This window comes from Cygnus olor, chromosome 7 (assembly GCF_009769625.2).
Source record: "Cygnus olor isolate bCygOlo1 chromosome 7, bCygOlo1.pri.v2, whole genome shotgun sequence".
Taxonomy (NCBI): Eukaryota; Metazoa; Chordata; class Aves; order Anseriformes; family Anatidae; genus Cygnus; species Cygnus olor.
The window spans coordinates 29364111-29485954 of NC_049175.1; the positions used below are offsets into that span (position 1 = coordinate 29364111).

Sequence of the window (121844 nt, forward strand, 5' to 3'; positions counted from 1 at the left end):
TTGCATCCTGTCAGTATTCTTCCAGCTCAGTCTATAAGGTTAATTCGTGTCATTCCAAAAGACTGTTCAGACTAGCAGTGTTGCTTTGATTCATCCTTGGGGGTGGAAATGGTTAGCCAGCTAAAGGTACTAAAAATATCTGGATATGTTAAATTACAAAGATAGTATAAACTTTTTTTTTGGAGAGATTTGAATGCCAGGGAAGCATATCTTAATGCCTCAGTTATTAGTGCTTCTTAGGTACTAATTACTGGGCTCATCTTGGGGACAGAGGAACATGGTGTGGGGAGGTAATGGAGGCTGCATTGTGATTGCCCCAACTCTCTGCAACCCCGCTGTGCATACTCTGCTGCAAAATGGTGGGCAATTTGGCCATTTTCCTGAAATACCACATACTCCTACCAAATTTATCAGCAGCCACTCCACTGTAGCCAGCTTCTGCTGCTTGCCACAGTGGGCTGAAGTTCACAGGAGCCAGGAGAGTTGTTTCTCTGACTTTGGTAGGTAATAACTCAGCTGTCTAGAAAAAATTTAGCCAGCTCCTAACACGACACATTTTCTTTGGAGTATACTTAGTAGGGATCAGTAATTTGGCAGACAGGAGCCTAGATCCACGCCTCTGTGTCTGCCTGTAACAGAGATCGTTCTACCCGCCCTACTCGACTTGTAAGAATAAACTCTTCCTGATTTTACACATCTTAGCAGTGGGTACAGCAGCCTAAGCACCAGAAGAGCCACGGTTCACTTATTCTCAGTGCATGTTCAACTGCGTGGCACTGGGATCACCACAGTGCTCCGCAGGGTCGGGACGTCAGGGTGCGCCTCGTCTGGGACACGAGGAAAGGGGAGATGGATGAAGCACCACATCTTCTAGGCCACAGGGCAAAATCCCAACACTCTAAAAGAGAAGTTTATTGATTACTGAGCTTCATAGCTCTTAGAGGGAAGGCGCCTGCCCCACCGGGATACCTCACACACCACCCGCTCCAGCCGCGCCTGCAGCACGTGTTCCGCGGGGCCGGGCCGGGCCGGGCGGGGCCGAGCCCTTCCGGGGGAGGGACGGCGGCTCTGAGGAGGAGGAGGAGGAGGAGGAGGAAGTGGAGGAAGAAGCAGTGGGGTTTCCTCGTTTGCCCGCGGCCGTCGAGCGAGGCCCAGCGGCTGCGTGGCACAGCCCGGGGGGCGCAGGGCGGCCCCGGTCCCTCGCAGCGCTCAGGGGGTCGGCGAGGTCGGGGTGAGAGCCAGTGCCCTGGCCAGGCCCCAGCTGGCTGTCTTGGGGCTAAAAATGCTTAATTCTGTCCCCAGTTAGTTAAAGTAGCGCCTGCTGGTTCTATGTGGTTTCGGTTGTGAGAGTTAGTTAGTGGTTTGCTTGATTGCCATGTAAATGGGTATGCTCAAAGGCAGCTCTGCTTTATTTCCAAGTAGATTGTAACTTAATTTCTTCAGCATAATGTAGTAAGAGAATCTCTTTATAGTTAAAATAGGTGTATGGTGCATTAACATTTGGAAAGCAGGTGCTAAAAATTCCTTTTGGTAACATCCCATAGCCTGCCTTCCCCCCAGACACTGGCGGTGCTGGTCCAGAAGCTGGCTCGCCTCAGGGCTCTGCTGTGCTGCGGGGCCTTTGCATGGGGCTCTGATCCCGTTGTTGGGTGGGTGAACTGGTGGATTTTAGCTGGTGCTACGAGTAGACGTCGCTTACTGAAGCGAGTGGTTCAGTTAGCTTGTCACCCTTTGTGACAACCGTTCCTGCTTCTCAGCAAATCCCTCTCGTAAAGGACTGCTGCTTACTTACCTTTGGTCAGAAGTGTTGTTAATACCTATAGCACAAGCTGTTGCTTCTTAGTGTGTAAATTGATGGTGAATTATCCTTCCAAAAGTGATCTCTAAAGATAATTTCACAGTGTGACTTTAAAATATTCAATTTTTAAATTTGTGTCCTTGCCTGAATTGATTTCTTAAATTTATGCTTCTTTAGTTACCTGGCATACAATCGCCTTTTGTCATACTCGGATATGAATGCTGACACGATGGCCCAGCCCCTTCGCGTGAAGGATAACGGTAATAAAGTTCCAGGTAAAGGTTAAAGCGGAGGAGAGCCACTTTTCTGTTGCAAAGTCCTCAGTTTGGAGGCTGAACCTGTGAAATACATAACAAAAATGAGTGTGTGAAGAAATTACACACTTTTTTTGGTCAAATGTGTGTGTTTAAAAAAAAAAAGTACAGAAAGCGTTACTGTAAGCTGCAGCACAAGAGTGGACAACTGCAATAAAAAGAGATTTTGTCCAAAGCTTGACAAAGGTATTTTAACTTTCTTCCTTTGTATATGCGTAATCATTATAAGGATCAGCAGTAAAAGTTTGGCTTATAAATGCAACTAATTCCTAATTATTCAGTCTTGGGTGGCCAGGAATGCCTTAGATAACTGTAAAAAGAGAATAATTGGAGTACTGGGGAATTTGGTGCAATAGTGCAGTGGGAATTGGAGTCCACTCAGGAATATTTTTTGCCTTCACTATTCTCTGCTCCATATTCTCAGTTATTCCAAATGGGGGGGAGAGGGGAAGGATTGCTACTGGGAGATCTGAGGTAGCTTGGTATGCAGCCATCTGGAGGGTTCATTAAATGTGATTAATTTGCTTCCAGGTAGAAAAAGGGCCACATAAGCTTTATGTTGGCGTAGTGGAGAATTGGGGCTAATGAGCCTGTTGGACTGGAACAAGCTCAAAAAGGCATGTGTGGTCTACGACTGAAACAACGTCTTTTTTGTGGATGAATGAGTTACCCAGCAGTAAAAAATATAGTTCCGAATACATTGGTCTGCAGATTTATCAAACAACTTTTACAAGACAAGCATTCAGATAAAGAATAAACTTGGGAAATCATAAACAGGTTTTATTTTCAATTGAGTGCCTTATAAGCCTTAAGTAGTTTCAGAGTGTTTTGTTTTTGAGTACTTGCTTATTTATGGATGGTGGTCATTAAGGCCTCTATTGAGTGATAGGACCAGAGCTGTGAAACTGTTGCTCAAATAATACCAGTGATGGTAGGGTTTGAATAAATGCAGTATCAGAATGATAAGAAGTGACTAGCAGAATATGTAATGTTCCTGTAGCATCTTCGTTTGCTCAAATGTGCTAGCAGAACAGTAGAAATAGAGAAGACTTGTGTGTTTTCCTGTAAATACTCCATGACACAGGCACACATTAGCATTGTTAGATCACTTTGCAAATATTTCTTCTCTTAGGAAGTTCCATGGAAGGCACAACCAGTAGAAAAAAGTTGCCACAAGCAGCTGGAACTGATAAAGGACGTACTGTGAGTTACTGCACTTTATAATTGCCCCACGTATTCTGAGTGTTTCTAGATAGCAAAATGATCAGCATAAATTGATCATCTCTTTCTAGAACTTTGAAACTTTTGTCACGTTTTGATACATGAGAATATTTCTATCCAACGGGGTTGCTTTTTCTGGTAAGAATCACCTTAGATTTTTACAGGTATCGCATTCTGATTTGGTTGAGAAGCCGAAGAAGTTGCAATATTCCTATGAGAATGTTTTCTCTATTGGCTATGATAGGAGTCTCTTCAATTCGCTAGCATCACCTCCTCAAACGAGAACTTGCCATCATTGTGGTCTGTTTGGTAAGTTGCTGTTATTCTGTAGTCTGTGATGCATGGTGTATTTGCCAGTGAAGCAGGATCATAAGAATTACTCAAAAATGCCTTAACATAGAAATGTATTTTATTTGTCATATGCAAACGTAGTGACTATTCATAACGTAATTGGATTTACAGAAGTGATAAAATGAAGAGCATCTCTTTCTTAATCAAAAATGTTTTTTTCCTTCTTCAGTATAGAAGGAATTTGGGGCAACTGGAGCAGTAATAGGTAGCTACAGATGAATAAAAACACCTGTTTGTATCTGCTTAGAACTGTAGTAGGACCCGCTTGTAAGCAGTTATTTAATAATACATGGAGTTAATATCTTAACAGCTGCTGTCTTTTCCCATATAGATGTTTCTTTGACTTTTTTTTTTTAGGATCCCTCAGATGTTCGCAATGTAAGCAAATATACTATTGCTCTGTAGATTGTCAGAAGAAAGATTGGCCATCCCATAGTGTTGTGTGTGAGCCAGTTAAACAGAAGTAAGTTTGTTAAAAGCTCTGCTAGATAATGTTTACAGAAATATGATATCCCTCTTAGTACAACTTAAATTATCATACCAGGGCACTGTAACAGTAAAATGTGTTGCTTATTCTTAGGCTAGTATTACATCAGGATGACGTGATAGTGTTTAGAGTTCTTAAGTGTGAATTAAGTCAACAGAAATGTTTTTGCTTTGTGTTAGTATTGGAATGATGTGAGCATGTGGTAAGAATACCAGTTCATCACCTGTGTTATTGCTGTTGATGATGTAGGGAATGGAGGACAAATAAGCCTGTACTTATCAGCAGTGGCACAATTAATGGATTGTTTTAACAGACTGAAGAGGCAAATTTTAAATGTAACTGTAGCGTCATTGAGTTTTATGGATATTTTATTTTTGATCAGTACAGTTGCAATTAGAAGATGATGTTTCAGCCAGTTCATTGTCTAGCTGCTCTTTATCATTTTTTGACATGCCAGTTGAGATGATCAAGAGATCGCTATCTAGTCTGTTTCAGTTAAATGAAGCTCCGTTAGGTTATGATACTGTACAAATTGCCTGGCTTTGGCGAAGTTTTGGAAATCTGAGCGTTTAGGCTGACACTAGCAAAGAGTGATGATAGCAATTGTTCCATGAGCCTGCAGCCAGGTTTCCATAATCAGTTTACAAGGGAGGTGTTTTTTCACAAGTTTTGCTACGCTCTCTGAATCACGGGTGTAGGAGAAGGGGATTCAGTCTGGCACGTTATCTGGATTTTGCCTGTGTGTTCAACTGAAACAGCAAGATTTATCTTTTTTTCAGTTTCTACAGTTTTTAAGGTTTATTTGGGATTGCAGTGTTAGCAGAATGCCACAAGAGTGTGAGATTTCTTCTGCAATTTAACCAAAATTAAGTAGTTTTTGTTGATGGTATCAAGAAAAGCACAGCAGATGTTATGTGACAGAGAACTAACAAATTTGTTCTGTGTTTTCTTGGAGGAGCCATAAGGGTTGACACAAACCTCTCATTATTAACGCAGCTTTTCTGTTTTATTTGCAAGTAGGTGTTATGAATGTTCCTTGTCTGGTCTTTGGTTCTTCAAAACTAACATGTTTTTCTTTGATTACAGTTCAAGTAATAACAGTGGAGGCAAGATACCTGCTAAAACAAAGACAGGACTTTACCTTAAGGTATAGAATATGATTTTTACTATGTGTTGAATGAAGTTACTGTAAGCTAGTTGCAGGATGTGATTTAACCTGTACAGGGAAGGAGCAAATTCCAAAGATAATCATCTACTCATTTTAGAAAGATTAATGCTTCTAATCAAAAGTAACTAGGAGAGACATTCAAAAGTATGTTACTTCTAGAGCTACTAGCAAGACTGTCAATAAACTTGGTTTCTGTTTGGAAAAAAAAAAAAAAACACAAAACATTTGTGATAAAGTTAAAAATTAAGACGTATGATGTTGCTAGAGAAATATCTTAGGAAGGATACAGATGTAGCTTGTCCAGTTCTGAACAATTCTGTATTTCTACCTGTATCCATGAGCTAAAGCTGGGAGCCTTGCAAATACTGGAGAAATACATGTCATGTAGTCCTGTACATTAACAGATGCAGATGAACTCTTGCTTCTTTGCTGTAACAGGATTTAAACATGATGCAGCTCTCCTTCATAGTATTTTGATCTTATTTTCAGTCAAACATTTCTTCCTGTGGACTTCCTAAGAACAGTTTTGCAGGAGATGATTTTGCTATCGTTTTGTTCGTTCATCTGTTTAACTTCTTGAAGCAATTTAGAAAGTAGGCTTCATTTTTGGTCGTGAGACTTCCGTTAGTACATTCCGAAAGCTTTCTGCTGTCTGTGCGTGCTTGTAACTGTTCCGTTAAAACTGATTAACTGGCAGCAAGGGACCTCTAAATCAAGAGGGCATACAACATGAATAAACAATTTCTAGAGGATTATTTTGAAATAATGGAAGGCTTTATTTCTCCCTGTTTCATCTTCTGAGTCTCAAGCAAGTTCTGGAGAAGTAAGAGAGCTCACGTTAAAAGATTGTTCGATATGTAATGTATTTTACCGTTGGACTGTGAGAAGCATTTTTATGGGAAATGTTCTGAAGAATCTTTGTTGCAAGTAAGCAATTAATTTGGAAGTTGCAACAGCAATCTCTGTCATCATGCATTGTCCAAAGTATGTTGGTCTGAATATAAGAGTGCTTTTCCTTTAGGATGTGTATGAGATTTTTTGGTAATATTGTTAGGGTGTCGCAGACACAGATGGTACGCATTAGGCAGATTACACTAAATGTGCAACGTTACTTCTTTTATAAGTGCTGTTAAGCAGTAGCTGCAGTGTACTCTGTTAAAGCTGCAAGGAAGCAGGTGGAATTGAATTCCTCTTCCGAGAGCCTCATAAGCAGGAAGTATAGCAGAGTCATTGGTCCTGTGTGGAAGGAAGAGGTGAAGCCATGACTGCTGCCTAGACTACTTCAGCACTTGTTTTTCATCCTCAGTGTATCTCTTGATAATGATGTTTCGTTATTATATAACTATTTATTCTATGAACTAAATATAACTATTTATGATATAGTTATTTCCAAGAGTAATACAAAGTCTTTGAATTCCGATGGGGAGGTCTTAACCAGTATCTACAAATGTGCTTTTGTTGAGATAAAATGTTCTTTTTTCATTTGTTATTACACAAAGATGCAGCTGAACAACTCCAGTCTAAACATAACTTGTAGCTCTTTTAAATAGGGTAATTCAACGTCTGTGGATTCCCTCAAGACAGAAGAGCAGTGCAAGAAAATAATGTTGTCAGATCTCCGGAGTCTAGGTCTCAAAAAAGCTATGGAAGTACAGGTACTTCAATTTTGAAAGAATGCAAGAGGCGTTTGAAGCATTGTTAAGCATGTATAGCTGTATGTTACCTCAGCAATCTGTATCATTTTGTTTGCCTGTAAAGTGTCTTTATTTTTATAAAGATAAGTAAATGCAAAGGGAGGGAATAATGGAGAAAGATTTGTTTCTGTGATGGTGAACATCACTGTCTCTTTGTTCTGAGTAGATACTACTGCTAGATTCAAAACAAAAGAACAGCAGCAGGTGTAGGGTGAAATGCATTTACTGAAACGCATGCTGGTGCTGAATAATGGACTGTGGGGTGTTCTTGTATCATTGTTACGTTCTCTCTTCAGGGTACAGTAACAGAATTCAGGAGTCCAAGTGAATTTTATATACAGATGAGTTCTCCAGAAATTTTAGACCAGATCAGTAAACTTTCTGTGAAACTGCAAGACTGTTACGCTAACACGGTTATTCAGGAGCATTATGTGGCTATCAAAGGAGAAGTCTGCGTTGCAAGGAATTCTTTGGATCAGGTAAGATCCAATTGTCCATAAAATAACACTTTTATAATGAGCTTATCATGTCTTCAAGTTTTGCTTTTATGTCTCTACAGGTGAAAGTTGCTAATTAGACATCTGTTTATTGTATTGAAATTGTGACAGTTAGCAACTTTATAATACCTGGAACTCAAATTGAAGGCGCTCTATTTTTTCCCTCTAAAAGTTTACTTTTATATATTTTTATGTACTTAAACCGTGTAGGAGTGGTTTGTCCTAGTGTTTCTTGAAGGCTATGGGAGTTTATAACAAATCTAAATTAGTTAGTTTGGAGTATGCCTTTGCTTATTTAAGTTATTTCATTTCTTACCTGGTTGCTGATTGCTTTTTTGTAGTCACCTCTAGTTCTCATTTCCCTTCCCATCCCCTTTTTTTCTTCCTTTTTTTTTCCTCCTCCATTGTTAGCAGATGTGATTCTCTGTAGGAAAGCCCAGATCCATAGGAGTATAACTATCTTCACAGCAGTCAACGCTGACGTGTGTCATGTTCGTTTGATTTGCTTTAAAATTGCTTGGTTGCCTTTGTTTAAAAACAAACCTGGTGAAATAAAGTAAGCTTTGAAGTGTGTGTTTTAGCGAGGAGTGCAGTAATTGTGGTTGTTTGTTATGCTGTGTTCTTACTAAGAGTATTATTTATTCCTATACAGACATGGAATAGAGCACTGGTTAAAGATGTGGATATATTGCAAAAGAAAGCGCAAGTATTCTATATAGATTATGGAAAGGAAGAAAATATTCCGCTCTCCTGGATTAAAGCTCTTCACAAAGACATTGAACTGCTTCCTCCATGTGTGAGTTCTATTTTCGTAACAGTAGTTGAGGTTTTAAATGAGTAGCTCTGAAATAAGTATAGCTCTTGTCTCAGTGTAACTGTCGTTATTGCACTATTTTGTGTTCAGTGAAAGTGATGCATAAAACCTGCTATATTACACAGAGGTTCATGTCCTGAAATGTTCCATAGCAGTGAGGAAGGCCACCTATATTATTTTTTTCCTTAGTCCTGGAATTGTTTTCTGAGCTGGTAAAATAACTGCGGGATGTTCGGGTTCACATTTCCCTTCTGTGCTGGAGGGTGGTGGGGGGTGCAGCCTGCTCGAGTAATTTAGTCTGGTTTTAGGCAGTGGTGAAAATGACTCAGAATTTGGGCAAACCTTGTCTGCAGTATTGACAGCTCTTGGTCTAAGTTGCAAGATTGTTCTGGTAGTTGCTCATCGTCCAACTGATTTCATTACATGCTGTGTGAATATCTCCCATTACAAAATAAATGGTCTAGCTTTAACCCACAGGTCAAAACAGTATGTTTGACTTGACACAAAGAAGAATAAAGGAGCGTTCTTTCAGACAGTGGGTGCCCTGAGTACCAGCTATCGGAACAGTCTTTCGTAGTGTGTTCACACGATGCTGCTGGGTTTGTAGTAGACTTTGACAGCCTTCTGAACTTTGTCTTAAAACCCTCAGTGTCTCCTGCTGGCAAGTTACAACATACACCGGTGGTCAGACGTAATGTGATACAGCCACACCTTGTAGTCCTGAGGAAATGCAGTGTACAGTTTGAACGTAACTTCCTATTTTTTAACTGTTCTGTAAAGAAGTTAGTTGAATTGATAGTGCTTCAGATTTCAGCAGCAGCTTTTACTCTTACAAACCGGATGATATTTTGGAGGGCCTTAATTATTTATTCATATTTTTAAAGGGCAAATAATCCCCAACCTTCCTTGTTTTAATGGTAATTCTTTCCAGGCAATTAAGTGTTCCTTTGCTAATTATGATCCAAAACAAAGAGGATGGAATGAAGGCGTCGACATCTTTTCTTCCCAGCTCATGGGAAAGACCTGTTCAGTAATTGTTGTTGACATATTACAGGAGGAAATGATGTCAAGATTTGCTGTAGATGTTGTTCTTCCAGATTTTTGTAAGTGTTTGGTGTGGGGGTGGAAATGGGCTAGGGGGAAGGTGGGGAACACAACTGTTAAGTCTTTCATACTCACTTTCCCTCTCCACAACACTCCCCAAGACCCTTGGAAGAGGATCTTTTCTTTTTTTGCTTCCCTCCCTCCCCACCTGCCCCTTGATTTTATTTTTATATATTTTTTTAATTATGTTTTGCCTTTTAATAGAGGCTATTTTAAAGTACCTGTACCTGAAATATCTTAATGTTTAATGACCTTAAAATTGAGTCTAAACTGATATTTTCAGTTGAGCTTTAAGGGTTTGATTGTAGAACGAGATCAATACAGGAAAAAGTGTACCTGCTGTCATTATTAGGAGGGCTATTTTTAATCTGGCCACAGAGCAAGAACAGTATAGTGATGAGATAATATTCTTTTCATTAATTTGCAGCCCCAGAAACTTTGAAGAAAGTGATAGTTCATTTTCTTAACCTGATAAAATTCCTCACATGCAGGAAGCTTATCTTCATGCCGTAGTCTGTGCAGTCTATGGATGGCTCACCTTATTCCTGTGTAAATGCCACTGCTTCAGGACCATGCTGGGCATATTTCGCATCCAGTTGCTTTTTACTACATTGACAAACTAATATAACTTATCAACCTCTTGGAGAGAAGATCACAGCAGTCTCTTGGTCATGGAATAGACACATGCAGCATTTCATGACCTTACAAGCAATTTAAACATCTGTACTCAGGTTTTCATTTGAAAAGAATTATATTGAAAACTTGAAATACTGCTTCATGCTTCCGAAATGGAATATGTAGTTACTGAGAAACTCAGGATTTCTTTGTAAATCCTGTGTACTTGGTGTTGCAAGTTTAGACACAGGCTGTGAAGAATTGAAAAGTTTCATTCGCTTTTCAGCCGAGTATTTTCTGGTAATGTCTACAAGAAAATGGTGATTATGACTGTTTCGTTTAGTCAAACAGTCTTGGAGCTATGCATGTTGTCAGGAAGCTTAAACGCTTGAGCTACTCTGAATCTACTTCTGTCTCACATTCTAAGTGTATTAATTGCTTGATAAATAAGAACATGATAGTAACATAGGATAGATTCAGAAGATGGTTCTTAAACGAAACTGAACTATGACTAACTTGTATGCTAAACTGCTTTGCTTCTTGCATCTGTTTAGATAAACTGCCTTTAGAAATGAGGTCTAATTTAACTCCAGGAAGTAATACCGAAGGAACAGACTCTCCAAAAGGTGAGTAAGCAAACCATACTTCCTAAGTAGGAGGCTGAAAAAGGTTGGGGAGTCTTAGATTCTCACAGATGGGGTGATGCTTTATATGTAGTTTATGTAGTCTAGCTGTTCGTTAGCTTTACATCCTGCTTAAACGTTGGCCAGTGAAGCTTCCTTCAGCTCACTAATGACACTGGCACCTGTGCTTTTTAATAGTATGAAATGCTTGTTGAGTGAGGATGATGTGTATTAATTTCATGGATAAAATGGCATGAGTCTTCGAAGTCCAAAGAGTATAGCAAAACAAATAAACTGCTTCAGCATGTTTTAATTCTGTAGTTTAATCTAGCATAATTTTTGTAAGTATCTCTGAATCCAGCCTGGTGAGGTCGCACATTGCAAAGTCATCTAGCTTTTGATCAGTGACATCTTTTTCCTTTTCTTTAATGTACAGTGTTGGAAAACCATTCTATGGGAGGTAAAGAAAAAACACCTGAAGATCAAGATCTGCTTTGCTGTGGAAAATCGGTAGCAGAGTGTGTCTCTGTACGTACTGGAGACACGTTCCCTGGTGTGGTTTCCCATATTCAAAATCCAGACAACTTTTTCTGTCAGCAGATGCGCAGTGGCCGTAAGTGACTTGTTGAAAATAGGCTGGGAGGTATTGAGTATGGCATTTTTTTTCTTCAAGAGAGATCCTCTAGAGGGAGGCATTGCTGGTCTGATAGTTTGACCTTATAATGGAGATTTCCTGTGGCTTCAGGCTCTGCCTCAGTTAAGAGCCATGGTGCTGCAGAGGATGTTTTTGGCAGCATTAGCTGTTCACCTCCAAGTTAATAGGCGATGCTATCATTTGTTGCCAGTCTGAGTAGTCCAAACTAGAAAGATGGTGTTTGTATGGATTATAGCAATCTTGTTGAGTGAATCTGTATATTTAAACAATAAATGTGTTCTCTTAAATGTTAAACATGTTATCACAGGTATTCAGAAATGTGTATCAGGTTCTAATTATTCCTTTTTGTTCCTATAATGCCTGTAATGCTATGCCACTGGGGAGAAGTTGCCTTTTAGGCTGGGTGTGTGGACTGAGCTTCTTTGTTACGTGGAGTGGGGAGAACATCTGAGTTTCAGAAGGGAGAGAAGCCCCGATAACAGTTCCCAAACCCTGCTTTGTTGTCTTCTGATACAGTAGAATATAAGACAAGTAACAGTTACAGTGGATCAGAATGCTAGGCTAGGGGGAGCTTTGGTGCATCTCACACAATGCCCTTAAACAGATGTTTGGGGGGGAGGGAGAGCAGAGTAAGTTCGTGGGTTGTGTCCTCCTAGCACTCTCTGAGTATACGGTTATTTTCAGCTGAAGTGGCTTTTGCAGCTGGATGGGATCTGGCATTTACTAATCCTGAGTGGTTTTCTCTTCTTTTATACTTACCCAGTCTTTCTCTGAATTCTGGGTAGACTCATAGCTTACAATTCCTTTGGCAAAAAGTTACACTAGACATCTACCTGTTGTTTGAAGAGCTGTCTTCCTTTCGCTTCTTTACAGCGTGATTACGCTATCAGTGTTCCAACTCCTCCTGGTTTCAGTTATGTTACTGTACTGAAAGAGTCTGACTGGCTTTCCCTGTCCTCTTTACCGTAGTGATTTCTCAGAGTTGTGCAAGTCCTAGTTTGATCACTTTTTTTTTTTAGTATTACATTTAACATTACATGAAATAACCTCCGTTATGTTACAATCTGTTCTTTCTGGCTTTAAACTTAAGATTTATATACTTCCTTAATTATCGGGCAGTGTATTTTCCACAATATGTGTCTTTTAATACCAGGTCATCTTGCTGAGCTTCAGGTGTGTCTTGATGAACACTGTAACAAACTTCCTAGCAATCCAGATTTCCGTCCTGCTTCAGGAGATTTGTGCTGTGCCCAGTTCACAGGTAAAAGTGAAAGTACGGCTCTGAATTTGTCAGCTTAACTTCCTGCCAAATTTAAATGAGTTTTACAATTATGTTTAGAAATGTCTTATACAGACTATTTCATTTGTCTAGTTTTAGCTCTGCATTGCACTTCATAGTGATATTTTTAATTTAAATTGAATAGTATTTGATAGATGTCATCGTCATTTACCAATTTTTAAAAAAGAATCATAAAAGAATCATAAAATGGCCCCATCACTAAACAAACAGCACTGCATTCATTTTTGAGTAAAGGAACTTTTTAGGAGACCATGGAGAAATGGATTTAATGCTGTTTCCTGTGACTGGAAATAAGCATAGGCTTGAAATTTCACACCCCAAAAAAGGTAAGGAAGAAACAGGTTTATATATAACGTTGTTGCCCTGATGGGGTTCTTCACAACAGGTTATGTAGCAAAGCCCTGGTAATTATGAACTGTATGTTCACAACTTAGTTTCTGTGTGACAGGCATCACTGTCAAGTTTCTACAAGTCTTATTACAAAATTACATCTTGTTTAAACCTAAAGTAGTATTCTGCATAAGGCAGTGTTATGTGCCTGGAACTGTCCAGTCTATATGAAAGAAATACCTTTTATTTGTAAGAATATGAGGTCCTGTTTGCCTGAGAGCAGGAGGGTAAAGATGAATCTCCTCCTTACGGATATTTCTTCTTTCCATTCACCTTTTTAAAACAGACAAAAAAATTGCTGCTCTTGTACCTTTTTTCTGGTCAGAAATGTTGCTGTTACAGCCTCTTTACATAACCTATGAGCATTCCTCATCATTTCTTTTTGTTTCCGATATGTTTTTGCTACTTTTAATAAATTAGCTGTTAAACTGAACAGATAAGCTGAAATAAACTTTTTTTTACACATTCAGAAAAAGCTGGTACTGTCAATAAGCTGTCTTGGTGTTTGAGTGGACGCTGGTTTCAGGTGCTGAGCTGGGGAAAACCATCAGTTCAGTATTTCAGCTGTCTTGATAAATTTGAGAGAGCGTTTTTATTTCTGTTTCTGAAATCTTTTAATTGAATTAAAATACGTAAATTATATTAGATCTGTTATGTGGTCTTTGAACTGCATGCCATTTCAGTCTGCTGAGATCCTGTTTTTGTTTTTTTAACACTGAATTTAACTACATTATGTGGGCGTAGTACTTATTTTTTTCTTGCGGTATGCCTTTGCGTGCTGGGGCTTCTTTATGGAAAGAATGTTTGTAACGTTTAACTCCCATGAGGGGTGATGGTGGTAGGTGTCTTCTACAGGGTTTTGTCAAGGTTAGCATGAACTGTAATTCTGTTGTTTCAAGTCTTGTGTTGGCATTGCTATTGTGTTTTATATTGTTCTGTCCAAAAAATAATTCTGTTCTTGGAAGCAAGTATCTAGTATAATGAATGTCTGTATGTTCATTTCTAGAAGACAATCTTTGGTATCGTGCTGCTGTTATAACATATACTTCTGAAGATACTGTTCTGGTGGGATACATAGATTATGGGAATTTTGAAGTTCTCCAGCCAACCAGACTTCGTCCTATGACTCCAAAATTAATGAACTTGCCAGCTCAAGCCATAAGATGTACCTTGGCAGGTAGGAAATAAACTTTTTTCTGAAAATTAAGAGTTTTCAGAATTCTTAATTAACTGTTGTAGCATATTTACAAAACATGAAGAAATCTTTCCTCACCTATTTAAAATCTTTCCTAACCTATTTAGTGACTTGTATGCTTAGAAAACTCTTATGTTAATGTACCTATTCTTAGGTTTGCGTGTGCTTTTTTTTCTAAGCAAAATTCAGTCACCTGCTGGATTTGTGGAGTTCTTAAATCTGTTGTGGTTTTAACACTGCAGGAGAAGATAAAACTCCATGTTGTATTTTGAAATGCTGAACTCTATCTGTTCCCCTCCACTGGGACAAATCAGAATCCCCTCCGAATCTTTCCTCTGAAATCTTTCCTCTGAATCTTTCCATGCTATTTGACTTTTCAGGTGTAAAGCCACTAAGGGGAGCCTGGTCCTCAGAAGCTATTTCTCTTATGAAACAGTTAGTGAAAGACAAAGTGCTGACAGTGAAAGTAGTGGATAAAGAGAGTTATAGATCTGTCGTGGAGCTTGTGGATGCATCTGTTATTCCGGAAATAAATATATCGAGCTATCTCCTACTGAAAAACTGTGCAGCTGAGGAATCAAGGATGGCCTCCTTGCCAGCAACTGAAATAAGCGTTGTTAAGCAAGCAGATGGTGAGTACAAGCACATCCTGCTCAAGTGGTAGTATTTAACCTCCTACTAGAGTAGGTACAGAGAACCACGTTCTTTGTCCAGTCTGGATTGTGAAATCTAGCCTCTACAGCTCTGAAGTCTAGTTCTTGTGACTTTTCCATGAAGAAATCATGTGTTTGTGTATGTGTGTGCATATACATAGTGAAGTTGCAATTGTTTACTTGTAGAAGATCGTACAAGAATTTAATTTTCTTTGGTCAGAAGTCTTAAAATTTCTAGTTGAAGTAGGATATGACTGGTTAATACCTGCCCGGTTCTATGCCCTTGCCCTTTAGCTCATCTTTGTCTATATTTTACATCTGAAGCCATATGTTCAGTCTTTCAAAAGCTGTTCAACTGCTGTAGCCTGTGTAACTTCAACACTAAAGGGGTTAGTGGCCTGAACTGCCGTTCGTGCATTTAGTGATCGAAGCTTCGATATGAGAGATAGGTAGGGGACTAAGGAACCAACTTAGATTCTAGGAACTACAATTCCACAGAGTCCCTCATGCTCAGATTACTGTTGTCTAGTCTGAAACTTTGTGATCACCGCTCCCCAAATACCTATGGCTTGCCCTTCTCTGTAGTGAAGCAACTGGCATGTTTCTCTTGCTTTTATTACAAAAAGTTTCTCGCTGGTAATTAGTCTGTTGGATTATTTATAATGAGAAATTATAGTACACAAAGAATGAATATACAGGATGTGATTTTTTTTCTATAAAAATTATTTTAATTCCTCTACTTCTCTCTTTCGTCTCTAGAGGACACAGCAAACAAAAAAAAGTGGGGATGGAATAAATTAACTCTTCAACAAACAGTAGATGTGATAGTGTGTACACTGTACAATCCTGGAGAATTCTACTGTCAGATTTCAAACAGTGGTAAGTTTCTTCAGCTTTTGTTTTCCTGCATAGTTTCTTTGCTTCCTGATTTTTCAGTTGTTTTAGTTCAAATGCATTGCTGTTTCAAGTGAGTTTATAGCACCAAGTCTTACCTCTGAATTTTTGTATGTAAGAGCAAAGAGTACAAGAAAAATGATGAAATTGAATCAGGGCATGTAGCGGCTCTGAGACTGAAATGTGAAAATGTTGAAGTTAAGCAATTGAATAGTACTGAAGGGTGCTTAGTGGTAGATAAATCTCTTACTTAACGTGAACTGACACATGTGACTAAAAAATCTGGCAATTTATTGGAGGTTCTATTAATCAGTATGGATCACTGCTAATTTTGGCAACCCATGTCAGAGCTGATACACCTCTTTCACAGATGGTTAGACGTGTGGAAGAGGCCCAGACCTCAAAGGCTCCTATACAGCAATTTGCAGACAAACTTTGTGGCTACTTACTTATTTGTCAGTAAAGGTCAGCTTTCTCACTTCTTGCTAAATCAGTCTGCCTGGTAAGTTAATTCAGCGTCACAGTTCTTTCAAATAAAATACTAAATTTCACTGAAATCTTCCATTAACTCTTAAATGTAAACTATACCACAGAAGTATTGATAATGTTCAATCCAACTTATTCTATTGATCTTGTCTTTAATTCTTCCTATTCTTCAGAGTTACGCGCTCTAAACTTACTTAATAAATCATTGTCTGAATACTGCCGGAAAACTCCTCCAAATGTTTTTAAGCCAGAGAGTGGAGAACCTTGCTGTGCTTTTTTCTCTGGTAAGTGGCAGACTAAAATATTTCAGTTTAACAGGGTGAAATAAAGCACAAAAAACTCCACCCTAACTGATAGTTTATATTGGTAGAAAATAGTAAAGAATTGGTTTTATTTACTAGTAAAAAAAAAAAAAAAAAATCTGCTGGTAAATGCACTAGATGTGTGAAATGTTTTTTCTTTAATCTTTTCTTAAATCAGATGATGGTAACTGGTATCGTGCTTTGGTGCAAAATGTTACTTCAGATGGAATTGTTAAAGTATGCTTTGTGGACTACGGGAATGTTGAGGAAGTACCACTGGATAAAATACGACAGATTTCATCCTCGTTCCTACAGCTGCCATTTCAAGGAATTAAATGCTGGCTTTCAGGTGAATCTTCTTAGGAGTTCTCTCCTTATAAGTGTTACTGCATGTAGAAACTTGTTGCTTGTGGGGAAGGAGATGAGTGCATGGTATACTTCACAGAACTGTGCTTTATTATAAATGTCTGTGTTGTTTCCAGACTCTGGAAATAATATGCCTCATTTCATCGAGGCATATTCTACTCTTTTTGTCTCTTAAAACACTATGGTTTTCTGCTCCCTTTATAAAGCAGTCTAATATGGCGTTTTCATAAACAGTCTTCAGTGTTATTTGTGCTAAGGGTTAGGGATTTACTTGGTAGAGTATTGTAAGATGTAGAAAATAAAACCTGGGAGTCCTGAGGAAATGTTTCCTTTTAGAGGAAAGGAAGGAGACCAGCTAACAAGTATGAAGTACACTGTGTATTCCTAAGGTAGCCAAAGTAGCCTTGGTATTTCAAGTTGTGTTTTAAAAAATAAATAAAAATTAGATCTTTAAAGGAAAATACAATGTTGGAGAAAGTCAGTTAATGGAGTTATATTGAACAGATCTCCTCCTTCTTAGGTATAAAGCCTGCTAACAGCAAATGGATTCCAGAAGCAACAGAAAGATTTCATGCATTCTCTGCAGGGATGAAGCTTCAAGCCAAAGTAACTTCGCTTTCTAGAGATGGGGCAGGTGTAGAGCTTATTGATAATTCCACAGGTTATCCAAAAGTGATCAATGAGATACTAACTTCTGAAAAATTGGCTGTAAGGGAAGATCTACAAGACAAAAGTAATCTTCCAAATAAGTCTGACAATAAAGGTAACTAAATGAATGTTAACTTTTAGATTGAACGAGAATTTTCAACTTTCCAGCCTTTAACCATAGATAAACTCAAAACAGTATGTTTACTATTGATATTATCTTGAGGTTTTTATAGTTGAACGTAAGTGCCCTGCAGGTGGCATTACAGACAAAAAAAAAAAAAAGTACAAATCTGTGTTTGTCTTGAATGTTATTTGAATGTTTGACAGTGGAGCATTGTAAGCTTGCTGCATGATGAAAACTTTTTCCATGTTTTCTTTCCCGTATCTTATTTCTCCAGAGTGCTTTTTAATTAACTACTTCTATACCTAATAGATAATGAACACCAAATTAAGCAAGAATTATCTTGGTTTATAGTTATCTTCTTGAAATAAAGCCATGCGGTTGTCACTGAAATTCAAAAGTGTGTTCTGTAACATACTTAAAACATGTATATGCTTGGAAAAAAAGCAGCATGACGCACTTTCTTGCTCTTCCTCTTAGAAACCTCAGTTGGGCGCTGGAAGCCAATAGAATTGGCTATGGATGAAACCATACCTGTCTGTGTAACAGAAGTTGTAAGCCCAGATTTGTTCTATGCCATTCCAGTTCAAAGTAAAGGTAAGAAACAGTGTTCTCTGCTCCTAATACCAGTAAGAAGTTATTGCTGCGAGCTAGTTAATAAAACGATTGCCTGTAGTGAACTGAACTACATAGAAACATAGCTTGGATTGGAGAAAAGTACAAATATATTAAAAAAAAAAAAAAGTGTTGGGGCAGGGGAGCTTAAGAATAAGTGTGCTCTTCGTTACATTGATTTTTTTTTTTTCTTCTGTAGATCATGAGAAACTACTTAGGCAGCTGATTGAACTAGATGACTACTGCAAATCTTATAAGATGCAGTCATTCACACCAAAAATGGGTGAAGCCTGTTGTGCCAGGTTTTCGGGTGAGGGAATCCATCTTTCTTACATTTTCTTAACCAGGAGAATGTGGAATATGTTGTGCACTGCAAAATGTATGGAACTTGAAGAGGAAAGAATAGCTAGTTACTGCTTAAACTGAAGTTTATTTGTACTGCCCTGTGTCTTGGGGCATGAAATTTATAGCAGAGCAATAGTGGCCTTGCGTCTGTACAGACCCACTTCTGTTTTGTAGGTGGCTGGATGTTTTTCTGTTTTGTTGCTTTCTCTGTGTGTGGGTAGGTGCCACTGCCTATAACAACTAATAATTCAGCCTCGTTAGGTTAACAAGTGATTAGTGAACTGTTGTTCAAGTCAAAGGTATTTTTAACTGTTAGGAACCTTCATTTATTGCCTTAATCTTTTAGAAGAGGGCATTCTCTGCTGATGCACTAGCTCACCTTTAAAAAAAAAAATAAAAAAATAAAAAAAATGCATTGAGTTAATTTAAATGTTGACTGTGTGTGCATTGCTACAGGAAATCTAGCTAAGCGCTGAACAGCCTTAACTTAGAAAATGCTATAAAAATAAACGTAGGTGCTAGATCAGATAACAGCTCGTGGAAAACAGCATAGATGAATTAAAAAATAGTAGGCAGAAAACACCAAGCATACGCTAAAGTGTTGAGCATACGCTAAAGAAATGTGTTGGAAAACAGATAAAGGAGCTAGCAATGGGGGGTGTATAGACATCCCAAAACAGTAGCACAGTAAAAATCTCGTCTGTATGATTTGGGCAAAATTCTGAAAGAAACACTTAAGTCAGTATAAATACCGCAATCAGAAACTGTTCTCTTGTTCTTCTGTGGGTTTCTATCTTGTCAAGTGGCATTCTCTGTATACCAGAGTATTTAAAAATTCCTGGGAAACTATAAAGCAGAATATTTTTGTTCTCATCATAATCTGTCTGATTCTGCTTGTTTTGATCTTTTCAGGTAATGGGCGTTGGTACAGAGCTCTTGTTCTAAAAGTTTCTCAGTCCACAGTGAAAGTACTATATGCAGACTATGGGAACACAGAAACTTTACCAGTTTCAAACGTCCTGCCGATCACCGATTCCTACTTAAAGTTTCCTTTTCAAACAATTATATGTTCACTTGCAGGTAACAAAAAAATAAAAACAACAACAAAAGATCATTATAAATCTGCATCTATCCTGATGATAGTGTTCATTCCTTAATAACGACAAACATAATGATCTGTCGAAATAGTATAGTGGTTAATACCGTGAAGGCTGTTTCAGAAAACGTTCTTAACTAGCTGTAGAATCTTAACTATTTACTATGAAAATTTAGTGTTATAGTTTCAAAAGCTGTGATGACATTATATGTAAGATGAAGTGAGATAAAGTAACTCTTCATAGAACAAATTTGATTGTACTTCTCTTTTTTTCCAGGAATAAAGAAAGCTGAGTGGTCTCCTTTGTTACTTGACAAGTTGAAAGAAATGTTGTTGAATAAATATGTCACAATTACAGTGAAGGGAATCAGTGAAAATGTGAACTTGGTAAAAGTGGAGAAACAGTGTGAAAATGGTAGTCTGAATATAGTTGACAAACTAGTAACAGAAGGTTTAATCTGCAAAGCTGAAAACTCAGATATTGTGCATCAAGGTACTTATTTTTACAGATTTCTTAATTTAAACTTAATTTGAAGAATTAATTAGGAATTAAGAATTAATTTGACATGTGGGATGCCTGAGTGACTTGTTCTTCTGAAATTTTAGGGAATTCCACATACCAACTCTCACACATGAGCACTGCTTTCCTAGTTTATCTAGATCATTCATTTACTTTGTGGTTTATTTGTCGTTTTTGTAGGCAATGGAAGTGAGACCAAATGCTGCTGCACGGAATTAAAAATGCAGGTAAGATTCAGTCCAAACTGTATTCTAAGTTTTTCCAGAATTTAAAAGAAACCCTATGTGGGAAGCAAATGGGAGCAGGGAGAGAATAGCTAACTGAAACACTGAAGGTATGTGAAGTGAATATCCCAATACTTATCTCAGTTTTTGTACATGGTAATAATCAGAACATCCCGAAACTGAGAAGATATTGTGTATGTATCACTCTGTGTGTTCTGCCACACATCCAGCCCTGTTTTTTTCCCCCTAGAGTTCAAGGGCTCAGGCATACTACTTTTGTCTACTGTGTAAAGATAGTTGCAGTGTTTTGCATAGACTGTATCATTTTGACCAAGGGCAACTGGATTGTTTTCAGTAACAAAGCTGTGTTTTGCTGTGGATGCAACTTGGCAGACAGCTGCACATGTAAGAGGACTCTTACAATATGTATTTCAGGTAGCACAGATGAGTATTAACATCTGCCACATTTTGTCATGGAGCTAGGGATGAGAGTCTGCGTTCAGTAGAATGTTGGAACGTGTAACTGTTCTGCTAGTTTCAAAATCTTTTCCTCTTTATTTGCAGGGGAAAAAAGTCTTTTACAGAAGTAGCATGTTTGTGTAATTTTTGAAAGCTTTCTGGTTTTAGCAATGCTAATCTTTAACTTAGGCTGTTCATGAAATACTAGAAACAACTCTAGATTACTGAAAGTGACTTGAAGTGTACCAGAAAAGATACAACAACCTTTCCTGAAGTAAGGGTCTTTGTCAGAGGAATAAGCAGAACTTGGAATTCTAAAAGCAAACACCTTTTGAAAAGGTGTTTTGATTTTTCAGCCAGAGGCATCTAGGCCAAAAGAAAAACATGCACTACTATATTTGGGAGGTAAGAAGAGAGCATTTCTGGTGGTTCAGGATCTTGCCGTTTCAAAGGCAGCGTAGTTACCAGCAGTTTAGTAGCAGAAAGATAACATAACTAAGCTTGGGAAGAGTCTAGTAGATTTCCCTGTCCCAGTGTAGGCTCTTGAAGCTCCCTTTCCCTTCCCCCCTGTATCTCTTTGATCTTTCAGTTCTTTGGGGCTTGTTCTCTCTCTAATCTCATGTGATTTCACATTGGTTACCTTTTTGTCATCCTTCCTCATTCCAACAAGTTTGGTTCAAAGTCTCATGACATGAAGAGAAGACAGACGATTTCCTGATCTTTTAAGTTATACTGAAATAGCTGTCTGTAAATAACAAAAATTTAACAACCTGATCTATGTCTTAATTTGAGTATTCCGTCGATTTTGGTCTTGAAATTTTCTTTTTGAAAAATAAAAAATATCGAGTTGGCTAGAATTCTGCTGGCTTCCCCCCTGAAGATTTTACTACAGAAAGGAACAGTATATTCAGTGACTTAGTGTGGGACTTGGCTGAGTTTGTAGTTTTAGGATATACAAATTAAATCACAACAATTGTAAGTTACAATTGTAATGTAAATTACAAATTTACACTTCAATTTTTAGAAGTGTTTCTAATACTTTCTGCTTATTCCACAGCTTAAAAAACACGAACAGATTCTCCTCTTCCTTCTAAACAAATATGGGAATCCAGATGGGTTCAGTGAAATGAAAAAACTGTTAGACTGCTAAGTCTGTGATGTGCTGTTTCGTTTGTATGTGTACCAGGTTACTGCAATTCCATTTTTGGAAGAGCAATTGTATTCATCATACTAAAAATGAAAGTCACTTAGAAGAAATTCTGCTGTTTAAATAACTGTATCAATCTGTATTCTTGGACTGTTATTATGAAATAAGTATGTAACTTGAATGTTTTCAAATCTGCAAGCTAAATTTTCTGTTCTGTTTTTTTTGGTACCACAGTGTTGGTAAGCTTTTTTACTTTTACTTAGCTATTGAATGCGCATAACCTTATGGAGTGGTCATTGCACTTTGAATATATTATGCAAAATTAGATTTAAAATTACTGTAATCTAAAGCTTACTTCAACTTTGGTACTGTTAATTCTACTTTCTTTTACTTTCTTTACTTTCATTTGCTATCTTATCTTGATTACAGTCTTCTGTCAACATAATTTCCTGTCTGTGAAGTTAGACTGAAAATTTTCTCATAAACTTGTTTTCAGTATTGTTAAAGGATGACTCTTGTCTTAGGCTGCAGATAGGTAGTTCTCAAATCAGTAGACACTTAAGTGTGCACAAGTCTTTGTTTACACTTATGCTGTGTAATTTGCACCTGTGAATATTTTGGAGTTGTACGAGATCTTTGTTCTGTCTCTTACAGGTAGCTGCATTGTCAAGATTTCAACCCTGTCATTTTTTTTCACACTAATAGAGAAGTCCTAGTCTGGGATGTGACAGCCCATTCATAACTTGATTCAGTATTTCTCTAATGTAGCTGGATACCTTCTTGTCATTGCTGACTAATCCAGTGGCAATGTTACTAAGGGATGCTGAATCATTATTTATAGAGCACAGTAGATGCTTATGATACTTGCTTATTAAAGCTGCAGGGATACATTTTTTGTTCTCTTGAAGTATGTTAAATTCTGGCTCTGTTCAAAGTAGAAGGATGTTGATATTAAATTTCTTTGTGAAAGTAAAGTGTTTGACCTAATGTTTTATTACGCTTAAAATGCCTCAGATATTTTTCCTGCCTCTTAGTTTGTTATATTTTATTCTTGCAGTGTAATTAAACTGACTCTTCCACTTGGTTCTCTTGGCACTCTAGAGTGCCTCAGTCTTGAAACATGCCTGTGTCCATCTTATGTGTCCCCTTAGCCTCCTGGGACAAGTGTGACCTTTACGAGCATTTACTGGCATGCAAAACAACTCACTGCTGCTATGGTCCTCCTACAGCTTTTGTTCACTTTTCCACATACCACCGTTCCTTGCTGCTAATACGAATCTTCTGAAACTAAACAACTAGTTGCTGACTTTGCAGTAGACTAACGTAGTCATTTTTGTCTACGTTTGAAAAGCAGGAAAAAAAAAGAAAAATATGAAGATTGAATTTTTGCTTGTTCTAATCTGTCATTAAAAAAAATGGAACGAAGTTGGTGCTCTACTTAGACGCAGTGAGAGGTTACTTGGCGGTTACCTTTCTAGACAGTGGAAGAAATGGAGAAGAGACTTGGAATGGTTCAAAGACTTTATTTTACTCCATTTCAGATGAAATCTTGTGGAACATTAAGAACAAATCACACAAGAAATGTGGAAACCTCTTAGACTTCCTGATATGTAGCCTTGGGTTCCTCTTGTTCTGTTTTTCTCTGCTCCTTTTAATCTGTAATTGAAGTCTTTTCTTGAAGTGATGATAAACTGTATCAAGTCTGTCTGGGTTATATATCTAAATGCTAGAATAGAATCTAATTTTTAAGTAAATTTTCATGTGAGATAATGTCTGAACAAAGGATGTAATGAGAAATACATGAATTTATAGCATCTCTTAAATTTTATTTACAAACTTTATCCTCAAAGCAAAACAAATATGAACTGAAACTCTGTAATAACATAGAGCTTCTGAAATGGAGGTAATAAAAAACTTAATAAAAATGATATAGCACTGAAAAACAACAGGGTTTCATTTTAATCCTTAAAAGACTTTTCATTTATGAACAGTGTTGGAGTAACTGGAGTATTCTCTATTTGGTTTGATTCTTTTTTGAGTATTTGCTATTGTAGTCTATTCTTAACTAGTACCATGCTGTGGAGGTAAGAAAATATTTTTTTCTGTGCGGATTACAAAATTATTGATCTGTTTAGCTTTGTGTGGGAAGAAACGTGCATGATATTCTTCAACTAGAATAGCTTAATTTTATGCAAGCACCAGTATTTGTACCCGTCTGCTGGGTTAGGGAGGTACAATGCTTTTGGTAGTCAATGCTGCCTTGGGGCTTGGAATCTTGAGGTCTTGCTGTCTACTTTAAAACCCCTCCTGTAAGTGGGTCTGATACCTTCTCTCTTGAGTGCATCTTTTACCTGGTCTGAAGGTACTTCTGTTTACAGGAGGAGTGCTCAGGCAGTGTATGCATCAGCTGCTCCTTCCTGAATCTGATAGAGTCTTGAGGTGGGTCAGGCATGGGATTCAGAACCTGCCAAGCTCTGCAGCTATTTGTGACTCCAGGAACCATGAAATTAATGCTTTTCAAGAACTGTTAACTCATGCAGTTCTCTCTTCCTCAGTTACACATCGTATAGCTCATATAACTCTAAAAAGGGGCCCTAAATAACCCCTCTAGGTGTAGGGTCTGAATGTGGTGTTCACTCAGTGATAAAAAGTAGTTTTAGCTGGAAAACAAGAAGTAGGGAAAACAAACACACATCCCCTATCAAAGTAAGTAAGGGAAGTAAGTTATTTCATAGCTGGTCTGGCTTTTACCTCTGTTTTTGGTCCTGTTTTACCTGTTTTTAGACACCTGCCCTCACTGGCCAGCGTGTACCAGGTGTGCTGAAATCAGCTACACTCAGGCTCAAGGATGAGTAGATACAACCGTGTGACTCTGAAATGAAACCCAGCGCACTTTTTTTAAATTTTTTTTTCCCCTCTACCTCCTGGAGCTCGTTACGCAGCCGGGGAAGGGGCAGGCGGGGATGGCTGAGGAGGAGAGGCTGCCTCAGCTGGCGGGGGGCGTGCATGCAACTCCGCACCGCCGGGCGAGAGGGGCCGGGCAAACCCATCAGGTGTGCAGGGGCCGCGCGACATTAAGGTAAAATGCACCCCCAGCGACTTCATTTTCTCCCGTTTAGCTGATAACTTCCGCGTCAGCGCTTAAAGATCTCGTTTTACCTCTTCTCGGGGCTGACTTCTCCCTCTCTGCTTTAAAGACGGCTGCGAGCCAGGCGGTGCAGGGGGCCGGCGGCCTCCCTGCCTCCCTCCCGGCCTCCTCACCTCCTTCCCGGCCGAAATCCGCCCCCGCCGCTGCCCCACCGAGGCCGGGGAGGGCGAAACACCCGGAGGTGAGGCCCCAACCCGGGGAGGAAGTGGGGTGGGGAGGCCGAGGGGCTGCCGTGGCCCCAAAGCCCCCGTCCGGGTCTGGAGACCCCGGCACCGAGGGGAGGCTGCGAGCGGGAGCCGTGCTGGGGTGGCTTGGCCAGGCTTCCTGAGCACTTGGTACACAAGCAGTGCTGGGCTGCTGAAATAATGAACAGATAAACCAGCCCTAGCCCCTGCTGCAAGGCTTTCGGCTGGCTCGTTTGTCATGGGTTTGGGGAGACGTGCTGGACTTGTCAGGGCAGGCTCACGGGCAGGTTGTGTCCGGTGGCCTCAGTGATGGCCTCCTTCCGAAGCCACAAGGCTTCATCAAGTTTCTGCGAGGACTGAAGGACCTCAAACGGTGTCTGTGATGTGTCTGGGCACTTGTAGCTCATTAAGGAGAGGTCATTAAGTGGCTTCTGTCTTTGAGAGTGCAAGGAGCGGCTTTTCCTGGTGTGTTGGTGAGGGGAGGGCTCTGGTTCACAGCTGGGTGATGGACCCTGCCTGTGTTCAAGAAGGATGAAGATGCCTTCCTCAGAGCTGCTGCTTAGAAAATCATGAGGAAAGGAAAGGAAAAGGATGCTGCTTCCATGCCAGCTGAGTAATATGTGAACAGATATTAAAGCGTGGCTTGGAAATTGTGAAAATGGCTTAATGGGGACTTCTGCTAACTTGCGTGCCGTTTTACATGTTTAATTTTGCGTAGTGAAGATGAGGCATCACCCGGAGACCTGCACCACGTATAAACACGCTTTCCCATTTCCCTTTCTTCTGAGCTGGCTGTGCTGGAGAGCCTGTGTGTGTGTAGGGTGTGCTGCGACAGCAAACTATCTTCTTCTTGGGTACTCTTGAAGGTATCTGTTCAGCGGGGTCAGCCTAGGAGGTACATGCAGATGAAAAATTAATAATAAAAATTTGATCATATCCTGCTTCTGTAGAAAAAAAAAAAGTGGAGGATTCCCACTCTCTGAAGTTCCTTTAGGAAGGGCCCGCAAACCTCTGTCCTGAAAACGCGTGCAGGTAGCAGCTTGTAGTTTGCAGGAGTGGTGCCATGGAGAATTCCCAGGCTGTGCCTTCTCCCTGGGGGCTCTCAGAGATGCAGCAGGAGGATAAGGTGGTGTTAATTGTGCTTGGTTTTGTGAAAAGGGCTGGGTATGTGATGATGAAGAACATCTTGGCGTCATACAGGCTGAGATGAGGACAGACTGTCTCGTGCTCTGAGAGCTAAATTAAATACCAGAGTCGACAAAAGAAGGATTTTTCTTCCCTTCCTCCAGCCTCTGCTGTAGGTAACCACTACAACTGACTGGCTAGAAAAGCTAGAATTCCTCTTCTGCAGGATTAGGTTAGGGGAAGAGGAAGGATTGCCACAGCAATATTTATTCCTGCATCTGATGCTGTGAGGTTTGTCCTTCCAAGCCAGCCAGCAGGTACCTGTGGTTTGAGGCTTCTATTTGTTAACAACCAGCTTGATCCTCCTTGGTGTTTTAAGAACAGATTCTTACTGCTGAGGGATAAAGCAGAACCATGTCTCCCTGCTGATGTGCAGAGGAAAGCCACGAGGATGTGGGGAGCCTGGCCCTCTCCCACCTCCTCTGGGAACCATTTGCACCTGCTCACGGTGTGAGTAAATCGCTCGCTGACCCACCTCAGGTGGGGATGCTTCTCGCTGGGATGGCACAGAGCAGACCCCAAACAGGCACCAGCTGTGGCCTTCCCAGACCTGCACGGGGCAGGAGAGGACGATTACAGTGACTGCAGCTGAGCCCATAGCCTTGCATGAGATCCCAGCAGGGTACGTGACCCAGTCCTCTGCATGTTTACATGACCTCAATGTAATTGTATTGTTTTTGTGTTTTTTCTTGCACTGCTGTTGGTTTATCTCAAGACACCACGTTCATACAGATCACCTTTCCCCTTTTCTCAGGCACTACACAAAGCTTTTCTTCCTGGCATCTGCACTTGCTGCCCGCTGCTGAAAGCAAGTTTTCAGTGCTTGAGGTGCTCTGGCTCCCAGGGGTGGCCTCAGATGTGACATCCAGCAACGGATGAAAAGGATGAGGCATTCCCGGGAACACTCCTGCTGCTCTAGCCACAGGCAAAGTCAATAGCGTGAGCATGGCTGTCAGAACAAACTGCACAATAAGTTTAGCACAAACTCCTGGGTCAGAAAAGTGTCTTCTGTTCTGCATCTCATGGCTCTTGCGGGACGTGATCTGCAGTACGTAGATTTTGACAGTGCCCCGTGTGAGCGGTGCTGCAAGATCAAGGTCTGTGCGCAGGAGCCCTTCTTGCCCTGGGGAAAAGAGCCTGTCAAAACCCTTACTCGGTGCAAAACCAAGGGTTTTGAGTAAACAAGCTGGTTTTGTCAAGCATCTTATGAAAAATTAATCTTGTTTATCACTTGTAGGAGGGAAAAAAAAAAGCATCAGCAGTTTTAGACTGATTTTTTTAGCGTGCGTTTGAGCAGCAGTTAAACTTTTCCTGTCTTCTTCCTTCCTCCCCCTGCATCTCTGGCTCACGTTTCTCCCCATTAGCTGTCCCCAAAGGGCGGAGGGGACACCTGGAGTTCCCCATAGATGCGTCCCACCTGCCTCCAACCTCTTAGCAAGCCTTAGGAGATGAATCAATGAGAATTGCATCACTTGCAATTAATGCCTTACCTTGGACAGCAAATCCACCTTTGGGAGGAAACTTCCAGCCTCCAGGAAATCTCCTTCGTGCGGGTAGGGCAGCGGGTTCCCTTCGGCGAGCCGGTGCCACGTCCTCTCCAGCAGACTGGCACTGAGGGGAGGCACCACGTTACAACTGTGCTGTCAGGGTGTCGCTGGCTTGTTAAGGTTACGCTTTGATGAATATGCAGCATAATCCTTTCTGCCTTCTCTCCTGCTATTAAATAAAGGGAGGACAGTTAGGAAAATAAGCTGGAGGATGCCTTTTGTTGCAAGCCAGGTCTCAGTGTAGTGGGTTTACGTGGCAAGGTTTTGGTAGCAGGGGGCCATGAAAAGAGCTGGTATTCAATTAAAGCAGCTGTGACAGGTACTTTTACCCATTTCTCTTCTTGTCCCAGCACAAGAGGAACATCTGCCCCAAAGCAGTGCAGGTGGTAACCCTTCTGATAACCACCTGTGGAAGTGGTGTGTGTGTTTGTACAGATACATGGGGAATAGCACCTCACGGCGTTGTTTTGTGCCAGGCAGTTTTGGCACGGTGCACGGCGACCTTTCTTATGGAAAAGCCTGCCCAGAAGAGCAGCCTCTGTTGCTTAAAGCTTGGCTGGTGTCTTGGGGTTTCAGGTTTTACGTGTCCCTGGACTCCTGGGTGTACACCTGTGTCACCAGGGGCTTCCCACCTGTGGAAACAGCAGAGGCTGGGGCCTGACTTAAAAAATTGTGGAAACTGGGGGAGTGAGAAGCCAGAACTGAACAGGGCCCGGGGTGGTCAGTCAGGTCCGGGCCTGAGAGGACCCGGTGCTCAGCTCTGACTGAATAAATGTGTTCCTGGTGGAGCTAACGCACAGAAATGCACTGGAGAGGGGCAGCAATCGAAGGTGGCGTGGCTGATAGCATGGTGGCCCCACAGGAAAACCCGTGAAGCTGCTTCCTGGCCTCTGTTTCTCTGAAGCGCGAGGTTTGCCAGGTTGTGCTTTCAAAGCATTGGCATCTGGAGTGATGGGAACGGGCCTGTTCTGGTGATTTCACCAAAAAGTGCAGGTTCTTCCTATTTATTTAACCTATCATTTGCTGCAGAGATGAGTCTTTCCTGTGAAAAGCCCCCTCTGTCTTCACAGAAAAATAATTGACGCGTAGAGGCGGTGGTCAAGCAACACACTTATTTGTCTTTAACTTTGCAACAAAAATCTGCTTTTGCAATGAGGGAGACCAAAACCCAGCCTGAATCAGGTCAGAATTGCCCTGGTGAGTGTACCCAGCACTCCCAATCTGGAGAAAAATTAAATATACACATCTTAAATAGAAAGACAAGGCCTCTGCCAGACATGCTTGGTCTAAATCTGGGCACGTTTGAAAGTGTCACTGAAGTCCACCTACAGAGTGATGGCAGCCTTTCTGATTTCGCAGAAAAAATGAGCAGAACATTGCCTTTGCTGGACGTTTGCACATAAAAGCATCTCCCCAGAAAGCAGTCCTCAGAAAACACGAGGCATGAAAGAGCCTGCGGCTGAGTGTTGTTGAGGAAGCTGGGCAGTCCCGCCTTCCCCTGCCAAGCCTGCTTCCTTCTGGGCTTGGGAAGAAGAGCATACATGGTATACAGGAGGAGCTTTCTTCTCTATCATTCCTTCTATTTCGATGTTTTGTTTCCTGTTTCCCACCCTTCTTCCCAGGACAGCTGCATTCAGTGGTTTTACTCAGACCAGACGTTTTGGAGCTCTTCATGAGACAACCAGCAAGGCGATTTTAGCTGCAGGCAAAGAAACCTGCTTTAGGAATTGGATTAATATTCCTTTCATTTTTTTCTTTTCTCCCAGGTTTGTCGCCATGAGCCTCTTGCCACTTGAGTCCATCTGTGTTTTCCTGCTTCCCCAAGGTACGTTTAAAGTCGTCTTTCTGCATCAGTGGTTTCTCTCTCAGATGCTTCCCCGTCTCCAGCTGGAGTTCTGTGCTCGGAGGTGCGAGAGCTGAATCCAGGAGGTTTTCATGTAAGCCTCTGCTTTACATGGACAGGGGGAAAACAATACCTGGAGAAACAGCTTTTGAAACACATGTGACTGTATGTGAAGAGTCTATTTGAAACAGGAAAAGCTGTTGCTATTATTTTGATATTAAAAGTTCATAGATGTCTCCAGTTGCAGCTGTTTGGTGTGTCCCGTGGCTGCGGTCTTCAGAGCCGGAGCCTGGCACAGCTTGCATTGAGCAGGGGCACCGTCCTCCCTTGTGCAGGAGTGAGGTGCTTGGCAAATTGTGTCCGTGTCCCTGCCAGAAGGAATTTCCTCCTGGGGGTGCTAATGGGCTGAGCAGCATCACCTCATAATGCACCACATTATATTTTGCAAGTGTGAAATCTGCCCAGCAAAACAGCATTTTTACTGCTACAGATTAAAGGCCACATTTATTTTTTTTTTTTTAAAGGCAGTTTCTGGTACTGATGGATCTGTTTGATCCCACAGTTTTGCTGGCGTTGGGTATACAAGAAATTCATGCCGACCAGGAGATGATTGGCAAGATTTCAGCTGCTGGCCAGCGTAAGTTTGTTTTTATAACTCAAGCCTTCTACTTTCTGAATTCTTTTTTTTTCTTTGTTTCTCTTGTGTTTTTGTTTGTTTTCTTTTTCTTTTGGGGCCCTATTAGTTCCTAAAGCCCCCCCCCTACTTACAGACTATATCGTGCATTCTCCTGTTAGACATTTGCTATTGTCTGCCTGTCAATTTACATCTTTTCTTATGCCGGCCATGCCCTCCAGCCCCATCCCGTAGCAGCGCCGTGTGTTCAGCTCAGACTTTCCATCCTGGTGTGCTCCACGTGGACGTTTCTCCCTGGTGCACATCACCACCAGCCCCTTGGCTGCGTGCGCTGCCAGAGGGATGAGGGGCTTCCCCTGCAGCACGATGCCTCAACAACATGCACGGAGGAGTCGGCGTGTTCCTGCAGGCAGGGGTGACACAGGGACGCGGCCCTGAAGGCAGGAGAATGGTCAGATCTTTGTGAAACGTGTTTCTGTCAGTGCCTTGGAGCTCTGCAGAGTTTGTGCTTACAAAAGCAGAGCATGCTTTGAACACTGTGCTGTAGATGAAACATATCTGGCTCCACGGGGGCCAGCGTGCCTTGCAAGTGCCTACTCTGTGCGCTGGGAGAGCGACTCGCTCCGCAGCTCACAATTTCGCTGGACGTGCTCACCAGAGCTGCCAGCTCCCTCGATTCCACAGAGCCCAGGGGGCCGGGCTGGCGACCTGAAATCTCAGGTGGAAGCCTTGCAAACCATCGGCCGTGAGCTGTCCTGATGAGAACAGGAAGGAGAGCTTGCAGGGTTTGGGTTGGGAGCGTGGGATCGCCCCACTCTGTGCTCTGCAGGTCCATTTTTTTTTTTTTTGCCATTTACTTCCAGAGGCTGATAAATTCAGGTGCTTTTATTTCCTTTCCTTTCCTTTTCCCAATTTTTGTTTCATTGTTTTCTAAAAAATCTGCCTGCCAAGCTTCTGCAATTGCCTCGGATCCAAGCGTGAGCCCACAGCATATATCTTGTTCCCTCCTAGTGATGCAGTGCTCAGCCGCAGTTGATATCCTTTTCCTCTTGGATGGCTCCTACAGCGTTGGCAAAGGCAGCTTTGAAAGGTCTAAGCACTTCGCAGGCAAACTCTGCGATGCCTTGGACATCCATCCAGGCAGGGTGAGTGTCAGGAATGTCTCATTTTAGTTTCGAGCAGCTCGATGATGTGTGGGAAGGCCAGTGATAGCATGCTGAGTGAAATTGCAAAATTCATCCTGGCAGCTCCCTTGGGGTCAGGATATTTATTCAGAAAGATGCAGCGAAGGTTTGTGAAGCAGTGAGGCTGGAGGACTCTTCTTGATTCTTCACGGATTTAAGCAGTTCCATTTGGTCTTGAGAAAAGATGTAATCTTTCAGGTGAAAGATTCTGATTTGTGGTGTGTTTTTTTGTTTGTTTGTTTGTTTTACTGATTTTTATTTGATTTTGGATGCTCATAGACAGACTACAAATGGTAGCGCCTTTTTGTGTTGTTTTTTTTTTCCCCCTGGAAAGTAGCAGAATTAGTCTCTGGCAAGTTCTCTGTAGGGATGGTAGAGAGGTCCTCTGTAGAGATGTCTCTACCTCTCTGTAGGGATGTACATGACACAGTCTGTTGGCCCTGCTTCTAGAAAGTCCCTACTCCAAAATAAGCCCAGAGGGCAGAACAGAAGGAGTTCATGCCAGTTGTGTACAGAGGTATTTGGGAATCTGCATGCTGCCACAGGTCTTCACAATGTCCTTGTCCTCCTCAGCTGCGAGTGGGCCTACATTCTCTGCAGCCAACAGGGATGTTGCTCAGAGGGGAGGTTTTCACTCCTGTGAAATTTCCCATTACAGTTTGGTTAAGGACAGGTCCTGGCTGGATGCTCTATTCTTTCATCCCTGCAATATTTGCAGATTTGAGGAGCTGTTTTCTTAAATACCATGCTTCCCCTAGTCTTTCTGTTAATCCTTACATAGGACTGAAAATCAGTAGCCTTTTTACCTTCAAGACGTCACATTCCATAACACTTCTTGTAAGGCTTCAGTGAAATATTCTGAATGTATAGCCCAATATAGGTAATTTAGTCAGTTTTACATTTTCAACCGTAGCAAATGGTTTTAGAGGAGGCAGTGGAAAAATAATTGCCTTGAGTTACCTGCTGTGCTCAGTGCCAGAGGGAGCTGCTTTTAGTAATGGAAAGATTGCCGTCTCAGTGTCTAAACGGTTTGGTGTAAAAGGTGTTATTTATAAACTTATTATTATCCTTGCGGCTATGAGCTGCTCTGAATGGATAAATATAGTTCCTGAGCTGCCTGCAACTGCAGCAGAGCGTCCAATGTTGTCTGCAGCTGAACTTCTTTTGCCTTGTTTGTAATCAGTACAGGCAATGCTGTGGTTTGTGCTCTTTTTTAAGGTATATTTAGAGTGCCAGTGGTTCAACATGCAAAACAATGTTTGTTGTGATACAATTTAGAGTTTCTAAATCTGTAAATTGATCAAAAGACTCGCACCTTTCTTTCATGCTCTTTAACCTTTTCTTTTAGGTCCGTGTGGGACTGATACAGTTTAGTTCAACTCCCCACCTTGAGTTCCCGCTGGATTCATACGGAACCAAACAAGAAGTGAAAGAGGGAATCAAGAGGACGGTGTTCAGGTCAGCTTATTTTACAGCTCTTCTCTGTTTCTGGGCTATGAGTGATCTCTGGACTGAGAGTTTTCCAAGATTTGCACCTCAGCTCTGCGTGCACCGCTGCGATACCCGTAGGAAGGGGGATGAATGGCCAGTGCCTGTGGTCCATAATCCACAGCCTGCAACAAGCGTGCATCCTGCTCTGTCTTTGTCAGTGCAGGCTAACGGGGGAGAAAGCTTCCAATGTCACGCTGTAATGTGGTAGATAGGGGAGAGTTTCTGTGCTGGGTGGTGGGTTACATCCTTCCTCCTGCTGGCAGGAGGTGCAGGGACACTCTGCTGCTGTTTGCTGGGCCGTACAGTGAGGAGTTTGCACACCCACAGCTGGGGGCTTGCAGAGGAAAAAGCAAGTGTGGCCTTCCTGCTTGGCTGAGCGCTGGCAGGACAGTGTGTACCTTTGGGTTTTGGTGGTTATGATTTCCTTTGACCTAGCAGGTAGTGATGAATTGCTAGCCCCTCGAAACCTGTGCATGCCTTGCATCTGCTGAATTCAAGGGAGTTGGGTTTTCAGGCAGAAATTGGGTTTTCAGGCAGAAATTTTCTTCGTGAATGTTATGACTTGGATGTGTTCCCATGGCCTCAGGAAATGGCGTCAGAAGCCCAAAGAAACACTCTTCTCAGAGGCTCTCAGCATCCAGACTTTTCATCTCCAAGAAATACATTTGGATCTGCAAAGGGCCTGACAACCAACCCAAATAACACTTGTTTTGGTGACAGATGAGGTATCGATACCACCCGCGAGTGCCTTCTCTTTTGTTGATCTGCGTTAGGGCGAAAGGTTTGCTCATCTTTTCTCGCGGATGCCTGCTGCTCTCAGCACGGTGTACATGTGAGCAATGTGACCGCTTCTGACTTTTAATCAACATCAGTTAGCTGGGTTTTGTTGCAGTGCTCTTGATAAGCTTATCAAATCAAGAAAACCTCTTGTGTTGTGTTACAGGGAAAACTTACCAGAAAAAAAATAAAAGAAAGAAAAAAAACCACACTCCTCCTCCTTGGCTATTGCTTATAAGTCTGAGAGCAGAGAAAGCGAAGCAGTGTTTTGTGTCTGGCACTGAAATTCTTTGACAACAGACGGATGCTGACAGATTGAACAGAAATAATGACATTGTGCTCAGCCATTTCATCTAGCTTAAATGAAAAACTGACGTTTCGGAGTAGATAAAATAGTTATGGATGGATTCCAGTTGGCTTTTGAAAAAGCAGAGTGTTTGACGTCTTGGTTGAGAGCCTCCTTGAGGTGCTCCTGGCGTTTCCCAACGTCAGCCCCTGCACTGGGCACAGAGCTGAGAGCACTTGAAAGAGGCAGCACCAGGCTGCGGTGAGGCTTCTGTGATTTGTTTGGAGACTGCTGGTCTTTTTCTGCGAATCTCATCCAAATAGCTTTTGAATACATTGGCCCATCTTTTTGTTGTCTTTCCCCTGGAAAGTAGCAGCATCGGTCTCTTTTGTGGGACCAGGCGAGAGGGAATGGATGGTTTCCTGGGGAAGGACAAGAACGGGCTGATGTGGACAACTTGTATCATGTTTTAAATGGCCCCATGCTTGTTCCAAATGATCCCATCTCCAAAATGAGAAGGGCTGGGGACAGCTTGTGCGGATGTCAGGGACTGGTGCACCTTCCCTATCATACCAGTGCTGCTGGCATGCAACCCAGCAGATGAGGGTGTTGCTTTCAATTGAATTCAGGGTAGGTTTAGACAACTGGAGCACTGGGTGGCTTTTCTTTATGCTTGCTTTAGTAGTGTAAAGGGCATTGGCAAAGCCCTGAAGAAGTCATGCCTTGTATTCAGTCCTATGGAGTTTCTGGGAATACACTAAGAAGCTTAGCATTTGTATTTTCAGCAGCTTTCCTACAGGATGGACAAACGACTTTTGTAAAAAAAAAAAAATTAAATAAAAAATTTGGATTAAACCTCAGATCTCAGATTAACCAGGGAGAAAGAGGCAAGGGCTTTCTGCCCACTGCCAGCCTGCAGATTCTTAGCCGCAAGCTGCGACGCGTGGCTCCCCTGCTGTAGCTCTCATCTCGGAACGGCAGGAGATCCTCTGGAGGGAAAGGGATGATATGTGACGAGAATGTATACCACGTTTATGTGCCTAGAGAAAGGAAAACATTTGAGATGCTGGTCTTTGTTCACTATATCCATTTGTACTGCGTTTCTGACTGGAATACAAGAGGTTGCTGTTAAACCGCTTTTCCAAGCCACTCTTAAAGAAGTGGTTTTCATTTTCAAATGGAAAGACAGAAGCAGTTGATAGTTGTCATAACTGGAAATTAAACTTAAACATCCTAGAGTGCTCTGTTTGATTAAGTCTTCTTAACACAACTGTGGGTTGGAGAGGAGAGAGGTAAGGATGGATAGATGGACCTGTGGAAAGATGACAAGAATGACAGGATTGGACGTCTCTGTGGATGCCTTGTGTGGCAACAGATGGAAATAAGTGAAGTTCCTCCCTTCCAGATGTTAGAAATGTGGAAATCAGCAATAGCAAGAGAGGAAGTTTGATTTCTGCTTTTCCAATTTTATCTCCCTTCTCTCTAGAGGTGGGAGCACAGACACGGGCCGGGCTCTGAAATACATTCTACGCAAGGGCTTCCCGGGTGGCAGAAACTCGACCGTCCCTGAGATCCTGGTCATCATTTCGGATGGAAAGTCCCAGGGCAGTACCTCAACGCCTGCCATGCAGGTGAAGGAGAGAGGGACCACCGTTTTTGCAGTGGGAATCAAGTTTCCAAGGTAGGAAACTCCACAGCATTGGGCATGAAGGCCCAGCTCACCGAATGGCAAGCGTGGGGTTTGTTTTGGTACTCAGCTCCTTGGGGACCATTTAGGGCCCGGTTACACGAGCCATTGAACCCCCCCATTGCTTGGCAGGTGGGAGGAGCTGCACGTGCTGGCCAGCGAGCCCACCGAGCAGCACGTGCTCTTCGCTGGAGACGCCACCGACGCTGCCAACGGCCTGTACAGCGCCCTCACCGGCTCCATCTGCCGCGCCGCTGCCCCAGGTAGCCTCAGCCCCAGCTCCGACCCTGGCACTGAGTGAGAAAAGAGGTGGTGGTGTCTGAAATGCTTCTCTAGACCTGAAGGGTCTGAGATCCCTGCCGTGGAGCAGTCGGACTGAGGAGCCACAGAGCATACAGGGGAATTAGTGGGTAACACTTCGGGGTAGCCTGTTTCTGGTGCCCAGACTTGTCAGGGTACCTCTTCAAATTGCTGCAGGTTGCAGGATCCTAAGTCTTGGTGTATCTCTGTTCACCTCTCGGAATGGGAACACCAGACCTCGCACATAAGCACGGCTGTGCTAAATCTTCTAATAGACTTGGCTGTGTGGTAAGGGGAGGCCACCAGGGCCTCACAAGAGATGGATGAGATACCCATGTGGGAACTAGGGTGGCCCAGAGGTAGAAGTAAATCAAACACAGGAGTAACGAAGGCACTGGAGGAGCTGAAAAGTGCTGCAGTGCCACAGCAGTGTGGTTTTATAGCCAGAGCAGAGGGGGCTGAAGAGTACCCCAGGAGGCGGGGTAGGCTGTGAGACTGACAACAGAGAAATTCTCTTCTGGGGTCTCATCGAGGACTCTTTGAAGCACTGCCTCCTGAACTGTTGGCAGGTAGATGAAGAAAGCTGGTTTGTTTCAAAGGGCTGCTCCACTCCCACAGAGACTTGGTACTTTCAGGCAGTTGACCCCAGTTCGGGTTTGCTTTTTGCTACAGGCTGCAAAGTCGAATCCCACCTTTGTGAACGCAGGACCCTGGAAACTGTGAAAGAGCTGGCTGGAAACTATGTCTGTTGGAAGGGCTCCAAGCAGCAAAATGCAGTGCGTGCTTCGCTGTGTCCTTTTTACAGGTGAGTCAGACACCTGCAGATCTCAGAGTGAGAGGGACAGAGAGAAGAAGGGACATACGGCAGTGAGGCTTTTGTCTGACCGTAGCTTTATGGGGATGAAGATCCCTAGAAACACTGGTGCAAGCATGGAGCATAGACCTAGGAAGAAGCTACCCCTGCTCTGGCCATTGGCTGATCTGAAAAGGGCAAGAGGAGCATCTGAGGTGCAGAAGGAGATGATGATTTTCCCAAGAGCACCCAAAAGGTTATAAATGGAATTGGGATTAGTCTCCTACCTGTTGAACTGAGGTGCCTGGAAGTTTACATGTCTGTCTACTCTGTGCTACAGAGGGTTTCTAGGTCTGGCTCCCTCCATGGGCGCTAGTTCTGTTTTCCTCCCTGCAGGCTGTTTTCCCTCCAGAGGAGCCCCTTCTCCTTTGCTTGGGTGGCCTGGGAGGGGAGGGACTGTCCTGTGCAGAAGCTCCAGGCACTGGTAGGAAATACCCGCAGTCTTGACGTGGCAGTGCCAAAACCGGGTTGCGAACACGGAGGCACTTTGTTAGATCAATGGCAGTGTGCTGTGTGAGGGGAATTTCCTCTTGCCCAGAGGGGAGGCTGCAGCTGGAAACCCACAAAGCTTGCCAGGTCCTCCAAAAGATGTCATCACTGCAGTCAGTGCAGTAGGGAAATGCTTTAAAATGAGCTGTGAAGAGGAAGGCAGCTTCTCGCTCTCTTTGCTGATAAAAAGAGCTGAGTGAAAGTGTTGGTGTACAGGAATTGTTGTGTGGGGGGGTATTTTCCCTTAGAGGGGATGCCTCATTTGTTTGTTTTAATATCAGGCAGTCAGATAAATGTTTTAAAATCACTTCGTATCTGGGCTGTGCTACGAATGGCCTGCTGCACAGATATATTGGGGGATGATTATACGCACAATTCCAGACATGTCCTGAAGTTTAACATCCCTTCTTTAAGAACTAAAAAAAAATCATTTTAAGCTTTAAAAATATGTCCATAATCTTTAGGCATAAAATGTTGAAGTAGAGTTCAAAAGCAAAAGAGTAGATTTGATAAAAAGATCTGTATTTCTTTCACCACCCCACTTAGAATAGACATTTTTATTTGAAATACTAGTTTTGAAAAACTGCCTTTTCAAAAGAAAATGTGTTCCACTGAAAACATAGTAAGGTCAGCCTTGAAGGTACCTTGTTAATCTTTAAATTCATGGTGGATTTTATTTTCCTGTTTATTATTAAACTTCCTATTTCAGATGGAAAAAAGTCTTGATAAAACACACATCCAGATGCTTCCGAACTGTATGCCCAGGTAAGGTTATACCTTTTTTGAAATTTTATTTACCAAGCAGGAAAGGTAATATAAAAAGAATAAAAAGATGCAGTCTTTATCCTCACTTCTGAAAATTTTGTTCTGAGTAAAGGATTGTGATCTTCAGCAAGAAGTTGATATTACATCCCATTTTGTCATCTCATGGATACGTATGACCAGAATTCTTTTGAATTAAAATACCTCCCCACCTTTCCTCCTTCCACCCGAGGAGTCAGTTCTCTCCTCACCTGCTCGTGTTGCTGGGACAGGGGGTTGCCCTGTTCCCAATGCCTGCGGAGAGCCACAGCCCTCCATCTGAGGGTGTGCAGGGTGGGATGCCTCCACGCATTCACTGGGTACCGTGGGCATCATCAGTTCCGCAGGGAACCTGACACTTGCTAATTGTCAGCCTGTTTCTGTGACAGTGGAAATAGCTGCGGGACTTGAGCTCTGCGCTTAGCCTCCCTCCCTTTGCTGGTTCAGATAACAGTGGCTTTATTTTCTTTGTCAGTATAACATTGTCCAAGCAACAGGTGAGACCTTTTCTTTCTTTGCTGGTGTAAATCTGGAAGGACTGCAAGGAGTTTTTTTTAACTATTTTGTATTTACACGAATGTAACTTCATTGGCATCGTTGGAAAGCAAATGCAGTGAGGTCAGTCTGGTTTGCTGTCTTCACCGCTGTCTATTTGAGAACCATCCCAGGAGAGTGAGGGTGCACATGGCCCTGCGTTAGCTCCAGCTGCAGGAAGACGGGCTGAAGTTTGACCCTTTTCCACACCAAAGGCCGTTCTCGAGCCAGCACAGGATGGGAAGGGGCAGGCTCCCTGCTGACTCCCTGTCTTTCCCTGCTCTGGTCCCGTTTAGACCCTTGCGACTCCCAGCCGTGCCAGAACGGTGGCACCTGTGTCCCAGAGGGGCTGGACAAATACCACTGCCTGTGCCCGGTCGGGTATGGAGGAGATGTCCACTGTGGTAGGTGTGAACCTGTGCTCTCCCTCCTTCCTTCTCAGCTGTGTCCTGCCTTGGTGGTGCCCATGGCAGGGCCACAGGAATGACTCCAGGGGTCAGCATACGCTGTATACAACACGTTGCTCTCTCCCTTTCAGCACCAAAGCTGAGCCTCGAGTGTGGCGTGGATCTCCTTTTCCTGATGGACAGCTCAGCGGGGGTCACACTGGAGGGGTTCCTGCGCTACAAAGCGTTCCTCAAGAGGTTCCTCCACGCGGTGGTGGGCCGGGACTCACCGACAAACGTGGGGGTGGCCCAATACGATACTGATGTCAGGATACCCATTGAGGTGGGACAACACAAGGATGCGTTCAGTCTCATGAAGAGCATTGATGCCTTGAATTTCGGTGGAGGAGGAACCCTAACAGGCAGAGCCCTGCGGTACGTTGCACAGCATGGTTTTAGGAGCGCCCCAGTCTTTGCAGATGTGCAGGATGATCTCCCACGCGTGGTTGTCTTGCTCACTGACTCCAAGTCCCAGGACCCAGTGGCAGAAGCTGCCAAGTATGCAAGGGACCAAGAGCTCTTCTTGATTGGTGTAGGCAGCAGCTTTGTGAGAGCAGAGCTGGCTGAAGTGACCGGCAATCCGAAGCAGACAATTGTCTACTCAGATCCCCAGGATCTGTTCAACAAGATCCCAGAGCTGCAGAGAAGAATCTGCAGTGTGGACAATCCTGAAGGTAAGAGAGTGGTGGAGGGATTTCATGATAGGTTTGTCAAACCACTGAACTCCACTGGTCCTTGTTTTGCTTTTGTCGGTCATGGATTCAGGGACTAAGCTTCCATCGCTGCTTTTTATGATGGAGCTGTATCTACTGGTATTAAAGGGTCTTAGATCATCCTTCACGGTGATCAGTAGTGATGAATTTTGCCCACCATTTGCCCCCGCTGCTCTTTTTGGTAGAAAGGAGTACAGATATACTCTGAAAATTACATTGTTTGCACCCTTCTCTCCAGGCTGCCAGGCACAGCCTCTTGACTTGGTGTTTGCTGTGGATGCCTCAGCTGGAGTTGGCCTGGAGAATTTTCTGCAGCTGAGGGACTTCGTCAAGAGCAGCTCTTCGCACTTCAGTATCAACCGGGATGTCACCCAAGTTGCCCTCGTGGCCTACGGCAGCAAAGCTCACACCGTGTTTGCTTTGGACACCCACACGAGCAACTCAGCTCTCCTCCAAGCCGTCGACCAAGCGCCTTTCCTCGGGGACTTGCCCTCTGCCGGCAGTGCCTTAGGCCATATTTACGGTGACGTGATGACAGTGCAGAAAGGAGCACGGCCCGCTGTCAACAAGGCGGTGGTGGTGCTCACAAACGGAGGTGGCACGGAGGGTGCAGCTGCCCCAGCTCAGCAGCTGAGGGACGACGGCGTCTTGGTGTTCGTGGTCGTCATTGGAGATGCACGGAGGGACGCGCTGCTGAGGGTTGCTGGGTCTCCCACCTACCTGGTCCACATCTCCTCCTATGAAGCCCTGCGGCATTACCAGGACCTTATCACAGAAAGAATCTGTGAAGGTGAGAACATCCCAACCTCGCTATTTGTGCTGTTGTCAGGTGGTAAACTTCATAAAACAGGCATAGAGGGGAATTTCTTCCGTAGCCCTTGTTGTTGTGGGTTTTCTGATGCGTTAATGAGTGCTCTTGGTGTTGTCACGTGCACTTTACAGACAGGAGACCATGACACAGAGATCTGATAATTGTCCAAAGTAATCCTAAAGGGACGGGAACCAACTTTCCTAATATTGAGTGCAGTTGGTGAGGTCAAGCTTCATGTGACTGGCTCTTTCCAGCCCTGCCAGGTGCAGGTTCTGCCTTCACTGAAAGACAAAGAAGTTGCTCATTTTCTGATGTTGCTTTACATCTGTAGAATGTAAAGCTCTGTGTTACTGTACCTTCTGAAGCGTTGTTAGGGAGGATTAAGGGGATGCATTTCTGCAGCCAACAGTGTCGCTCCCTGAGCGAGTATCCCACTACAGGACACTGAGATTTTGTTTGCATTGCACAGGGTTTAATCCGAAATCCAAAATCTGTCTGGTTTTGGAGTCTGCAGACTGATAAATTGAGGTCTTCAGACACCTTATGCTTAGTTTTGTTTGCAGGACTAAATCCTTATTCCCAAAGCATTCAGGAGGGCAGAATTTTCAAATATTCATGTAAATCTCATGTCTGTGTGCTTTCTTCACAATTTCAAGTTCTGAAAGTTTCCCAGCTGGGAAAAAATGCATACTGAAATCAAGTTTGAAACACGTGTGTGCTGAGTGTGAGTGCTTGTGTTTGAAATGAGCTTTTCAGAATGGAAAGCAGCCCTGGTTTGCAGACATTGGTGGTGGAGAAAGTCCTTTTAGTTCCTTGCTGCTCCAGCTCGTCTCTCCCCCTTTTTAAATGCCTTGTCTTATTTCTCATTTGTATCAGTATAACGTTTAGCTCTTTGGTCTTGTTATGTTTTAACCCATAAGTAAGATCAAATGAAGAAGCAAGTTGAGCAGTGCTGCGATTAACAGCACAATCAAAGGTCTTTTTCATCTGTTGGCATGCCGTGGCTCTTTCAGGGTTAGAAAAAACGCCAGAGCTGTCTCTTTGGGACGAGGAGCCCGTCTCCTGACAGGCCTCTGCAGGCAGTTCCTACCTGGAGATGTTCAATGTGCTGCTATTGCAGCGGTGTTTTCAGCTGTGTTATTATAAAAACAAACGACTCTACCATGAAATTAACCACAAGGACACAGATGAGAGGGAAGAGACATCAAGGTTCAATGATTCAGGCTAATACCCTACCATTTCCGGAGACTGAATCGTTGCTTTCATTTCATGTGCAGGTAATCACTGTTTGTACTACACAGGCTGGGACCCAGGTTGATGTAAAGATAAACCCTTCATTCACCCTTCTACTCTAAGTCCAAGACTTAACAACAGAATCGTTGTCTGTGAAAGGACTTAAAAAGAAAGACTCATGACAAAAGTACATGAAAAATAGGCCCTGCCTCTGGGCACCTGGAGTATTGTATTTATTACGAGGCTTAGCTGAAAAGGGACCATAAAAAATGACCTGGGCTCTAGGAGAAAGGATCCTAAGCACTAATTATATAAAATAAATTAATAGAAATACAGGCATCATCAAAGGGTAAACTCCCCGAAGTGAAAGAAGCTGATTTAAGGTGATATTGTGTTAACAGGAGGCTTGAGTTCGGAGAAATGGTGTCTGGGCGGAATAGCATGACTCCCCCAAACAGGGATCCCCAGGTTGTGCCGTGTGCCAGGCGTGGAGGGAAGTGGTGGACGCAAGGCGTGTGGAGCAGAGCACCAGGAAAGCTCTCTGGGGAGCAGCCAGGGCCCGGAAGGAGTGTGGTGGGTCTGAGAGGGCCCCTCTGGCTTTGGTTGCCAGCAGCTCTGCCACCCTGCGGTGAAGGCAAAGGCACCTGTCCCTGGGGACATGCCGTCAGGCAGGACCCCATCCGGGGTGTCTCACCACAACAAAAAGGCTGTTGAAGTCAGCTTGACTCCACGTAAAGTCAACAGGAACTGATGATTGAGATCCCTCAAATCTGGGACTGGCATCAGTGATAATTCTGCCTGTCTTAGGTGTAGGTTTGAGTGTTGATGCGCCATCATCGTTGTCTGTACGGGGGGAATGACTGTAACGTGTTGTAATCTGTAGTAACTGTTGTGGTGGATAGAGGGTAGAAGTTGTATTCTCTCTCTCTCCTTCCTTTCCTTCTCCCTTTGTCTGCTTTCCCTGCTGCGGAGCAAGGGGCGAGGCTAGCGGGTGCAGACCCTACACCACGCCATGGTTCCCGGGAGGAATTTCACACCTTTACCAACACTGCGGTAGAGGTGCCAGAAGGCTGGAAGCGAATTCCTCAGGGATGCTGCTACGTAAGCTAGCGTATTCACAGCAGGAAACGCTGCCAGCCCTGCTGCCAGCTGAGGTCCGCTCCTTTCGGAGGGCTGGGAAAGCTGCCCCATATTTCACAAGAACAGAGCTAATTACAGCCCGGGCTACCATTGCAGGCTTTTCTCTCAGATCTCCAAGAAGAAAGCACCGAAATATTTCCCGTACTGTTTTCCCCTCATGCCATCCCTGCTGCCCAGCTGACTTCTTGTCCTTGCTGCCCTCTGGTACAAGCTCAGGCCCTCTCCAGGGCGAGTGGGGTTTGAACTCCGGGGGTGTCTGGGCTTGTGAACTGCTTGGAGCAGGGCACGTGTCTCGCTCTGCACTGGCGGTGTCTGGATCTGGGAGGTTTAGAAGTGCTCGTGTCTTCAGTGCACGGCTCTGAAGATGCTTCCTTTTGGATCAGAACATCTAGCAAAGCCATCCTTCCTCTTCTCCAGGTTAAACACAGAGGAGTCTGCCCTCTGTGTACAAACAGGGCCGTAGGTGTACGCCCTCTGCCATGTCTGTGTGCTTCCCGCCCCGCTCGCCCCAGCTGACGTCTCCTGACGTTGGGGATATTTAGCTGCTGTCTTTTTGGAAGTGTTCCTGATGGACGTGGGTCTTAACGATCACCACTCTGTCGACGTGCCTGACCCTGCTGTCCTGCTGCTTGTTGCAGAAGCGAAGAGCCCCGTGAGCCTGTGCAAACCCAACCCGTGCCTGAACCAGGGCGTGTGCATCCTCGGGCCTGGAAGCTACCGCTGCGAATGCCACGGCTGGGAAGGACCCCACTGCGAGAGCAGTAAGCCTCAGCAGACAGCAACTGTGACGGGCCTCGTCCGTTCGGCCCAGCCCCGCTGAATTGCTCCCAAATGCCCACCTCTCCCTTGAGCAGAGACGTGGCTGTAACTCCCTGACAGCTCTCTGGTGGCCTTGGTGCTGGCGTGGTGTGTCACCCGGAGAGCAGAGAGGTTTGGGACGCTGAGGGCATCCCTCGGGAGGCTGCACCCTGTTTTATGCGTTCACCAAGCAAGCTGAAGCCCAAGGTGTAATATTTTTGGTAGTCTTCCCCTCCATTCTGTTCCCCTGTCCTGGGGGCCCTGATTGAAGAAACGAACCCTCCTGGACTGTTGGGATGGGAAGCTCCGGCTGCCCTTTGAAGGGACGGAGTTATCGCTAACTCCAATAGTTACCTGTCGTTAGATAACTCTCGGAGTTGTCTAATGGCGTTTGTTGGGCCGTAAGGTGCCGAGCTTATCCCTTGGTCCTAAAGCCTTTATCCCGTGTGTGTTTCTCTCCTTCTGCAACAGGAGCTCTCCGGGGTGACTCTCTGAGATCCCCAGGCCTTCCTCCGGACTCCCGTGCGCGGTGGGGACCAAGGGCTTCGCAGCACTTCTCCGGCACCCAAAGGCACGGGGACCACAGACACTGACGCAGAGGTGCGAGCGCCCCGGTTCTCCCGCCACCGCCACGGACTGCTGCTCGCAGGCACGACCCCCCGGCCACCTCTGGCCTTGGCCCAGGTGAAGTGACTGGCACCGAGGCCATGCTGAGGATGTTCCCAGTTCCTGCATCACACGTACTGGGCTTTCCGGTGCTTGCTTTCTTTTTGAATCAAGTAAATATTTGTGTTTCAGTATTTATTGTTGGCATTTTGCATTTCCTCATCCGGATTCTGGTGCTGTGGGATTTTTATTTGTTAACAGACTTCTTGAAAGATCTTTGAGTTAGTCTAAAATTATGTGGGAGTCTGAGCAATTCTGGAGTTTCCACTGATGGTGGATAGTGTAGATTGCAGCTTTGTTCCCAGTGCACAGAGATTTTTAAGGAAGTATTGAGTCAACTGAGCCAATAGGCTGCATCAGACTCTTAGTCAGCTGTAATCTTGATGTTAGTTTTTGGATCAGCCTAAAGATTTGTTTGTCTTTCTAAATTTGACTCCTTGATCTTGGCCAGAATTAGTTCTCAATGGAAAAACTGCAGAATGAAATTACTGGCTTTTTTATTTTTATTTATCTTTTTTTTTTTTATGAGGAAGTTGCTTCTTAATGTTCTCTTTTCTGAGCTTTTTGAGCATCACCTCACAGCTAAGGAGGGAGCATGACTGGGGAAACTGAGATGGATCCTGAGGTCTCACAGACCCGGTCAGGACCCTTGGTCACAGCTGGCTCCCTGGTTAGGCAGCGGGTGACACAGTGAATGGCTCGATACCTACAGGAACACAAGTAAGAGGAAGGAGATCTGGTTGTGAGTTTCTGTTCTGTTTTGTAAGTTGTCCGTGCCGCTCTCTTCTCTGAGTTTATGTGGACTGATCTGATATGGTTAGTTTCACAGGCATTTTGTAGCTGCCCATTTTTGATAAGGAGAGAGGTTTGAAAACGATTGGTTTTGCGAGAGCATTCAATGGTTTGTGCAGCCCAAAGCAGAGGGCACAGAAGAGAAAGAGGCCTGGACATCTCTTCCCAAATCTCATCCACCGCTTCCTTTCTCCTCCTGCTGGCCACTTCTTTGCTGTTGACTTTGTATGGTATGTGGCTTTTTTTACTTATTTTTTTTTTTTTGGATGAGCCTCGTGGCATTTCTCCCTCCCCTCTTTGCTTTAAGCTGACCTTGTCCCCAGCACAGCAGCAGTCCCTGCAGCACAAGCCGGGCCTCTGATGGGCTGTGATGGTTCACGTGTCCCCAAAGACGCTTTGGCCTCACGCTTGCATCCTGAGCCTCACTGGATCACCGGATCAGTTTGCCCACGGAGCTATAAGCCGTGTGTAATCGCTCCCCAGGGCCCGAGGTTCGCACTGTGGGGTTGTTCTCTGCCGCTTTTCTCGTGGCACCCGTCACCTCGGCAGAGCCAGAGCAGCTCTGGACAGGGCTGAGGCAGAGACATCAACTGTGACTGCCAGCCCTTGTGACAATTGCGGCTGTTGTTCACAGAAGAGGAGAAATGCCCTCACCCAGATGTCCTGGCTCAGCGTTTGAATAGTAACATTAGATGCGCAAAGAGAGACCCAAATTATTCCACAGGTTCATTGTCAAAAGAACAACTGTCTAAGGCACTCTTGGGGATGAAAGCTGGCGCCAAGACACGAGCGATGCTATCATACCTTGTGGAGAAACAGGTTAGGGGAAAAGGGGAATTTCCTCTCTCTTTTCACTGTCGCTTCAGTAGATTGTCTGTGCCCTTTGGTGCCCGAAGCACAGCAAAACGGAGGTTTGGTTGAAGGAAGGGCTGACATTTGGACAGGAAGAGAAATGAAACCTTTACAATTACTGACTTAGCCAGGGCTGTGGCTATGCATTGCCTCTGCTCTAAAAGTGTCAGTTGTCTCTTGTTACAGGGAGAACGGGCTCCATCAGATTCACAGTGAGCATCTAAAGTCGTGGTTTGTGTTTTATGGTGCAGAAGCACCCGTGGAACCAGCTGGATTCCAGCCAAGCTGCTCGGAAAACTCTTCCCGGTCTCCCTGCACATCCTCCGTCGTGTGATGGGTCAGAGAGACTGCAGCGCTCACCCTCGTGGGGTGGGGTTTTTGCAGCTCCCTGCTGCTTTCTGTGCCATAGCTCATCCAGCAGCACCATTCGTTCCCTCCTCGCAGCCTTTTTCCCCTGCAGGATCAGGCTTCCCTCTCAAACTGTGAAGCACACAGAGCACACAGCTCTGGGGCTGGGGTATGCTCAGCCCCATCTGAGGCATCTGAGCATCAGAGGTGCTCGGCATCTCTGTTGCCTGCAGGATAGTTTGTACGGTGCTGCTGAGCATTTTGGCTTGGGGCAGGTGTGGTTTGCATGTAATCTGTGCGTGCCTGTCTTCATTTCAATATGTGGCTATAAAGTACGTTGGTGGAGTGCCTGGGCTTTACTGGGACTGCTTGCTGGGGTCCAGAGTCGGGAGGAACCTTCTGCTGTGTTGAAGCACAGACAGACAAAGCCCTCTGTGAGATTTGGGAGCCACAGACTGCCAGCTCTCGTGCTGCAGACTGTATTTTAATGCCAGATGGGATATGTCTAGCCCCGGGCATCCGATTGTCAGGTAGAGATGGGATGAAAGCCTGGAGGAGTTTCAGGGAAGCTGGTTCCCACGCTCCACCGGATTTCCAGAGGCGTGCACCTCAGTGTCTGTAAAAGCCAGTCCCTAGCCTCTGGGTGAATGAGGCAGGGCTCTGAGAGCCCCAAATGCCCCAGGGATCCCCGTGTCAGGGATCCGCACGCGCTGCACCTGTGACCTTCCTCCTAGATGTGGCTGAGCACCCAGCCTCGGGTGGTTGCTCAGCCGTGCTCTGCAGAGCCTGCTTGCAGGGTGCCAGCCGTGCCCCGCAGGGTGCAGCCCACGCCGGGCTATGTCCACCGCGGAGGAGCAGCTCTGGACGCTGGGAGCAGCCCCGCAGAGGTCACCAGGACTCACGCAGGCACTGGTACACCCAACTTGCATGTGTGGGACAACCCGGCTTGGTCTCAGGTGACTGCGGTTCCTCGCCTCTCGGGTGCTTGTTTTTGCATCCACAGCCTTCCATTTCTGCAGGGTTTTGCCAAGGGAGAGCAAACGCCCAGCAGCAGCAGCCCCAGCAGCGCTGCTTTTGTAGGACGAAGCGCTTTGCAAGGTAAGGGGGGCGTAAGGGCAGCGGGAAGAGGGGGAAAAGGCAAAGGTCATAAAGGTCAGGGAGCTGGGATGGTCTTGGAGAGAGCTGCTGATCCCACAGGCAGGTAGGACATTGCTGAGCAGTTGGAGCTGTTTTATTTTGCCTTTTTTTTTTTTTTTTTTTTAAATTAGAGTTGAAGATCCTGGCTAATTTCTAGGCCCTTTCTCCTGCAAATTTTAATTAAAAATGGGTAAGTTAAAAAAAGTAAGTGGCTTGGGGCTCTGTTGTGATCCCTTATTGGGTTCACTCTCACAGACTTGCTTTGAATTCAGTCAGAAATATTTAACAAGAATGTGTCTGACGGGGGGGCTTGGGCCCAGGAGGCTGGGCGCTGCTTGCACCTGGCACAGCCGCTGAGGGGGTCCCTGCGAAGGCGGCGCTGATCCTGTCTGGCTTGGCCGGGGGTGCAGAGGCCGAGGCCTGTGCCAGCTCTGTGTCAGGTGTCTGTGCTGCTAGCAGCTGTGAACACCTCTTACGCTGCAGGATTGCTGCAGGAACCTTCGCTGCTCATGGGCCAGGTGCTGACTGCAGGGGAGAGGCCGTTTCTTCTTTAAGAAGCTGGGATTTAGGTAAGTGCCACGAATTTCACCCCCTGTAGGTCTTACCTTCCTTCTGCCCTTGAGTTTCTTGCACAAAGCAAGCAAAATCATTCCTGTTGCGCCTAGTAAATATGTTGTGCCTAGTAAATATTTGTTTCACAAAGGGGTCTGGTTTGGCATCTGTGTAGCCTAGCTTCAACAACTTTCTTTACTAACCCTTTTCCTTCCTTTCCAGCTAAATGCCTTCCTGCTTGTCCCGACAGCGATGGCAGCAGGCACCAAGCACTGCACACAGTTGCTACCTGGTGGCGAGCGGGAGGTAAGGGACTTTTAATACGTTTTTCCCTCTGTGCTGGTTTTGTGCTGAGGACTGTGCTACTGAGGCTGCTGCACGTATTCATGCAAACTCCTTCCCATTTTTCAGTGGGTTAGCTGTCAGAAAAATTTGGTTGGCATTGCTGTCACTATAGAGGACTAAACTATTTATTTCAGACATAGACTTTGTGGACTGCATAGCCAAGGAACTCTGTAGTAACTAACAGTGTTGGGGTTTGCAGTGCATGAAAGCCATTGGAAAATAGAGCAGGGACAGGGCGTATTAGAAATAAATTACACTGGTAATAATATACTCAACATTTTATTATAAAACCCTCTAAAGCGCCACTTTATAGCTCACAGTTACGACAAAGGAAATGCCTTGAGTTAAGAAAACAATGGGGACACAGAGACATTGTTTAACATTTTTTTGTCTGGGAAACGTGTGTTGCTCAGGACTCGCCTACGTTTACCATCCCCTGGCGGTCCCAGCAAGACCACCGAAGCTGACGGGGCTGCGGTGCGGGCAGCGGGGCTGCTCTCGCCCAGCGCTGTCTGGGTACCACTGTGAAATGGCTGGACAAGCTCTGGCAGCTGACAGCGGGGTGCAAGGTGAGGGCACGGTGCTATGTGTGTATTTAGGGTGTGGACAGGGTCTCCTGCCAGCTCATCGTGGGTCAAAACAAAAGCTTTGTGATGGTGGCCGTGGCCCCCTTGTGCTTTGGAGCTGAAAGGCCCCTGGGTCCTGAGCCAGCAGTGGCAGCAGTTGATTTGCAGGAGTTTTTCCTATGTGCAAACCTTGCTGAGGGACAGGGCTGACAGCTGGGGCTGGTGAACCCCTCCTGAGGCCTGGGCTTACAAATTCCTCAGTCAGTGCCACAGTAAAAAACAGGCACGAGGGCATCCTTCTTGCCTCGGGGATACCCTGCCTACGTGCTTTGCTGTGCCAAGGCTCCATGGCAGCAGCGAGCAGCCTCCCGCACCCCTTCATCCCCCAGCCATCAGGCCTCTGTTCACGGAGAGGCCTCATTTGGAGCTGATCTCAGGCCCGTCAAAGGCTTTCAAGGGTTAGGAAGGTACAACGTTTTGCCTGTCTTTACCCTGGTTCTGGGTGCTGTTTGTCAGCGTAGCCGCAGGACCCCAGGGACAGCCCAGCCGGGTTAGCAGAGCTGCTTTGGCTTTGCAGGGTTGGAGACCACTGAGGCCCTGCAGTCAGCTCGGTTACCGAGCTGCAGGGCTGAAGGACCAGCAGAGGAGCCAGGCAGTGGTGTCTGCAGGCCTTCAGATGTGACAGCAGGTCACGAGGAGGAGAGGGAAACAGGTGGATGGATTTCTGCCCTGTGCCTTCAAATTTTACTGTCTCTAAGCTTACCAGTTCCAGGCACCTGACATCGCTCATTAAAAAGCTCGGCCAGAGAGGAGAGGGATGAGCTCTGCAGGCCACAGCACCCAAAGGCTATATTAAGTAAGTTTAATCATCTGGAAATAAGGGTGATAGCACCAAGACAGCCAGCAGCCCACCAGAGACACGGAGGAGAACAGATCCAGCACCCTCCTGCACCCATGTGAAGGGTTCCTTTCCCACAGGGAGGTGTTCAGCAGATTGTGCAGCTGCTGCTGCGCTGCAGCCCTGCAGGGACCAGAGAGCATCACCAAAGTGGTGCTTGCAGCCAGGGCAGGAGCACAGGGACACTTTTACCTCCCCTCCCCTTGGAAGAGGCCAGCATCAGGATCCAGCATCCTCATCCATCAGGTAAGCAGGCCTGGGCCTTTGGTAAATTGGTAACAAGCCTTCAAATATGATTTTCTTTTTCTTTTTTTTCTTTTTTTTCCAGAACTCCTCTGGATGCTGTCTGAGAGATCTTCTTTGCCCAGAGCCCTTGGTGCCACCAGGCTGTAATAGAGCACAAGAAGGTGAGCAGGGATCTTCCTCCGTATTGTGGCAAATCAACCCTGCTGCAGGCTGGTAGGAAGAAGGCCACGGTGTGATGCATCTGGTCACTGAAAATCTCTGCTGCAGGTGTAGATATACTTAGTGCCCTGTTATGCTGAGAGGATCCTTCCCGCTGGTGTGTGCTTCTCATCCGTGTCTCAGCCATCGCTCAGGCCCGGGTACCTCCCCAGGCTGAAGGCTGGATGATCTGCAGCTGAGTGATGACCAGCACCAACAGGTGAGACTTTACCTGATTGGGATTTGCTGTGACAGGTTGAAAACCACTGGGGTATAAAGAAATAGCAGAGGCCTGTCCTGAACCCACTACTGTCACTAATATAGAAACCTTAATAACTCATTGATAAACCTTCAGAGTAGAAAGACACAAAACACCCCTATGTACAGTAACAGTCTTGTTTACGTTGACTGGGTTAGGAATCTGATGCAAGGATTGCCACTGGTTGTTATTGTTTTAGCTACGTGATGGGACTTGTCTGGAAAGAGCAAGATCGTTTGAGCTAATTGGTATTGGCAGCCGTTGGCTCCACTGCTGCATCTGAGCAGGTGGAGCGACGCAGAGGAGGCACGTGGTGTGGGTTGTGTTGCACACCCAACCTCCACCGACAGGTGATTGAATCCCCTTGTCCATGCCTGGGTAATTCCAGTCTTTAGTCCATCTCTGAAAAATGTGCTTCTAACTAGCGCCCTTCTTCTCCCATTCCTGCCAAAGAATAAAGGCAAATTAGTCAAAAGGTAGATCTGGCAAGCAGCAGTAGCTGTAATATGCTCAGGAGCAACCTGATTATCCGGTACCAAGGGGTTTTAGCCGCAGAGTGGGTCAGGGAGGTCTCTGTTAGAAGCAATGCTTTTGTTACAGCCTTCCCACTCCAGAAAGCAGTGGCACTGCCTGCAAGGGACCAGGCACGTGGGTGGGTAGATGAGGTGAGACATTTAAGAGAGTGACAGAGAAAAGCTCAGCCAGCATCCTTGTTTCATTACAAAGACAGATGATGGTAAGGAGAAGACCATAAGGGGGCCTCCCAGGTGCTCAGAAGCAGACTGCCTGATCACCCAGGAGTCCTCCTAGTGAAACTTCAAATGCATTTCAGCACAGTTTCAGTGAGAGGAAACCTCTTGTTTACTCCAGTTGCTGCCAGCGCAGTCAGCATGGCTCGGCTCCAGTGACAGGAGCACACAGCGATTAGCTGAAATGGCAGCCAGGACAAGCCCAGGTGAAAAGACCAGAGGAAAACCAGGCTGCCCTGAGTCATGCTCAGCGTGCTGCCCAAACACCAACAGGCCAGACCCCGTCACCACCATCCCTGCTGGTCTGCTCAGCTGCTGGGACAAGCGAGCAGCAGCTACCCGAGGCACAAACCAGCATTTACCTTAGCTTTCTGTAGGACTGTCCCCTTCCCTGTCACCATGACGGACAAAGGCCTGTTTTTCAAAGCCGTAGCTGAGTTGACTGGTGAGCTCTCCGCGCTGTTTCCTGGACTGGCAGTTTTTGTTTGAATCTGCAATACAAGTAATAGAAATAGGGGTAACCATCGCTGTTTTGTGGGAACCATGTCCTCAGGAAGGAATTTAGGTGCCTAAATCTCCCCCAGAACAACCCTTTGCTTGGCTGGGTGCAGAAGGAGCACTGGGTCCTGACCTGCATGACCCTGATGGTGTGGCTCAAGGCCCCACAACAGCCAGTCTCCTGAGTCCCAGCCTCCTTTTCGCAGCAGTGATGGGGGAGGTATCTCATTATTTTATTACTATAGTTTCATATTACTATATTTTATTTTCATGCTACTATATTATCATATTACTCTTATTATCATATTATATTTTTATATATCACATCATTATAGATAGAGTGTTAAAATATGATGTTACGTTATTACTAGTTATGCCATTAAGGAGCAGGCTCAAGTGGTGTGCCCACGCCACCGCGCGCACTGGGGTGCCCCCACCTACCCGGGGTGCTGCGTTCTCCAGGTGCGTGGTGTCCACCGTGGTGCCCAGCGTCACGGGGCCGGACTCTGCCTTCTTCAGGTTCTCCTTCACCTCCACCAGGTTCAGCTCCACATCCACCCTTCGGCTCTCCTTTTTCTTGCACTCTTCTTCTATCTCCTTCAGCTTCTGCTCCAGGCTCCTGTCTGCAAAGGGAAGGACAGCTCGGCACCGCGCTTGCTGGCTGGTTCCCAGGGGCTGGCATGAAGCTGGGGGTCCTTGGCGATTGTGGTGCTGGTAGCTGCAGGGGACTTGGGGCACCCAGAGGGGGAACAGGGACCAGCCACAAGAGTATGCATCACTCCTGCACATTTTCCTGATGTCTTTCCCCAAGACGGCCCGTGGCAGAGGCAGCACTTGCTCCAGTGCATTCTAGGCTACGTGGTTTGGCTCAGAGCACTGGGTCTACCCCCAGAGCTGAGGCAACCCATGCCGCTGGGACAAGGACAGTTCTTCCCTCCCGTGCCATGAGATAGGAACAGGGTGGCTCAGGATCCAACCTTTTCCAGGATTTCAGCACTGACTCCCCTGGCAGCTGGGCTGCTGTTAATGTGCCCGTGGTCGCGCAGGTGGTGCTGGAGGAGCAAAGCCCCTTCTGGTCCCAGGTTCATCACCCCTCTCCAACCCCCTGGTCCCATTTCTGCGTGTTGCCCCTTGCCCAGCTCTACCTGTGCATCCCACAAGCATCTCCTTCAGCTCCCGCCTCTCCTTGCGCAGCTGGGTGAGCTGAGCTCGGATTTCCTCCTTCTCCTTCTCCAGCCGCTCCTTCTCCTCCGTAAACCGCTTCACCTCGGCCTCTGTCCTGTTCTTGCCCAGCTTGGTCTCCACTGCTGCCACTGAAACCACAAGCCACCCAAACCAGCTCAGATGGGGAAAAAGCAGGAGGGAAAAACGTCTTTGGGTGGTTGCAAACAAAAACGTACAAGACTTGGGAAAGTCACGGGAGGCTCATCACCAGCCGCAGGGCAGAGCTCGCACCCGGAGCCCCCCGTCCATGCTCCCCGCTCCCCACTCACCAGGCAGGGGCAGCTTGGGCCGGTGTGCGGGTGCCAGCTGGGGGCTGCCCACCACCGCTGCCGACCCCGCGGGCAGCTCGGGGGCCGTCTGCGGGAAGGCGACGTTCTGCTGCTGCGCCTGGGTTTTGACGGGGGGCGTCTGGGGCGGCAGCTCTTCGGGCTCCAGCTTCTCTGGCTGTTTCTGGAGCAGAAGATGGGAAAGGAGGTGAGATGATGTGGTGGGGAGCTGGACCCCTGCTGAATCCTGGCCTCAAACCCAGTTAAATACCTGCTCCGAGGTCTCCATCACCTTTCCACAGGGCTCAGCGTCCTTAGCCACCGGGGTTGTCTCATCCACGCTGTCGGTGGCAGCCTTGGTGCCAGGCCTCTCTAGAGACGGCGAGCTCAGGGGTGAAGTCTGGCACGACTTCTTGCCAGCGCAGTGCAGGAAGGACTTCACCGGGGTGAGATCCAGGTACACCCTGTCTTGGTCCCCCTCCAGTTTGCTGTCGCTCTTGGGTACTTCTCCCTGCAAAAGGCAAATGTTCCCCTGAAAAGGGCCCGTCTGCTGCAGCCAGAAGCACGGGCAGTCTCACTGCAGAGCAGCAGCATCTTAGGCAATCTGGGATATTTTCCATAAATACGTAAGCGATCTAACGAAGTTACAACCCCGTTTTCTAAGTCACTCCTCAAGGAATATTTTCAGAGTACAGAAAGTTCCACCCTGCTTTCCTTCAATAAATCTTTCCAGTGGTTGCAGAAGACTCATATGGGGATCGCACCCTGGTGTAGATCTAGCCGAGCCCTGTGAGATCCTTTGCCTTCTCCAGGATACCAGCCCCCATCTCCCCAGCACGGCCTGTGACAGCAGATCCCTACAACACCCCACTGGAAACCTCTCACATTCCTCAGTGACTCCTCACCGTCACCCACTTCTGTCCCTTGCAAAAGCCTGGATTTCCCCGGGGGGGGCTGGGAATTCCCTTCTCCCCAGGTGCCAATACCAGCTGCGTGTGGCTTTGGCAAATCCTCTCCCTTCCCTGCTGGAGATTCCCCCTGGCTGGGAAATGAGATGCTTCCCCGTGATTCATGGATGCCCCTTGATGCAAGCCACCTGTGACAGCGACCAGGGACTTTTTAAGCAGCAGGAGCCAAACTCAGTGGCAGTGCTCGCTGCAGGTGGGCGTCGTGCTGGGCACCTTACCTCGGGCATGTCCGGCAGGTCCACGTCGTCGTAGAGCTCCTCCTGCGGCATCCTCCCCTTGGGCAGGTTGTCGATGTAGGCGTTGGGCTCGGAGTATTTCCTCTGCATTAGGCTGTGAACAGGCAGGAGGACATCCTGTCAGGAGGGACGGTGCTCTCTGCGCGGCCACAGTGCTGAATTTTGGGGCGTCTGTGCATGCGGTGCCGCACCCCCAACCCCACTAACCTGGCTTCCCAAAGGCCACCTGGGTGCACGCCCCTACCCCTGTGGCAGCGATGCTCAGGTAGGTGCACCATGCTGGGACAAGTGCTCTCCTGCCTTGCACTGAGCTTTCAAAGAAAGCAGCCGAGCTGCACCCACGCCTGAAGCACCCCTCTCCAGCTCGCTCCTCCCCCCCCACCAGCTCCCAGGAGCCCCGCGCCACCCCCCAGACGTACAAGAAGGAGTTCTTCGCAGCGCTCACGATGCAGGAGACTCTGTCAGCATCCACGTAATCATAGGTAAATTCCTCCGGGTCTGTTTTTGAGCCTGACTCTGATAAGAGGAGGCCCAGCCAGTGGCCCATTTCCTCCGAGGACTTCGCCTACAAGGTGACCAGACAGATGTTATGGGTGGCAACAGCAGCGCCCCTGGACTCCCTTGGCAAAGGAGTTTGCCAGCAGTTCTCTGTCCTTGCAAGGAGCTGGCCGTTTATTTTAAACCTGAGACCACATTAAAAAAAGAAAGTACCACCACTCTGCGTATGGGCCGACTGGCAAACTGGGGAGACAGATACATAAATGCAGCTCCTCTCTTAACTCCTTACTAAAATTTGTAGTCGGTCTGCGTGTACCTTTCAGTGGTGAACAATTCAGCTGCATTCCGAACTAAGAAAAGTCTCTATGGCTGGAGGAGATGCTGTCAGGGAGCCAGCTTTGGGAGGAAAGAGTGCGTTTTTTATTTTGCACCAGCAGAGTGCAGTAACATGATTGCCAAACACCAGATGTGCAAAGAGACACAAGCATAGCAAAGAGTCTGCGAGTTCCTTATGCCAGAGCCCCAAATCCTGTTTGCACAGGGAAGAAGGGAACAGGAGAGTTTAAAGCATGGTCAGAGAAGAACATCAAAGGGAGCCCCTAGCTATAACATGGTCAGAACCAAATTCCCAGATGCAACGAACAGCCTGACATTTTGCAAAATTAAGCGTTGAATATTGTGCCTGGAAGTCAGCTCTAGCGAACAGCCACATAGGCTTACCTCCCAGTAGTGGAGGATTTCTACCTGGAGCAAGAAGTGGGCTGACACAGATATCGTTTGCTTTGATTTGAGGCATTAGAGCAGTAAGTACAAAGTAAAATTCAGGGCAAGCGAATCCCAAACTGGAAAGTGTATTTTAAGCTTCCAATCTGTTTGATTTAGCACAGACTTCAGTGCCTGGGAAGCCAGCCAGCCAGTCTGTACATTGAGGCTGGTGGCCCACCAAAATACAGTTTATTCCATTCACAAAATGTAAATTTTCCCAGCACCTTTTCTTCACATCTGTAATTAGGCAAAACGTCTTGGACATAGACACAACCTGAATCAGAGGCTAAGCAAAAACACCTAAAAAACTTCATGGCAGGCACTCGAAGTTGTTTAGCTATAAATATTCCACCCACTGGAAAAATACAGGAAATTGCTCACATTGTCCACCTCCTACTATAATCACGCTGTCGTCAGAGAGAACTAAGATTAGAGATAAGCAGCCTAGATGCAGGCAAAGGAAAGTAACAGATGGAGACGACTTCACTTGCACTTTCAGGGGCAGATCTGTGATCGGTTTACTTAGGATGCACTCATGACCCATGGCTTTGGGGCTCTGTTTTCAGAAGATGAAGTTCATAGAATCATAGAATGGTTTGGGTTGGAAGGGACCTTAGAGATCATCTAATTCCACTCCCCTGCCATAGGCAGGGATGCCACTCACTAGATCAGGTTGCCCAAAGCCCCATCCAGCCTGGCCTTGAACACCTCCAGGGATGGGGCATCCACAGCTTCTCCGGGCAGCCTGTTCCAGTGCCTCACCTCTCTCTGAGTGAAGAATTTCCTCCCACAATCTAATCTAAATCTTCTCTCTTTTAGTTAAAGCCATCACCCCTTGTCATAGCATTATCTGACCAAGCAAAAAGTTGCTCTCATCTTTTTTTTAGAAGACCCCTTATCCTATAGTCAGTGGAGATGGGCACCTCCAGAGACCCTTCATCCCAGCCTTAGATGAGAACCTAAGACGAAGGCTGAACAGTCCTCTGGAGATGCCAGCATCAGAGGCAGCCTGGATTACCAGCCAGGCAGGACACCTTCTAGGTGACCGTGATCTGGTGAACCAAAGTCCAGTGCTTCAGGCTGTTCGCTGAACTGAAGTCTTCCCTAAAAAGGCCTTAAAAGCATCTGAGCAGTGAGAGGCTTTTAGGCCTGCTAAGACACCCAAACCGACCATTTAAAGAAGAATGAGCTTGGAGATATACAGCCTACCTCCAGAATGACCCGTTCTTCCCCGTTGTGCAGGATGCGGAAGGAATAGAGATGATCAGGGCTTGGGTCTGGGATAATTTCACAACCCGCCAAACTTAGGGGCTGCTGAGCCAGTTTGCTTCGGTTCTTGTCCTGGTAGAAATGGAGGTGACCATCTTTTATCTGACACCAGCGAGACTTCCACTGGCTGTTCACAAGCACATTCAGGTAACCTGCAAGCAAGCACAGGTTATCGAGTCATATTTTCCACCCCACGGGGGGGGTGAATCAAAAGTCATTTCTGTGCACGGGGAGTAAGTCAGTTCTGAGTTCACCGCAAAAAGCCACAGGCAGTGATGAAGAGCAAAACCACAAAGATGAGTGGTCCTGAACCACATAAAACAGGACGAAAGGGTGAAAATTGGTTCAAAATGGGACCCTTGAAATTCAAATTAGGTTTGGAGCAGCAAGCTGGCTACGGACACCTGGGCAAAGTTGGTCCCAAATGATTCCAGCTGACCCACACAACCTCCTCCCTGTTGAATCACACCACGTGTGTCTGGTATTATCTGCCCTTCCTCTTGAGTCACCCTGTGAGCTATTGCCTGCCCCTGTAAGCACCACAGTCGCCTTCATGTGAGGAGGCACCATAATCTGTGTGGATTTACTGACATGGACAGTGGCTTTTTTGCCTCCTGATGCATGCACACAGCAGGCAATGATGCCTGGTGCTCACCCTGCACTGCACACCAGGGCCCAGCCCTGAGACAAGTCCCTGCAGAGGAGTTCGTGCTGTCACTTACTTGAGGTCTCCAGGGATCTCTCTGGGCTATCCATGGAGCTGGATTTTTTCCTCCCAAGGTTCATCAGGTTGCTTAGTATTAGGCCAGTTGTCCCTTTCTTCTTAACTACCAGAAACAAACAAACAAAGAAAAGTCACTTAGGCTGCATTTATGCCATCTAAAACCGTCCCAAAGCGACTTGCCCAGATTCATGCAGGATCTCTGTGGTAGGGCAGGGCCTCACACCCGGGCTTCTCAAGCCCTATCGGAACACTAACTGCTGAGAAATCCCAATGTTCACCTGCCAATTCATCATGGAAAAAAGCAATGAAATCAAATTCTCAGGTAGTGAATTAACAGACAGTTTTCACCCTGCGTCAGGTCAGTTTGGGGTGGCAGCAGCCAGAGAAGCTACAGAAACCCTCGCTGCACACAAGGGCAGCAGCATAGCTTCCCCTCATTCCCAGGGTGAGTTTTTACCATCTTTTGTCTCAGCCGTCTCTGCGTGCCCGTCTGTACTGCTCCCACTCTCTGAGGCTGCAGAGTACCTCTCGGAGAGCTCCACCTGCCAACAAGCACCAGACATCAGCTATGCAGACACATGCAACCCGCTCCTCCAGCAAGCACCCGCCGCAGGGAGTTTTCCCCCTGGCTGCTCCCCTGTACAGAGGGGAGCCCAGTGCTGGGTCAGTTTTGGGGAAAAGATGTGGCAAGAAAATTCAGACTGTTCCAATAATGCTCCTTTTTAGCAGAACAGGTGGTGGGTTACATTTGTATCCATTTCTGCTCAGACAAAATTAATGTACCTACGCCTGCTATTTATTAAAAGAATAGGGTGGAAAAGTCATCCCCCTATCCCTCCTCTCTGTAGGGACAAGGTGTACCTTCGGGTAAGTGAGGCGCTGCGAATCTGGGATGTACTGGTTGCCTTCACTGCCTCCTTCGCACTGCAGACCGCTGGTCTCCTGGATTACCTGTGCAGAAGACAAAGCCATAGCTGGTGAGTACAGTGCAGTTACAGGACTGATGCTTCCCCCCACAACCATGGACAGGTGAAAACAGGACATCCTGCTAGACCCCCAGAGTCCCTCCTGTCCCGGGTCATCCAGGGAGCCCTGGTGCTGCCCCAGGCTCTGCAGAGGCTCCCCCTTCTGCTGCCATCCCAAGGCAAGGGCTACATTTCCCCCTGTCCTCAGCCACTTCACGCTAGGCACTCTCCCCCCAGACATTCCTCCTGCTGCGGTGGCTGGGCTGCGAGGTGCCTCTGTGGCCTCCCGCACACAGAAGATGGTGGGTTGCTCCAGGAAGACGCTAACCCAGACATGAAAATGAAGTGGTCTATTTGTACATGGGCTTGCAGGGAGGAAGGGGCCAGAGCATGCGAGGACAGGACGGAAATCAGATACGGTGTTGTTGGGTTTCAGCTGGAGGGATTCAGAGACACTCGTCTCTGGAAGATGTACAGTCCTGCACAGGAGCATGAAAAGCACGTAGCACTCTCACATTTATCCTCTTTCTTACCTTCCCTCTGCATTACCAAGGAGTCAAGACAATAATGCTGGAGGGCCCTTTCAAAAAGCTTTCTCTGGTTACCTGTCCCTCCCTCCCCATGTTCATGCCTGCCTCACTGAGGCAGGAGCTCCTGCAGCGCCAACACCACCCATCAGCATGGGCAGAAGCAGGGGCTGAGCCACACCACATGCATGGAGGGAAGCTGGAGGGAAGTGAGGAGCTTCCCCCTTGGCACACAGGGCTCCCGATGGGCTGCTATGATAGGCACTGCGGCCTGAAGGAAATGCTCAGGGACCCGCCTTCCCTGGCAGATGAAGGCCTGGGTAACCCCGGGGATGTCACTGACCCTGAGCCACTGCTCTGCCTGGTCTTTACTCTGCAGCCCCAGCACGATGACATCAGCGTTCATGGGGATGATCTTCAGCTTGTGCTCTTTCTTCCTCACTTGCTTTTCCTTGTGAATGACAGTGCAACCCAGCAAATTCACATCCAGCTGAGGGTTGTGGTCTTTGGAGCTCTTGTAGCACTGCGAAAGGAAGATGGAGGACAAGTGAGAGACAAGAGGAGCCTTCCCTTTTGCTTGCTGGCATGAACTCACACTAGAAGTGGCTCAGTGCAACCTCATGCATTAAGTGCCCTGAACACAAGAAGGTTTAGGGCCTATAAGGATGCCACATCTATGTATGCAGACTACAAACAGGTCGTATCTATATGTATGTAGATACACCTAAGGTGTAAATAGGTTGTTTTAGGTTGTTGTAGGCAGACAGCAGAGGATATACGCACCAGCAGCCTGGTGTCCTTGATGACACACAGCTGTTTCGCCCACTGTCCCAGCCACTTCTTCCTCCATAGGAATGCACAGATACGGGCGTCCTTCATCAGCTCGATGGTGGCCTCTGTGGATGGCCACTGGTGGGTTGCTGACTTGCCTTTGCTGCTCTCTTCTTCATCGTAAGATTCATAGGAGCTACTGACGGCTTCACCATCTTCTAAAACAAAAGCAAAGCTTTGTCAGTAAGTACATCCCTCGCACAACTCTGGGCCTATTGCTTGCCTCAGCCATGCTCAGACATGCAAAAGCTGCAAGCATAGGGATGTGTCTTTTGAACATCTCCTGCAGAGGATAATCAACAGGAAAATGACCCTCATGGATCTTTTTTTTTTCTTTTTCTTTCTAGCTCAATATTAATCTAATTGATATGTTTTGAGTCTCATAGTCTCAGTTATAAAACACTCAAAAGACACATCTCAGTTGACCACAAGTTTGAGAACATTCCCTTAGACATTTTCTGATGCTTTCTGCTTTTTTTTTTTCCTGCCAAGATGCTTTCTCTGCTTTCCACTTGAAGCCAAATAAAATTTTTAAGGCAATAGCAAGCTATAATCACCCCTTGTTCTCTGAATGTCAGAAGTAAAAATGGTATTTGCAAAGCCATGCAACAAGCAAGGATCTGTTGTGTTGGAGATGTCATGCCACTTTCCCTCTCTGGGCTAACAGATCTAAGGGACATCAAGGGGCTTTGAAGTAACGCACTGTTGCAGCAGCAAGAATTAGTCATAAGTGGCAGCGGTAAATAATAACAAGCACATTTTTCATGTTCATTCTTGAACTGGTTGCTACTTTATTAGGGTAAGATGGGATTTTCAATGCTCAGCTCTAATGGGAGGCGATAGGAGCTTTCAGCTGATAGGAGCAGCTGGTCGTTGGCGCCAGATTCATCAGAAACAACAAAAATGTTCCTGTTGGCTGCAAGGGAATTTGCAGTGCTTTGATGGTGTCTACCGTACAGCTCTTATTCACGAGGAACTGGATACCCATCACTGCTACGTAAGCTTGCATGGCAAGATGGCAAGATTTGGGCACCGTCTGCGTAGAGTTTGACATTCTTATCTGATCAAACAGCACTGAGAAAGGTCATCAAGTTTCCCTCACCAGAATTTAATCTAATTTAGATTCTCATCTAGAAATCTTAATATCCACATAAAAGTAACATTGTTGGACTGGCGTAAAATAAAAGAGGAAAAGCAGCCGGAAAAGAGAAAAAGCGTCATTGAAGAGCACTTCTTAACTTGGGTTTGTTTTTAAAATAAAAGGAACTGAGATGCAGTAACAAAGCTACAGCCTTATCCCCAGCCTCCTCCGGTGAAATCTCACTCTACAACATCCCTCAAGTGGTCAGCACGAAGCTGCACCAATTTAACAAACTTTAAAACATAAAAAAATAAAATAAAACAAAAAAGACTGCCTTTCAAAGTCTCTGAATACCACTGACACACGCTACTGGATCACCATCTCCAAACCCTCCTGGCCTGGTAGCACTGCTGTAACCTCCTGATGGAAAGGCGTTTTCCAGGCTGCGTTTCCAGCTGACAAACTGGGACAAACCCTGCTTGGGTGACTTGTGCTAACACTGTAATTACCCCTAGAGCTCACTCCATCCCAAGGCAGACAGCTCAGGCACTTCAATACAAGGTCTTCGCCTACTGGCAGTTTCAGCTAAGACCAAAGTTTTATCCACTTGTTGAAGTGACATCAGTGGCAGCCTCCTAAATTCAGAAAATTAGACACCAACACACAGCAGAGATGCTCTGATGGCAAATTTTGAAAAAACAGAGCGTGTTTTTCCCCAATTCTTCCCTTACAAGGATTCAGAGCCATTCGACTCCCCTCCTCCATTTCTGCTGGGATTTCCAGTCTCTCCTGTGCCAAAATAACACCTGCAAGCTACTTTTGACCCAGACAGGATTATGAAACCAAGCCACCCCAGAGGCTTTCAGCCATGCTCTGGGATGCCCTTATCTAGACCCAGCTCTGCCTTCCTGTTTGGTCTTCCCACGGCTGCCCAGGCTGCCCATCAATACAGCGACGCAGGGAGCTCCAACCACCCTTCATGCACGTAACGGGCAGTGCCAGGGGGAAGCACTTGATTGCCTTGGCTAAACATTAGCTTTCAAAGAAAAATAATAACAAAGGGAAAGCACTTCAGGGTTAAAAGCATGCCATACCCATCGTTATTGTGGCATAAATAACACCCTCAGTAACCTGCAACCCTGGCCTGGGTCCAGCCGCAGCAAGCCTACCAAAAAGACCTGCACAGTCAAAAGCAAAGAGAAAGGGAAACAAAGAGAGAAAGCCACAGATAAGAAAATGCAAAGAACAAGGGCAACAGCCTGGCTCAGGTCCCGCTCCCCCCTCTGCCAGCGAGGCTGCCCCGTCCCCCGCGTCAGCTTCCAACAGGGACAAGGGGCCTGGGGACGCTTGTAACCAGCCCCTCAAGCGAGGCAATTCCCCTTAAAAAAGGGATCAGCAGCAGCAGAATTAAAATCAGCGAAGGCAGACGAGCTGGCTCAGTTGGAATAATCGTTGCTCAGTCGGCAGTCACGTTGCCCCTTCCATTTTCACTCTGTCTCTTATCACAGCCTTCACTTATGCAAATACAGCGGAGGAAGGGAGCGATAACGGTTTAACACATCTCGGTCTGGGAGGAAAAGGAAGCAGCAGCGTTTGCTGAAGCTGTACGGTGAAAGGCAGAGGCATCCCCAGCGGAGAGGCAGGGATGCTGACGATGAAAGAGGAACCCCAAGACCCAAGGGTCTCTCCTGCCTGTTTCATTTTAATTAATTCACCCACGGTTTGTTACACTGTTTGCAGTCCCACCTCTGATGATGCACAAATCCCCTATCTCCATCTGGAGGCTTGCTTTGATGTCCTTTCTTGGCAGCGCGCTCCCTAATTTTACTAGTGTTCCTATTTTTGTTTAATTTCACTACGCCCATTTGTTTGGAGAGCCATGGGTGTCTTCCAAGGCTCATGCTGTCAGCAACACCACGAGCAGCTCCCTGCTCCGCCAGCATGCAGGGGCGAGCAGCGAGGTCTCGGCTGGGTACTGGGGTCCTACTTCAGCACACATGGCTCTTCTTTGCCCTGGGCACACCCACACGTGTTCCTACCACCCTTTAGCAATGCCAGCCACACTAAGGTCTCAGAGCAGTTGCTGGCAATGAGCATCACTCCCTGTAAGCAGGTACTGCAGGGTGCTATTGCCAGCTGACGCGCTGAGGGGTGGCTAAGGGATAGAGAGCCTGGTTTTGTACTTGTTAAGCCAACGGGCAGGACCAAGACCTGCAGGTTTGCCCCATGTGCCGTGGGATTTGAACTCTGATGTCTCCAGGCAAACCGGGGCACCAACTGCCTGTGAGTATTGCTGCCCGGCCTGCCCTCGGCATAAAATGCTGCATTTCACCCCCTTCTGAGAACCTCTGCTGCCTCCTCCTGCACATCACTGCAGCTCCCTGTCTGTCCCTACTCCTTCCCACTCACCCCAATGAGCCCCCTGACACACGAGTTTACCAAAAAACAACAGAGATTCTCAGCAGCACAGCGCTCTCTCCCTTCCCACACAAAGCACCTTGAGGGATATCTGCGTTGCAGCACGCAGGGCGCTTTGTGCAGGAGAGACCTGCTGGGGCCTGCAGAGGGCACGGGTGGTACCGCATTCACGGGCGGTAAAGGCACCGCACGCCGCGGCAGCGCTGTCTGGGCTTGCACATCCCATTTCTGCGCCCTTCTCGGGCTTGGATCTCTGCTTATTGCTGCGACGCCGCACTCGGTGGTGCCCGGCGTTACCGACTGGGGGGAACTGGGCTTGGAGACAAAAGGGCTTCACCTAGCTAGCTCCTGACACGCGGCCCAGTGGTGGTGGCCACCCCCTTCTCTTCCTGCTGCTCTTCTCCCTGCAGGCACCCAGGTCTGGCCTTCTCAGGACACCCTTGTTTAAAGCACACGCTGCAGCAGTGCCAGAGACGGTCCCGTTAGCACCACGCCATGGGGCCAAGGTCAGTGCCTGGTGCTTTCGCTCAGGGCAAGCTGCAGCGTGCTCGGCATTTAGAGGTGTGAAACACCAAGCCTGCTGCTCAAACAGCTGCTAACAGCAGCCACAGACAGCACCACCTGCCCCCACAACCACCTCGCTTTGACCGCGCACCCATCGCGTGGGGTTTTTCCTTTCTACCACACTTGTGGGCTCTGATCTCCGGGTGCCTTAGGTCTCTAACTGGCCCTGCCGGGTGTATTTGCATCTCGGAGCAGCACTGAAAATCCTAAGCCTGGATGAGCACGGAGACCCACACTGAGCTACGAGCTGTCCGGGTGTGTGAGGGGGACGTGCTGCAGTGATGGCTGCCCGCATAAACCAGCCCCAGGTGGCTTCAAGCAGGGCCACAGGAGTTTTACAGCCTGGCGTTGCACACCGGGGCTGTGGAGCACTCAGCTTCTCTCATGGACAGCTCTGATTCAAGGGCCAAGAGCTTAGATCCAAATCCCACTTTTATCCCTAGCTCTCACTTCTCTGCTTGCCTCACCTCTTCCCACTCGGATAAGCCCGTGCCATGTATACGACTGCACCCTGCGCTGCTGCAGTCAATGGTGCTGAGCTGAGAGCTGCCTCTCCTGCAGTGCGATATCACCTCTCTCATTCAGACTTAAATGGCTCGTACAGCAATGACAAGATCAGCTGCTATCAGATCGGAGGGTGGTAATCTCTCATAAAGGGTAGTCCCAAAAAGAAGGACGCACGAATGCATCTGCACAAATGAGAAGCTGGGAGCTCTGCCTGCCTGCAGCAGCCTCCCCCAGAGGGGATGGGAGCACACGGTGACGGGCACCAGTGGCACTGCTGAGGACATTACTGGGACACGGGCGTGAGTGAGTGTGCACAGCATGATGGGTGGCTTTTAAAACAAGCTTACAGATAGTTCAACTACCCAAAGAGACAGAGCTGAATAAATAGTCAATTATAAAACCTGTTACAGCAGCTAACAGGTCAGAGTCATCAATTTTGAGCCCCAAAGCGACAAACAGAGCAGCAGGACATAAATGCAAGCCACCACAGCTTCACCGCTTCTGAACGGAAACCAGCATTTGACTACAGCCCATGTTCCAGAAAACCATCAAGACAATCCACAATGTTTTATAATATTTTACAGTGATGTCATATTAACCCAGACGCACTACTTATTTCTACAGGAAACTTAAAACTTTGAGTAACTCATCAGACTTTTCTTTTCAGCTGGCATTACATCTATAATATTACACGTGACCAGAATCAGAAAACAAAATCTGTCACATAAGCTGTAAGAATTGTATGTTTTTTAGTTTACTTTTTCTCATAAACTTCAAGTCTTCCATCTCACACATAACCCCCCCAGACAGTTAGCTGTGATATACCATTTAGAGAGACATCGGCCTCTTCATAGTATCCTTCCGGGGATTCGATCTTGGGGACCAAAGGTTGTTTTGTGTCGGGAATCTGCAGAATAAATAAAAAAAAAAAAGCATGATTTAAGGTAAAAATAGATGCTTGAAAACAATGGGGCATCCTTTCTGTAGCACTAAAATACATTCTAGGGTTTTTATGTAAACAAGCTGAGATGAGAGGGAAGAAAAATTATTAGTCTGCTGAAGGTTTCCAGTTAAAGTAGAAAGTTCTCTGAAATTACTGCATAATTGCATCATAAATATTATTTTCTTTAATTTTGCTGAAAGCCTCGGAAGGATCGACTTGTACGTTTCCCCATAAGCAGCAGCTCCAGCCCGCTGGCCTTACTGTGAACTGGGACTCCTGCCTGCCATGCTGACCCCTCCCAGGCTGCTCCTCGGAAGAGGATGAGCCTCTGAGCTACTGATCACCTTAACAGGGAGCTAGCGGGGTGGACACTTGGTGCAGTTCTGGCTTTACACTCAAAAGCGCAGCCTGAGCTGTCACTGGTCGTATCTTGAAGTCTCTAGCTGATAGCTAAAAATCTCTGTTTTAGGAAATATTAGGAATCTTTAATTGTGCTCTGAGCAAAAAAAAAAAAAAAAAAAATGAAGGAAATGGATAAACAACACTGATGGAAAATAGGCCTTTGAAAGGAGTCCAAGTGCTGGAAAATCCCTGTGGTGCCTGCCAAACCCCTCCCTAAACACAAGCAAGGGCAGGCAGGAAAAACAGCGCCTTGATCCTTTAGAAATACCAACATATGATGAGAAAAAAAAAAAAAAGGGAAGCTAAGAAACAACCTTTTTACTTCTCAAGTAATTCACATGGCTGTTGAACGTGATACAGCAGAGCCGGAGATAATAGTCGGATGGGCCCTTAGCTTACACTCTTCCCAAAACATGTGGCATCCCACCTCTCCCACCACAACGCTACAGTAGCATCCCCCCGTCCCCCAGCGAGGTCTCCCCTCTCCTCGCCCAGGTCAAACCACCCCCAGCCGTCTGACGGCGGTATGCTCCGGCTCACACCGCTCCCGCTGGCTTCTGACCGAGAGCTGTGCAAGTCCTGGACAGGACGTTCAGTGCATGGGGGGTAAAACCCCACGCCTCCCAGGAGGACAGGCAGAAGAGCCGGCCTCTCTCTGCAGAGACACCAACATCGAAGGTCACGGGTCATGCGTGGTCCTTCATCCACAGTAATTGCTCCCCGTGGCCTGGAGCATCACGGCATAGTCTAAGGCAGGACAGTTCTCTTTGCAGGTCACACCAGCACCATCAAATGTAGGTTCAAAGCCGTTCCTCCTGCCCTGGGTATTTCCACCAAAGGGCACTGCTGCCCAGAAGCAGATAGGAAGCTTTGAAGGAAATGATTTTCTGGCTAGCAACTGCCCTTGATAGGAGATGCTGCCGATCCCACGGGAGTTAGGTACCCTGGCCTTGCTGGCCAACATGGGTGAGCTGCACACTTGTCACCTTTTCAGGTGTCTTGGACGAAGGCACCTCCTGACATGGGACTGCCAGCTGCTGTGAGCAGGCTCTGAGCTTGCTTCCCAGAGCCACACAGGACATGCTGTCAGAAAACACCTCCAAACACCTCAAGGTTTAGGAACTTGTCCTAATGTGTTAAATTAAAGAAACGAGAACAACCAGTCCAAAGCTTTCCTTAATCCCTTCCCCGGCCAGGAGTATGTCTGCAATTGCCATCTGCGGTGGCCTTGTGCGTGTAGCCAGCTCACATTGTGTTACGACCATAAACAAATTGCCTACACAAAGAAAGGCTGTGGGTTTTCTGACACCATCCCAGGAGTGTCAGGGAAAGGGTGGGGGGAAGGGGCTGCTCTGTTTTGCTTCCTACAGACAATGGAATCCAACAGGGAATAGGTGGGACTGCGCCCCAGCTGCCCCAGAAGTCGTTTTTTTTCCTCTTTTCTTTCCCTAAAGACGTAGAGTTGTTTTGTCTCTATCTGAAATCAAAGAATATATGCTGCTGCGTTATCTAAGCCGGGCTGGCCCTCGCAGCACATTTGTCTCTTGCATTACGACACAACGGAGCACGCAAACGAAACCATCTCGGGAGTCCGTGCCTGCACCCCGCCACCTCCCTGGCAGGCAGCTGCGAGAAGCAGCAGAGCAAGGAGAGCTGCCAGGGCTACCGGAGGACGGAAGGACACTGACATCTGAGCTATAGCCCGTGGGACTTAATGCTTAAAGGCTACTTTGGGACAAAACCAAAGAGATGAGTCGGATCCAGCTGGGTCACCCCCTGTTGGGTAGGTAGCCACAGTTCTTGAAATACTGAAGTACCTCTGAGTGCTCGGATGTCTTTGGAGCCAACAACTCACTGATACTCCTCGGATGCTTACAGCGAGGAAGCACCTGATTGCTTTACATGAGTGAGGGTAAGCAGTTGGAGAAGGTAGTTCCCAGCACAGGCAGCTGGCCTGGGAGCAGAGCCTAACCTTGCCAGCTATTGTTGAAAACTGCTTTTCCTAACTTCCTCATTTAATTTTTCAATTGTCCTATCAGAAGGACGTAACATGCCTTAGAGCCATCCCATAACACTTGACACAGAGCCAGGTTTTCAGGACCGGAGCTCCCAGGGAAGGCCAGCAAGCATCAGCAGATCAGGTGGTGGCATCCCAGGGGCTTACCTGGGAATGGCAGTGAGCTGAGCTGTTTGGGGAAAATGCTTTGGATGCTGGGTTCCTTGGGGTATTCCTACAAAAGTAGTCCCTGTAGTAAGTAGCTAGCTCTGTCATTCGTTTTCCCAAGACAATGTTCATTAAAAAAAAAAGAAGTGTTTTTAATTTTCTGGATTTTCTTTGAAGTGGATTTTCAAAATTCAGCATCATCCAGCTGCCAGGCTAGGGAAGAGGCCACCCCACTGGAGCAGTGGCCCCTCCTGCCCAGCTTGCAGAAGCAGATGTGCAGGAGCTGTCCTGCTACAGCACACAGCCTGTCCTGGGCTGAAGTCCTGGGGCCTCCACCCGTGTCGAGGGAAGGGGCAGGTTCTCCTCTGGGGTCACGGATGCACCATCCTGCTCTCCTCCATGTCCCCTCCACATACACTCCCTGCCCTCCTTTCCTTTCACATCCCCAAGTCCCAAATGCTGCAATTCCCACATCAGGCCAACTACAGAACAGCCACAATCTCTCGAGGACAGTCGGGCTGGCTTTCTGGCACAGAGACAAAATCCCACTGGAAGCTGACCATGTAAAACTGTACCCTCGCAAGATTTACAGCTCTCCTATGGAAGGATCTAAAGGAATGTTCTTTTTGCAGTTTTTTGAAGCAAGCCCTCAGCAAGCTGGAGCACAGTGCCTGGGGTCTTGCACCTCTGGGCATCAAAAGCAGTGAGAAAATGGGCTCTGTGGGGCTGTACAGACCCATGTTGCCTTCTCCAGCCACTTTTCCCTAGGCCTGGGGCAGGAAACCAATACACTGGGGAGCCCGTAGTTTAATACATATATATATATATATATATATATATTTAATAAAGCTCGTCTGGACTATTTGCCACATGAACAGATGACTGGCAGAGGTCTGTCCATTTAGCTGTGCTGCACACTATGTAATAAAAGTGGCTCCGAAGCCTTCAGGGGTTGATGTCCCCAGGCTGAGGGCTAGACAGTGAAAAAGCAAAGGTTTTGTAACACCTACCTTTGGAGGGGGCAGCTCCGGCAGGCTCTTCTGAGGAGGGGATGAATGCAGTCCCAAGTCTCCATTGGTCAAGGAGGCTCTCCCATCCAGTGCTGCAAGCCAGAAACACAATTATATCGATGACATGTGGCATTTCCCAGCAAATGGCTACCCAGGAGGTGCAGGAACAGCGAGGTGCTATTTTGGTAGAAAGCAGAATGATAATTACAGGCAGCACTGCGGGGTGACCATGTCACTTTGGGCTAAGTTCAGGACCGTGGCACTAGGAGACCCAGCAAAAGAACCCGCCTCTGCTTTTTGGGCATGTTTTTTCCTTCTGGAAGGAAAACTGTGAAGCCCAGACCCGTTGGGTTGGGCTGGGCTGCACAACAGTTCAGAGCCAGCCAAGAACAGTAATTTAATTGCTATTGAATCTACCAGCTGAGGAAGAGATGCTCTTGAAGCAGCAGAAGCCAAACGTGTGAAAGGGCATATGGCAGCAGAACTGCTCCAGGCAGTCAGCCTCTGCCTCTGGAAAGTCAGATTTTCCAAGCAGCTGAATGCAGAGTGATTCAGTAGCTGGGGGATATATGGAAAGCTCAGAAAACTTGTGTGCAGTCCCTCTTCCCCACCACAGAACTCCTGGGTGGCCTCAAACAAGTCCCCAAATCCCACGCCCTCCAAGACAGAGAAATGCAGTAATGCTCAGGAAAAAGTGGGAGCCAGGCACCCAACAGCCAAAAAATTAAGGACGTTGAAGGCATTATTCCGTGCAGTGGGGAAGTCTCCTTTCACACAGTGTCTCTTAGCAAATACTCTGGGAAGAATGAGGCTAAGATGTCCAGATACTGCAGGTCCAGTAGATTAAACAAGGGAATTAGGTCCAAAATCTGCACTGAGCTGGTGTTCTGGGTCCTGTAGTCACCTGCTAATGCTCCAGCCACGCTCCTCGGGCATACACAGAAACCACCACAGCCTCGTGCAATGCCCAGCAGCAGTTAGCACTGTGCTCAGAAGGCACTGGCATGAACTTTGCTGCATACTTCTGGGTTTTAAAAATAGAAGTTGGAAACCACATTACTTTGTTCTAGTCTGGGGCTCGGAAGCCACAATGATTGCTCTGCCCCAGGCTGCAGCGAGCTTGCGGCCAGATGGTGCAGGAGAGCAAAACACATCTTTCAAGTCAAATTGCTCCCTCTTAGACAGGTCTCCTGGTCATCAGCACCGGCCAACTTTGCAGACACTCAGGGACTGACAGACACCAAATGCACTGCACAAGTAGGACTGAGGGATGCCTTGTGAGGTTCCAAGTGAGAGTAAAGCAGCACAGGATGGGGACCTCAGCCTCGGTCCTCACCCTGCTGGAGACCAGCCCATTCCTGTGGACACAAGCCCACACGCTCCAGCTGAGGAACAGAGCAGGACGCAATGGAGCTTTGATTTTCAGGCTCTGCACAGGAAGAACAACCTCCTCTAACCTCCTTCCTGACAGGACTCCTGGGGGATGTTTCGGGGTTTTCTGTTCTGAGGTTGCAAAAGGTACCTATCACTGTGCCCAGCTGCCAGCAAGGGGGAACTGTGACCGATATGCTCAGTTCCTGCACTGGAAAAAAAAGTCTTGCTCAGGCTTATGAACCCCAACAGGCCTCAATGTGACAGCGCCTTGAACAGGACAGCTCATTCGTAACAGAGCACCTGGTGAGTGCTCACAGCCATGACCACGAACAAAGAGGGTACAGCCCTAAAGCAGGTGACCATTGAAATCCCTCATGGGGAAATAATGAATCACATCAGAGGTCGAGAGCAATATGATAAGAATTCTATGTCTGAGCATGGCAATGATTTCCCCTTGAGCAGGGACTCCTCTCAAGTTTACTCCTCGAGGTCAAGAGATCCTTACTAACTACGCCTGTCGGTGAATGCGACTTTAGTTTTTAAAGGTACTTGATTTGTCTTAAGATTTAGCAATCTGAATATGCAGTAGACCACTCCCTGTGACTCTTGTCATCATAACAAATTAATGATATCAATCTACTTACTATAATAAACCAAACTGGCATCCCTGCCCATGGCAGGGGGGTAGAACTAGATGATCTTTAAGGTCCGTTCCTACCCAAGCCATTCTATGAATTTATGAAATTGCTGCTATATCATTAAAACCATCTAAGAGTTGGATATCTCCTGCTTCTGACTTTCAGAAGACAGCATTCAGCTTTCCAAAGAACCCCACGGACTTGCAGGGTAGAAACTTGCTGTATTTCTCAAATAAATGAAATCAAGCAAATGATGGTGCCTTCTTCACTCACTGCAGTGAATTCAACTACTGTGCCATGAAGTGGCATCTCAAAAGTAGAGTACAGTTCAGCTTAAGTTCTTACTGATGGAATTGGAAGCAGATACAGTGAGCAGTGAAATGTCATCTATTTGTTTTTTGTTTTTACAGAAATTGCGTTTTTAAGGACTTTAGGGGCTGGTGTATTATCACATCAAGAAGCATTGCACCCTGTGCTGCTAGAGCACACCCAAGGTGGTGAATAAAACCTGCAGGGGATGAGAGGTCCCACTGACCTCAGCCACAGAAGTGTGGTCACCACATCCCACCAAAGGACTGTGGTGAAGCACAAATCTGCAGTAGATAAAGGGGATAAAGGGAGCTGCATAATCCCTTGGGGATCTACATCACAGTCCCTACCACCAGTGGGTACTACAGCCCCTTCCACCTGCTATGCCTGAACCTTCAGGTCCCACCACTGACCAAGCACGCACAGACCTCTCCATGCCGTGACAGAGACAGGCTCAGGGCTGTACACCCAGATGCATCTATGGCTAAGATCCCACACATGTGTCTGACTGACTTCATTTCCAAATAACCCAGAAGTTTTACTTGGAATAAGGAAGTTGCTGAAAACAGAGAAAGAGAGAAACGCCAGGTCCCACAGGGAGGGACTGAGTGGGTAGGCTCACAGCCCTGATCAGGAAAAGTCTGAAATAAAAGAAGCAACTCTAAGAATAAATTGTCTGAAACAACGTCCCTGAGTTTCAGCATGGTCAATAAGTGCAAGCCTTGTTTCATCCACCCAAACAAGAACTTATATAAAGAGGTATTTCTGTTGCCACTCAGCTACTGGGAGCTACCAGGAGGCTGTGCAATCCTGTTATGGAGCATTACAGCATTACCCAGAGGACCCTGTCTGGAGATCATGTTGAGGCTGCACGCGTAATCCGGGAGGACATCCTGTCTCCCTGGGTATTTAAAATTAATCTAAATTCAGCTGCAGGTAGTTTTTTTTGTTGCTGTTGTTGTTATGTTTTTTTCAAACCAAACCAAAACCAAAACTAACCAACCAAACCAACTACACAAACAAACAAACAAGAAAAAAAAACACAAAAAAACAACCGAAAACAGAGCTGGCCTAACTACTGCAGGATCAGCAAGTCAATGCAGGCTGCACTGAGGCGTCCTCTTGTTTATTTGGACTGAAATCTTTGGGGCTGGGTTTGCCTCTGACTACAAGTGCTTTAAGAAGATGCGTGTCAGCAGTAACTCACTCCATACAACTATCAAAAACAGCCTTTGTGATGAACTTCAAAGAGCACAGCTACTTTTAAAGAATTATGTTCTTTGACATGCTACAAATTTGAAACTTGGGAAATCTAAATTAGAAATTAATATTTTGCCTAGGTTTGATTTCTTGGCTTGTACACTGCAGAACTCGAGGAACCCCCGGGAGACAAAGCTGCTCTGCCCATGCAGATGGTGCAGGCTGTGCCTGGGAGTTCACTTCACTACCTTGTGACAACTCGGACCCTATGGGCTAGCGCAAAGCGACACACAAAAGAGAACATGCTTTCAGGGGCTCAAAAAGGTGAAGTGACTTCTTTCATGGCCAAAGGAAACACAACAGCTTCCTTAAATATTTTAGGCACTGGAACTGCAAGCCTTAGAAGGCAACATTTTAATCCCAAAATAATGCCGTCCAAAGTGGTACTTCCAGGAATAACTTCACAGTGTTGGCAAGGACCACGATTTCCAAAGGAATGTAGTGAAAATGGCAGTCCTTCCACACCATCAACTGCTTCAGCTCTCAGAGCTGCCAAAGGGACCACCACCAGTCTCGGTAAAGAAAAGCTCTAGTAGTCACACGCACCTTCATCAGCCTGCTAAGTATGAGGCAACCATCAATCTTCAATTCCCTACCTTTGTCTTGGTTCTCCTGGTCTCCCTGCTGTTTGTTGACAGTCACTTTGTTCATGTAAATATATTCTTCATCGCCACCTGCAACCAAAGGGAAAAGCGAAGCCTTTATCCACCCTCTGCTTTCTCATTGCTCATTTTTTTTTCCACAAAGATGGATGTAAGAAGTGGCTTTGCTGAGTGCACGTGGGGGACAGCATGTTTGTTGAGGCAACGTGTAGAACAAAAAAAGAAAACCAATAATAAAAAGCAGAAAAAATAAATGCTGTATAGCCAGGAAATTCCATAAGTTAAAATTTCTACTTAAACACTAACTTAGCCAAACAGTACATCCTGTGTATCTTACAAAGTGGATTAAATAAACTTAAGGTTTAAAAAGGAAAACAGAAAGGATCAGGAATCTTGGGAATCCTTTGCTTGTAAAGCTGGACACATAACTAGAGGAATTTTACATAAACAATTAGAGGTCACTGCAAAAATAATCTGTTTCATTTTCTCCTTTTAATTTTCTTCTCTCCACTCCCTGCCAACCTTCAAGACCCCGTAGCGGTTCCCACGTGAGCCCACCACCCCATCTTCAGCTTTCCCTGCCCGTACCGCTGGTCTTGGTGTACACCCGCAGCAGGTCGGAGAGGAAGCTCTTCTTCACAAGAGCAGTGCTGCTCAAGTTCTCCTTGTCCAGGATCCTTAGAAAATCTTCAAGTTCATTGAGCAGCTGCTCGAGAGCTACGACAGCAACAGAGACAACTGTTAGCAAAGCAGTTTGGTGGCATTTCAAAAGAGGACATACATTGATTGTTTTCCATTTTTCTGCATTTTTTCTGCTCAGAAATAATGCATATTTACTTTTCTAGCTTGAACCCTCCCTCTGTTTTTTAAAAGAAAGCTCCAAATTCCATTAGCTTGTTCATAAACCACTAAAATCCCAGGTAAACACCTACTCTTCTTCCTATAGGACCTTTTGCTCAAGATGACAAAAGCCTGGACGGATTTTGAGCAATCGGGCTGAGACTAAACAAGAGCAGCTAGCAAGATCTTGCCACTTGAATCTTGAATCCCTTCAAATATAATGGAAACATCATTGCAATTGGGGTCTATCAAAGACCCTGCTTTTTGGTTCCTATTTTCAGGCTTGCTCCTTATTTCTCCATAACAATTTGAAAAACATCCACGTGCTATATACCAAATATTCATCTCCCCTCAAAAAAATAAGGAAAAAAAAAAGGAAAAAAGAAGAAAAGAACATCAAAAATCCATGATTCAGTAACTTCTCACGCCATCTTGCTTGGGTGCTGACCAGTGATGTGTGTACCACATGGAACTGAAGATAAACCCAAGGCTGAGCAGCTTCCCGTACAGCCTTCAGGAAAACCTGCCGCACCGATGCCATCCCTTCACACCCGCAGCGATAGGTCTGTTTTCCTTCTGAGGAGCTGCTGCTCAGCTCTGCCACTGGCAGGGCTCGCGCCGAAGCAACAGGCGTTTAATTGCTTGCATTTGTTTGCTCTGAAGTTTATCGTGGGCTAATTAGCAGCAGTGGCAGGAGCCTGCTCCGCAGAGGAAATAACAGGGTGTTATGAGGAGAGAGGAAGCGCAGCACAAGAATGACAGCGTGTGGGAAAAGTAGGGAAAAACCAGTTTCGGCTCTTCCTCCGGCTGGGAGGCTCCCCGCTCACCTCCCTCCATCGCTCCCTGATGCCAAGGACCTGCAGGGAAGATGATGGGCTGAAAAGCCTGGGTTTACCACTGCCAGGCTGCGGATCCTTAGCGGCTGTGACGTGTGGGTTATTTAACTGGGGCAACACACCCTTCCCTTTACTTGCAGCATTTCCATGCCTCATGTTCCCATGTGAATCACAGTGCACAGCAGCAAACTAGAGAAGTGTTATACTTCAGTTCTGCAGGGCAAAGCATCTGAAGCATATTGACCCTAAGTGCTACCACCTCCAGTCTCATCACAAATATTTGTGCAGGAAAGAGCCTTCACCGTCTTACTGCCCCACCTTTAGCCAGCCGCTGACCCTTCTTCGGGTGAATACTTGTTAGAAGATGTAAAAATAAAGCATAAATTACTCTACACTGTGAAGTTTTGTGTTGCTAGCCATTAATTCAAACTCATGCTACTGCTCTCAAACAGTATTAACCTTCACTAGCCTGACTCTAAAACAGTCTAACAAGTCCAGATCAATTAATAATGGCTCTAGAGGAAACTGCTAAATTCTAGCTCTTCACACTTCATTTTATACCCTCTATATCCAATTAATTCTCATCTGGTTTTATTTAGGACCAGTATGAAATAAAAAATACCTGTAACACGATGCATTAATTTGAATGCTTTTGTTGGCTGCTTGTTTGCCCAGCTATAACCCACTGCTAACTAGAGAAAGTAAAAATGATTTCAAGAAACAATAGCATTTTTCATAAGCTACAAGGAAACAGGTAGCATTTGTCAACAATATTAGATGTCATTGATAAGTGTCACTTAGCAGTGAACTGCGAGCATTTTGTGTCAAGCACGCTCATAACCTGCTTCTCTCAAGCATCAAGGAGCCTGCTTCTCCTAAGTTTAAGGAAACTCCACTGGGGCAAATCCCAGGCTTATACACCCCCTCATCCACTACAATGGTGTGCTTCCAAAAACCTGAACTGAGGCTGGTTCTGGCTGACGTCAGGCCTAAACGTATGTTCCTATTCGTTTGTCCTAGGAACAGGACATTTGTGTGTACCAAAAGAAACAGCCCAAAAAACCACTTAATCTTAATTTGAATCTTCAGAAGTGGGTCAGCTCCCCCAGCTGCCTGTGCGGCAGTCACGATACTGCATTTGCAGGGAAGGGGGGATAATTCCCTCCTCCACCCCCATGACTGCAGAAAATGCCTTTATTCTTCTCCCAGGCATCCACAGCTAGCATACACACAGGACCCAACTCTTGTGAATAACACAGCCCATACAGTAGGTTACATTTTCCAGCCCACCAAAGCTGAATTCAGGCTTCCAGTGACTCAAAGCAACTCATTTAGGATGTGATCCTGGGGCCATCGAGGTCAGTGGAAAGACTCTGTCAGACTTCAAGGGATTCAGCCTTTAGGGACTCAAGAGAGATTCATTTTGCTCTTCTTCAGCAAGAAGCAGCATATAAACCATCTGCTTCTATGCAAGTTTCTCTTTCATCTCAGCTGGACATTCCCTATCCAAACCTGATACCTGCAAAAATAAACCGCCATTGAAATGAATGTGACCATTCATTCTCTCATATCAGAAGAACATGCTAAAACTCATCAGAGTGATGAATGTGAGAAAGAAGAAGGATGAATAAGAAGGGGCTCTATAAGATCCTCTCTGCAAGCAAGAATCACAGCAGGTCACAGCAGGTCAATAGGACTAAAAACAGTTGAGAGCCCATGTATGTCAAACCATCTCACGATCTGGAATGCTGGAAACCACTGCTTGACCTCCCCTAAAGACCTGTCATGCTGTGGTGATGAAGTATTGAACATACACATGGCAGAACCAGGTTGGTGGTTATCCAAAGCAGCCTGAAACAAATGGCTCCCTCCTAGCTGCATTGTTTTGCTCTCCTTATTTTAGCAGTTTAGAACTCAGAGCACATAAAGCTAGGCTTGCTCTGCAGGGCAGTAGCTACAGATGCAAGGAATACATCTGCAAAATCAAAGGCTGTAAGCAGCAGAATGAGACATCAGAAGTAGACAGAAGCCGGCTTCACAAGACAGTGCAACTCTCAAAGATGATTTTAAGAAACCTCCTTCCACATCTGCACTGCTCTTCTCAACTCTTATAGCACTTCATTGTAAGCTCCAAGTACAACATTACCCAAATAATCTTTCTACCTATTTACCTCTATCAGAAGGACTACCTCAAATAAATACTTCCACATCAAAAAATTTGCCTTATTTATGAAAAACAGATTACCTCTAAGGTTAAGAATGGAGAAAGCAAGGCCCAGAAGAATTAAAAGATTTAGCCACAGTCACTGTGTAAATCCCTACTGAAGCCAGTCCTCCCAAGCCCCAGGACAGGATACTCCATCTCCTTACAAAGTATGGCCAAAAATATGGAGTACATTAGATGGCACAACACAGCTCATATCATGCTCTTCTTCATGGCCACAGGCATCAGTCACTGAATACAACCATAAGGATTTCTCAATATGTGATGAAGAGAGTAGTCAATGCATGCAACTTGACTGATTTCAGTGATGATTGTCACCGAAAGTACAATACTTTAAAATACAAACAAATCTCACATCTTTGCTGGTGTAGGAAGACTTACACAGTGGAGGCTACAACCAGAACCATCATCTCCTCCTACATGATCTTAAATGGAGGATGAGGGATGCTCTCCCTTCTTTTACTCCAAGACAATGAAACCCTTTTTACAGAAACTCCTGGGCAGCCCTCTGACCACAGCAGACTCTCTCTGTATGAAGGTTGGAAATTCAGTTGCAGCAATAAGCAAAGAATTACTTGAAACACAACTGATCTGTTTCGACGTCAATTCAGTGGCAGTCAGAGAGCGCTGAAAAGGGCTTCTTTTGGCTCTCTTCTATGGCCTTTCTTTGCAGACAGAAAGTCCCTTGCATTGCAGCAGTATCTGTCCTAGTTCATGTGAAGCTAGAGCCAAAAATGCAGCAGCTTGCAAAGCCCCCATTGAGGAAGCACATTCCTCGCAACGGAGCTGCCAATTTTGCCTGACACCAAGGTCACTGAAAGGTAAATGACCATAAAACTAGATTATAAAAGCCATTCCTTCCAATAACCACTGATCTTTGTCATTTTGCTACAATAACAACCTATGTCTACATCTAATTAGTTCATGTCTTGGCCTTATGAGGAAATGGAAAGACAGGCTCAGAATGAACTTTCACTCAAGTGTTTTAGTAACCACTGGGCAGGATTATATTAGACCTTTTAATCTAAATTCAATTATTTATTTTATCAAGGTAGAGGGGCCCCAGCCACTGGACAAAGGACTGTAAGAAGAGACATATTAAATGATGAACTCTTTCCTCTCCCGAGATGAGAGGATGATAAGGAGTACCCTTCACTACCAGGAAACTCGTGCATGCAGTGATGAGAGTGATTTGGCCACGGATATGGGCTTCTTTTCCAGCAGGTCCCCAGTACAACCCAGCTTCCCAGTGTCCCAGCCCACCCTTCCCTGAACCTTGGCATGTTAAGGAGATTTCCAGCTCCACGCTCCATGTCAGGCTCCACACCCGCTACAGGTGTCTGGGCTGTGGGCACACAACATGGAGTCCGGCACCCCGCAGATGGAGGGGGCACCCCACAACACTGCGGCCCATGGAGAGCAACGCTTTTCACTTTTTTTTTTTTCTCTGGTTCCTCATCCCCCATCAGTAGGGCAGCTGAGGAGTGCATGGAGGAGCCTGGCAAGCACAGAGGCAGCATTCAGAGGGCCAAACAGCGAGCGCTGTCAGCCGAGCCACAGCACTGTCCCCAGCCTCCTCGGGCCTCGCTCAGGCTGACGTCGCCCTCGATGACAGCCAGAAGGCTTCTCTCATGGCCCTGAGGAAAGGCAGATGTGGTGACAGCGACAGCTGTAGAGGCTGGATGACCCCCGCGTGGGGCTGCCTTCCAAAACAGCAGAGCAGACCCTTCCTCAGGCGAACTGGCCCTCCCCACGGGGCCAGCCTCAGCACCTCGCAGAGGGGCAGCAAAGACAAGGCCACCATGACACCCTGGCCCTCCTCCGGTGGTTACCCCTCCACTGTGGCACACTCAGAGGACGTGTGACAGGAGAGCAGGAGCTGGTGTGGCTCCAGCACGCCAAGTTCACCAGGTTGATAAGCACAAGAAGACAGGCAAGCACGGACTCAAGGGTGCCAGTTTGGTTTTCATCGTCATAAAGCACGCTCCATTGCCCAGGCTAGCACCTGCACTGACTGGCCAGCCTTTCTGCCTCTAGCTTTTCACGGAAAAATAAAATAAATAAATAAAAAATAAAATAAAAAGCTCAACTCAGTGTTGGCCAGATGAAACTCCTCCATTTTTCACAAAAGAGTATTTCATAAATATTTGTAGAAAAAAGAAGTCTCCCCACAGCAAAATGTGAAGTGCTGTGTTTACCAAAGGAAAAGAAGAAGGAAAAAAACAACACCAGGCTTCCAGTAAACAGTGAACTTTCTCATTAAACAATCACTGCTAGATTAAAAACAAAAAAGGTAAAAAACACAAAATTGAGGCAAGCCTCTCCTCTTAAATAGGAAAACTTAGTGAACTCCTATCATATTTTCCCTATTAAGCCTGCTGTGTCAGACTATTATGATCAGTCACAAAGCTGTCTGATTTTCAGACATAATGAGTGCTTACAAGGAAGAAAGAAAGAAAAAAACCCAGACTGCTTCTATTGATGCACCTAAAATCCAGCACCGCCTGGCTTCACACTCCAGTCGGGAGCATTAGGCTCGTCTTTGTCGCAAAGTATGAATCATGGAAGGAGACAGGCAAACAATGTGTCTGGTGGGTTGTGGGCTGTGAACTGCACAGATGAACCCAACCAGCTCTGCGTGGGCTGCTCTGGAAGTTGGAACAAGCCTCGTATTGAGAAGCAGCGACTCTAACCTAGGAACCCTGAACTTTAGCAAAACAGCAGCAGAAAACGCACACAAAGCTTTTCAGTTTGCTGAGCAAACAACAGGCTTCTCTTCACTCTGCTGGAAGATGAGAAACAGCATCCAAGAAAAATTAAGAAAAAAAGAAGGAAGAGAGAAGAGAAGCAAAACACGAAAATTACTGTGTCATAAGGAGCTTTACTAAGCAATCTCATATTTTAGTGCCATATTGCTTTATTACAGGCAATATAGGGTAGATGAATGAAAATTCAGAGGCCATACAGTGACATCTTTCTTTGCCAAGTGTCTCAGTCTTTCCATGACAGACCAATTGGTGACTCATTGGAGGTCTCACACTGGCAAACGAATCGGTTGGCTGACATCTGAAGGAAGCCAGTCTCCTCCCTGTGTAACATGCCCTATTAGCAGAGTGCCCATCAGCCTCAAGTCCCTGAAGTATTGCTAGGCCATGGACTGCACAACTGTGCTCAGGTGCTTAGCGATGCAAGTAGCATCAGCACGAAACTGTGATGGGATGTGGGGTTGTTTGGACTGTCACCATGAGAACTGTTGCACCCTCAGCATACCAGGTCACGTATCACTTGCCTAACATAGTAACCCGCTGGGGCAGGACAGAGCTAGGAAACATCAGGGAAGCAACCAAGGAAAGATCAGCACAGTGGCCAAGAGGGTAAGTTGAGATCAAACCAAATTGGCATGGACATCAACTGAAAAAATATGGACTAAGTCAGGCGGGGCAGGATGTTAAAGAAGGTCCTCTTTTTAAGATAAATATCCCCAAGAGCAGGCTGTAGCAGGCTCCCTTCCCAACACGGAGGAAAACAGTCTCAACAATTTCTACAAATCAGAAATTTGCTGCCAAGCCCCAGAGTTGAATCCTACAGTGGCGTTACAGAGAGACATAACTTCCTCTAAAGCTGCCACCACTGACTCCCTTCTCTTCCCACAGTCCTTTCTCCTGTGTTTTCTCCCTACTCCTTCTGCTAAAATTTAGGGTTCTCTTTTTTCCTTTCTTGTGAAGTTTTGCTCTCTTCTCCCTCTCTTGATCCTTAGAAGACTTGAAGACTCTGTGCAGCTACTTCATTATGGGGAGTTGCTTACCATCTGACCTGTAACTTAAAAACGACTTCCATTGTTTGATATCTAATGTAATGCATAGCTCTATCTAGGAAGGGGCTACTTAGAGGCATTCAATCAAATAGAATAGCTGTTTTCAAGGAAAAAAAAATAAAAACACGCAAAGAACTCAACTACATGACACAATTAGACATTGCTCATATCCATCGCAACAAGCATCTCACAGCCACTCACTCAGCCCAGTCATATTCTCTTCTCCCTTGGTGCAATGTTTGCTCCATGGAAGTGGCAACGTGTGCTCCTGCACCTCAGCTGAGGGTCTTGCCACTGCTGGGGGAAAACCTTTCTCTACTGCAGCCAGAAACTGATTCCCAAAAGTAGACTTCCTCTTACAGAAGGAACAGAGCCAGATAGGGCTCCTCTAGCTCATGGAAGGGAGGGTAGCTGGTCTTGAAGGAACTCCTGGGTTAGGGAAAATGATTGTTGTCGAAATATGTCGACCTTGCATCATTCTTATCCACCACTCTGCATGGCTATATCCAGAGGAAAGCACATCCCCATCCCTGCCTTACAGAACAGCAGGCACACTGTTGTCCGAATGCCTCCCAGAGTCCTGGCCACAGGATCCCTCTTTCCCATAGGAAAAGGAAGCCTGGGATACCACACTCGCAAAGCAGCAACTGGGAAAATGCAAGGCCCTCGAGAGATTAGCTATCACAATGATGGCGAGCGACAGCCCTGGAACAACACCCCGTGCTTTGTACCACATCAATACAAATAAAGGAGGTTAACTGCCAAAAAAATTTGGGGATGGATTTCTCTCTTGCAGGCAAGACACAAATTAAAAGAAGCTGCCAGATATGCAGAGGGTTTGTGTGTGTTTTTTTTTAATGGAGGACATGCACACACACATACACATACCCTCATATCAAAGCATTTTCCCACCACTCTCTGTTGATTTAATGGCATCATTTCTCCAACAAACAATAGAAACATAACAGAAGGGGAAGGGAATTATGTTTGAGAAAGCAAAAGCATGAGCTCTGGGGTCAGAAAGAAAGACAGACACAGAGCCCTGGCGTCCCCAGTCTTTCCGTGCTGTTTCCTCTGCAGCAAGGACTCTTCGAGCTGTGCTGGCAGCCGATACGGCCTGGGCTGAGCCTCTGCTACTACAGCTGAGGAGCAGAAGGACTGCGCAAGGCTGTTGCACCAGTGCAGGGGAAAAACAGGTTTTAAAAGTATCCTGAAATATATCAGGGTAGGCTGGCGGAGGCAACAGTGACATCATTATTGATTGCTATGTTTCTTTCTTAACTATCTTGCTCAATCCCTTTTCCAAACATTTCATACTGTCCTTATCCATCCTCTTCAGGGGAACCACGGAGCCTAAACATGGGGCGGGAGCATGTCCCCGAGGCACTGAGCAGTGGGGATGCAGCAATGTGCATATCAGAGACTTTTTCTGGAATCCCACTGTATAATCACCAGCAGGCAAAACCACTCCAAAATAAAGATAATTAAAAATAAATAAATAATAAAAATCTACAGACATCACCCAAGCTCATCGCTTTACTAACAACAGCAAGCTGACGTTTACTAAACTTCAGTTTAGGGTCACCATGCGTGGAAGTGCTTAGGAATGACCAAGCGGTACTTCCTCCTGCCCTGAGTCACCGGAGCCCAGCAAGCCTCTCCCAGCAGGGCCCCAACATCTGAGCATGGGAGGCCACAGCTCCCACCCACCTGCAGAAGGTGTCCTGAGGACAGGGCTGGATGACATCTTTATTCATCTCCCCCACCTCAGACCTGACGTTTCACTGAATTCGGGGTGGAAGAGCTGCACCCCGGGAGCACACGTCTCCTGTTAGCTGTGGATTAGAAGCAGCTGGGCACCACATGAGCCATTTCAAGACATGTGAGCCCTGCAGGGAAACACCAATGTTGTCCTAATGCTGCAGCGATGCTCTAGAAACAGGGGCTCTGCTCTGCTTCAAACCCCAAACATCACTTTCACCACTCACCAGGTTTTCAAATGCAGTTCAAGTTTTTGGTACCATTTGGCATCTGTGTTGTTAATTCATATATTGCCCAAGAAATTGCCAAATGTGTTTTCTTTGTAGAGCCTACCTGTCCAATACTCACAAAAACAAGTGTCAGCTGCCTTGGGGAAAACAAGTGTCACCCACAGGGAGCCTCAGAAGCGAGCCTCTCCCAAGCCTCCCAATTTACGCAATGGCTGCACACACGTTACTCGTCCAACGCAGCTCTCCTTCACCGTGTGAAAGAAACGTGCCCTACTAAAACACAGGTGACAATGCCTCGGGGCTAAATGGTGACACAATACTTCCCACAACAAGCCAGGAGCATACTGGGGTGAGTGACCCAGTAACGTGCCAGCCAGCACGGGTCAGGATGCCAGCGCCACGGCGGCTGCCGGAGCTGGGCGCTGCTGCACAAGGAGATGCAACGTGAGCTCCTGCTGTCTCCCCATGGATCCAAGCCCCACGTGCTGTGATGGTCAGATCCATGGAGAAGGGATCAAACAAGCCCAGAATCAACCCCCCTACTCTACCAACAGCTATAAGATCTCTCCAGAGCCTTCTCTGCTCCAGGCTGAACAACCCCAGCTCCCTCAGCCTGTCTTCACAAGAGAGGTGCTCCAGCCCCTTGATCATCTTCGTGGCCCTCTTCTGGACTTGCTCCAACAGGTCCATGCCCTTCTTGTGCTGGGGGCCCCAGAGCTAAACGCAGGGCTCCAGGTGGGGTCTCACTAGAGCAGAGCAGAGGAGTACAATCACCTCCCTGACCCTGCTGGCCACGCTGCTTTTGGGTGCAGCCCAGCGTATGGCTGGCTTTCTGGGCTGCAAGCACTCATTGCCGGCTCGTGTTGAGCTTCTCATCAACCACCACCCCCAGGTCAAATTCACCAAGACGCACAGAGGGGTGAGAAGGAGCTCAGGACAAGGTAACCCTGCTGCACCTCTGCCTTCTTCCCCAGCAGGGCCCCACAGGAGCCCAGGGGGCTGAGGCAGCAGAGCACCAGGACAAAGAGTGGCCTTTTTATTTCCCAAGAAAACTCGAAAACTTTTCCCTTTCTATTCTGACTGTGAGGCATGGGAAATGAAAGACAGCTCTCAAACCAAAAAAACAACCATTTACCGGATAAAAAAGATTTTCTTACTTTGTCTGTATTGCACTTTGTTTACATGAACGAGAGCCAGTTATCCAGAGTGGGAACAATACGCTGAATTAAATCTCTGAAACCCATTACATAAATATGCCGAAGGTATTGCTAATCCTATTACAGATTTAAGAGTTAGATCATTATTTTCATTTACCATTTCAGCAGAAAATCCATGACAAGAAACTGCTGATGAACAAGGTCAGGCCCTTCCAGCAAATTCAGCTTCCTTGGAACTTCTCTGCGCTCGTGTTTGACTCCTTAATCTCCCTCTTAACAGACATCTGAGAGATCCTTGTAGCTGGGCTATAATTTACCCAGTCTGGCATTTCTCTTTTCTTAGCATTGCACACCAATAAGTAGTTATGTGATCCTCAGGAACTCCCCCTGCCCACCTGGGTTATTTGGGGAGCACCTGGGGGGTCACGCAGGGGACCAAAGGGAGCAGCACAAGCAGGCAGGAGCGCTTTGGCCAGGACCCATCCTTGCTCCAAGCTGTGTTTTCCATCCCAAAGGTGAACATAACATAGTTAAATGTTGGCACTAATGAATTAATAGCTTTTAATGAAAGTAATAACTTGAAGGAAGTCTCTTATTCTACCATGAGGCGCAGCCTGGCCAGCACACTGCTTTGCCTCCGGCGCTGGAACCAATTCAGTCAAGGACACGATTAGCATCTTGCAAGCAGGAACTGCCCTTGAGATAGTTTTCTAACGCTCACAGTCATAAAGAGAAACACATCCTCAAAACCACTGGTGAGTGAGCTGCAACTAAAGCAGCAGAGCCCCAGTTTTGCAGAGAAGGTACCGAAAACCAGTGGCCATTCAACGTGCTGATGGTCCAGAGAAAGGGGCGGCAGCGAGGAGAGGAGCCCCGGGCTGTGTGCTCCAGACCTCCCCCTCACCACACTGCTTCGCTCACTTGTCCAGGGAGCATTTGGGATACTGCTTAGGGAGGGATTTTCTCATTTGCTGTCTCCTGTTCCTGTCTCGCAAAGGCTGTCCAAGCCCTCGCAGCTGCACCAGCCCTTTCCCACGCAGGCTGCCACTGCAAATTCACTCAACCTGTTGCCTCTCCTTCCATCAATTTCCAGCCCCAAAGGCGAAGCTGAGGCAGCCAGGGAACACAAAGCCACAGAGCCTTTAAATCTTCTTGGGTTAGGGAAAATACGAGGATTGTTTCTGTTGTGGTTTGCTGCAGTTTCATTTATTTTATTGCTACCTGCTTGTCCAGGCTTTCTAAGCAGCAGAGAGGCAGGTGAAGGAACGGAAAGACAAATGACTAGGAAAACACTGCCCATTTTTAGGGCTAGGCATACATTATTGCAGAATTAACTGAAAACAATAAAGTGATTTTGTTTTTAATGAAGTAAAAAGCAATTTTGATTTCACACATTTGTTTCAACAGAAAAAGAAAAGAAGGGAAGAAGCTGGGTGGAGGTTGGATCCACCAAGACAGGGCAGCTGCCCTCTTGCCATTAGCTCCAAGGGGGCAGGCAGGTTCAAATCCCTCCCCTGCCTGAAGGCATTTGAATTTGTCTTTTAGCTCTGCCTCTCTGCTAGTTTGGAGCCAAACTATAGACCTGCATTTTGCAACACTTCATAAATTGGTCCTGCTAACCTGAGAAAAGATACTGTGCAATTAAATATTTTTCAGAAGTGGACATTTTTCCATATTCACCCTTCACCACAGGCAAACTTAGGCCAAAACCAAAGGCTTCAGTGATGGGGCTGGTGTTCTAAGCCTCACCAAGGATACAAGCCCAGCACTGGTTAACACTCAGATGCTGGCTTCACTGAGGCAATTTTTCCTCTCAGCACACCTCACTGTGTCCATGCCTTGGCCATCTTGCTCTGATTTCTCTGCCCTATTTAGGTGGCAGCAGGGACCTGCGCACGTACCCAAGGCATGCTACCTTTCTTGCATGAGTCAGCAGCAAGCAACAGGAGAGCTGTTATCTGTAATTGAAAAAGAATTAAGCGATTTTGAAGACCAGGAGTGTTTTGGACTAGTTAGCTGACTGACAGCAGGAACACTTCAGAAAAGGCTGCATTATGAAAAACAGACTTCAAAAGGAGAAGTGACAAGGGCCAGAGTGTTTACGGTGCCTGAGGAAGTCATTACAATTTAAAAGGACACAGATTGGGCAAGTACACTATGCTAAGAAAGCTGATCTACTGCCAAAAAAAGTTTCGTTTAGCTTTCCCACTGCTCCCCAGCCTGTTAGAAATGCAGCTTCGTGAACACCTGTGTCTCAAAACATTTTTACAGAAAACCCTTGCAACCGCTGAAAACCTGAGGAAGACACCACCATGAAGAACTAGATGCCTCCTGCTCCCATTTTTCTTTTCACCTTACTTAGAGCTGTCTTGCTTTCATCATTTCCAAACAAGAGAGGGTTTCTGCAAATCCCTCGGAGATAAGACGTTTCTTAGAGGACTGGATCTGTATGTGGAGCAGTTTATCATCCCTCATCGTAGTTCAGAGGTTGGTGTGTTTTTGAAGCAAGGGCTTCAAAGGCATCTGGGGTCTGCGAGCACTGATGTTTGCTTTGGCGGTGAGCAGCCTGCCAGGTCAGGAGTGCTGCTCCAGCTGGAGAGGCGTGATGCTAGCCAGAGATAAAACCGAATGCAAAACTAGGTGGTTTCCAGTCACAAACAACCATTGCTAAATTTCTGCTGCTTTGAGATACGTGCTATGCCATGAGTGGTTTTGAATGGGGGACTCAAATGAACACAAGCTTATGGCAGCAAAAGCTCAGCTGAAACCTGTCACACTTGTTCTGTTCCCCTCAGCAAGCTCCACATTCATCCCCTTCCACCAGGCCTTAACACTTCTGGAAGAGCAAGAGCCAAAGGCAGCCAGCTGCAGTGAGACCCAAAGCCAAAAGATTTGTGGTTTTGCAGTGAAGTCAAAGCTGGTGTTAGACCAGGGCCATTTCTGCCCATCACCTATTCCCCAACTGAAGGCTTTAATGCCCATTTTCTCTAAACTTTTCCCCTACTGTAAAGACTCTTTTGCTCAAAGGTTCATATCCAGACAGCGACACAGATGATTAAAATGAGTCCACAGCCCTCAGAGGGCACAGGGCTCGGGGTGTCTCGCTGGGTGCAGGTGAGATGAGGTGAGCCAGGCCAGAGGAACAAGGCCCAGCAGCGCCGCTCGCAGACGGTCCCTTGGGACCGCCCCGCTCCCAGCTGGATGGGTCGCCGTGGTTAAGTCCCTGGGGTTGCTTATCTGTCAAGAGTGCTAAAAAAAATAAATAAATATATATTCTGGAAGTTTGGCAAGCTTAACCAGGCTTCCAGAAACACTCTGAGGAAGCTCACAGGATGTCATAACGCAAAGTATTTACTGAAAATTGTCTCAGCATTCAAACGCTCCTCGTGGACTTAGTTCAAACTGTGTTGGATCCCATCTGCTTCAGACTTGTGGATCTAACCATAATTTCATAGGAAGGGAAGTTGTCACTTCTCCCCACAGGTCTCACACAGCCCGCATTTCACAAGCTCCTGGCAATTGTGAGGGAAACAGAGCAATCTTTGTGCAAACACAGCCGCTGCTGAAAGAGGACTCATCACAAGAAGGTACACACCAGGGAGGCCACGCTTCAGGATGCACTGGCAGACTGGCAAAAGGCTTCTGGCTATGAAAGCACATGTACCACTTCAAAAGCTGCTCTGGGAAGTATCAGTGGCACCAGACACAAGCAGCCACCCGAGTATTTCAGCCACGAACCAAAGGTAACTGGGCAAGAAGACAGCTTCAGACCAACACCTCAAAGGTGTTCAGAGAAAGCTGATGGCTTCATTTCTAGCAACAGGCTGCAGCCTGGATGGGTGACATCTGATCCCACTGCCCTAACTGGACTGTGTATCATCTTTCCTCCTTCACCAGGTGTGAAAGTGCACACCATGACTAATGCAACAGTAACATCAGGTACCACATCAAACCCGAACAATCACTGCTGTTCACAGGATTTTAAATATAGAGTACACAAAGATCTCGTTATTGCTGTACAGTCACCGCAGATATCTACCTGAGCCGTACCTTCTTTTGTTAAAGATCCACACAGCCCCCACTGAAGCTTACCAATAAAGTTTTAGTTTAAGCACAGAGAAGAAGGATGACCTCTTAAACAGAAACTTCAGTTTTATGCAGGAGCAAACAAACAGTGTAGATATTTCCCAATTCATGTCACGGAGATCCAGATGTTCAGCTCTGGGGATCCCAAAATACCACCAAAAAAAAAGCTCAAGATGAAACTGAAACAAATGCAAACTATGTTTCATTGAAATGGGAAACCACAAACCATTCCACTTTCAGTGGGAAGCCTGAACATTGGGATTTTGTTTGTTTCTAGGAAAAAGAAAGACTGATTCCACCATCTTTCAATAGCCAGTAACTCCACCAGGCTGCTGGGGCTCTCCTCTGGGACAGGAGAGACCTAGGACCAAAACTGAGGTCAGGCTGGGAAGAACTGCAGGCAAGTCCCGTGCGCCGCAAACACCAGTTTCTCTGGAGCAGCTGACTCCCATTTTATCCCATATAAGTTGTTCCCCTGCATACGTATGTTTGTACACGTGTATGTATATATGATACTACTGTTCCTTGACTAGGAGCCTGACACTGGGTGATTTGCAAGGCTCGGGATCAGGGACGTGGCCCACTATTTTCCTACTACAGAAGGAAAAACCCCACTACGTCTGAATTTGCCCATTTTCCTTCCCTTCTCCCACTGCCAACAACAGCTCCCCCAAGCACATGCTCCCATGGTGAGACCCAGCAGTTTCTGTGAAGGGTTTGCCCCGTGCTGACATTTATCAGGAAACAGTTGCTGAGCCCTCAGCCACCTTCCAGCGCTGCCCGTGACCTACGTGGTGTGCTCCAGCCTCTGTGCCCTGCAGCCCAGCTCGGTACGAGCAGCTCCCAGTCCAACCGGTGAAAGTTAGACCAGGACCTGGCCTCATTGCAGGGAGACAGCCACAAGACCAAAAACCAGTGTTGAAAAGCAAACAGCTCCAAAATCAAGAGTCATAAAGCAACCCTAAACTTCTGTTTGAAAATATTTAGACAGGATGTCGTGCTGAGCTGACACATCTGGCTTCCAGAAGCACTCCGGGTCAGAGCTACACTGAAAAAAAAAATTCACGTTGCCCTCAAAAAGGGCAGTGGGAGCCTGGGACACTGCTGCAGCCACCCAGCGAAGCTCCAGGAGCTGAAGAGCAGCTGAAGCAGCCCACGCTGCTGTCCCTCCCACCCAGCACAGCTTTCATGCTCAGAAGTCACCTGCAAAGTCCTCTGGCCCTGTACCACCTACATGGATGGATGGATGATAAGCAGGCTCTGTTAAACTCCTGTGTTTCCCTTACCCTACGACTAACAAACCCATCTTCTCAATAACTCAGAAGCACGGACCTTCACAAAACACCGCATTGTCGCGACCGGCCTGTTCACGGCCCCAATTCACCACGAGGAAGGTGAGCGTGTGGTTGCCTCCATCCCTCGGCAGCGTGCCCTCGCCCACACAACTCACTTATCAGCAAGGCTGGGGCAGGATCTGAGCCCGGGCCTGGGCCAGGGAGGACACCTCAGCAGGAAAGCGGGCAGGAGCTTGCCTGAGCTTTCCCAACTAGCAGGAGGTTACAGACCTCCTAAATGCAGCTAACAGAAAGGAGAGGAGCTCCTCAGATGCACGCTGTGTTCATCCCTAAAACACTTTACCTTCTAGGAGGGGCAGGGAGCAGGCCTCACATTTCCAACAGTACAAAAATATTCTTTTCTTTCCCTTGTTACATTATGTGTGGCCAGAGAGCACCAACCGGGAAAAAACAAACATGAAAAATTGGCCGATAGCCCTCCCTGCATGCTTCCCACACAGACAGGCACCCCTTCTCCAATAAGGGTCGCTAAGCCAGGATGCGTTTTGTCTGCTGCTTACCTAATAAAAAATAGATCATAAATCGTGGCGAGTTTCCAGGTCCTCCTTACTGTCCAAGCAGCATCAACAAAGGCGAGAAGGCAAACGCAGAGCGTACCCGGGGGACCTGGAAACACCCAGAGGCTCCCGAAATAGTTGCTGCTCGGAACGTCGCAGCTGGAGCACGCCTGGGACCCGCTTCCCCGCACGGCAGAGGCTCCCGGCGGCGGGTCAGGAGGTGCATTCCTCCACTAAAAATACTGTGAGAAAGAACGGCGGGGCGGCAGGCCCAGCTCAGCCCCTTGGAGGAGCTGCCGGGGCTGCTCAGGCCTCCTACCGGGCGGCGTTTGGGTTGGAAGAGCCCTCGGGGAAAAGGGCTCCTGCTTGTGTTGTCCCCCGAAAGCTGCTCAGTCTGGTTTTGGCTGTACATAGATGGGAAATACGTAGCAGCGCAGATTTGAGAGCATTAGAAGTAAAAGACCTGAAATCAGCACAAAAAACGATAGCAATCAGCCCATCACCATAGGAACAGGTTTAGTGTTGTGGCAGAGGACCGGGTCCTGTCGGCTTGTGTCCTCCTGGTAACCCTGGGAAAATCATCGGCTCTTAATCACAGATCTGGGGGAACATTGCACATCAGTGTTTGCACTGCCACGTTACGTCTTGGCTCTGCCTAAGGCTTCCCTTGGCTCCCAAGGTGCTGGAAGACAAACGTGTATTTTCTTTTCATTTCACGACAGCTGAAAGGCACAGCCTGAGCAACAATGAGAACTGTATGTGATTAGGAATAAATGAATGAAACAGCCTTGAACAAAGAAACAGAAATCCCCTGGCCTCAAATCCCAGACCAAAACCCCGGGGGTCCAGAAGGTTGCAGCGACAGTGGGACCCACGTGCCCAAGGTGACAGCCGGTGCTCCACGGTGAAGCAGCTCCACTGCAGCAGCAGCAGCACACCTTGCAAACAGCCAGCAGGGTCTGGGTCTGCCGTCTGGGCACTGAGCAGGGCGAACCTGGGGGCTCAGCACGGTGCGAGACACTGCTGAGGTACCACTGCCACTGATGGAGTTGTTCTCCCACCCCGCAGCACAGTGCCGTGCTAGGGACAGCCTCAGGCTTCCCAGGTTTTTTCCTGCAAGGCCACGCTGCCCAACACCGGCTGTGTACAACCCTCCCAAGGCCCAGCAGCTCACGACAGAGGTGCTTTGCTTTCCCTGCGAGTGCACAGATCGACTGTGCCCAGCCACAAGGCGCGGTGCAGACGTACTGCCTGGAAGTCCGGCAGGTTTGGGTCATATCCAGCTATCAAAGCCCTTTCTAAAAGGCAGGCTAACACCACTGCTCACACTCACAGCATGTGGAGGAGCCCTTTCCTTTACTCACTGCCCATTTCCTGCCCATTTGTTTCAGCAGCGAGCTCCCTATTCTCACAGTGTGGGTGGGATATACCGAAAGGAAGGGAGCAATCCCTCCACTCCCGCGGCACAGCAGCCACAGGGACCACAGCCCCTTGCAGGAAGGAGGAAGCTTGCAGACAGCCCTTCTGCAGAAAAGCAGCTTTTCCAGGGAAAGCATGGAAAGAGATAACAGAGGCTGGACACGCACTTACCACCAAAAATCAATGCAGGAGTGCAGGGGGAGCTGCCTGCCCTGGGGAAATGGCATCCCCAGGCAACATGGCTCATTAAGAGGGGACCAGCTGCCAGAGCTGTCAGAGGAAGGGGACACCCAGCGGAGCAACCAAAAAATTCCCTGCTTTGGCTTCATTTTTCCAGGAGGAAAGGGGCTGGGAGGGAGCGTGGGGAGGGTTCCCACCACTGCCCAGCTCCAGAGCAGCCCCAGCTCCCTCTCGCGTACCCAGGCACGAGCTCCACCAAAGCTACCTGGCTGTAGGCTGCGGCTGGAGCAGGGGAATTGCAACTCTTATCTTGGCTGCTCCTGTGAGCAGCACAAATCTTCAAAGACCTTCCCTGCGCAAGCCTTTTCCACTCTTCCATCTCTGTCCTGAGCTCACACACGAGGTTTTTCAAGCAAAACACAAGTTTACCCTGGCAGTTTGATGCCCTGTCAGTGGTTTTCTTGAACCGACTTCCTTTTGATCACCTCACAGCTCAAACCCGGAGGTCTGGGTCCACGACCAAGCCCGAGGACAGGAAAGGAGGTGGGGGAACCCACCGCCACCTCTGGCCAAGATCTCCTGGGTTTCTCCTCCCAGCCTCCGCAGGGCTCCAGCCCGTTGTCTGTGCTGTCAGCGCGCGCAGCGCCAGATGACTCAGCCTGCAGCTTCCCCTCAGGATTTCACGCCGAGATACGAGATACGGGCAGCAGCGGTGCAGGGGAAGGTGGAGGGAGCGGTTTTGCACCGTGTCAAAACAATGTCGTTTGTTTTGCTGGGCGGACGCCCGCCCCCTGACAGGAATGCTCCCGCCAGGGACGCAAAGCAAAGCCGGGAGCCACCGCGAGCCGAGCACCTTGCAAGGTGCAGCCTTCCCACAGCCGCACCAGGCGCATGGGACCCTGCCCGGACAAATCCTCCTGCAGCTTTCTGCCAGCACAGCTGCGGGTGTCAAAGACACTGACTCAATATGCTGTAATTTAAAACAAACTTCATCCCTTCAACTAAAAAAAAAAAAATAAAAGAAAGAAAAGAAAGAAAAAAAAGACTCGGTTATCCTGCAGACTTACTCCCTTTCCCTCTCCTCCCCCAAAATCAGAGTTTACTGGGCCATTGGCAAAGAACTGCTTTGCTGGAGGGATGGAAACCTTGACAGTGGTCACACTTAAGGAGTAACAGATGTGCATTTCCACTAGAAATCCCTTCTGCCCAGCTGAACTCCAGGACGCGTAGGAGACCTGGCGTGCCAGATCCTCTGATGAGGAACATCCCAGTGACACTTCCAAACCTCTAAAAATAGAGGACAGCCAGAGGGGGTCAACATGGCGAACACCACACTCGGCTGGGTCGGAGAGCATCCCGGCCCATGGCTCTGCCCACCCCAACCACAGCTGGCCAGGGGTGGGAGCTCACCTTCAGCTCACAGCAAAGGGCAGCTTGGGCATGCATGGGAAGCGACCGACCTGCCAGGAGAGACTTCATGCTGAACCTACATAAGTAAAACAGAGAGCATCTTCCCTCCAGCCAAGCAGAACTGCTGATGAAACCACCTTTGTGCATGACACATTTAGTGGCCTCTTTTCTAGCCCTGAAGGTACAGTCCCAACACTTGAGATTTTCATCTGCAGAACAGCTTAAGAGCCACAAGTTCACAGGTACCTGAGTGTGCCAAAAGTAGATCCAGCGTGAAGGGATAGATGTTCACCCATGCGGCTGTGTCACGTACTACGGGAACACAGGCCCTGCTCAAGAGCTAAAACTCTCGACTGAGACAGATTGTGCCTCTGTGGAAAAGCATTGCCTCTTGTCCTTTTCCTAGATACCACTAAGAAATGTCTCTCTGCCTCCTCTACCCCCCATCAGGTGTTTATACACAGTGACAAGACCCTCTGAGCCTTCTCTTCCCCAGGTTGAACAGTCCCAGCTCTCTCAGCCTCTCCTCCTGTGCCAGATGCACCAATCCCTCCATCATCTTCTTGGTCCTTTGCTGAACCAGCTCCAGTACATGGTCCTCTGAGGAGGAGTACCACGGTCCTCCACCAGGACCTCTGAGTGTTTCCTTGCAAAGCTGCTTTCCAGCCGGTCAGCCCACCACAGGTACTGGTGCAGTTATTCCTCTCCAAAGCAGGACTCTGCAATTCTTTGCTGAACTTCGGAACCCTTTGGCTCATTTCTCCAGCCTGCTGAAGTCCCTCCAAACACCAGCACAACCATCTGGTGTACTGAACACTTCTCAAGTTTTGTTATCTGCAAAACTACCGAGGACGCTCCCCATCAGCTAGGTCTTTAATGAAGATGTTGAATAGCATTAGCCCCAGTATCGACCCCTGGGCACACCTCTAGCGACTGGCCCCCAGCTAGACTTTGTGCCACGAAGCACGGCAGTTCAGACAGTTTCATCTCACCTCCCCGCCTACTCCTGAGACGATGTTATGGGAAAGCCTTAATAAAGTCAAGATAAACAACATCCACTGCTCTCCCCTCAGCCACCAAGCCAGTCCTCTTATCAGCGTTTTACACGCATCAAGTCTGTAAGATGATAGTGTGTAAAAAATAAAGCAAACATTTTCCCAAGCTGTCTACTCATCAAAAGCTAAGCATGAGTAGTAAGGTGTGGGTTTTTTGTTTCCGCTTTTTTTTTAAGCTTGTTTAGAGAGAATAACATTGCATATCCATGGGTTGTGTTTGTTTTAGGACTTAAACACGGGGATAAGAATACTCATATATCACCATATAGAATCTGGCTCCGTCACCTGTATTTCTACACACTACCTCAAACCAAGCTACAGATGCAGCAGTTTGATATTCTGTGGGCTCATTTTGATCAGCATTCACCTGCATTCGGTTTACAATTGAAACATTGGCACCGTGTCAAGTTACATCACACCACTTTGGCAGCATCTGAATGCCTCCCACTACTGCATCACACATTTTCTCTTGGCCTTTTTTTTTTTTTCATAGGGTTAGAAGAACATCTTGTTCTGAAATCTTGTATAGTGTGTACAAAATAAATAAATAAATAAAAATCATACAAATAGATTGAAGCTGCTTTGTAAAAGTCCTGGGTCAGATCCAAAGCAGTTCTGGTCTTTTGCAGACTGAACTTTATTCCAACAGAACAATTTGCTCCACATTAATGAAATCTTGATTTGAGCTTCACCATCGACAGACGGGTTGCTACGAGGGGACTGGCCTATTCCAGAAGTCTGCTAGCCCAGAGGGAGGAAGTCTGCCTGGAGATCCACTGCAGAAGCCACACACAAGCAGCTCCTGGCCACAAGTATGAGCAGCTTTGGCCAGATAGAACGCATACAGAGAACTCTCATGAAATGGTTAAGCACAGCTCACGTAGCCCTCAACTATTCCCTGCAGGCAAGGATCCTCCCCACACACCCTGAAGGCAGCTGCTTTGCAATATGAGTATCATGGATTTATTCCAGATTCAGCATCTGGGTCATACTGTCCCAAAGCTCATGCTTGTTAAGGTCCACGGGTATGGATGCGGAGAGGGATGGCACCCGCTTAAAGTTCCACTAAGAAACACGGGCTAGAGAGCCACTACATCCCCAAAACTGCAGCTCCTGGAGGAGAGGTGCTGTTTCTCTCCATGGCTATTAATCTGAAGAATCCCAGAAATGCTGCAGGTGGAAGAGACCTCAGGCATCCCTAATCCAGCCACATGCTCAGAGCAGCATTAACTCCTAATTCACACCAGGTCACTGTGGGCTCTTTCCAGTGACCAGGTCTTGAAAACTTTCAAGGATGGAGACTGCACAACCTCTCCATGCAGCCTTGTCCACAGCTTGACTCTCTTCATCATCAGAAAGATTTTTCTCATATCATGTCTGAACCTTCCCTCTTCTGTTCGTCCTGGGCCCGCAGCTGGGCTGGAGGAGGCTGTCCTTGTGGCCAAGCATCACCATTACATTCTAAGCCAGAAAATATCCAGTTTTCCATTCAGAAGATGGAGGCAAACATTTCTTTTTCATTTTTTAGCTGTCAAAATATTTATTTTACACCAGTCAAACAAAATACTCCATTTAAACTTTTCTCCACTTTGTGGAGGGGTGGGAGTTGAGAAAAGCAAATCATAATAATTTAATCAGGGTTTAAAAACAGACAGACAAGCAAGACCACGTTGACAGAAGTTGTATTTGCTGCAGCAAAGTCTTTTTGACACAAGTCTTCCTTTCCTTGTTTAAAATTCAGTCTGTTAGGACTTAAGCCCGTTTTCCTTGAAGTCAGAGACTTTCCTCAACACAGAGAGAATTTCATCCTCAGACTGAAATAAAACAAGTTATGGATACAAGCACTCAAGAATCCAATTTAAGCACTGGGTTTTTAAGTTGAATATAATATTTCAAACAGACATGAATAGCACAAGGGCCTTGGTGGGCTTGGACAGCTCCAGCCAACAGGCCGAGCCTAAGAGGCGCTGTGGAAACAGGGACAGTAAATTCCCCAAAATGAGTTTATTTGTTGGCAAAGACAGAGCAATTCCATTCTGATTTATTTCTACTTTGAAAGAGACATTCAACAGCTTCCCAGCATTAAGACATTTTCACACTCGAGTCCAAAAGGGGCTTAGAGCTACTTATGCCCAGTTACTGTACATTTCCACAACAGCATGGAGCCTTGGCAGGCTACTCAACCAGCTGGTGAGCCTCAAATCCACCAGAATGTGAGGAATAAAATATTTTTCCTCCCAAATTTCTGAGCAGCTGTTTCTCAGGAAAGACATTGGCCAACTTTCAACAAATCTGCTGGGCAGGAAGTAGATGCAATCACTTTAACATCGCTCCCAAAGCCAAGGGTGTCTTCACCTCTCTAGCACCATTTTCAGAGCGATTATTTCATAGCACAGAAAATGTTTAAGTTAAGCTGAAGAGGCTTAACAAGAAATGCAGAAGTAACGTTTAAGGTACTGGATAAAGCTGTTTGCTCTCTTTATGTCACACCCCTCTCCATATCCTTTCCTACCGGTTAGGGAAACATCAAGGTTATTTCAGTGACCAAAAAGCTTTCCAAATGAGGAACCCATGAAGCTAATGAGCCCCATGCGCCTCTTCCTTTTCCCTGCCATTGGCTACAGTTTCGGTTCTGCCCTGCACTTTCAGTGGTATTCATCACACCCTTCACTGAGCCACATCAATTCAGTGAGAGTAACGTGTGGCAACAACAAAATGGATTTTGGTGGGGACGAGGGAGTTTCCCTTCCCTTCCTCCCCCATTTTTCACCTTGGTTGACCAGGGGAATTGGCTCCGAGGGTGGGCTGACCGTCCGAGCAGGCACAAGGCGAGCAGCAGAAGTGCCTGGCCAGCGGGGAGAGCTGAGGGCACACGTGGCAGCTCCCCTTTCCAGGGGGTGTGAGATGTTCAGCAGCTCGGGTCATCTCCTGTGCTGACACCCTCAGAGACCTCCCGCTCACTTCGCACACTCCCTTCAGGCTCTCACTGAATTGGAAACAGTCAAAGGTCAGCCTATCCCATCCCCTTTTCTCTCATTAGTCTCTCCCCACCCCAGCATCTCTGTTAATTGGAAGCCACCCACACGTTTGCTTCACATGACAGCTCCATCCACTAACATTTAACAGCTGACATTTTTCCCCTCATTTTGTTGATTCAAAGGCAGGTTTTCTTATTATGCAGTAACCACTCCAGGATTTCAAACCTATTTCATGCAGGGAAGAGCCTCTCGTGAAACCTGTTGCTTCCTATCAGAAGATCCCTTTTGGTTAATACGTGGCTGATGCTCATCACTGAAGTGCATCTTCAGTAGGTCACAGTGCAGTGCCCTGATCACTATCACAGTGTCCACGGTATCTAGAATGCAAGCTCCTCACTAAACCATTATATGCTTTTTTTTCTTCATCTTCACAAATCAGAAAAAAACCCACACCCCAGAAACCTCAAGAACCCTTCTGGCTCCCAAATCAGCAGTAAGGATGTGTGACTGGATCCTGATAACCAGCCCCATTCAAGGTGGCCAAAGAGAGACTGCCCTAAGCTGTGCTGAACCCAAGCAGTTCTTCCAGGACAATCCTTCAGTAACGTTAACTAGAGTGTGCTCACCCCTAACAGACTGCTCTGGTGTTTCCTACACAGCTGCAAGGGTAATGATTGAGTATTTTCAGGAACAAGCTGTGGGCCTGCTGCTGCTGCTATCAAGCCCCATCACAAGAGAAGACCAAGCTGCCTCCGAGGCACACATCCTTCTGGGACATCCCACGCAGCTGCAGGGGCTTTTCTTCTGCTCCACATCACTCCTGCACCACAGGGTCCATCTCATGGGACCACTGTCATGGCACAAGAAGGCTAGGAGGTCTTTGGGCACTTCTGCAGCATGATGATCTTGAAGGTCTTTTCCAACCTCGATGACTCTGCGGTCACTGTAATACTGCTGGAGTCTCCGTGCCCTGGGCACATGGGCACCCATCCCACCTGGTGCCAGGTACAGCCCCTTCCAGTCCTCAGCTGGAGGTTTGGAATGGAAATTCCTACCTGGGCAGGGACTTGCAAGGCTGCTGGGCCACCACAGCCCTACCTGGAGGGATGATCCAGAACTTGGTTGCACAAGAGGTTCAGACAGATGGAAAGCAAGGGAAAAGCTTTGCCCTGAACAACCAGTACAAGGTAGACATTCACCACAGACTCTTGCTGTTTGCCATCTTCTACGGATCTTTTAGGCTCAGACCCCAAATCAGCTTCAGGTTAGTAAAAATGCTATTTATTTCTGTTGGGTTTGGCTCAGGCCCCTTCTAGGTAAAATATAAAACACAGTTAATGGAAATGCAGCGTGCATGGAGCTTCCACTCCTATTAGCAGGTCTGTCCGAGAGGACACAATTTTCCATCCATGCATTAAGCCAGTCCAATACTGACATCAGCTCATTTCCATTGATCCTGATTACATAAATAGTGACTTAATTCTCCACAGAATTGAATTTTCCATATGTTTGGATATTTTTCAGTTGCTACATGATTTCCTTGTTCCCTGCTGCATTTATTTTCCCTTTGTCCTACCACCTAAAAATTACAATCTTCACTGCAAGCAGAAATTTCTACAGGCTTATTTTGATTTTCTGATACAATGTTTATCCTATCAATTTCCTTCCATCTAAAAGACACGCCAGCAACTATACTGCAGCATTGGGCGCACCTATAGCTTTGAGGATTGTCACCAATTCTGGGCTGAAGTTACATTTTGGTACGACCTACATTAAGAGTAGCTAATAACAGTTACAGCATCCAAGCTTTCAGGTACATTTACTGGTATTTATAATTCATAAACATCAGTTCTATGAGATCTGGAAGTTGTCAAAAAAAAAACCACACCCAACAACCGATTGCAAAAGTTATTGTTTTAAAGCTGGAGATGAATATTCACACTGTATTTCCACCCAATAGACAGGACTGTTCCAGCCAAGGGTTAAAAGTCTGCTCCCGTGGGATAAAGCTCAGCAACATCTCCAGTTAGGCCCTTTGGGCTGTTTCATGGAGGACAGAAATCCGTGCTTCTAATCTCTTTGCTAACATACATATCACCAGTGCTACTCAAGAAAGCATTACTCCTTCAAAATTCACACGGTGCCACTGGGTAAAATCTCTAATTCTCACAATACTGCTTTATATTAAAGGCACACTCAAGACGAGAGTGAACTGAAGCATGGAAATATCAAAAGCACCACCGATACCTTGGAGCACACCTGCACTGCCACGCTACATACTGCTGGATATTTACTTGGGATTTGCAAGCACTGCTATGTGTTTTCAGTCCATTAGCTTCACATTTGCCTCTATGTCATGGTCATACAGTTCTCCCCTGGGCTGAAAACATCAGTGGCAGGTGAACCACTACCAGAGAGAGTCCTTTTCAGATAAATGAATATGATCATCTGCTCCTCAAGCTGTCACAGAAGGAACCTCCCTTCTATCTCTGCAGGACTTTGAAAATTGGGGTAGTTCCTGGAAACGGATGGACAAAACAAACTGTGATAATGATAATGTACAAAGGGAAGCTGGAGGAGGAAGAGAAGGATTTGATGACATCTGGGAGCTCTCAGCCCGCTCTGCTGTAGGGTGGACAGCAGACACCTCCTCCCTCCCACCCACCCACAGGGTGGAAATGCCCAAGACTCCATTCCTTCCTCGAGGAAGAGACACGATCAACTCCCTCCAACCACGTTCTCTCCACTTTCCAGCTGCAAGCCTTGAGCTTCTGAATCGTCTCCCAGCACCACATCTGCACTCACACTCGTACCAGCTGCCAGCCACAGGATGATGCTGTGGGAGGCCAGCAGCTCGCTGGTATGCATGGCCTGGCTGAGACACCTCTGGGTGCCAGGGCGGTTTGGGTTCAATGCGACAGCAGGTAGTGTGGGCCACTGTGTCCTCACCTTCTCCAGCTCTCACATCACACCATTGGCTGTTCTTTGGCATTGGTGAAAGTGGGATTTTTTTTAATTTTTTTTTTTTGGCCATGCCAAGAAAGGAAATTATGTGAGTGTTCCACTATATGCATCCAGTACTAATATTTCACATCACGTCCCTAGGAGTAATGAGACCTCCCAGACCATGGAGCAATCCTGATGAGATCTGAGGGGAAGTCACATCACTTGGAATATTCAGTGTCTAAATGGGGAAAACACCAGAAGACACACACTTTCTGGAACATGGGGTAAAGTAAATGATTTAAGGACTCTTTTCCCTGTATAAATTAATCTTCTCTACAGCTGTATAGCTTGGGCTACCTGATCAACCTACTATTCCATAACCAACCCTGTTACCAGGCAGGGCTACAATGCAGACCAAGGAAATCCCTGCTGCCAAGCATCTGTGGAGAACCTGAACATCCTTGGCATCCTGAGCGAGCATGCTTGACAGTGCATTGCTACCCAACAGAGTGGCTCCTCTCCCCAGCACACTGCTCCCACCCCCTTGCCCTCTGGTCTGTCAGCAAGCTAAGTGAGCAGAAAAATAGCCTGGCCACAAGCTAGCTGGCAGCTGCCTGCTAGGAGAGTGAGAAGGAGAGCAAATGCCAGAGGTGGTGCAGGCAAGGCAGGGGGATCGTAGGGCTGAGCCGTCCTCCTCAGCAGGAACAACCTGTTGGGTAGCTGGAGGTTTCACAAGGCGACCGTGCCGAAGAAGTCTCCATCACCCACTGCACGCAACCACCGAAACCACCAAGGATGTGTCTGGAGGCTCCCTCCACACACACACCCACTCGCTCTTAGCCTGCAGAGGAGAGCAGCACAGAACAAAACAGGCCAGTGGCTGGACGTTGAGTAAAGCTGCACGAATGACAGTTTTCCCTTGCGCCAGGACTCGCCAGCAGCTTGCTGCCTTGAGCCAGATGTGTTTCACCACGTCCCCAGGATGCCGGCCGCACAACCTGCTGACCCCGGCACCCAGCTCAGGCCACGTGTGTGTGCTGCGGCCTGCGCAGGGCCCCGGCCCGGGTGCAGCTGTGTTGTTGGGTCAGCTGTAGTGCCATGAAACACAGCTGCGCCGATCTGGGCCCAGACACCTGGCTCCAAATAAAAGCAGCTCGGTAGCAGGAATTGGCCATCCCTGCCCCACACAACTGGAGCTGACCCTGTGACCAAGCAGGGTCTGACCGCGTCGGCCCCCTCCAGCGAGCTGCAAGCGGTGGCACAGGAGATGCACCGAGTCAGGGCAAGGAGGCAGCAAACACGGATTGTGGGGTCTGACTGCGGGCCAGGAGACCCAGATTTTAATCTTGGCCCCACCTCTGGCTTAAGCTGAGGTGCAGGAAGTCTCTCCCCTTCCCAGTTTGTCCACGTTGCTCCCTGTTCCCATCTCCATAGCAGTGATCTTCCCCCACACCCAGTCCTTTCTGGCTTCAGGAAAACTCTTGGCAACCGACATCAGAAGTGTTTTTTTGTTTCAGAAAAGCATCCACACTTCATTTCAGACATTATGGTTTTCATTTTCACATAATATACACTGTGACTGACGTGTCAAACCCACCATAGCCTAAATCTTAGGGTTTTATTTCTGAATTCAGAATAAAGAAATGCTCCCTGCTACTGACTGAGTCATCTTTTCTAGATCAAAGCTGCTCCTGCTCAAATTGAAACAAAACAATTTGGCATTTGACTCTTTCATCCAGAAGCCAGTACTGTCTTTGCTAGGCAGCAGTTCCCTTTACATATTTAAAAAGGAATATTCTACTTCCTTCTTGCTGTACCGTGGCAGGGCAGGCCTGCACATTTGGGAACAACACAGACAAAAAGTGAACGTATTAACGAGAGAAGGCAATCTTACAAACAAGTGCTGAGAGAAAATTTGAAATTCCAACCCAGAATGTGGGACTAGCAGAAGCTCTCAGGAGCACCATTTCAGCAGCAGCTGAGGAGGCTTCAGCCCAAAGCCTCAAAGATGAAGATGTCAAGCACCAACAGGTCGGTGCCGTGCCGCATGCTCCATAGCCCTCAGCACCAGGGTCCCCCAGCCCCGGCTGAGGTCTCAGCAGAGGATTTGGCTGTGTTTGCATACCGCACGTCTCCAGTGTGTTCAAACCTCCTCATCTTTCATGGTCCAAGTAATTATGTCTGGAGCAAGGGTGAGCCATGCCTGTGCTACGAGCACCCAGAAGCACCAGCATTTCTGCTGGATGAATGAGCTGCCAGCTCTGCATTCCTTCTCCATCACACATTGGCTTTTGTTAACTTTAAAGTTCGATTTCCTGATGTGACAAAGCATCTTTATCAGTTGCACCAGAAATGTAGTTAAGTAATGTGTCAATAAAAATTGGTTAAACTTTCAGAAAACTTAATGTCTTAGATCCTATCTGATCCTTGTGGTCAGCCCGTTGACTATGCTGGAGTGACACCAGGAATGAATTTGGCCTTTCCCACCTCCTCTAGATGGTAGGCCAACAGACATTCATGTTTGTCAGGAAAAACAAGAACACATGCTGAAAACAGAGCATTTCCAACAAAAACTCCAGTCCAGCATGGGAACAAAAGCAAACTGAAAAGGTTTTGCAGCTAATCAGGAGTGTCGGCGTGAGGTTATCTGACCAGAGTTAAATTCTATAAGAATACCTTAAAGAGAGAAGTGGATTACCACGCAGACCTACTCGTTTCTTCATGGGGACTAGCTGACTGATGTAAGAACACGCAATCTGGAAGTGGCACAGAACAGTCCACATTTTTTTACACTGCTTTGTAGTCACACTAGTTTCAAAGACACTAAATGCCTACACTAACTGCACGGATGCTCCATTTTAGTGCACATGCAGCATGAACAGGACACCCTACACCTGGTCTTGAAGCCTTCTCCCAGAAGAGCTGCTCTCCACGCTCAACACCTGGCCGTGCTCCAGGTTATCCCCGTGGCTCTGAAACTCCTGTGGAGTTGGTAACTGACCACCACAAGAATAAAAACTACCACAGCTGAAATGATACCAGCATCAAATGAAAGCACACAGCACCAAAGGGGGATGCCATTATTTAAGCCAAAGAATTGAAGGAAGGCTGACGTAGCAGGCCCAGCGAAACATGGAAGTTAAATCCCGTGCCATTTAACACAGGGTTTCAGCCAGAGGCAATCCTCTCCTGGGGTGCTGCCCCAGGACCTGGCTGCAGCTGAGCTTCCTTCCTGCGGCACTCAGGTCTCCTGCCCGGGCACTGCCCACAGCTTGCTGCACGCGGTCGGAGCGGTACAGGAAAGCTGCCATTGCTCTTTCAGTTTAAGAGGCTCAGAGAGCTATCAGAATTACAAATAAATCACGCTGATGTTGGGAACGCTGAGCCTCCCGGGTCTAGAAAGCATTTGCTTCTCTTCTCAGCCAGACATGGGAATTCAGGCTTCATAACGTATGAGTTTCGATTGCCATTTCGTTTCCCCCCAGCCCGCCAACTCCCACTTCAATTTCCAGAAATAGACCTCTTCTGCACTCAAAGAGAGCATCTGCTTGAGCAACCCAAGCTGAAAACTACGCTCACTGAAGTCATCTAGCACAAAGTGCTAACAGACACAGACCTGAAGAAACCGCATCCTCACCCAGGTCTGCTCTGCTTCGCTAGAAGCAACGCATTGCTAGGTTGTACTGGCTCAGCATAAGTCGGGGTAGCCCATTTAAATCCATTTGACTGGTATTTTGGCATATGCAGGTGATTAAAGCAAGAGCCTGCTGTGCTGAAACTGGGACTAGCTGCCACAATCTAAGCACTCAGATGACTGACTGCATTAACAGTGTCTCAATATCTAGATCAGGATCAACGACAGAATTACGATTCAAAGTCCCAGAAATCAAGAGTGAAGCTCAGCATAATAAACGCACTTCAAGACTGATTTACAAGAATTGGGGAAGTTTCCTAGAACTAGACCCTGCAGTTCAACCACATTCAGATACAAGCTGAGCCACTCTTGCAAGCACTGATACATTAACGACACTCGATAGGTTACAGGGTCCCAACGCATAGCTCAGCATTAGGACAACCAGCACCAAACAAGCCAATAGTGCCTTTCAGCACCTGAAAGATAACCTAATTTCACAAAGGAGAGTCTTCTCTTCACCAGGGGAAGAACTCCAAAGCTGCAGCAGCAGAATTAAACTGTCATGGCACTGAGGCAAATGGGTAACATCATCAGCCAGCACTGCTCATTAGAGAGTTGAAAGACACTGTGGATGCATGTGTATCCTTTAATAGGACTGGAAAAGATGGGACAAGGTTAAAGCAGTAGTGAGAATCTGTGCTTATATAAAATAATACTGTGCTTAACAGAAGAGTAAATCATTTACAAGCACTGCTTTGCTAAATGGTGTGGTAGCAGACTTCCATTTTGCATTGGTGAGAAGAAACATGACCTTTTGGGTTTGTGTTAAGGTGAGCGCATGTCTGCTGCAAGCCTCAAAGAATATTTGGGTTGTGCCTTTTCAGCATGCTCTTAGGCTGCTCCTCATCCCACACAGCCCTCGCCCTGAGACAACGTGGGTCCTTGTTAGCCGAAAAGCTACACCCATGCTTGGCACACAGAAGGGGGACTGTATTATTAACTGCTCAGCGCTATGATTGGTTAGGCTGTAGACAGAACCCAGTAACGTGTAATTAGGACTATCACAAGTCAGTCCTCACGTTTTCCTACAGCTTTCTCATGGGGTAGCCAAGGGAGGCACTGCAAGACGAGATGGCAGGGTGCAGGAGCTCGCGAGGGGTGGCTCTGCAGAGATGACCTCTTGCAGAGGCCCCTGGCTTTCAGAGGTACCGCTGCCATACGAGGCCGAGCATCACCAGCAACAGCAGTGGGCTCTGACTGTTGCACAGGGAACCAAGACAGATGTGGGGATCACAAGCACCAGGCTGAGGGAAAACCCAAAATTCCCCAAAGTCACACACACAGAGCTCACTGGTGACTGGGCACTGCTCTGGGATACTCATGACTGTCTTTCAAAGAGAAGGATGAGGGTGCTGAACTACAAAAGCCCATGCAGCACTGATTACACTTGCAGTCCCAGGCACCAAGCACTACATGCCCCAGATTAGGCAAACCACCCGCATGGCTTGAAAAGCTCAGGAGGAAGAGCACATAGCCGCAGTGCTGCCCAGCAGACACAAGACCCCAGCAGCAGCAGACAACTGAGCGGGAGCCAACCCACAGCCTGCTCTTCATGGGTCTGAGGCCAGCACAGGACGGCACGTGGCCCCCCAGGTGCAGCAAGGTCTGCCTGGTCCATCTGTGTCACACCTCCACTTCGAGCCACCTCATGCGATTTCACACGTAGCTCGTCATCTTTGTGTTCTACACTTCTCCCCTTGTTACCCACCACGAGAGGAAGGAATATAGCCATAAGGTCATCAAACAAGTTCTCAGCGCTTCAGTCTCCTAACCCAGTTTCACAGGCACGGTCCCAAGCACCGCACACAACAGGCAGACAGCTGCTACGATGCACACAAAATACTTTTTTTTTTTTTAATTAAGAAAAAAAGCTGCTTTCACCCACAAGCACACGAACACATCCTGAATTCCTAACAGGCACCAAAAGCTTGGCTGTGGTTAGATGAGGGATGCTACATCCCGCCCCTCAGCCCAGTTAACTGCAGCAAGGTAAAGAGAGCTCTGCTGCTTTGTAGATAGAGCTCCATCAGTCTGAACAGTTCTCTTCTCATGCGAGGAGGCTTTATCATACCTCAATCAGCTGCCAAGATCAGGCAATCCTATAGCAGATGTGGAACAGTACATTATAATCCCAGTTCTCTGCTGGATTCTGTATACCCCAGGGCAATGGAGAAGTATGACAATAAAACCAGCAGAAGCTCCCAGCATTCAAGGCTACCAGGCACATTTTTAGAGGCTGTAATAAAACGCAAAATATCCTTGAAGACACCAGATTCAAACAGAGGAGGCAGGACATGCTCCCCAGCCGAGTAGCAGGGATAAAGCTGCTGATGGGATGAGGGGACAGATGGCCTCCAGCTGTCACAAGCCGCCGCAGAAGCCAAGCCTGGCCTTGCCACATCTCGACTTTTGCAGCCCAAATTTCTGCATTTGCAATCCTTTACTGCTGCAGGTGGTAGCCACCTAACCGCTGCGATCACTTGCCCGTTACCAGCAGGCACCAAAGAGCGTCTCTGTGTTAGCGCCGATTTCATCTCTTTCTCAGTGGGTCCATCAGAAGCCGGAGCCTTTGGCATGGGGACTGACCGGCCACGTGCACTGGCTTGTTCCACACAGATGACAAATTAATGGTGCTACTGGAAGCTGGTGGGGCTGCAGCTGGCCGGGTCACATTCCTCAGCAGAAGAAAGCTCCCCGTTTCAAATGTGCTTGTGGAGAGACACTCAGCTAAAGCCACTAGCGGCATTGCAAACCCTTGTGCAACTCACGTTCTCTGGGAGCCAGCTCTTTCTTCCCAAGCCTTAATAGTTCTCATGCTTTGCAGTGATAAATAACGATGATGTGATCTGCAGAGCGACTTTGGATCAGAGATCTGTTTGCAGATACCTTATCTCAGCCCACAGGAGCCTGTACACACACTTCCCCTCGCCACCTGCCTCGGTGCAGACGCAAGCTCCGGGAAGGAGATCGCCTCATCGCAGCAGCCTGAGCCCTGCTCCCCACCGAGCTCAGTTCAAGAGGGAAGGGCTCAAGCCACAACTCGGGCACGAACTGCAAAAATCTCCTGGCTCGGGCCCACCTAGCTGAAAGCACTGCTGCCAAAGTGTTATGCAAACATCTTCAAAAGGCATCCAAGCTGCTTAGCAGCCCACCTCTACACTCCAAACTTCACGCTGACTCCAAAAAAAACCCTAGATCCATTAATTATTAGCGAGATGGGGAGTCTAAAGATATTTTCAAAAAGAAAGTCTCCCAAGTCACACAAGCAAGTGGAAAACCACGTGCGTCACCCCCGTGCTGGGGGCGGCGACTGCTCCTGGTTATCTCAGGAGGAGACTCGAATTCCTACATGCACAAACAAGAAGCCCACAGGCTGAACTGCCAGCCGGGGCTTGCAGATCTATCTTTCCCAGGCTCATTGTAAGCCTTGCACTACACTTTTATCCTAAGTGGATCCAAAGGAGGAAAAAAAAAAAACATCAGAAAAACCTTTATGCAAGACAGAGCACAGTTCACCAAAGGGAGGAAATACTGGCTTTTATTAAATCACAAGTGGCAAGTAGGTACATTATGTGGGAGTTTCAGGCTGATCCTATAATTCTGAGATATTTACTTCCAGACAGAGCTGTTTATAACTGAAAACAATGTTGCCATACACCAAACCATCCTCAGATGTGCTTTCTACGGAATTCTGCCCACGAAAAAAGCCAATAGGTCAGTGGGAAAAGAGGGGAAAAAAGTACTTCAGTGAGTGCTGACCCTTGTGTTTGGAACTTCAGGCCAGACGAGCGCAGTTCCCAGGCCTCCCCCCGCAGCATCCTGCCATGCCATGGTCCCGCTGCCAGGGGATCCCAAGACAGCAGCAAAGCCAAAGCCCCTGCCTGTGGGAGCTGCCACGCACACACCTCTGTCACCGACACCTCTACCATGGCCATCCTGCACCAACAGTCACAAGCTAACCCATGCCAGGCGTTAGCCCTGGCGATTTTCTCAGCCTCGGTGTCTTTCGTCCCTGGCTGTGGCCTTGTTGGGTCACTGTGGGGTCGGTCGCTCACCCAATGCAGCCCTGCTTAAGGGCGCTTGAATTTGCTTCAGACTTCCCCCCACACACCCCATCTTCCTAAAGCTCTGCTCCCTGAAATCAACTAAATTTATTGGTCTCTAAAAACATTTATAGGAACTTCAGCCCAGAAATGAGCAGTGCTGGCACCTGCACCTCCGAGGGGCAAGGCCATATCAGTGACAGCTCAGAGCCGTGCCAACAGACCACAGCAGTGACCACACCAGCCTGTCTTCCCCGCTGACCTGAGAGCAGAGAGGAGGTGACTCAACTTCCAAGGCGAAGTAAACAGCACCAGGCAGGTCAGCAGACCGGCTCTGTGACTGCAGCACCCCAATCAACACACTGGCTCTGGGCCTGTGCTTCAGCAAGGAACGCCTACGGCCCAGGTGCTCGTGCTCCACATCATCATTAGTCACAGATGCACGTCTGAGTTTTGGTTCTCCAAGGTGTCCCCTACAGCCCTAGGCTCTCTGGTTGCTACTGCCTGAAAATACACTTGCCTGCCTCAGAGGACTTCTGCCTTTCCAGAGGGGACAGCAGGTTATTTGGAGGCTCATAGGAAGTTCCCAAGAGAACAACATAGGCACTCCCTGTGCTGCAGGTTTTCGATGGAAGTGATCAGTGAAAGCCCCCGAACACTGAACTCCTTCACAGGGAGCCTCCGGGGCCCCTGTCAGGCACAACACGCACACAGACGGCTTCAGGAGCAGCGAAGGTGTGCAGAGGGGCAAGAACTGCCCCATACACAAAATGAAAGGGCACACCACAAAAACAAGGCCTCGTGCCTTGCCAGGAATGCTCCAAAAGCAGGCGCCCAAAGTTGCAGTGCTGGTGAGCACTGCCAGCTTTAGAAGCAGGATCCAGGCAATTCTGTGAACGATGCCAGCAGGGCACAGATACCATAGCAGCATGACTGAGGGGGTTCTGCGTTCAGAAATGCAGCTGGGCTAGAAATATACTGGCACGGGTGACTGTGCAGGATGGCGTGGCTGGGTGGACAGGGTAGATGTATAATTGAGACAGGCTGTGGTTTCAGTCACAGAAAAAGGCTTCATCTCCTAAATCCGTGCTGAAAATGACTGCATCCCTGCCTTCTGCTCCCAGAGCCCATTTCCTTCTCCAAAACCCACCAGGGTCACTCTCCCGTAAGTGAGAGATAACATATCTTACAGCATTACACAGGACATTAATTTCCATTTCAAAGGAGGCTCAGCACAGCAGTTGAAAATTGTATTGGATTCGGTACAGAACAGCACACTGCCCTGTTTTCTCCAGTTGCCAATTGCACCAAAGCAATCAGCTAAACACAACAGCTGTGATGGTGCTCAGCTGAGGATAAACCACATATGTTTATATACAGCCTAGATCATGTTAATATGAATCAATCCAATTCTGCTTCTGATTAACAAAGGTTTATAAAGGGCCTCAGAATGTCACCAGGACTCTTATTCTCCTCTCTGCTTTACAGTTCATCCCAAGCATATCTCCTTGCATTTGCAGGAACTTGTTTAAAAGAACATGTGCACTAGGTCCCAAGCAGGCCCACGCCCCATTCCCCTCCCAGTCAAAACACGCTAATAAGCAAGCAAACACCTCATCTTTCTACCAAGTCACCATTTGAATCCTCATCTACACTAAATGCTTGCCTTCTGGTAACAAGACAACCTCTCCTCCGCAGAGGAAGGAGCGTGTCCCCTTAGAGGAGCACTGCAAGCACTCGCAGTGCCCTGCAGAGCCCTGGCAGACCCTCAGATGAAGAGGAATACAAAGCTGGTGTCTTTCCTCAACAGAGACAGTAACACAAGAGTGCCAAACATCTTTCTTTGAAGGACTGGGCTGCAAGTCGCACCGATTTCCATTACAGAGCTCTACCGCATTAAAAATACAATAATAACCTACCAAACCTCTCAAGGCTCATATCATTTGAGAAAACGCTCTTTGCTGCAGACTGGCAGGGAAAAAAAAAAAAAAAAAAAAAACCCTGCCACACACCGAGATCATCTTTCAGAGCCTTAGTAGCCTAACAAGTGTCAAGAGAGTTTCTTCCCATGCAGCTGGCCCTGCATCCCCATCTGCAGAGGCTGGGAAAGGAAACCCATTCCCAGGAGAGCTCCACAGCCCCTCCTTCACTCCCACCACGTGCATCCAAGCGCCTAAGCCCTTCCCACAGTGCAGGTGCCACCCTGCAGGCTGATATAGCACCCAAATCCTGTGGCTGCTCTGGGAGCAGGAGGGACAGACACCTCCCATGTGTGCCAGGCTACGGCCAGGACTAGAACGCGTCCCCACCTGCATTTAAAGGAAATAAGCAGTGCTGTTTGCTGATGTTCACAATCTGCACTTCTTAAGTAATAGGAAAGGCCTTAGAGTCAAACGCCTCCCCCTAACAGCAGTTTATTGCTTAACAGTGTCCTTTGACTCCATCCATCGTAGGTGGACTGTCCCACAGGAACAGGCACTGCCCCTTGTGCTCATCAGTAACTCCTCACTCAACTGCTTCCTCCACCTGCTCCGCAGGGCTCCCAACTCCCACACACTATCCCCCGGGACCACGCAGCTCAGGATGCCTCCCTGCCCTCATCAGTGCTCGCTGGTCCCACACCTTCCCCGTTCGTTACCCACAGCACAGAAAGCACTGGCAAGCCTCTGCCATTAGTTGCTCTTGCTATTCATTACACATGTGCAGAACACATCCCACTGCTCTGAGGGAGCAGTGTGCATATTTAAGAAGACAAAATACAAAACATAGCTGAATCTTAATGAATCCACTGCTTTGCCACGAGAACTGAATGGCACTGTGCAGACCCTGCCAGGAAAAAAAAAAAAAAAGGCAAAAAAAAAAGCTACACAATATTTAGCTTGTGATATGATCTTTAACATCACTTTAGCAGTACATCACTACTGTGCCTATCGGGCCTCTAAAGCATCAATTGTAAGTAGGAAACGAATCAAAATGCAATAGGAGATACAGAACCAGCTGTGTCAGAACACTGCATTACTCGCATAGCAGAGTCAGAGAACATACAGTCCTGGCAAAAATTAACTTCCACAGTATGATACCTTGGCATATCAGGTCCCCACCACGGAAGGACTAGGGAACAAGGGCTATTAACTTGAATGCATCTGCTGAGCTCTAAGCACACCTGGGCAGTTCGAGGGTAACGAGTCCAGGTGGGGTCAGGCAGAAACATACTTGTTGAACTCTATGCTCTTCTCTGAAGTGTTCAGGCAGCCCAAGTTGGGCAGTGGCTATGAGCAGAACCCTATTTCCTCCCAACAGATAAAGCTGTACTGCAAACTTGTTCGGTACAGTGCAAGTGCTGGAATCACCTCCTCCGGGGGAGACTTTTACAAGCCAGCGGCACCAAAATCGCAGAGCACCCCAGGCGTGGGCACTTCACCAGCCTCCCTTCCCTCCTCCTCCGCTCCCCGGAGCGGTTCCCCGGCGCTGCCCGCATTGCTGCGGGGCTCGGCCGAGCCGTTCCCAGCCGCTGTGACCCCCGGGGGTAGCGGGGAGGCCGGGGCGCTGCCCTGCCCTCCCTCCAGCCCGATTTGCATTCAGAAACCAGGACACCGATGTCGCGCCTGGGAGGGCAGGAAGTCTGCGCCGACGGGCGATTTAGGAAGAAAAAACGGAGCAACCTTAGGGAAATCCAGGGGCTGCAGCAAGCGAGCCACGGCGGTGCTCCTTGGCCCCGAGGGGGACCGGTCCTGCGTGGGGAGCCCCCGCGGTCCCCGCCGCTCCCTGCCCGGGGCAGGTGCCCGGGGAGCCGCAGCTCCGCGCCCCCCGCCCCGACCCCCTGCGGGACTCGCCCCGCTCCCATCCCCGCCCCACTCGCGGGGCTCGGCTCCCCGGGGAGCTGCCTGCCGCCCCCACGCGCGGACACTCCCCCCCACCGGGGTTTCTCCACGCGTGAAAACAGAGACCCCCCCCCCCATTTCCCAAAACCCCTTCCCCACCACCGCCGGAGCAGGGGAGCGCGGCGGGTCTCGGACACGCGTGGCGCCCCCCCTCACCTCTGCATTTCTCCATGGGGGCTGCGGGACACGGCGCTGCCTCCGCTCCGCTCCGCACCGCTCCCGCCCCTCCGCCGCCGGCGCCGGATCCCGGCCCGGGCCGCCCCCTCCCCGCCCCTCCCCGCCCCGCGGCCGGGGCTCCGCTGTGGGCACGGGCAGCCGGCAACCTGCGGCCGCCGAGGGCACCGGGAGCCGGGAACGGCCCCAGGGGCACGGCGCTGCCCCGCCCCGCAGCGCCGAGCCCGGCTCGTCCCGAGGGATTTCCCCGCCCGCGGGTTCCGGCGGAGCTTTTCGCGGCAGAGCGCCGCAGGCACGGCGAGCGGGAGTCGGGTCCGAGGGTGATGTGCCGTTCGTGAGGGCGCTGCAGGAGTGTGATGCTGCTTCTGTCAGTAATGCGAGCGTTATGGGCCCGCACAAAAAAGACGTGGCGCTGTTGGAGACGCTCCAAAGGAGGCCACGAGGATGCTCAGAGGGCTGGGGCACCTCTCCTGTGGAGACTGGCTGAGGGAGCTGGGGTCTTCAGCTCGGAGAAGAGAAGGCTCCTGGGGCAACTTACAGCAGCCTTCCAGTACCTAAAAGGGGCTGTAGGAAAGCTGGGAAGGGAATCTTTGTCAGGGAGCATAGTGGTAGGACAAGGGGTAATGGCTTTAAACTAAAAGAGGGACTGACAGATGCCACTGAAGGATGAGGGTGACACCAAGGCCATGTTTTTCTGAGGTTAGCCTTGACCCTCAAGGGACTCACAGACTTTGGGGCTTGGGCCTTGCTTAGCACTTTAAGTGTGGGCAGGAAGACGGTGGTGTAGCCCACAATGGAAACATACCTCTTCTTGCAGAGACCTGTTTCCACTGTGGGACAGGTGGGTGGGCTCTCCAAACCATACAGCTCCTTGCACCTTTGCTCGGCTCTGCAAGCCTATCTCTGAGGCGCACACACGTCTGAAGAGCCTGGAGTGCTCAGAGATGTTCATTTCCACTTCAGCTGAGTAAAATGGTGGGGGGGAGCATCATCATTTCTGAGCGATTGCTGGGCCATGGAGTCAGCAAGCACAGGGCAGTGAGTTAGGCAAAGGCCAAGGAGAGGCTCACAGAACCCCCATTTCCCAGCCTGCCTGGGTCCCTGCCTGCCCCTCCTGCCCCCACCCTCCAAGGCTATGCTTGCTGGCAGTGACATCTCACAGGGCATCTGTGTCAGGTGGAACTGCAAAGCGGCTTTTACCGCATGGAAACATCCCCAGTGAGAACAAATTTTGATAAAGGGCTATTGCTGCTCAAGGAAGCTGAAGGTGGAGCACATCCCGTCTCTTGCCAGTACACAACCACCACACAAATGGAGAGGCAAGCCAAGAGTGTGAGCCATCAGATCCAGCAGCCTCCAATGACTGGAGGAAAAACAGGTTAAATAAATACATCCGTCACTAGGAATACTTCTCTTACAGCCCTTTCCAGCAAGTTCTTGGCTGTGGTTTTCATAATCTAGCAGTGTGGCCCTGATTTTGCAAACTTTTAAAGCCTGCCTGTGCCTCAAAGCAGGTGAGTAGTCATTCTGAACTCAGCAAGCCTAATTAAGGATAATAACAGTTAAACAAACTAATTAAAGATGATTTGAAACATCAAGACATCAGATACCTGAGATTCCTGTCTTCAGGCCCCAGAGGCTTTATATCCCCTGCTTGTCCCTTGCGTTCCCCTCCTGGCCGTGATAAGGACACACTGGTGCCCCAGTACTGCTGGCCAGGCCCATGGCAATTGGTGGGGTAGTGACAACGAACATAATGGCAGAGGATATAAATTCTCCCTGTTTGTCCCCTTTCTCTTGCAGTGTAAACTACCTAGAATACTTTGGAACACATTTTTTTTTTTTTTTCTTCAAACAGGCTGTTGTATTCCAGGGTTTAACAAAACTGGGAAATGTGCAGACCCTGCTTAGTGCAAGGAGCTAATACTCCCAGTGTTGGTGCTGAAATCAGAGTTTGCTGCTTTGTCCAGGCAGAGCAAATACTTGTGTGCCGGTTTTCATGACGGAGCTCCTTGGAGCCAATAAAATAACATCCGTCTACACGTGTATCCATGTATTTCTTGCTTTTTTCCTCCTTATTATTAGTGGCAATTGCAGACATCCATAATAAGCTTCTGCCTCTTTTCAAGGGAGATATTTCATGTGGTAAATGCCATTGCCAGGTGACTTACTGCAGTGCTCTGTGACAAATCCCAGCAACCCGCTCAGGAGCACGAGCCTCAACCCAACTTCTTTCCCCAGAGGTAACATTTGTGGGTGCTTTACAGCAGACCTGACCTGTCCCCGCTTCCAGGAAAGCATGCCAGGGCTCAGTCAGTGAAGAAAGGGCCAGAAGCAGCAGGAGGCAGACCCATCACTGTCTGGGATAGCGTAACTGATGCAAGCAAAGCTACTTGGCGGAAGAGGAGTGAGTACTCAGTTGGAGAACAGGACATGAATCCTTCACTTCAGGAGATTTTCAAGCATGCTGACTATGGGTATGCCTTTTGAGGTCTTCCTATTTCCCTGTGAAGCACCTCATGATTCTGGCCATAAAAGAGATGGCCAAATTCTTCCCCAGCTTCAACCGGCCTAACACTGGTGTTGCTCCACTGACTTCTGCCCAGCCATTTCTGACTTTTTCCAGTGAAAGGCAAGACAATCAGACCTAACACACACACACAAAAAAAAAGAAAAAAAAAAAAAGCTGTTCAGCTGCTCAGCTATACAAAAACTTCATGGCTGATGCATTCCAGCAATGTTTTGGATTCCCTCAGACATTAACTGTTTCAAAAGAGCATAGCTGGGAAGAGAGTGGCTGGAGGGAGGGGGGGATTTCCCATTAAGGACAGCAGGACCAGATGTCTTTTTGATGAGCTTCTCTTGGCTTTCTATTCTTTGACATTTCCTTTGCAGTCGTTGAGTCCAAACTGCTTCTAGAACAAATTAGAGAGAGCTCTAACAGCATGGATGACTTTCTCTCCCCTGATAGATAGAGTACCTACCTCTGGCCAAAGTATGAGACATGCTGACTGGACAGTGTTCTCAACTGCCTGGGCATTTATTCATCCTGGAGCCATTCCTTCATCACACTTATTTTCCACTTCAGACCTATGTTTCCCTCCAGAGAAGCCCCTCAGCTTTCCTTTGGCAGTGTTCAATACCAGTAAAAGAACTAAAAACATTCTTTTTTCCACTCCATATGGGCATGCTCCCACCAGCAGACCTCACTGGGTATCAACACACTGCATTTCAGCATATAATGCTCACAGCCACCATGGGACGTGTCTTTCAGCTTCCTAAGAGTTTCTGATACAGGTTTCTGATATGTAATTAGCCATGGTCCTAGTTTTTGAGGGGACGGGATAGGAAATCAGGGCTTTCAGTGGACCAAATATTACAAATCTCATCCACACATGGATTTTACTGGTAAGCCAATATGGAGTAATCTCTCTCCTAAGTCGGTACAAAAAACCTGTGTGGACTATAATGCTGTCAATGGAGGACTTGCCTTGACAGAGATGACCTCTTGGCATCTTTCAGCACCACTAAAACTTACCCAAGTGAGAGGAAAAACTGGTTTTATTAAAATATGGGAAACATTAATTTTTACATCTTGCTACATTTTCATTAGGATCTTTTAAAGCCTCTTCCATCGTCACCACAACCACCACAACCTGTGGTCTGATGTCAACTGTGAGCTCACAGAAGGCTATTTATTCTGGCATTTTCCCAAAAAGGTGTTTTTTTTTTTTTTTTTTTTTTTTTCCAGTCCGCAGCTTTTCTTTAGGCCTTAACCACTTCCACCAAGCCAAAGTCAATAAGTAGAACACGCTTCAGAGGTCAGCGCTGCTGAAGTGGCAAAGTTAAAAAACAAAAACAAAACAAAAAAAAAAAAAACAGAACCTGTAATTCCTACAGGAGAGCACCAACAAACTGCAATTTCTTCCAGTCATGGCTAAGTACTACGGAGAAGCCCCTATGCCTGCTAATAATACTAGATCTCAGGGTATGTCAGACTACCTGACAAAAAGGAAGCAACCACACGGTAGCAGATCTCATCTGTATCACTCGAATCTCCCATTTTTATTTATTTTTTTGTTCTGTGAAAGGAGACTTTAATTAAGAGTCAAGAAGTCAGCCTCAGTAAATACCAAAAGAGCTCTTTCCCTTTTCTCATGTAGACCAGCAGAATTGAATTTCTTCTGCCTTCGCCGCTATCATTAAGTATTCTGTTTAAATAGGCCAGCTTCATGCCATCCATAATGAAGTTATAGTGTATTGCTCTGTTATGAAGGATGAAGCTGTTGTGTCCTACGGGGAGAAAAATCGCTGTAATCCAACTTTCCTTTTGAAAAGGCCTAATGTATCCACATGAGATCTTCTGGCAGAGACAACTGAGAGAATATAAATAGAAGCTTAAAAGAAGAAGGAGGGGAAGGGGAAAATAACTCCAACAGGGCTGAGTAGCTGAAATTCGCAAGTTTAATAGGAAGATGGATGACTGAAGAGCCTGTTCTGTGACACAATTAGGACTTTATGTAGGCCTTTTTCAATTATTTGTAGCTGACAAAATATCGCACAAAGGCTGTTTCACACTGCAGGCCAGGTGCCCAGAAATGTGTGTTTTTTTGGAGGGGGTTGGACTGGGAGAGCCGCCCAGGGGCACAGGCCATGAGGGTCGTCACAGGCGAAGCTGGGAGATGGTGTGCGTCACCCCATGCACAAGTGGCAGGAGCCAGGAGTGTCCCACGGTGCCTGAGGGCCCTGGACACCCAAGCCCTGGTCTGCCTTTCCCCAAGGAGCACAGGGCTGCAGCCGTCATCCCCAGGCCCCAGCAGCTGCAGGGTGGGAGGTGAGCATACGAGCATGTCCACCTCAGGCTGCAGCTCTCCTGTCCTTCCCTCAAGCAGAGGCACTGAGGAGACATGTGGGTTCTGCTACAGGATGAGGTTTCTGCTAAAGAGTAGTTCTCGGTACTAAAGTTATAGCAAGAGATCTTGTCTCAGGGCCTTTCTGGTGCAGGTTCTGTCCTGCCGCTTCTCACTGGCTGCCCACCAAACACTATTTTTGTGTATTCTTGTGGCATTTCCTTTCTCACCGAAAAGTTAGCTACCACAGCTCAACCTTCAAGGAAGGTTGCTTGAAATAACCTGAATAGCTTTGCATGCAGCTGCTCCAGTGCTGCAGCTGAAGATGCTGACATCCAGCAGAAGAGTGGTGGTGAGATGTAATGGCTTTAGCATCTCCCATGAGACCTGCAGAAGATCTTACCAAACCTTCACGCTTTAAGTGCCTTTAATTTGTTTCGGTTTACTTCAATCCCTCAGTGAGATCATCTGACCAAGGACATTTCATTTCAGGCTGAAAATGCCCAGAGGGGAGTGGTCTAGCAACTTAAGTTTGGATGAGCTTCCCTGGATGTCCCCATGAGGAGAAGGACGAGTGGCAGCCTGGGGCCTGCAGAGGGATAAATCCTGCTGGGGCAGAGCTCCCCTTCCCTGGTGTCAGCACCAGGGCCATGTTAGCTGCATACTGACCCCAACAGCTTGCTGGTACAACTGAACCTGACTCCACTTTTCCTCACAGGGTCAGTCTTTGAGCTGGTTTGTGCACCCGATTGGGTGGCTGCTCAGCCTGCCCCTGTGGTAGTGTTTTTGTCACTGGGACTGGTAAAACACGGGGAAGCTCTCCTGGGGTCCTCCACTGGGATCGCTTCGGGGGCAGAAGGAGCACAAATGCACTTTTCAGGAAGTGGAACAATTGATCAGCTATGGAAAAAACAAATCTTGAATGCCAGGCATTGGCAGCAAGGTCGGCATGTTGCAGTGGTGTGCTTGGGGCTGCCTGTGTGCAATGGCAGATCTTGTTTATGATACAGTATTTCTTGTCCTCAACAGATGTGCCAATTACCTACTTTTTTTTTCTCTCTCTTTTTTTCCCCTCTTTTTTTTCCACAAAACTAGCCAGTAAGAGCATTACTGTTTTTTGTTTTGTTTTGTTTTTATTTATTATTATTTTTAGGTGTGTGAGGAGGTAGGGGGAACAGCAAAAGCCACAACATGAAAATAAAACACACTTCTACATGATTCCAAATATCTGGCCTCCTTCCTCCTTCCTCCCACAGTATCTGTACTCTTAAATGCATCATTACTAAGGGAATTATTAATGTAGTTGCATCAATAAATCTTACTTAAAAGTCCTTTATATTGAAGTCATCATTCATCTAGCAGGGACTCCTCTGTAAATGATAATTAGGGTAAGAGCTAACTGAGATATCACAGAGTTTGCTCCTGGCAGTCATTTAGCATCCAGCATGGTATCAAGGCTGTAAAGTAAGCATTTCTCAGCAGCAGTTCATTCATTGTAAAACTTGTTTTGATTATTAGCTTGTCTCCTGTTTCACAGCAAACACTTCGGTTCACATAAAGACCTCAAAGCATCAGTGTCAATGAATTCCTTGAATGGACTCAGCTGCATTTTGTTTGCTCTGCAGTACGTAGACTACTTCCAGAAGAGTCAGCCAACGTGGAGCACTATTTCGGGCAGCCTCACTGGGCTCATCCTGAAAAGGGTTGGTTCTACAAGCAACTCTTCTCTCCAAAACCCGGTGCTATGGGGGCTGGGATATCCCAAATGATACACGCTTCTTAATGACTGCTTAATAACAGAAGGTGTGAATGTGCTGCTGGAACCGCAGCACTAAGGGAGGGTTATCACCTCTGTCACCAAATCAAGACTGTAATTTCATGACATAACGTGTCATAATCCCTCGCAACTCAAAGTATTCTGCTCTAATGCTCTTCATACCCCATTGCCCACTTGTGCCCACCCCTTCTTTTGTGCCAGTACAACTGTTTTGTGAGGCCACTGCATTCACCAAAGGAGGGAACTGACTCCATTAAAAAAAAAAAAAAAAAAGGAAAAAAAAAAGAAAAAAAAAGTATGGAACAAAATAAGAAGTAAAAATTGTTTTCTTAAGCAGGATCAGTTCCCGAATGTCAGGGAGAGCGACCCCACAAGCAGTCATGCTGACATATCTGATGGCAGGAAGGAGCTGTGAGGCCGTGGGAATACCTTGAGCTGGCTGAGCAGCCCAGTCCTTCGTCTTATGAAACCACAGCCTGAGGAGGGACGGCTCTGTGCTGCTTTCCGGCTGCCTCGTTCTTCCTTTCCCCCAACCCGTGGGCCCCCATCACTACCATGGCTACGTCCAGTCCAGGACGTACATTTTAATCTGCAGTGTGTATACAAAAGAGAACTGGAAGCAGTGGCTGTCTGAGACCCACCTGACCTTTGGACGTACAGCAAGCTTCCTGTTCCAGGGCTGCCGGCTCTTTAATCTCCAAGTCCTTAAAAATACGAGTGAGCCTATGTGAAAAAATGCTTTGTAATGGGAACTCCTGGAACAACTTCCCTCTCTCGCCCTCTCACTGAGCCATAGAAAACAGTAAATATCTCTCCCAAGAGTCCTTTCTTACAATAGAAAAATGGCAGGCCAGATTGAAGTTTCATTTCCCAGCCTCAGACTCAGCAGTGGACAGCACAAAAGCTAGAGAATAAAAAAGCAAGGGGAAAAAATGCTCTTGTTCATTCAGAGTGAGAGAGATTTTTGGTGGGGAGCGAGCTTCTTGGGACAGCAGAGCAAGCCACACTTGGGAACTGGGTTTCTCTTTTTGCAGGAGGAAGTGGTCTTGGACTATATACTTGACAGCAAATTAGCACTGACATTTGACTTGTTTTGATCTGAGCTATTTACAGTGGTTTTATCTGTGTATTTTTGACATGCTGTGAAGATTCCCATTGCCAGATGCCTCGCGATGGCTGTAGGATGCAGCGCATTCCTCAGCCATTACTCAGGGGTCATAAACCTCACATTATTTGTGGGGAGGAGGGAACAGGGAAAAATGGTCTAACAATTAAAAATGAAAAAATGAAAAAATGAAAAGAAAAAGAGAAACCTGGGACTTAGATTTCACTGGGCTTGTACATTTAACTGGAAAGAAATTAAAAAATGCAATTAGGGTGGCTGCCACTGTCACTCTGTGGAGCCGGTGACTGGACCAGAGCCTTGTGTACTTGCTCTGTGCACAGGAGACGTTCATGGAGATGAAATTCCCAACCACTATGGACTGAGGCAGATTGAAACACAGCAACTGCTCCCTCACCCTGCTGGGTCCAAGGCCCCCCTGGGAGCTGCTGCTCAGGACCTCCAGACCATGCTGGCTGGAGGCATTCTAGGGCTAGCACCAGATGGTAACTCTTGCTCTGTTGCTACAAGGAGGGAGCTGAGACCTGGGAAGTGGACTTTTCATAACTAAATGAGACATTCAAAAGGAGGACTTTCTTTCTTTTCTAGGTGCCTGGGGCTGCAGGGTGGCAGGCAGGGAATGGGGTCCTGCCCTGCAGAGCAGTGAGGGAAACATCTCCTGGTTGTCAGGTGTGGAAGAGAAGACGGGGAACGTATTACCTGCAGGGCACAAATCCTGATGCTGCAGGGGCTTTCTGTAGGCTCAAGGATGCTGTGCAGGGTGAAATTCTTCACTCAGAGGGTGGTGAGGCCTGGCACAGGCTGCCCAGAGAAACTGTGGATGCCTCATCCCTGGAAGTGTTCAAGACTAGGCTGATGGGGTTTTGAGCAACCTTGTCTGGTGGGAGGTGCCGCTGCCCATGACAGGGGTTGGAGTTAGATGATCTTTAAGGCCCCTTCCAACCCAAGCCATTCTGTGATTCTGTGACACGTGCTGTACCATTTCTGCCCTTGAACAGAGAGCTGCAGCTCAGATGATCAATGGCCTGAAGCGTGATTCTTTCACACCCCCTCTGAACTTCTTTTAGGATTGATCTCCAGTGGCTTCACTTCAAAGAGTAACACCACAACATACCTCCCCTCCCCTTTAACATTAAGCCCCAAAGCCAGTCTTAATGAGGCTCCAGTGCAACTGCAGGAGGCTCGATTTAATTAAGTGATGTTCAGGAGGCCATCTATTTACAGCGCAGTGCACGCATAGCACCCTTTCCAGGGGCTACCTACACGCCAAGTCTCTGGACATTTCTCTCTTCTTAGGCAATGATGGGAATTGCTACAGGTCCTTCTGAGATGCGGTGTGTTCTGCCCTGCTGCTGCTGTGGTCTGCTGGAGACCTGGGCGTTCAGCACACACGGACGATTTGCAGCCCTGTCTCCTGGAACAGCATCTTCCCCATCTTCTGCACCCAGACCAAGGCTGGGGAGAGTTAAACTCCAGGTAGTTGGGCAAACACTCAACTTAAAATACTAAGACACAGAAATACCCTGTCAGGGATGAAAATTTTAGCTGAACTCACAAGGACAGAGAAAGGAAATTATTTAGATCATGAAGCCAATGCAGCGGGATGACCTAGCTGACCTTGCTGATATCTTGGGTCCTTTTAAACCACAAACTAACCGCACAAAATTAAGACTCCT

General features: G+C 47.2%; 3 protein-coding genes and 1 long non-coding RNA gene across 9 annotated transcripts; 3 read left to right on the top strand and 1 right to left on the bottom strand.

Moving 5' to 3' along the window:
• Positions 1-1031: 1031 nt before the first annotated feature.
• Positions 1032-24057, top strand: TDRD1 (tudor domain containing 1). The gene is made up of 25 exons (XM_040563574.1): positions 1032-1231; positions 1976-2073; positions 3245-3315; positions 3498-3642; positions 4042-4147; positions 5258-5318; positions 6890-6994; positions 7330-7512; positions 8183-8326; positions 9276-9447; positions 10618-10689; positions 11123-11299; positions 12495-12602; positions 14038-14208; positions 14607-14858; positions 15639-15758; positions 16433-16543; positions 16740-16910; positions 17448-17690; positions 18177-18293; positions 18511-18621; positions 19569-19736; positions 20030-20245; positions 20453-20499; positions 22013-24057. The coding sequence occupies exons 2-25, from the start codon at positions 2013-2015 to the stop codon at positions 22103-22105; spliced, it is 3225 nt and encodes a 1074-aa protein (XP_040419508.1). The 5' UTR covers positions 1032-1231; positions 1976-2012; the 3' UTR covers positions 22106-24057.
• A 1001-nt stretch (positions 24058-25058) lies between these two features.
• Positions 25059-44989, top strand: VWA2 (von Willebrand factor A domain containing 2). 2 transcript variants are annotated; one of them, XM_040563593.1, is made up of 14 exons: positions 25059-25181; positions 29934-29992; positions 30573-30647; positions 31656-31789; positions 33177-33286; positions 35869-36063; positions 36202-36332; positions 37042-37174; positions 38421-38476; positions 39343-39450; positions 39585-40166; positions 40444-40995; positions 44028-44150; positions 44659-44989. In XM_040563593.1, the coding sequence occupies exons 1-14, from the start codon at positions 25066-25068 to the stop codon at positions 44778-44780; spliced, it is 2496 nt and encodes an 831-aa protein (XP_040419527.1). In that variant the 5' UTR covers positions 25059-25065; the 3' UTR covers positions 44781-44989. The 2 variants fall into 2 exon arrangements, with proteins under 2 accessions (XP_040419527.1, XP_040419528.1); XM_040563594.1 differs by lacking the exon at positions 25059-25181 and adding an exon at positions 25192-25431.
• Positions 44990-48296: 3307 nt separating this feature from the next.
• Positions 48297-51044, top strand: LOC121073050. The gene is made up of 2 exons (XR_005821496.1): positions 48297-48551; positions 48757-51044. It is a non-coding gene; the product is annotated as an uncharacterized LOC121073050 (long non-coding RNA).
• On the bottom strand, positions 49143-112573 carry AFAP1L2 (actin filament associated protein 1 like 2). 5 transcript variants are annotated; one of them, XM_040563587.1, is made up of 20 exons: positions 112401-112573; positions 74427-74555; positions 73833-73910; positions 69656-69747; positions 65962-66043; positions 62742-62825; positions 60519-60721; positions 60079-60258; positions 59105-59194; positions 58701-58785; positions 58242-58346; positions 57460-57671; positions 55407-55552; positions 54970-55081; positions 54055-54294; positions 53787-53967; positions 53439-53606; positions 52735-52916; positions 52158-52286; positions 49143-51490 (listed from the first exon to the last, which is right to left on the bottom strand). In XM_040563587.1, exons 1-20 carry the CDS (start codon positions 112414-112416, stop codon positions 51464-51466), a joined length of 2541 nt encoding a protein of 846 aa, XP_040419521.1. In that variant the 5' UTR covers positions 112417-112573; the 3' UTR covers positions 49143-51463. The 5 variants fall into 5 exon arrangements, with proteins under 5 accessions (XP_040419521.1, XP_040419524.1, XP_040419523.1 ...); XM_040563590.1 differs by lacking the exon at positions 112401-112573 and adding an exon at positions 110673-110693; XM_040563589.1 differs by lacking the exon at positions 62742-62825 and having other exon boundaries at positions 112401-112571.
• Between the last annotated feature and the right edge of the window lie 9271 nt (positions 112574-121844).

What these genes read in the sequence shown, in the direction of transcription:
- TDRD1 (XM_040563574.1), top strand. Translation starts at nt 2,013, where the DNA reads ATGAATGCTGACACGATGGCCCAGCCCCTTCGCGTGAAGGATAACGGT. An exon ending in TGTTGTTCTTCCAGATTTTT is followed by an intron (nt 9,448 to 10,617) that starts GTAAGTGTTTGG and finishes GCATCTGTTTAG; the next exon opens with ATAAACTGCCTTTAGAAATG. An exon ending in GCACGGAATTAAAAATGCAG is followed by an intron (nt 20,500 to 22,012) that starts GTAAGATTCAGT and finishes CTTATTCCACAG; the next exon opens with CTTAAAAAACACGAACAGAT.
- VWA2 (XM_040563593.1), top strand. Translation starts at nt 25,066, where the DNA reads ATGGCTGAGGAGGAGAGGCTGCCTCAGCTGGCGGGGGGCGTGCATGCA. An exon ending in AGGGGCCGCGCGACATTAAG is followed by an intron (nt 25,182 to 29,933) that starts GTAAAATGCACC and finishes CTTTTCTCCCAG; the next exon opens with GTTTGTCGCCATGAGCCTCT. An exon ending in TGTTTTCCTGCTTCCCCAAG is followed by an intron (nt 29,993 to 30,572) that starts GTACGTTTAAAG and finishes TTGATCCCACAG; the next exon opens with TTTTGCTGGCGTTGGGTATA.
- AFAP1L2 (XM_040563587.1), bottom strand. An exon ending in GGTGTACACCAAGACCAGCG is followed by an intron (nt 73,911 to 74,426) that starts GTACGGGCAGGG and finishes CTTTGGTTGCAG; the next exon opens with GTGGCGATGAAGAATATATT. An exon ending in GACGGCTGAGACAAAAGATG is followed by an intron (nt 58,347 to 58,700) that starts GTAAAAACTCAC and finishes TGTTTCTGGTAG; the next exon opens with TTAAGAAGAAAGGGACAACT.